The sequence below is a fragment of the Ochotona curzoniae genome, unplaced genomic scaffold (genome assembly GCF_017591425.1).
Source record: "Ochotona curzoniae isolate NIBS_2020 unplaced genomic scaffold, NIBS_Ocur_1.0 patch426, whole genome shotgun sequence".
Lineage (NCBI taxonomy): Eukaryota > Metazoa > Chordata > Mammalia > Lagomorpha > Ochotonidae > Ochotona > Ochotona curzoniae.
In genome coordinates this window covers 161,754-282,586 of record NW_024467002.1, presented here as the reverse complement: position 1 = coordinate 282,586, position 120,833 = coordinate 161,754, and the positions used below count along the sequence as shown (strand labels likewise).

General features: G+C 47.7%; 6 protein-coding genes across 8 annotated transcripts; 5 read left to right on the top strand and 1 right to left on the bottom strand.

Moving 5' to 3' along the window:
* The first annotated feature begins 9,690 nt into the window (after nucleotides 1-9,690).
* On the top strand, nucleotides 9,691-19,037 carry LOC121167774 (serpin B9-like). 2 transcript variants are annotated; one of them, XM_040997360.1, is made up of 7 exons: nucleotides 9,691-9,874; nucleotides 11,120-11,297; nucleotides 12,858-12,995; nucleotides 13,367-13,484; nucleotides 15,493-15,635; nucleotides 17,008-17,160; nucleotides 18,257-19,037. In XM_040997360.1, the coding sequence occupies exons 2-7, from the start codon at nucleotides 11,130-11,132 to the stop codon at nucleotides 18,662-18,664; spliced, it is 1,128 nt and encodes a 375-aa protein (XP_040853294.1). In that variant the 5' UTR covers nucleotides 9,691-9,874; nucleotides 11,120-11,129; the 3' UTR covers nucleotides 18,665-19,037. The 2 variants fall into 2 exon arrangements, with proteins under 2 accessions (XP_040853294.1, XP_040853293.1); XM_040997359.1 differs by having other exon boundaries at nucleotides 17,005-17,160.
* Nucleotides 19,038-22,334: 3,297 nt separating this feature from the next.
* LOC121167772 (leukocyte elastase inhibitor-like) lies at nucleotides 22,335-92,609 on the top strand. Of its 2 annotated transcripts, none has more exons than XM_040997355.1 (7): nucleotides 22,335-22,391; nucleotides 84,727-84,902; nucleotides 86,646-86,783; nucleotides 87,492-87,609; nucleotides 89,093-89,235; nucleotides 89,322-89,489; nucleotides 92,145-92,609. In XM_040997355.1, the coding sequence occupies exons 2-7, from the start codon at nucleotides 84,735-84,737 to the stop codon at nucleotides 92,547-92,549; spliced, it is 1,140 nt and encodes a 379-aa protein (XP_040853289.1). In that variant the 5' UTR covers nucleotides 22,335-22,391; nucleotides 84,727-84,734; the 3' UTR covers nucleotides 92,550-92,609. The 2 variants fall into 2 exon arrangements, with proteins under 2 accessions (XP_040853289.1, XP_040853290.1); XM_040997356.1 differs by lacking the exon at nucleotides 22,335-22,391 and adding an exon at nucleotides 41,241-41,331.
* Nucleotides 40,260-47,139, top strand: LOC121167770 (leukocyte elastase inhibitor-like). Its single transcript, XM_040997353.1, has 7 exons — nucleotides 40,260-40,536; nucleotides 41,646-41,821; nucleotides 43,198-43,335; nucleotides 44,459-44,576; nucleotides 45,192-45,334; nucleotides 45,421-45,588; nucleotides 46,623-47,139. Exons 2-7 carry the CDS (start codon nucleotides 41,654-41,656, stop codon nucleotides 47,028-47,030), a joined length of 1,143 nt encoding a protein of 380 aa, XP_040853287.1. The 5' UTR covers nucleotides 40,260-40,536; nucleotides 41,646-41,653; the 3' UTR covers nucleotides 47,031-47,139.
* On the bottom strand, nucleotides 56,944-64,474 carry LOC121167773 (leukocyte elastase inhibitor A-like). The gene is made up of 7 exons (XM_040997358.1): nucleotides 64,441-64,474; nucleotides 63,153-63,328; nucleotides 61,335-61,472; nucleotides 60,499-60,616; nucleotides 58,700-58,842; nucleotides 58,446-58,613; nucleotides 56,944-57,427 (listed from the first exon to the last, which is right to left on the bottom strand). The coding sequence occupies exons 2-7, from the start codon at nucleotides 63,318-63,320 to the stop codon at nucleotides 57,011-57,013; spliced, it is 1,152 nt and encodes a 383-aa protein (XP_040853292.1). The 5' UTR covers nucleotides 63,321-63,328; nucleotides 64,441-64,474; the 3' UTR covers nucleotides 56,944-57,010.
* On the top strand, nucleotides 75,729-77,121 carry LOC121167785 (leukocyte elastase inhibitor-like). The gene is made up of 3 exons (XM_040997376.1): nucleotides 75,729-75,738; nucleotides 76,118-76,293; nucleotides 76,966-77,121. The coding sequence occupies exons 1-3, from the start codon at nucleotides 75,729-75,731 to the stop codon at nucleotides 77,119-77,121; spliced, it is 342 nt and encodes a 113-aa protein (XP_040853310.1).
* A 14,407-nt stretch (nucleotides 92,610-107,016) lies between the features above and the next one.
* Nucleotides 107,017-116,980, top strand: LOC121167768 (leukocyte elastase inhibitor-like). The gene is made up of 6 exons (XM_040997352.1): nucleotides 107,017-107,191; nucleotides 109,549-109,686; nucleotides 113,580-113,697; nucleotides 115,316-115,458; nucleotides 115,546-115,713; nucleotides 116,458-116,980. Exons 1-6 carry the CDS (start codon nucleotides 107,024-107,026, stop codon nucleotides 116,869-116,871), a joined length of 1,149 nt encoding a protein of 382 aa, XP_040853286.1. The 5' UTR covers nucleotides 107,017-107,023; the 3' UTR covers nucleotides 116,872-116,980.
* Nucleotides 116,981-120,833: the final 3,853 nt, after the last annotated feature.

Sequence of the window (120,833 nt, the reverse complement as noted above, 5' to 3'; positions counted from 1 at the left end):
TCTCCCTTGGTCCAGTGTGCACATGACCTGTCCTTTTGTCATAGAGTAGCCTTGTTAGGCCTCTCCACTACCACAGAGTATCACAGTGCCTGAATCCAACTAGCCCTTCTTTTACCTATTATTGTCCCCATCATGCAAGTGCGGTAATGTGGGCCGTTCAGGTAGGACCAAAAAAAGCCACCAAGTTCTTCCTTTAAGGAAAAGGGATGAAAGCTCTCAACATGATAAGGTGAAATCATAGTATACAACGGTACTTCAAAAACAGTGGAAAAGTGCCAGCTAGAGCTTGAACCAAGACCCTGTGACTCGTGGGCATCCCAACCAGCATCTTGAGCCAAACACCTGTCCCCGTTTCTGTTTCATATTGTTAGTAATCTAAGCATTGAAAGACAAGCATGTTTTGTCCTTTAGCCACTTGAGAACTCCTACATCCAGGATTGCATCTATCCACGGTGCTGATTTCATTATGGTGGAGTAGTGAGGATGGAGATGGAGCTGACGGAAGTGGCTCATGAATTCTATGGACTGGCTGAATGGTATCCAGGCAGGCTTTGTGATCATTTGAACAGAAAGGGAGATGTGGAAAATGAAGTAGGAAGAGATTCAGGCAGCTGGGATTCATGTCAGAGCAGCCCCACTCAACAGGGACCCTGTCACCTCCGGCCCAATTAATGCGGCTTCAGCAAAACGGAAGTCCTGCATCATGACTCCACGGCTACCCTCGGCCTCGCTACTCCCACCCACCCACCACCCATTCCCCACAGACTGGGAACAGCTGAACCCTGTCCCTTTGTGACACGTGTTCATCACAGGTAAAGCCCTGGGCATCAGTGAGAGTGTTGCTGCTTGGAGACCCCCAGTCTCCAGGGTGGTGCCCACTCATGAGGGTGCAGATGCCTGAATGTCTGGACCAGGCTCTTGCCTCACACAGGCAGGGATCCTGTGTGTGGTGTGCACACGTGAACAGGAAGGGAATAAACTCGTGTTCACAAGCACTCATGGGCTACCCTACACAGACAGCTGGCATGAGGGGTTGGGGCTTTGAGAGAGAGACAGAAACACACCCTTGTCAACGACATCTAACTCTGTTCCCAGAGAGAAGCCTTCATCAGCTATACCAGGGAGGCGGGGTCTGAGCATGCCTCTTGGTCCCCACGAGACCAGGTGAATCCTAGGAAAATGGGCGTCTCCAGCCGGCTGGTTAAAAGACATTCAATTTCAGTGCTGCAAGAATTCCTGCACACGTACAAGCAGGGAGGCAGAGATCCTGAGGCCCTGCCTGGTTCCTGTGGCACAGCAACTGCTTGCTGGGCTGGCATCCCACACGAGGACCGCTTCGGGTCCCAGCTGCTCCACTTCTGTTCTGGTTCCCTGCTGGTGCACTGGAAGATGGCCCAGAGCTTGCACCCCTGAGCTGTGTGGGGGACCAGAATGGGATTCCAGGCTCCCGAACCTTGCCACCATTTGGGGAGTGAGTTAGTGGATGGGGGCTGTCTCCATCTCTTCCTCTTTCTGTGTCACTCTACCTTTCCCCCCAAATACAAATAACTAAAACAAACAAACAAACAAACAAATCTTTGCCTCAGCACAAACCAAAGTCAAGTTCATCTCATGCAGGGTCCACTTCCTTATTGTACTGTTTGACTTGTATTATTGATTAAAATATGTCCTTAAGCCTGGCGTGATGGCTCAATGGCTAAATGCTCACCTTGCAAGCACCGGGATCATCTATGGGTGCTAGTTTGTGTCCCAGGTGCTCTACTTTCCATCCAGCTCCCTGTTTACAGACTGGGAAAGCAGTGGAGTGTAGCCCAAAGCCTTGGGGCCTTGGACCTGTGTAGGAGACCCAGAAGAAGCACCTGGGTCCTGGCTTTGGATTGGCCACTGGGGGAGTGAACTAGCAATGAAAGATCTTTCTCTCTGTCTCTGCTTCTCTCCAGAAAATCTGACCTGATTTTCCAGTAAAAAGAAATAATTTTTTTTTAATCTGTCCTTTCTACTTTAGTTAGCATCTTGCTTATCTGTGACACAGCTACTACCAACATTGATTGGGGAGCTGTGAGTAAAGGGAAAGCTAGGAGTTACTCAGAATCAGGGTCTGGGTGGTAGCCTAGTGGCTAAAGTCCTCGCCTTAAACACACTGAGATCCCATATCGGTGTCGGTTTTAATCCCGGTTGCCCCATTTCCCATCCAGCTTCCTGCTTGTGGCTTGGGAAAGCAGTCGAGGATAGCACAAATCCTTGGTACCATGCATCCTTATGGGAGACCTGAAAGAAGCTCCTGGCTTTGGATTGGTGCAGCTCTGACCATTGTGGCCACTTGGGTAATGGATCATTGGACGGAAGATCTTTCTCTTTGTCTCTCCTCCTCCCTATATATGTCTGACTTTACAATAAAAATAAATAAATCTTCAAAAAAGAATTAGCATTTGGAACCTTCTTGTTGCTCGCCTATGGTCTCATGGAGGACAGGGTCCCCATCTGTGTTCATTTCAACTTCTTGTCTGGGACCAACAGAGGAATCCAAGGCCGAGATGGAGATACACGGAGGGGCAGTTTTTAGACAGGTGACACTCATTCAGTTGGAATGCAGGCACCTTTCTCTGCCGGTGGGGGGGGAAGGGATGGGGTCGGAGGGAGGGAAAGCTCCTGCCCCTCCCCCCGCCACAGTTGGGGTTGTTCCTTTAAAGGGAACTGAATGTGCAAATAGGGTGGAGTTAGGGCAGGACTTGAGTGTGTGTGGTCATCTCTACGGTGCCCTGGTGTCCGTCCCCACGTGAGGTGCTGTGTATGTTCACATATGGTCATCGTGGAAGTAAAGCTCAGACAAGAGATGGGGAGGAGGAAGTGGCAGGCCTGCAGCTGAGCTGGAGCAGCGGGAAGGAGTGGGGCTTCCAGCACGGAAGGCTGCGGCCCAGATCCTGCTGCAGATGCTCTGCTCCTGGCAACGTGGACCTGCCTCCGGGAGCAGCCTCCCTGGGGGCTGAGCTCTGTGCACTCTGCCCACTTCATCTTTCCTCATCCCTCACCATTGCCCATGACAGCACCCTTCCACAATACCTGCAAAATCACACTTCTCCTGGTTTAAGCCGGTCGATGGTTCCCATAGTCTACAAGATAAAGTGATGGCTAATTTTACATGCCAGCTTGTTCTAACCATAGTAGCCAGGTTTGCAGGCAAACACCCGTCTGTTGCTTTACTCCTCAAATGGTCCCAGTGGCTGGAGCTGATCTGATCTGAAACCGTGAGCCTGGAGCTTCTTCTGGGTCTCCCACGTGGGTGCAGGAGTTCAAGGGCTTGGGCCACTTACTGCTGTTTTCCCAGACCATTAACAGGAAGCTGGATGGGAAGTGGAGTCTCTGTGGCTTGAACTGGCGCCCATACGGATTGCCAGCGCTGTAGGCAGAGGACCAGCTTCCTATGGTACCCTGCTGGACCTAATGAAACAGTTTCACACCTCATTTTTAACATAGCTTTCAAATATAGCAGTATGAGGTGCACACACAGGGTAAAGGCTATGGGAGGGATGGATGGTCTAAACTGAAGTTGATGGGTGCAAACTGCTGGGAACTGCTAACCTCTGGTATCGCTTTCAGTCAGCCTTTTAAAGCCACAGCTCTGGAAACTACTCTTGCAGACGCACATGTCCTGGCCACCAACACCACACACACTGACCCGGAGAAACAGCGGGCATGGACACGCCTCCCTCTGCGGATCCAAGACAGAGGAGACAAGAAGCGTCACCCCGCGGTGCGGACAGGTAGTTACAGCAGCCCTGCTGGCCGCAGCCTAGGCAGAGGCAGTGATCAGAGGTGGCTGGGATGCATGGGGGGAATGCAACCGGGCAGCAAACCTGGGGGGCCGCTGGTGTAGCGTGGAAGCCGTAGAAACCTCAAGACAGGATTTGAGCTGCAGGCAGAAAGACCAGCCAGCCTGGAGTTTCAAGTCTAACAGGACCTGCTCCCAGGAAAGTCATGCATGCTCAGTAGGGTAGAGGAAATTGCAGGAAAGGTGACACATATCCCAAAGGGACGGGTGTGTCCGGCCCCAGGCTGTCCCGCGTGTTCCGTGCGCGCCTGGAGGTGCAGATAGAGGCACTGTGATGAAGGGAGCTTTCTCTCCCGGGAGGGACACGGGAGGGGTCGAGGAAGGAGGTCATAGCAGCAGTGGAGGCAGACCGAGGTTGGGGTGTGGATCGCTCCTGCCTCCACGCCACGTCCATTCCCCAGTGTCCATCATGTGGAGGAGCTGAGGGTCCCATGGCCTGGGAGCCAGGCAAGGATGGGCTTGGTTCCTTCAGTCTATCAGGGTCACACACCACCTGGACCTCTGGCTTGACCTGCCTTGTCTCTGCTTTTTCTTAAAAAAAAAGAAAGAAAGAAAGAAAGAAAGAAAGAAAGAAAGAAAGAAAGAAAGAAAGAAAGAAAGAAAGAAAGAAAGAAAAGAAGCCTGTCTTCCCCTCATTTGTAAACCACACACTCCTCAGCTTGTGTTTCTGTGTCCGGCCGCCTTGCCCTGCGGTAGCCCCTGGAATCCTATTCCTCACCTGCACCTAGTGGCTAAGGTTCTCGCCTTGAATGCGCCAGGATCTCATATGGGCACCAGTTCTAATCCCAGCAGCTCCACTCCCCATTCAACTCCCTGCTTGTGGCCTGGGAAAGCAGAAGAGGACACCCAAAGCCTTGGGACCCTACATCTACATGGGAGACCTGGAAGAGGCTCCTGGCTTTGGACTGGCTCAGCTCTAGCTGTTGCAGCCTCTTGGGGAGTGAACCATTGGATGGAAGATCTTCCTCTCTGTCTCTCCTCTTCTCTGTATATCTGACTTTCCAATAAAAAAAAAATAAATCTTAAAAAAAGGCTGTGTATTCTTAAAGTGCATCATCTTGGAAATGTGGATAATGGTTGTAATGTCAAATAATAGAATATTTCTCCATAAAATATCTTGTCATTCTCTGTTGATCTGATCATGATAAAAACATGGCCAAGAGAATTATTTAACCCATTCTACTTTCCATCCTCTGATAAGGTAGTTGCATCACCTGCTGGCCTGGATAAGCTGGCTGTCATGTCCCTCAAGCACATGTGGATATGCTGCCATACGCACAGTCGTCAACAACTGGGGAGGCCTAGTCTGATGCATGCAGTCCAAAGTAAGACCTCATATCCCTTGATTTCTCCCTATGGCTGGGGTCTGAGTCCAGCTGCTTAGTAGGGGAGTCTCCCAAGAAGACTCACCTGGGGTGACCTCAGACTTGACTTCTGTGTGTACCAGCCAGTGCAGGGTCAGGTTCAGTCTGTCACCTGCATAAGCCAGTGCATGTACCAGTACACACAGCCCCATATCTCATATGAACCAGCAGGTGCTGTGGCCCAGTCCAGCCAGTCTGCCCCAAGATCTGGGCTAGGTCACAGCACCTTCTAGTTGGCATAGGAGATGGGGCTGGAGGTGAGAGTAACCAGCTAGCTGTACACACCGGTATGTTATTTAGCCAGTGTGGGTGACAGACTGAACCTGACTCTATATTAACTGGCACACACAAGAGTCAAGTCTAAAGACTTTCCAGGCAAGGCTTCTTTTGGACTTCCCAGTCAAACCCCAACTTTAGGGAAAACTCCAAGATATGTGGTCCAACCTTGGAGCACATATATTGGAACTGGGCCTCCTTGGTTGCTGATGCCCATGCATGTCCTCCCAGACATACATGGGGGACACGAAAGCTAGTTATGTAGGCCAGCAGAGGACGTGAAGTGCCTTGTCAGAGGGTGAAGAGTAGAACAGGTTAGGCACCTGTGCTGGCTGAGCTTTGCAACCACTCTACTTAGGCACTAAGGTGGGCTCAGTCAGCCAGCAGACCTTGAAAATATTTTCTCAACCCTGGTGCAAAAACAAAACGAAACAAACAACTTCTCAGAACTGTAAAAACCACTCAAACAACACTATTGGGACATTCTTCCCCACTCTGGAGTCTCTAGAATCAAATGATCATTTTCCAATATGAGTGCCGAGGTAGTTTGACACCAAGGAGCTTGCCCCATCCCCTTCTCTGCCCCTTGTAGACAGAGGGTAAAAAAAAAAAATACCCTGAACCATTTATCTTACCCACTTTTCTCTATACTAAAAGTAAAAACCCTCCCCACCCTAATCAGAGGGCATACACTCCTCCAAACTACATAATCAATATTTTAAAACTAAAATTTTTTCAAAAAGGTTGGGGCCTTCAGGAGGTGGGTAGTATGGTTGTGTCTTCATGAATGGGTTAGCTGTAGAAAATTGTTAATGATATCTTCAGGGTGAAAACCAGTTTGGCCAGTTCTCTCTCTCTCTTCTTTAAATTTTTATTTATTTTTAGTTGAAAGTCAGATATATAGAGACAAGGGGAGACAGAGAGGAAGATCTTCTGTCTGTTGATTAACTCTGTAAGTGGCCACAATTGCTGGAGCTGAGCCTAACCGAAGCCAGGAGCCAGGAACTTTTTCCCATGCTGCCGCAGGGTCCCAAGGCTTGAGGCCATCTTTGATTGCTTTCCATTAGATGATGACCACCACCTGCCCGCTGGTGGAATAATATCAGCAAGTTGCCCAAGTTGTAATGCAAGCTCTATTGGAAAATCTGCTCCTGGGCCCGCTTTGCTTAGAGTAGAGGGAAGAGGGAGGAAGCAGAAAGGGCAGCTAAGATACGTGTTGGAGAGTTTTATTCCCCTCTGGACACAGGAGCTGGCAAAGCGGCTGTCTATGTCCTAATTAGGTAAGGAATGTCCGTTCAGCTGTGTCACCGGAGGGCTGGAATTCCGTCAGGCTGGTGACGTAACTGGCTCCTGTGGCCCCTCTCCTTCGGACAGAAGCCTGAGCGACATGCTGGGTCTGGAGTGGACACTGCCCCTTGCCTCCAGTACCCTGGGTAGCCATCACTTTCCCAGGCCACAAGCAGGAAGCTGGATAGGAAGTGGGGCCACCAGGAAAGGAATCTTCTAGAGCTCACCGAGATGAAAAAGTAAATAAAAATTATTATTATTTTATAAAGAGTTCTTACACAATTTAACAGTGAAATATAATATCGTACATTAAAAAATGGGTGAAGACACTTGAACAGACAGGCTTTTATTGAATGAAGACATCTAGAGTTAATATGCACGTGGAAGAGGCCTGAGTCATCAGGGAACTACAATGCTAAACCACAGTGACATACTCTTTCACACCCACTAAAATGGATACACTGAAAACAGAGAGATGTGGGGGAAACTGAAACCTAAATGGTGTGAATATAAAAAAGGCAGCAGCTTTGCAAAACCAACAGTTTTTCAAACCCCAGAATACAGCGTTATATGACTGAGCAGTTCCACGCCTACATACATGTCCCAAATGAGTCTCAGAAAGTTATGCTTATGGACACATAAATGTGTGCACGAATATCCAGCAGGATGGATCACACCAGGTGGAAGACAGAAACATTCTAAATGCCAATCAACGGGTGAGTGAACTCAACTGATGCACACATGCATATGTATATATATGATATTATTGTGGGTATTATTCAGCTGTGAGGTTCTGAGAAATGCTACTTGGAACTCAAGGACTGACCTTGACACATCACCCCAAACCACAGCTATCGTGACTTCATTTACACGAAGCTTCCATGCCAGGTAAATTCACAGAGCTTGGAAATGGACTTGTGGTTGCTTAGCGCTGGGAAGAGGGGGCAGGATGGGAGAAGTGTTAAGGAATGCAGAAAAATTGCAAATAGGTATCCCATTTTTTCCATGTTTTTGTTTATTGTTATTATCATATCTTTTTGTGCAAAGGACACTTAAGCTTCTTAGGAGTGATTTCAGTGAATAACACTACACTGTTAGCCACGGTCCTGGTGCGGGGTGCTGGCAGGCTCTTCTGCATCACGCAAACCCCAAACGTTGGGTAATGTGGCTAATTCCTCCCATAATCCTCTCTGCATCCCTTGGCGACTCCCATTACCTCCTCCACTTTGTGAATTCTTACTTTAGATTCCTCGAGTTGGATCATGCAGTAACTGTCCTCTGATGTCTGGCCCTGTACACTTTCACAATGTCCTTCACGCCATCTCGTTTGTTTTTCAGATTGTGAAAATGTTCTCGGCGGTGGCGATAGTTATGTGAGCATGGACAGAACAGGTTTTTCGTCTGCTGGCTCGCTCCCCAAATGGCCACAGTGCTTTGGTGTGGGCCAGACTGAAGCCAGGAGCTTCACTTAGCTCTCCCACATGGATGCAGGGGCCCCCAAACTTGGGCTAGCCTCCATTGCTTTTCCAGGAGCACTTCAGGGAATTGGGTTGGAAGCGGAGTAGCTGGGCCTGAAGCAGTAACTTAACCTGCTTACAACATTTATCTTAATCTATGTATGTATGCATGTATCTATCTTTTTTTTTTTTTAAACTAGGTACCAAGTGTGCAAAAGTTAGGTTCCTTATTCTGGGGGTCGTGCAAATATGTGGTGGGCTCCTGTAAGTGTGATTCTCCTTATGCATTGGGTCCCAGGTCCCTGGCTTGCCACCCTCCAATTCTGGCCCTAATTCCACTGAAATTCCACATTCTTCATTCTACATTCAGCTGAAATCTGCTGAAGACCAAGGCTTCTGGGAAAAGCTGGCTGTCTCTGGGAAATAATTGCTGATTGTCCTCCCCGCTGCCCACATCCAGGGCTCCCACTGGCTTGCTGAGGGAGGACGCAGCTGCCATAAGCTGGCACTCTGCATCTCCAACAACGTCACCAATTGTGTCTGCATCTGAGGCCCCGGATTGCAGGGAGAACAGCAATGAGAAGTGACTGGAAAAGTTCATGCAAAACAAAACAAACAAGAAACCAGAATTAGAAGCTAAGCACAAAACCACTGTTCGAAATCCACGTGTAGGTTTTTTTCATGATAGGCATTGTCCATGAACATGTCCCTTGCAGACAGAATCTTAAAATAATAATAATAATAATAATAATAATAATAATAATAATAAAGCTGGTATCCGAACTCCCCTTCCATGAACTTTCTGAAATCACCAGCCAGGCTGGCTCGGCACCTGTCACTTTCTGGGAATACAGTGGCTAGGCCAGTGGCCAGAGAGGCCATTGGAGATCGGCTTGGGCACAGTCCATTTGAGAGGTGGTACTGGAAGGGACACTGGCTTTTGTCCAAGCCTCCCATAAAGGGAAAAGTGGGAGACAGACCCACATTGGCCACCTGACTTTCGGGGCCTGGAATGACGAAAGCTAGGTGGAGTTCTCTGCTCCCAAACTCCTCATAGGCCAGCCCAAGGCTTCCTGCCGGCTTGCACCTGCTGCGCCACAACGCTCCGCCTTCCAGGCCGTGTAGGCGCCGCACTGGGTCCCTGCGTCCGCCGGCGTTGCCCCGGCCTCAGGTCGGGCGGGCACTGGGGATCTGAGACCCGGGCGAGCGGAACACTCAGTGCACGGCGGCGGACCCCGTGTCCGCCCGCTACCCGGGGTCTCCGGGGGCCGCCCTCTCGCGGTTCTGCCCGCCGCTTTCGCGGCCCAGAGTACGGGAAATCCCACACGGGGCTGGGGCTGGGCGTGGGCCGCGTGGAAACGAATTAGTGACAGGTGGGCGCGGGGCAGGGCTGAGGTGCGACAGGCTTTAAAACCGCGGGGAACTCGAGGAAGCAGCTGACAGAACAGAGCCGGTGCTGCGGAGGGTCATCTTGGCAGAACAGCTCTTAGTCGGCTCCAGCGGGATTACGCAGCATTGGTCTGGAGGCGGTCCCTCCGCTCCTTTCCTGAGTGCTTATATTAACGCTGGTGGCCAATTGGAGCACTACCGGCTCACCCACCAGTGCAAACTTCCAGGTCGTTAGACCAGCGGTGGGACCGGCGCTCAAGGACAGAACTGCGGTAAGAAGCAGAGCTGGGGAGGAGACGCCAGGTCCCTTGGGAGGGGTTATAGCAGATCTGTAGAGTAAAATGAAGGCGAGCCGCAATTGGCACAGGCTCAGAAGTGGGTGGCTTCGCAAGGCTTTCAGAAAGCTAAGAGAAGGGTGGCTGCAATAGGGGAGGGGGCCAGGTGGAGGGGACATTGTCTAAATAAAAGTAATAAAAGAAGCTTAGAAGCATGTCTATTATGTCGTGGTTGTTGATGATTTTAGATTAATTAATTGATTGGAAGGGCAGAGTTAGGAGGAGATAGAGAGATACACACTGTTCTTGGATCTGCTGCTTCATTTCCCAACTCTCCAGGAGCTCCTTCTGGACCTCACACATGGCTGACAGGGGCCAAAGCACTGGCACCATCTCTGCCCGCTTTCCCAGGACATTAGCAGGAAGCTGGATGCGGAGTGGGGGCAAAGTGGGATGATGGTGTTCAGGCAGTGGCTTAACCACTGCACTGGCACTGTGGCCTCTAAGCTTAGAGCTCAATTTAATGGCATAGGAGGTTGATTTAAGGGGATGGGGCAAAGGCTGCAGAGACAGCCATTCAGGAACGATGCTGCGTGGTTTGTGTGTGTGAGTGTGTGTGCAGCTCTTGCTGTTTGTTCAAGGACAGGGCACGTTTGGGTTTTAGTGAGAGTGAGGACCTGAATCCCAAGGACATGTGGGGCTGGGAGAGGGTCGCCCGAGGGTCCAGCTGTGAGCTAACAGAGCTGCACGTGGCACCCGACTGATCTACTCGCCGCAGTCCTGGCTGCTCTTGCTCACCTTGCCTTGTTTCCCTCGATGCCTTTCTGCCTGGCCATTCTACTGGCCATTCAAGCCTCTCTCCTGCCCAGTCCATGCTCTGGGCTTCAGCTCCCAGATCTGTGTTTCCAGAAGAGCAAGAAAATTGAAAGTGAAACAATGCAGATGCAGGCAGAGTAAGGGTGTCCCTGGAGCTCACTGCTCCTAGCTGTGTCCTGTGTGTCCAGCCATCTGTCTGAGTGGAGGAGCCAGCTGCGGGGGAAGGGGGCTTCTGGAGGTTCTTGGGCTGGCTGCTGAATGAGGTTAGCATCTGCAGGTACTGTTTATGTGCAGAGAAACCCAGTAGATTTCTCTCAGGCTTAAAAGCTCCTGAGCATAGAGATGCAAACCAGGAGTACCTCTCCAACCCTGTGAGCTCGGGCTGCGTCCCAGGCTGTGCTGACGGCCCTCCCTGCTTTGTTCCAGACACTGCAGAATGGACGCCGTTTCTGAAGCCAATGGCAACTTTGCCTTCCGCCTCTTCAAGGAACTCTGTCAAGACAACCCGGACAACAACGTGTTCATCTCTCCCATGAGCATCTCCTCTGCTCTGGCCATGGTCCTCCTGGGTGCAAAGGGCAACACCGCAGCCCAGATGGCGCAGGTAAGCCACCCTGCAGCCCACGGTGGGGCTGGACCACAGCGGCTGCTGCTCCTGCCGCGTGACACAGCACAGGGTGAGTGTCCACACCAACCCCAAGGGGGGCTGTCCACCAGGGAGGGAGGTACCCGGGGGCAGGAAAGAAGGAGCCTCCTCCACTGAGATGGTTTTGGTGAAGGATGGGGTGAAATAAGGAAAAGTGTTTCTCCAATTGTTGACCCTGAAAAGACTGTTGGATTTTTATGCTGCGTCTCATTTTTATTTAGAAAGTGACACTAGAACTTTCTAGAAGCTAAGCTGCTAGCTTCTCTCTCCTTGTAGGGGCAAAGCCTTTGCAGTCATAGCTGCTCACCATTGGGAGGTGAACACCTGCTTCCCAGCCTGTGTCCTCGCTCAGTACGGAGCTGGAGGGACAGAAACCCATGAAGGACCTTCCAGGGTTGGGCTCGAGGCCTCTGACAAAGACCAAGGCACTTGTTCCTTGTGTGCTCCAGATGTTCTGGGAGCATCTGGAGACGGCTCCAGGGCCAGTCCTAGTGCCCAGGACTCCCAGTGTGTGCAGAGCCCAAGGAGACACTGCCAGCGCCATCCTGTCCACGCACTCTCCTTGGGGCAGTGTGGCTCCTGCATTGAGCAGGACTTTCTCTCCCCCGGGTGGATGGCTCCCAGTAGGCTTGCTCATTCTAACCCTGCCCCCTCCTGTGTGTGAGAGAGGAGGTTGAAGACTTTCTGTGGCCCAATGCTGCTTTTTCTCTGTGTGTGAGAAACACTCCTCTCCTGAGGATTTCTATGCTCAGTCTTGGGAACTGCATCCCTCGCCCAACACCCTTTTTGCTTTTGAAGATGCCCCTGATGGCTGCATTTCTGCCCAGTTTTGGTACTCCCACCTCTGTCTTCATGGGTGTGCGTTAGAGGCGAGCTTTGCTCCTGGAGGGGGGCAGTGTCTAGGAGCCCTTTGCTGGACCTCTCTGCCCTTGTCTTCTTTGCTGTTCCCGTCCCTTCCCCTAAATCCGGACAAAACAAAACAGAAGCCAAGGAACTCTGTGCTGGTGGCAGGGCCAGTTCTTTCTCTGCCTCGGTTTCCACTGTCTCTGCCTGGGCTGGCCACTCCTCTCCTATGCCCAGCGGTGTCAGTTCTCCAGGATGCACCAAGTGGTCATTTACAACAGAAACAGCCTCCTCTCAGGGTAGTAGTTTTTAGGAGATATGTTTTATTTTTATTTGAAAGTTACAGAGGGAAGGAGACACAGAGAGAGAGAGAGAGAGAGATCTTGCATCCACTGGTTCACCATCCAAATGATCGCAGTAGCTAGAGCTGAGCAGATGCAAAGCTAGGAGTCTTTGCTTTGGTGCAAGGATCCTGTGATCTTGGAGCATCCTCTGCTGTTTCCCAGCTGAATCAGAAGTGGAGCCGCTGGGACATGAACCAGTGCCCCTAAGGCATGCTGTTGCCATGGGCAGAGGCTTGCCTACTGAGCCATGTCGCTGGCCTTAAGGAATGATCCTTTGGAACACAGCAGACCCAGGAGCACTGAGGTCACCTGGAAGGGTTTCTCTCTGCAGGCACTTTCTTTGAGCACAGGGGAAGACGCGCACCAGGGCTTCCAGTCACTTCTCACCCATGTCAACAGGCCGGATGCGCAGTACCTGCTTAGAACTGCCAACAGGCTCTTCGGAGAAAAGACCTGTGAATTCCTCTCTGTAAGTTGAATCAGAACCCTCAGTCGTATTCAAAACACCTGGTGACCTAGAGACTGGGATAAAGTCCTTAGAGAACCTGGGAAACTGACAGTGACATTTTAAAATAAAGACTAGGATTGTACAGCTGCACCTTGCCTTGTTTACAATCGGCCCTTTCTGAAGCTCCTGTATTGATCCCTGCTCATTCCAGGCGCAGGCCGTGTCTAGTTACAAACTGGATGTTTTCACAGCTGGTGGACTGAGATGGGATCACCATGGAAAGATGCGTTTTCCCGTTTTAACTCAAGGGTGAATGCAAACTCCGAATTCGGGGGAGCTTGCTGGCACCTCCTGTAGCCAGGCAGCCTCACTGAAGGCTTTCCTCTCTGCAGTCGTTCAAGGACGCCTGTGTTCAGTTCTACCACGCGGAGCTGGAGCAGCTTTCCTTTGCCCAGGCTGCAGAGAAGTCCAGGAAACACATCAACGCGTGGGTCTCCAAGAAGACAGAAGGTCAGAGGACGCGTTCCTGTGCTCTGCTCCCCTCCCTGCCTCCACCCTCTCCTCCTGTGCCCACCAACCCACCCACCTCCTCCTCCCTCTCCTCCTGTGCCCGCCATCCCATCCCCACAAATCTCCTCCCTCTCCTCCTGTGCCCACCAACCCACCCACCCATCTCCTCCCTCTCCTCCTGTGCCCGCCAACCCACCCACAAATCTCCTCCCTCTCCTCCTATGCCCAGCAACCCACCCACCCATCTCCTCCCTCTCCTCCTGTGCCCATCATCCCACCCACCCATCTCCTCCCTCTCCTCCTGTGCCCGCCAACCCACCCCACCCATCTCCTCCCTCTCCTCCTGTGCCCATCATCCCACCCCCACCCATCTCCTCCCTCTTCTCCTGTGCCTGCCAACCCACCCCACCCATCTCCTCCCTCTCCTCCTGTGCCCGCCAACCCACCCCACCCATCTCCTCCCTCTCCTCCTGTGCCCATCATCCCACCCACCCATCTCCTCTGATTTCAGTGCTGTTTCCCATTGACACAGAGATCATGACTGACTCCACCTTGCCTTATGATTGGGACCTTAGTGGACCCATAAAGTTTCCTGGCACACACTCAGGTGTTCGACAATAGAACCTTGCTTTGCATTTCCAAGGACTAAAGTGGCTACACAAACATCAAACCCTCCTTCGGGTGGGTTTCTAACTTAACAATGTGGAGTACAGCCTACTGTTCCTGGCCTGTGAGGTGCACCTGTCAGGTGATGCCACTGTGTCTATGAGGGGGAGACTGCTGGGCACCTGCCTGCTGGGCCATGCCCTTTGGCTTCCTCTTCTAGATTCCCTGGGGTCTCCACCACCGGGGTCTTCACACAGGGCAGTCACTTCTGCTTCTGTTTACCTTCCCTTTGCACCCTGTGACTAGACTTGGCAAGCCTAGACTTGACTGGTCCAGTCCAGACCCTGTCTCAGGCCCAATATACTCCAAAGATGGAAGGAGCTCCATCTGGACTTGAACCTTCTTCCTGTGTCTCAAAGAGCAGCCTGTCCTAACATGCCCTAGGGCTCATGGTGGCTTGAAGTCTGAGCCATTCAGATGCCTCTGTACTAAAGGAGCATGGGCGGTCTCCTTTCTGCTTGAACTGCCTGGCCCACTTAAGCCCCCTGGAGGCAGTGAATTAGCAAGGATGTTGTTTGTTATGGAAAAGGTTCCTCTTGAGCCTGGGGAGGAAGGGACTTTAAGTTGTTTCACTGTTTTCTTTAGGAGTGCCTGGGGCATTGTTTAGGGTTCCAGGGGTTGCCTCCATCTCCCCCCCCTCCTGTTCCTGCTGCCAGGTTTTGCTCCTTGCAGCTTTCACCCCAGCTACTCTGGCGCTTCCACAAGCAGGTGTAGAATTTAGAACTGTGTGTTTCAGCAAGGCATGTGATCAGGCGCTCTGTAACCACATGGAGCAATTGTGGCCCTTTTGTCTAGAGTCTGATTCCTGACTGTCTTGCTGTCAGTCCAGCTGGAGGTCGTAGAAGTCCTCCACCATCCTCAGCATGGTGAAAGTTCATGAAGTGTCTACCGTAATGAGTATCACTCACATGTGGTTTTCAGTTCTGCATGGAACAATCCAATTTCTTCTCTTGGAAGGCAAACGCTCTGGGAATTTTATTAATTAATTTATGTTCATTTTATTTGAGAGATAGGAGACAGAGAGCTTTTCATTCACTGGTTTACTTGCCGAATTCACTCAACAGCAAGTCCAAAATTGGGAGTCTATAGCTGGATCCAGGACTCTCACAAGGGCTGCAAGGTCCCAAGCACTTGCCTCCCGCATATTCCCACCTAGGGCTGGGGAGCAGAGCTGAGATTCAAGCCACACACCATCGGAGAAGCGTTGCTGCTAATGGCCATTTGAAGTACCAGCGAACACAGAATGTTTGGTTCTCGATTAATAGTTTAACCTGCGGCAATGTATTTTATTCGTCACACACTTATGCAAAGGAGTTGAATGTAGTTTTTCTTTTCTCGACAGGTAAAATTAATGAGCTGTTGCCAGCCGGTGCCATTGGTGTTGAAACCAAGCTGGTTCTTGTCAATGCTATTTACTTCAAAGGACGGTGGGACAGTTTGTTTTACAAAACTTGCACAAAGGAAATGCCTTTCAAGATTAACCAGGTAGGCAGAAACCTTCGAAAAATAAAATAGAGATCAGGCTATGATGAAATTGAATAAAAAGTTTCTTTCTTTCTTTCTTTCTTTTTTTTTTTTACGAAACATTGATGACTGGGTTAGAAATAGTTTGAAATGTAGAGTATTTTTAATGAGTTTATAGAGTCCATAAAAAAAGTTTAGGAAACAGCAATGTTTTCTGCCTATATTTTTGCATATTTTGTTACATCTCTGCTGTTGCTGGAGTTTCTCACAGAATCGTTAAACGCACCTAATACTGGAAACTAAAGATTTTCCTTTAAAATTGCTTCTTGAGACCATCAGAATTATAATAACTGAACTGAAATGCACGAAGACCTGTGTGGTTCTGTACAGATGGTCCTCCACATGCAATAGCCTGACTTCATTATTTTTTGGTGTCAGGATGGGTTAGAGGACTGTCACACCTTTGACAACCAACTTCTGTTGCAAGACAACTTCTGGAAGGGTCTTCCAGTCACACTCTTCTGAAACTAAGTTCATCCTCCTTTGTTAAATGTCTTCTGACTTGATTGAAATATTCTATACCAAATTTCATTTTATTACATTGTTTTCTTAAACTGGCTGAACTTACTTTAAATGAGGAAAATGTGACTTCCTTTGAAAAATGCAAAGTGTCACATTTAAGAAGACCCTATGTATGCATTTGTTTGAAAAAACAGAGAGAGGACCCATCTGCTGACTCACTCCCTTTTGACACAGCTCCCCAGGAGCTGAAGCAGGCTAAAGCTGGGCGGCAGGATCTCAACAACCCAGTCACTTGAGCTCTCACGTGTGTCCCCCGGGTGTGCACGAGCAGGAAGCTGGAGTTGGGAGCTAGGCCAGGACTTGGGCACAGGTGCTGGAATGTGGATGTGGTATGTTGCAGTCAGCTGAATGCCGGCCCCCAGAGCAGCACATTTTATGTTGGTGAATCAAGCTTCTTATGGCTCAGCCTAGTGCTGTATCTGCTCTCATAGGATGACCTATAACGAGAGAAGGAGCCAGATGACATCCTGTTAAGTTCTAACTGGAGGACACTGCCAAATGTTCATGGAAAATGAAAGTCAAAGCGGAGTTTATTCTAGCACAAACATTTGAGACATTTTTTCATAACACACATCTTTCATGAACTTCTTGGAAGACTCCTCACATACACAAATTTAAAAAAGAATCTGTGACCACATAAACATTTTCATTTGATTTCCCTTAACCCTTTTGAGGTTCCCTTGCATTGTTTCTATCATGGCACCGAAAAATTCCTGACATCGGTTGCAGTTGGTTGGGAAATTTTCCTTGCCTCTTTCAGCAATCAGTTTTAAAATTCCAGGCTTAAAAATCTCTTCGTTTCCACCAGAAGGAGCAAAGGCCAGTGCAGATGATGTATCAGGATTCCACGTTGAAAACCTCCTACATCAAGGAGGTGCAGGCGCAGGTGCTGGAGCTGCCCTACGAGGGGGAGGAGTTGAGCATGATTGTTCTACTTCCGGATAACGGTGTGGATCTCAGTGTGGTAAGATGGGAGGCCTTGAGCTGCTTCCTGTTCTCCATTTCTGCTGGAAAAATCCAGGGTGCCCTCCATGTCATCCTGTGATCTTTCTAACAACTTCAGCATGCCTTTTCCACTTTGGAGCTGGTGGCCAAGTGCTTAGATCTGGGCTCTAACTTCTGTTCACATGGAGTTATTTCATGACTCTCTAGGTGTCCTTGCTGAGTGGCTCAGTACATCTTGGTCTGTTTTCTCACAGATAGAATGGGTCTGATGGTAGGGTCTACTTGACAGGGTTATTTAAGCAAATGAGGTGGGAGTAATTCAGGCGTAGCACAGTGACAAGGATCACACCACACCAGCTACTTAATACAGTAGCCGTTGCTATCGGCATTATGTTTTAAAATCCAATGGCTAAAAGTGGGGAATGAAACAGTGCTATGCTTTGTTCCAGCATTCAGGGAGAAGTGTGGCTGTCAGGGAAGTGTGAGGGTCAGTGCTCAAGGTGAAGAGAGACAGCCCCATCTGGCACATCGCTGCCACGCTTGCTTCACACCAGCCTTGGTGTCTAGTCTTACCTGAATGGCTGGCACTGGGATGCCCATAACTCCAGGGGTTTGTCCACCTCCCTCTGACTCCAGAAGCCATGCCTAACCCCAACCAGGGGAAGATTTCTCTCCTGGGATGGCTCATCCTGACAGCCCTTTCTTCCCTAAAGTTTTTTTTTTTTTCCTGACCAGCAGTGGTTTGTTATCTTCAAAACCAAGCATTATTAAAAACAGAACAATACTGGGGCAGGTACTGACAGATGTCAGAGTGAAAAGTGTCTCAGAAAAGTGGGTAAAAAGAGGACAGCCTCCACCGCTGGCTTGCACCGCGTGTGTCTCTCCCTCGCCTGTTAAGGAAGCCATGAATGGAATAATAGCACGAGAGATGTAGGACAAGAGGTGGGGCTCATGAGCTTCTCGGCAGATGAGGCGGGGCGAGGGCGGTGGGGAGCAAACCCAATGGGTATAAAAGACACAGTGCATCAGGAGGAAGAAGGGGACTGACTGGGCAAGCATGCGCTTGTAGACAGTCACTGCACTCTGAACCTGCAAGTCAAATTTGGATCTTTCAGGTGGAGAAGAATCTCACTTTTGAGAAGTTCACAGCTTGGACAAAGCCGGAGTGCATGAGGAGTACTGAAGTGGAAGTGTTGCTTCCGAAGTTTAAACTGCAGGAGGAGTACCACATGGAGTCGGTGCTTCAGCAGTTGGGAATGGCAGATGTCTTCCAGCAGGGCAAGGCCGACCTGTCAGCCATGTCAGCGGAGACAGACGTGTGCTTGTCTAAGTTTGTGCACAAGAGTTTCATCGAGCTGAGTGAAGAAGGCACAGAGGCTGCTGCGGCAAGTTCTGCCGTCCTGGCTCTCGAATGCATGGAATATGGGGGACTCGAGTTTCGTGCTGACCACCCCTTCCTTTTTTTCATCAGGCACAACAGAACCAACAGCCTTCTGTTCTGTGGCCGGTTCTCATCTCCATAAGGGGTGCACGTCCCGTGCCTGAGAGAATACGCCTCTCTGTGTGTCTCTCTACATTCTCCTTTACGCTGCATGCCAGCGGGCCAGCCAAGTGCAGACATGGGCAGATTCCACCTAAACAATCTCATGGTGCTGCATACTCAGCACTTCCCATGTTGGACACTCACTTAACTCCAATTAATCAACCACGTCATATGGATTGCCTATATTTAGGACATGGACCAAATTCCAAAGAACAGCATGTAAAGTTTTCCCAGGTGGCTCTAAGCGTGTTTCTCACTCATTGCACATACAATTCATTCTCATCAAGTTGTGCTTTCTTGGGACTTCACGCTTACTGTAACCTCTCTCAGTAGCAATAAATGCTGTTAGATATCATTGTTACTATTTTATAGTTTTCCTGATACTTTTAATTTGTAAAAAAAAAATACACTTCTTTGACACACATTTTAATTTTGTTTTACTTTCACGATCACCCAGTAGGGGTAAACATTGCACTAACTGCTGTTGAAGTCCCGTTGATCTCTTTTTGCCTTTGTCGTTCATATTTTAATATCATATCATGGCTGACAACATATTGCCAAACCCAATGTTATGAATAAGAAAAAAAAAAAAGACTTTGTCATCTTTTGAAGACCATACTCAACTTACGTAGTATTTATGAACACCAGATTGGACTAACTGATGTGCTTAAATTTATCGTTTGATTGATGTCATTGTACCCCTCCACCTCCAATCCAGATGGTAAAAAGTTCATTCAGCATGTCAAGGTCAGGGAGAATGTTCTCATTTTGTCCACATAACCAGCTATACTTCAGGTTTTCACTGCACGTAGAGGGCACCGCTGTCATGGCAATTGCTGTGTGACAATCCTTAAACTCAACTGCACTTTCTCATCAAGGATTTATATTTATCTGACGTGTTGATATCCTACTTCTGGTGCAATTATATGTAATGCAGTTATGCATGAGCTCTGTAACTTTTTGAATTATGACATTTAACCAAGTTGATTGTATTCTCCTGGTGATTTTTTTCTTAGTGAGGTAACACTCATGTAACATAGGATTAATTATTTTAAAGCAAACAGTTCAGTGTTCCCCTAAATTTTTGTAGTGTCAAAAGGAAACTCAGTACCCATTAAGAAATGGTTCCTTGGTTCTCCCCACTCCTGCCCCTGGGAACTACCAATCTGTTTTCTCTATAGATTACTCATAATGGAAATTTCACCTAAAATGTATTATATAATATTTGACCTTCTGTGCTTGGCTTTTTTCACTCAGTGTAGTAGTTTCGATGCTCACTTATGCACTAGTATGTGTCAGTACTTTATTCCTCTTTGTGGCCAAATAATATTCCACGACATAGTAACAGCGCAGTTTATCCTTCATCCACCGATGGGGATTTGGGTTGTTTTCCTTTTCTGGCAGTGTGTGACCAGTGTTACTATGAATATTCATGCACACTTGGCTACCTGTTTTCCATTCTTCTGGATACGTACCCAGGTATGAAACTGCCAACTCATACTAGTTCTATGTAACTTTCTGAGGGTTAGGCAGGGTATTTTCTGCAGTGATCAAACCATGGAACGTGTCCACCAGCAGCAAATGTGCATTCCAGTTGCTCCATACCCTTCCAATTTTTGTATTCGCTTCCCATATGGCTGCAATGGCTGGGGCTGGGTCAAGCTAAAGCCAGGAACCAGGAGCTTCTTCTGAATCTCCCATGTGCGTGCTGGGGTATAAGCAGTTGGGCCATCCTCCACTGCTTTCCCAGGCGCGTTAACAGAGAGCTGGATCAGAACTGGAGCAGCAGGGACTTGAACCTGCATTATATGGGACTGCAGCACTACGTGTGACATCTTAACCCACTATGCCACAGCGTCAGTCCCCTCACGGTGTTTTTGATCTGCTTGTCTCAATGAAAAGAAACTAAGATCTTTACACACGCTGATTGGCCATTCCCATATTGTAGGACAAATGTCTATCAAACTCTTTGCCCAATATTTAAAATTGGGTCCTATTTGTTAAGGTTTCTTTAAGTATTGTGAATAATGGATCCCTATAAGAGATACCATTGGTAAAATTCTCTCCTGTTGTCTTTTCACCTTATTGATAATACTCTTGGTTTCATAAAAGCTTTGTGAATTTCAGCAAAGTGTAGTTTATCTCTTTTTGTCTTTGTTGCTCATACTTTTAATATTATGGCTAACAACATATTGCCAACATATTTTCTTCTCAGGTTTTTATGGATTGGCTGTCATTTTGCTTTTTGATCCATTAGTTTTTGTAAATAATGTGAGGTGGGATCCAATTGAACTCTTTTGCATGTGGTTATCTGCATGTACTAGCACCTGTAACTGTTTTGGATAGTGAAAGAAAGAAAGAAAGAAAGAAAGAAAGAAAGAAAGAAAGAAAGAAAGAAAGAAAGAAAGAAAGAAAGAAAGAAAGAAAGAAAGAAAGAAAGAAAGAAAGAAAGAAAGAAAGAAAGAAAGAAAGAAAGAAAGAAAGAAAGAAAGAAAGAAAGAAAGAAAGAAAGAAAGAAAGAAAGAAAGAAAGAAAGAAAGAAAAGTATGGAGCCAGCATGGTGTAATTAACTAAACCTCCGTCTGTGGTTGCGGCATCCCATCTTGACACCGGTTCGAGTCCTAGGTGCACCACTTCCGATCCAGCTCCCTTCTAATTACCTGGGAAAGCAACGGAGGATGGTCCAAGATTCTGGGCCCCTTCAGCCATGTGGGAGACTTGGAAAAAACTCAACAATGGATATATCAGCAATGACTCAACACACTAGGATATACAAAGAACTCCTAAAACCAAACAGAATAAGGTAGCAAACTGGCAGTCAGGGAAGTAGAGTTAAAATGCCATGACATAGTGTCCCACACCAGCGGCTAGGTGTCTGACAGGTCAAGAAGAGGAACACTACTCAGTATCAACAGGAGACTGAGGGCACAGATCAGGAGAATGTGGCGTGCCCTTGGGAGCACGGCGTGGGAGTTAGAAAGAACAAACTCCCTGTGGGAGGATGTGGCCGAGTCAGACAGCCAACGGACAGAGAGGGACCAGTACTGCGGTCCACACCTTGATGTGAGTTATAACCCCCGACAGCACGGCGCACTAAACAAGATTGTCCACCTGCCGCGCTTCTTTTACTGTTGAGAACTTTTTCAGGATTGGATTTTCTCTTATGGATGGTGCTTTTTCTGTTAGGGTGTCAGTTCTCCTAATTTCAGCATTGCTCTAGTAAAGGCAGGAGCCCTCTCATAGGTCTTATGTAGCTGCCTTCTCAATTTTATTATTGGTTCACTGATAAACGGGAGTCTATCCGAGTCTTACTCCCTGGAATCCCGTCTAGATTCCTTGTGATTTCCGGCAGGACTTGCAGTCCCAGGATTGATTTTCCCCAGCGTTTTGCCAGCAGAGCCTCGCAGGACAAGGGCAGCCCAGGTGCCCAGATCCTGAAGCGAGTGTGGCTGTGGCCAGGCAGCAGAGATACCCAAGGTGGGCTTGTAGTGGGAGCAAGACCAAAGTACTATTCCATCCCCCTAATGCTGCGCTGAGCTACAAGGGGGCCGCTTTTCTTTCATTTTTCTTCCCTTCTTCTTCTGAACGGTGCTGCGGAGAGATGGTTCTTTCAGTTTCTGTTTTGCCTGAAACACCGACAGCGTGCATGCATGCTTGAGAGAAAACAATCCGACAGCGCTTAAGCAGCCCGCAAGGGCGGCTTGCTGGTAGGAAAACCCAAGGGCACGTCCAGAGGGGCCGTTCGAGGAACTGTCCACGCAGCGCGAGTCAGCACACCGAGGCCACGTCAAGGTCAGCGGCGAGTCCAGTCAGGTCGCCCCAGGGCCCTGGCGGCCCAGGGTCCCGGGAGTGTCACCCCCTCACCCGCCTCAGCCACTGGGGGCTGGGGTCGGAGGGACCGCTTCCTTCACCAGGAGCACCAAGGCGGCAGCCGCGCCCACCCTGACCCCGTCCTCGGTAGCGGCTCTACGCGGTGCTGCGCCCGCCTCTGCCGGCCTCCAGCTCGGGGCAGGCGCAGGGCGCGCCGCTGCAGGTGCCACCGCCCCTTAATGCTGCAGGCCTGGGTTACCCCCCTGCCCCAGGGCGCGCCGCTGCAGGTGCCACCGCCCATTAGAGCTGCAGGCCTGGGTTACCTCCTTGTCCCAGGGCGTGCCGCTGCAGGTGCCACCACCCGTTAGAGCTGCAGGCCTGGGTTACTCCCCTGCCCCAGGGCGCGCCGCTGCAGGTGCCACCGCCCCTTAATGCTGCAGGCCTGGGTTACCTCCCTGCCCCGTGGGCCTTAGGAGAGCGCGCTTTGGCCCCAGGGGACGGTGGGGAAGGGCTAAAGGAATATAGGGATGTGACGTGTTCCCAGGATAGGAAAGGGTAGTGGGCTGGTGGCTGAAGTGGGCTGTGCAGGCAAGGGCAGCCCTCCTTATCCACTTTGGTAGGTGTCTACTGGCTCGGCTCCCAGAAGGTCCGGCAGTCCCCACAGAATGACCTCTGGTTAGGGGATTATTTGCTATGACAATGTGATCTAGCCTATCCCGTCTGTGGATCATGCAGTCTTTTCTTGCACAGCTTTATAGAGCTGCGCGTGAAGACTTCTGCCAGTACCGTTAGAATGGGAAGGATAAGAACACACGTGGTAGGACCTTACGGAGAGGTGGGCATTTTCCTCTTGGCTCACGTCCTACGTAAAGGCAGAGGCTTTGCCGTCTCGTGAGAAGGCACGAGGTGCGAAGGCAGTAGATGAGTTTCGAAGTCCAGGACGTGCTTCTGAGTCACTATGGAATCTTCTCCATGCCACCTAACTTCTCAGAGCCTTCGAAAAGAGAGAGAACATCAGCTTGACCCACTGTTTCACAGGGTAGTTGTAATCCAGTGAAACTGTCTTTCAGACGTAGAACTAGTGGTTACCTGATCTCTGGAGAATTTTCTAGTTTAAAAAGTCTGCAGTTACTGGGCCCAGTGTGATAGTTCAGTGGCTAAATCCTCGTCTTGCAAGTGCCAAGACCCCATATAGGTGCCAGTTATTGTCCCTGCTGCTCTACTTCCCATCCAGTTCCCTGTTTGTGGCTGGGAAAGCAGTGGAAGATGGCCCAAGACCTTGGGACACTGCAACCACATGGGAGACTTGGAGACAGTGTTGGGTTGCCTGGCTTCGGATTGGCTCAGCTCTGGCCATTGCGGCCACTTGGGGAGTGAAGCAGCGGACAGAAAGAAAATCTTCCTCACTGTCTCTCCTTCTCTGCCTTTCTAATAGAAATGAATATATTTTTTTCTTAAGTCTGCGGTTGCATAAGAGTTTATTGAGGAGAAGAAATCCAATGTTGACCCTGGAAGCCCATGTTGTAAATGGAGCAAGTGGTGCTTGCTGGAGAAATACATTCAGTGGCCTCTAGTGGCGATTGTTTGAGGAGTGGGTGGACCCATTCCCTAACTCAGGCTTGATGAGGTTTTGAGAGTCCTCTCTTGGATGCCATCTCAGAGGGTGCTCATGTGCCCCATCTTTCAAAACTGGGCATTTCTGCTTGGTGAGTCTTTCTTGCTTGCCCTGGCGTGCACCAGCCCCATCCGAATGTCTTTCCTCTATCCACTTCTCTCTACCATGAAATTACAGTGCGCCGTCTAGCCCAGAGTTCGCAAAGCTGGCTGTCCAGTAGGATGCCCTGCACATTTTACTGTATACAGTGTGTTCTTCTGCAGCATTTGGATTTTTAGCATACACGTGACTTTAGCAATCAATGTGATCAATACAAGGAAAGTAGTGGCTCCCCAGGTTAATGTTTGCACAGAAAACTGGTTCTGCTTGGGCTCATGGACCTGAGGGTGAGTTTGGATGAAATGATTCTAAAGACTGGCCTACAATTCAGCCACCCAACGGGTGAGATATGCAAACAATTCCGCACCAAGCTCCCACAGAGAGCCCTAGATGAATTATTCAAGGTTGATGTCTGTGCGTGGGGATCTTTTAAAATCTTCGAGATGATTTCAGTATAGCATCAGGATTGAAAAAAAAAACCCAACTGAATCTAGTCCATTTGTGCTGTCAGCTTGGTATAACCAACATGGGAATTGCCTTGGAGATTGTTAGACATGAAAACTTGTGTGCCTGCCCCCGATGGTAACAGCTGTGAGGAAGGGACCTCCCGGAAGATATGCATGTTTCAGTCTGAGGTCACTCAACTCCTGTCCAGTTCCTCAAATCATGGACAGTGATGAGCTGGCTTCTGAGAAGTGAGTAAGCAATGCCGGCCACTTCCAGTTCTAGCCAAGATGGAGTCACAAGTATTCAAATGAAGTATTCGTTCATGCTATTTGAAAGGCAGTTGAGGCAGAGCCCTTGTGTGCTATTTCAGTTCTCAGATACCTATGCCATCCTTTGCTGGGCAGAGATAAAGCTAGGAGTCCGGGACTCAAGCCGGGTCTCTCGCTCTCCCCGTGTTGTTAACCATAAAAGCAGAAAAGCTGAGGGAACGGCTGTTCCTGGGGAGGGGAGGGGAGAGCAGTGCAAGGCTGTGGTCTTTGAGAGGAGGGTGATGGTGTCCCCGTGCTGCCCCCGTGTACTTTCCACACGGCGGCACACGGAGGAGGGCTCTAGTGACACAGCTACAGGCTCATTCGGGAAAACACAGAGAGTCTGATGGTGCTGAAGCAATGGGCATTTACGTTACATGAGATCACAAAGGTTAGCCTCAGAAATAAGGGTGGGGGTTTCTTTTAGTCTTTAACGGAATACTAAGCTCTGGCCACACAGAATGAGATGCCCTGCTACTACTCAGAGGTCCCCCACTAGCCGTGAGAGCTGAACGGAGATTCCAGGCTGCAGAGTGCTGGCTAGCATTCGATTCCTGGCCTTCCGTAGGTAGGAAACGTTGGCTGAAAACTTTGAACAATTAGTTGAGTGTCTATAAAGCACAGATATCAGGATTTTAGCCGGTGTAGCCCTGGAATGAGGAAAGCTATTATTCTAAACTCTTACAGAATCAATCCTCAATACGATCACATTGAGCAAAGTATAAAAACAAAACTGAGTGTCACTCAAAGATAACCACAAAGTACAGCATACAGAAAGATAAGAAATGTAAATAAATGGTCTGATTTGAATGTTCCCCCCAAAATGTGCGGGAACATTAATCCTATAGTGTAGCAACTATAGGAAGTAATTAGGTCGTGAGAGCTCTGCCCTCACCAGTGCGTGGAGTAGTGCCATCATCATGGAGTGGGCTAGCTATCACAGAATTAAGTTCCTCACAAGAGAATGAATCGGCTCCCCTGCTCTCATCCATGCTTGATGTGACGCCCTTGATCCTGAACTCATCTCTGTAAGAAACCAGTTTCTGTTTTGGCAAATTATTCAGTCTCAAGTGTTCTGTTAGTAGCCAGAAAACCAGGTAACGAGGACAGGGAGAGGGTCTGGGGATGAAGCACCAACAGGAGACCAGTGATGGTAGAAGTCTCTCCAAAGTCTCCCTTTATTACTGTTTCCGCTATCCTTATATCTCTTCCCCCCAAGTCCTTTAGCCAAGCAATTGGATACAGCTGAGTCTAGGCGGATTTTAGCCGCAAGCCCAGTTCCTGTTACTGCTCAGCTTAACCAGCGCTATTAGCTCCTTAGCCAACAACATGACACAACATTGTTCTCTTGTTGTTTTTAGAATATGTATTTTTTCTTGTGTATGTTTGACAACTTGATGCTAGTATACGCCAGAGAGCATCTTTTAAAATCATACCTATTACAGGTTTTTTGAACTTCCTTCCAAAATTTGCAAAGTTTTTTTTTTTTTAAAGATTTATTTTTATTATTTTTTCATTGGAAAGGCGGATATACAGAGAGGAGAGACAGAGAGGAAGATCTTCCGTGCGATGATTCACTCCCCAAGTGAGCGCAACGGGCCGATACTATGCCGATCTGAAGCCGGGAGCCTCCGAAGCCAGGAGCCTCTTCCGGGTCTCCCACGCGGGTGCAGGGTCCCAAAGCTTTGGGCTGTCCTCGACTGCTTTCCCAGGCCACAGGCAGGGAGCTGGAAGGGAAGCGGGGCTGCCGGGATTAGAACTAATGCCCATATGGGATCCCGGGCGTGCAAGGCGAGGACCTTAACCACTTGCGCCACCGCGCCGGGCCCCAAAATTTGCAAAGTTTTTAAAAAAATTTTTATTTTTGTTGGAAAGTCAGATATACAGAGAGGAGGAGAGACAGAGAGGAAAATCTTCTGTCTGATGATTCACTCTCCAAGCGGCAGCAGTGGCCGAAGCCACTGCGCTTTCCGAAGTGAGGAGCCAGGAACTTCCTCCAGGTTTCCCACGCGGATGCAGGGTCCCAAGGCTTTGGGCCGTCCTCAACTGCTTTCCCAGGCCAGAAGCAGGGAGCTGGATGGGAAGTGGAGCTGCTGCGATTAGAACTAATGCCCATATGGGGATCCCAGCGTGTTCAAGGCGAGGACTTAAGCTGCTAAGCCATAATGTTGGGAAAAAGTTGTTTTTTTTTTTTTTTTTTTTAACCAATGTTTCTGTTAAGTATCATTCGTATGTCTTTCTCTACTTTTGTCCTTTTATAACTTCTATCATGCGAATAATCGCTTAGTTTTTGGTGTCTTATGAATCTTAAAGATATTCTTCATTTTCCCCCATTTTTTCTTCCTTCCTTCTTTCCTTCCTTCCTTCCTTCCTTCCTTCCTTCCTTCCTTCCTTCCTTCCTTCCTTCCTTCCTTCCTTCCTCCCTCCCTTGCTTTCCCTCTCCCAAAGTCTGTGCAGATCTTTGGGATAGCTACTTCAGAGGACTTGTGCTGAGAGGGGTCTCAGGATGGCTCCATGCAGCAAGGCCCTGAGTGGCAGAGGTGCCCCAGGGCTGGGGTGACGTGATGGTGTGACAAATAGCAGCTCCCAACTCGGGCTCCAGGAGCAGAGTGACTCCAGCAGCAAATGACTCAGGGGCAGTGGCATACTGCCCGCTGTGTTCCCACTGAGTAAGGGTCCTTGAGGTGTAGGGATGATCTTGAGATGAAATGACTTCTTTCTAAGGCTGCCCTGTATCTCCATGCTCTGCAGCTTCCTGTGCTTGCTTTCCTGAGGGATCTTCCTCCCCGCTGGGCTGCCTGAGGTTGGGGTTGGTGGTGCCTTGGTTGTCTGTTTACTGCAGTGCTAGAGGCTCTCTGACTTGGAGGAAGGGCTCAGTGCTTTGCGTATGTATGCATGTATATATGTATGTTTGTACAACAGAGTTACACTGAAAGAGGGAGAGACAGAGAGGTCTTCCATCCGCTGGTTCACTCCCTAGATGGCTGCAGTGGCCAAGGTTGGGCCAGACCAAAGGGAGGAGCCTCTTTCAGGTCTCCCAAGGTGCAGGAACCCAAACACTTGAACCATCTTCCCTGTCTACTCCAATGCATTAGCAGAGAGCAGGTGGGACACAAGGGATGCTGGTATTGCAGGAGGCAGCTTTAGCTACTACAGCACAAAGCCACCCTACCCCACTCCAGCGCTTTCCTTAAATAGAAATGTGCTGGAGAACAGCTCCAGCCGAGTTCGGAGCTTGGGAAGGGTGTGTGAATTGGTGGGAAAGAAGACAGGAAGAGACACAGACCATTGCAGTGTGATGCTCATAATGGACAACTCAGAAAAGCTGCCTTCTTCATTTATACACAAATCATCACAAGCTTTTGCACAACATCCAATTGTTTCATTTTTGCTTCATGGCTAAAACAATGCAGACCAATCCTAAAAAACATTATTCTCGTTTTACTTCAAAGAAATCATATTCAGCAAGCCATTACTCATTCAAACTTGCAGTGACCTGACTGAAGCCAGGAACTCCACGGCTGGCAGCACATGCGTTTACATAGAGACAGGTGGTTTACTTATATCCAAAATCAATTTTCACTAAACCTAAACTAATATTACTTAAAATATCAAGAATATAAAATTAAAAAGAAAGCTTATAAATGAAAGAAATTTATAAAGGCATATATCATAGGTTCTTTATTAAATCTTATAATCAATCATACACTAATTTCCAACACCTACAGCTAGTACTGATTCATTTTTGTTGTTGTTGTTATTTTGATAAAGGGAACTGGAAAGGATCAGGGCTGCTCAACCTTTCTCTGAATGGAGGGCCTTCACAACAAACTCCTTTTTATCTTTTAAAACTATTTTCTTTAAATATAAGTGCCAATATAAGGTAGAAGTTTGAAACCATTTTTCTCTGGGGGCTCACAACATTTGTCTCTCTTTGTTTCTCTTTAAAAGATGCTCCATATACTTTCTGCTTTATTTGATGGGAAGCCAAAATGTGTCATTCCAAGTATTGTAACAGTTTGAGACTGCAAGGTAAACTCTTTGTACCACCACGGTTGCCATCTGTTCCAAGAAATTATCAAGCCATTTCTTGAGAAGAACATTACACATCTCAGTGTAAGTTCCAGGACAAAGGTGAACACATAATTGGAGTTTGGGAACAATGTAGATGCAATTTAACTATTGTGTGTGTGCTTCTAGCTTTGTGTCGTCTTCTTTGCTAAAGACCCTTTTACCATAACATGATTGATAAAATCAGTTTCAGGTGTTATACCAGTTACAGAAATCATTTCACATTTGCAGAAAAACACCACCCTCAGGAGAATTCCATGAAATATCAGAGAGGTGATCATGTGGAGTGAGGCAGCAGTGAGGTGATTAGACACTGTGCCGGATCTTGCCGTGCAGCCAGAAACTCTGAGTAGCCTTGCAAGCCGGGGAGCTGTCCGCCTTACACCCTTGGGCCATCTGTCCCAACTGCATGACTTCCCGCGGAAGTGAAGATATTTATCAGTGTTACCTTAGGGTTAACACAACAAGAAATGAGTTCTGGCTTAGGACAGCCAGCAGATTCTTTGAGAGAAACCATGTGATTTCCTCTCAGCAAGTCAGGCCATCATGACTGATAAGAAAAACTACCTCCAGATTTAGCAGCACCGTCAGTAAGCAGGAATGAGAGCTCTCAGGAGCTTCTTCCGCACACCAGCCAGTCCTGTGATAGCAAGTGGGTGTTCGCCCTCTCAGGGGAGTCTGATTTGACCAGGTGCTACAGAAGATGCAGGCAACTGAAGGGCTTAGCTTCCTGCAAAGCCTCATTGCAGATGTCTGGCCAAAGACCAGCTTGGGAGTTGCTACTCTTCCCCCTTCTCAGGCTTAGCATTTTACTGCAGTGACGCATAGAATTCAAGAAAAAAGCTTTAAAAGGGCTTCCTGCTTTCTTGTTCCAGCAGTGACCTGACCCTAACTACCTACTGTTGGTTCATTTAACTCCTACACTGCGGTGACCAGCGAGGGGCCACTGAGAATCAACTACATTAGCATAAACTTGAACATGGTTAAAGGGACACATGGTGGGGGACAGCATTATGACGTTGCAGGTTAAGCCACTTGTGATACGGGTATCCCATAGAAGTACCAGTTCAAGTTCTGGTTAGTCCACTTCCAACCCAGCTCCCTGCTAATGTACCTGGGAAAGCAGCGGAGGATGGCTCAAGTGTTTGAGCCCCTGCAGCACACATGTGAGATCCAGATGGTATGCTAGACTCCTGGCTTCATCCTGGCCCAGCCTTAGCCATCGAACCATTTAAGGGGTGAATAGAAGATTTCTTTTCATCTCTTTTTGTAAATTCTGCCATCCAAATAAACAAGTAATTATGAAAAATGGGGCTTCACTGGTTATAACAAAACACAATGCAGCCGCTCAGGATTCCCAAGTTTTTAGGAGTTGTGTCCCAGGACCTGAAGACAAGCGTCACACATATGTCTTATCCCACAGTGCTGAGTGGCAGGAATCTCTTAGAAAGGATGACAAGCACTGGATGGAATATAAACGCTGTGGGATACTCAGTTACCATGATGAGAAGTTGCACTAATGTATATTTTAATTCCATGTTCCCATGAACTTCCTATGTAAGTCGAGGAGAACAGCCTGGAGTTGACTCTCCTGGAAGAGATACAGCCTCAGTCCCACCGACAGTTTGAACTTGGGACTTGGAGCCTCCAGAACTGAGACCTTGAGACTGTACGGTGTGCGTTGCTAAGGCAGTCCAGCAAGTGGACGCAGAGTTCAAGAATCCTGCTGCTCCTTTTCAATCTTTAAATGCCTGGCTCCTGGACTTTCTGAGTCCAGATCTTGTTTTTCATTAATGAAGACTTTTCACCTCCCCCTTTGTGTGAGAAGGCCGTGGTCAGCTGGTCTCAGCAATGTCTGTTTACTTTCAGAAGGAGAGCAGACTGAATGGCCAGATGTCTGAGAGCTAGGCTTCCCATACCCTCACCGTGCGGAATGATGTAGGGGTGCTATGCTTTGAGCATTCCTGTCCAGGGTGTACCTTTCTGTTCTTGAGATTTGCAGATGGCTTTGGTGAAAGAAAAGCAGGAGCGCATTGAAAAGTTAGAGTTTATTTGTTGGTTTGGTGATTCACAAGCAAATGTCATGCCAGATGATGCAACTGTCTAATGAAATCTCGCTCCTCAGGAAGGGCAAAAGGGGAACATTCCAAATGGAATTTGCAGAAATAAGATAAAGAGACGCACTTGATTGGTTGGAGTGGAAAGTTCCTGGTTAGAATTTAGTTTATTCAATGTAATTTCATGACCTCATTGTTTTGGAATGCACTCTTGCCCACAAGTACAACAGAGACCAGACCAGATTGGTACAAGATTACTCAGAATTCCGCCTTGTCAAACTGATTAAGCTGTTCTCTGAGAAGTCGAGAGAGTGAAAGAGAGCAGCCAAATTTCCCAAACACACTGGTTTCATTTGGTTTGTTAGGTTTTCAGTTTTTATTTTGGCTGACATGATAATGAGCTTCTTTGTGTTCTAGTTAACAACAAGTTACCTGAAATGACCTAATGGGAAACAAAGGTTAAGTTTTTCTATGATCTGTCTCCCTGTTTACCATCACATAAGGAAAGTGATGTTGAGACTTAAAAAAATAATTTATTTTATCAATTTAAAATGTGGAATCTGAAAAAGAGAAAGAGAGAGAGAGAGAGAGAGAGAGAGAGAGAGAGAGAGAGAGAATATCTTCCATCCGTTGGTTCAGTTCCCAAATGGCTACAAGACCAGGATCCTGGAATTCCATCTGACTTTCCCATGTGAGTGGTAGGGTTCCAAGTGCTTGGACCATCTTCTGCTGCTTTCCCAGGTGCATTAGCAGGGAGCTGGATTGGAAGTGGTGGAGCTGGACTCAAACTTGCCTGCATCAAAAGTGGCAGCTTAACCCGCCGTACTACAGCACCAATTCTTTGTGTCGGGTTAGTCTTCTCTCTCTGTGGAGCCAGCCACTACTCTCCAGCTCATCAGAACACTTGTTTTATGGAATGACTCATTTTGTAGCTGATTCTAGAATTGAAGTCCATCAAGATCCTTAGACCAAACATGTTGTAATTCAGTGTTTTCTTGGGTAACATGGCTTTTTGACCTTGGTTTCTAATGAGTGTGGCTTCTAGGGTCGATTTATGTTTTTCTTTTCATTAGGCTGAAGCTTGTTCCCAAAGGAATTTAAAGTGCCAGAGCCACCCAATCTGATAGGACCTATTTTTAAAGATCTAGACTAAATGCTACTGTAAGTGGTGGCCAGCCCAGGCTGGCTCATTTCCTGAGATATTAGGATGCTGCCCTCAGGCCACACCATCTACCTGCTTGCAAGGGCAGCTGCTGAGTAGGGTGCAGAAGGAGTCTTGCCCCTGGAGTTGAGTGCCTGCCTGTGTTTGGGGTCACCAGTACACTGACATCGCTCCCAATTCACACCCACGTTGTACAGGTGTGGTTCCCTACATGTGCGAAGCATGAAGACCACCTTCTCCTGCCAGGGTTCACTTTGCTGTCTGAGCAGCGGCCACGCTTGCACGTGTGGTGCCTTCTCTGCGTGTGTTAGAGGGCCTCTGAGGGGATCTGCAGGAGAGGCTAAAGTGCCCGTAATATTTCACATGTTGAGTCCGCTCCTGTGCGTGCCTACTTGGAAGTAGGATGGCTGGTGTTTGAGGAACCCCCACACTGTTTCCCATAATGTCTGCACTGATTTACATCCCCACCTGTGTGGACAAGGGGTCTCTTTTCTCTACATCCTCACCAACGCTTGTGATCCTGACTATTTGCTATACATACATTCATTTATTTTTAAAGATTTACTGATCTGAAAGGCAGAGATGGGGAGACACAGATATTCTGTAAGCTGGTTCATTCCTCAGATGGTGGCAGTCACTGGGCCTGGGTCAGACTGAATCCAGGAGCCAGGGTCTCCATTTGAATTTCTCATCTGGGTTCCCAGGGCCCAAGCACTGGGGTTATCATCTGTTCTCTTCTCAGAAGCTCAGCAAGGAGCTGGGTTAGAAATGGAGAAGCCAGGGTTAGAACTCACATCTATTTGGGATGTTGGTGCCACAGCGGCAGCCCTTTTAACATTCATTTATTTATAGTTGCCATGTAAAACAAATTTTTAAAGATTTAATTATTTATGTCTGAAAGAAAAGGGGAGAGAGAGTGAGAAAGTGAGAGAGAGAGAGAGAGAGATATCCATCTTCCATTTGCTGGCTCATTCTCCTAATGTCTGCAACAGAAGGAGCTGCCTGTGGTCATTCAGCAGAGCCACAGAACCTTTTTGAAGTGTTGAATTCCTTCTCAGCTTCCCAGAATTGAGCCTGATTCTTGGCACTTGACTCAAAATTGTGTTCCAGATATGTGCAGTCTAGATAAGCGAAGCTGTGGTGCAGCAGGAAGGAAGTCGGTCTGGGCGTGTGTGGGTCTGAAACACAGGTCAGGCTTGGGGAGGGCATCTCAGCGAGGACCGAGGACGTGAAGGTGCTCCGTGTGGTGAGCGAGGGAGCTGGCTGCTGTCCACTGGAGGAAACGAGATGAAGCCAAATTCCTTTCTGCAGGCTGGGGCGGCAAGCCATTTCTTTTTCCAGTTCATGATAAAAGAAAAGAGGGAAGCGAGAAAAGATGGTGGAGGGCAGGGATAAGTCAGGAGCCAAAGCCGGAAACCAAACCCAGGTATTTGGATGTGGAAGAAAGGCCTCTTCACCACTAAGCTAAACATCCACTCCGGCAGAACCTGCGGGAGCCTCTGTTATCTGTGCCCTGGACTTCCTGATGCCAACATAGCTGAGCTCTGCCTAAGAGGAATTTTCTACAGCCCCTTCCACGCCCCTCAGCAGCGAGCTCTCCTTCCACTTCTGGAGCCCCTTTCTGTGCTGGTTTTCATCCTCCCATACCATCCCACACCTGCAGCCACAGGAGAGGAATTTACAGCTGCTTTTTGTACCTGCATTCCAGGTCTTTGATGTCCTTTCTCTGGATCGGGTCCCAGGCAGCATGTGTCCTTTGCCCTGGGCCTGTCACCCGCAGGACCACCCTGCCTTGGTCCTACCCCCACACTGGTGTGAACTTCCGGTGAGCACGAACTGCTTAAGGCAGGAACAAAGCCTGTCTTGCCAAAGGCTTCCCTAGCTCCCCTTATCTTGTTTGTCTCCAGAAAGGTGCTTTCCTATCCACTAGTGCCTTCTGGTAAGTAGGCCACAAAGTTTTGCCTGTCACCCAAGAGGGTCGAAGGGCTGGCCCCCATAGCAGCAGTGTGGAGACAGCGACTGGGGAGGTCCCTGTCACACTGGTTTCTCCCTCCGATAGCTTGGTCCTTTGGGGAAAGGTCAGGAGCAGTGACACAGCATCCTAGTAACAGCCCCGCCCCCTACACTACATAACACTTAGAAAAAAGAAGTTTATTTATTTGGAAGTCAGAGTTACAGAGAAAAACCATGAGAGACAAAGAAAGCTCTTTAAATCATCCCCAATGGCCACATTGGCCAGAGCTGATATAAAGCTGGGAGCTAGGAGTTTCTTGGCTCCAGGATCTGCCATGTAGGTGCAGGGGCCCAGGGACTTGAGTCGTCCTCCACTGCTTTCCCAGTCCCTAAGCAGGGAGCTGGATGGGAAGAGAAGCAGGTGGGACTAGAATCAGCACCCATACAGGATGCTGACATTGCAGACAGCAGCCAAACTTGGTATACTATAATGAAGGCCTCTGTTCAACTGCTTCAAACCAATCTGGTTTTCATTCAGACCAGCTTCCAGGCGTGGGAGACCGGAACCTTTTTGAGTTCTATCTCTGTTTTGACTTGTGGCTGATCACAAAATGTACTTCCCTCCAGGGTCGGGGACATGGGGTACCCAGTCTTGAGATGCCAGGCAGCAGAGCCTTGGGTGACATGGAAGGGAGGACTTACTGGGACCCTAAAGTTAGAGTTGATTTCCCTGTAAACTGGTTACCTATAGAGTCACAGAGAAACATTATTGGGTCTGGCGCCATGGCATAGTAAGTTAAGCCTCAGCATGCGGTGTCGGCATCCCAAATAGGTGCCAGTTCATGTCCCAGGAGCTCCACTTCAGATCCAGCTTTCTGTTTGTGGCCTGAAAAAACAGCTGAAGATGGCCCCAAACGTGGGAACCCTGCATCCATGTGAGAGACCAGGAAGAAGTTCTTGTCTTCTGGATTTGGCTCACCCCAGCTCCGGCTGTTGCAGCCATTTAGGGAGTGAACCAGTGAGTGGAAGATTTCATTCTCTCTCTCTAACTCTGCCCTCAGATTAAAAACAAAAAACAAGAAGCAAGCAAACAAACAATCTTCTGGAACTGACACTCAGGTTCCATAGAAGAAGGTAGATAGCAGCGGTTCCTGAGGTTGGCCTGGGGTGATATCCTTACATGGTAATGCATTTTAAGAATGCTACAGAGTTGACTTTCTTCATTTTCTGTATTAAGGAGGTTTGAGGCATGGGTTGATGGCTGGTTCACAGAGAGAGAGAGGACTTGGTGTCATGGTCCTTGGTAGGAACAGGGACAGAGTACAGGCCTGAGCATGGCGCAGCGTGGGGAGCCCTAGACCTTGGTCTCCTTGTTGTTCTACATGGTAAAATGAGCTTATTTCTTGGGCTTGACAAAATAGCCTAGTGGGTAAAGTCCTCTCCTTGTACTTGCTGGGATCCCATATGGGCACTGGTTCTAATCCTGGCAGCTTCACTTCTCATCCAGCTCCCTGCTTGTGGCCCTGGAAAGCAGTCAAAGACGGCCCAAAGCTTTCGGATCCCGTTCCCATGTGGGACACCCGGAAGAGGCTCTGGGCTCCTAGCTTCGAATTGGCTCAGCTCCAGCCATTGCAGCTGCTTAGGGAGTGAATCATCTGATGGATGATCTTCCTCTCTGTCTCTCCTCCTTTCTGTATATCTGACTGTCCAATAAAAATAAACCTTTTTTTTTTTTTTAAAAAATTAGCTTGTTCCAGAAGGTTGGTGAGCAGACCAAGCCAGATGCCATGGGTGGTGAATTTGTGGGTGCATTCCCTTCTGAAATGCAAGTGAGGAGAAAACTGCCCGATGCGTCTGTTCAGGGCAATTTGGGGATTTCCAATTTCCTTGATGAAACCAAGGCTGAATTTTCCATAAGGCCGAGAGAGAGAGAGAGAGAGAGAGAGAGAGAGAGAGAGAGAGAGCTGTAGAGATCAAAAGGAAGGCCCCAAGGTATTCATTGTGACCTTGGAGATCGCAGTCTGTAAAGGTGCAGCCAGGACACCTTCCTTTATCCAGCACAACAGGGCAGCCAGCATCCCATTCCCTGGAAGGTGTCCTTCTCTGAGAGCTGGTGGCCTCGTACTGCTCTGCTGTGCTTTGCCCTTCACTCATCACAGTGTACAGGCAGTGACCTTGTCCTTGCACCAGGGACAACCCCTGCATTAAGGGGCTCCTTGGGGAGTCTGAGCATGGAGCTTAATGTCACATAGCTGTTGTTGTTCCAAATGAGGGAGGAATCTTTGGGTGCTGTGGGGGTTCTGCAGGAACCTGGAGTAGGGGTGGAGAGTGAATTCGGGCTTAGCAATAACGTGGGTGTTGTATATTTGGGTTGCCACACACTATCCCCAAGCATCCTCTGCGTTACTTAAAGCTCCTCTGACACTTGCAAAGGTCTCCACTGTGTCCAATCACACACCATTTCATCTTTATGACTGTGACTTCCTGCTCTCTGCTCCTAGAATAACCATTGCAGGCAGAGAGCCCTGGGTTGCTCAGTCCTCCTACAGGCATTTGAAAAGCTGGGCAACAGGTGGGAGGAGGGGAGAGAGAAGTGGGGAAATGAAAGGGGCTTGGAAGCATTCTGTGGGTGCCCCTAGCCGTGTCAGAGGTAGAAGAACTTGCTCCACTGTGAGTCTCTGGCTGGACTCAGCTTCCTCTCTTGGGACTCGCGGCTGTCACGTGCTCTGTGTGCGTGCTCTTAGCAACTGGCTCGGCCCATGTTACGGTCAGGTCATGGCGTGCTTCTGGGAGGGAAGTGTTCATTCAAGACTTCTGCTTTGGTTGGGTATCAAGTTCTGCTTCCTTTTCAGGCTCAAGCTCTGCAAACACATTTCAATTGGAAAGAAACAACAGGGTGAAGTTGAGAGCTTTTGGACGCCCCAAAACAAGCAGTTAGGTTACCTACAGGCGAGATCTTTCCCAGGGAAAAGAGCCATTGCATTTCACACCCAGCAGGAGAAGATTTTCTGAAACGCCGGCAAGATATTCATGTGGGCATTTCACCCAAACTTTCCAAGTTCCTGTGTCTTAGGCATGATGGTGTTCAGTGCCAAGGTTATGCTAAGGTGGGGGTTGAGAGGATGGAAAGTAAAATGCAGGGGCATTTATAGGACTTTCCCTGGAGAGTCCGTGGTGAGAGGACAGGCGTGGGTGTCCGGGAGAGCCAGGGACTCTCTGAGCTACCTCTTTGGGTGGACGGTGATATTAGGACTTTAAAAAGTTCATGGGAAATTGTATTCAAAGATATGTTTATCTTGGCACCGTTTTGATCCATGTACATAAAATTGTGCAATCCAGTGAGTGGGTGGTCAAAGCCGGATGTGTCACTGGGGCGCAGAGTCACAGACACACTTGGAGACCACAACCTCAGTCAGGTGATCCAGCTCAGCACCGCTGACAGCAAATAGTGATGCTGACAGCTGGAATGAGGGGGTGCCCCTCGGCCTTTGTGGGCTTTCTCCGCCAACTCCTAATGACGAGAAGTGTGAGACTTCAGGAAGGAGGCTTTGAGAGGGGTTCAGAGAACAGCTGTCTGCCTTCCCAGCTGAGTCACCCCTGACATGTAAGCCCCCTTTTGCCACACCAGCAATTGTAATTTGGAACTGAATTTTTAAAAAATTATTTTACTTGCAAGTAAGAGTTACAGAATGAGAGGGAGAGACAGATCTTCCATCCACTAGTTTAATCTGCTGATAGTGGCCAAATCCAGAGCTATGCCAATCCAAAGCCAGGATCCATGAGCTACGTCCAGGTCCACTACATGGATGCAATGGCCCAAGGGCTTTGGCCATTCTCTGCTGCTTTCACAGGCCATTAGCAAGGAGCTGGATGGGCAGTGGGCCATCCAGGATACTCATTGGTACCCCTATGGGATTAGCCTCCGCGTCAAATCCTGAATTGAGTTTTTGACCCTCTGCCCCGTGGGTGAGTTTCAGTCTCCCTGGAGTCTTCCAGTTCTCTGGAGCTTCAGGGTACACACCTCTACAGTCTTCCTCAGATTAGGTTCCATCCATTGCTTGCTCACCCTGGGATTAGCAAAACGACGTGTCTTCTGCCAAGGGGACAGACCGGTCCTTTTGGAGAGCAGGTTAGCAATTTTTGTTCCTTGAACTTGACCTTGAAGGATTTTACTCCACTGCCACCTCCCACACTAAGCTATTCAATCAGGCATCTACCTACATTCCAGGGTCATTTAAAATACGGTGTGAGCTGGACACCCAGCATATCATCAACACAGTATGCTCTTGGCCAATGGCAGGCTCTTGGATGTAGAGTTGCCCAGACAGTTTTCCTTGGAGTAGAAACCTGTACCTGTCTATTGCAGATTATTATTATTATTATTATTATTTTTGCTGCTATAACAGAATAACGTAAACCAGGTCATTTAGATGAAACAGAAATGTGTTTGACACGTGTTTCTGGAAGTCCAAGATGGGGCAGCTGAATTAATGGAGGGCCTTCTTGCACCAGCCCATGGCAAAAAGTAGAAGGTGGGAAGTGGAAGGGCGGGAAAAGGAGAAAGAGGTCAAACTCACATGTTTCTGTCCTGTTTTAATTCTTAATTCATCCAAAAGGGTGGACCTCTCACAAGGCACCAACTCCCAGCACTGTTGTATTGGGTGCTATGCTTCTAACAACTACCTTCTGAAGAGTATATTCCAACTATAACAACTGCAATAGCATTAATAACAACAAAACAATAAAGGGTGGGCTAAGTTGCTGTTTACAACCCTTTGCATCCCATATCCAAACACTGTTTTGAGTCCTGGCTGCTCAGCTTTCGATCTAGCTCCCTGCTAACACATATGGGCAAGTGGAAGATAACCCAAATACTTGGATCCTTGAACCCACATGTGAAACTTAGATGGAGTTCCAAGTTTCATTTAAGGGGATGCATAGTAACTGTGTATGGACCATCATATCCAGTGGCATGTTGTTTAACTTCATGGCATTGTAAATTTCTGTTTTTCTTCCTGTTGTTGGTTTTGTTTTGTGGCTTTTCACTTGGAGGGGATGTATAGTGACTGTGTAGTGGAGACTGTCATGTCCAGATGTGAGGATACAATGCAGTGTGCATCTCTACTTCCGGATCGAGGATGGACTCCCAGTGAAACTGTTGGATGTGTCTTGACAATGGGATGCTGAACTCTGCCATTGTCCATGCCTGCAGTGATGGACTTAAGACTGTCTATGAGGGACCACGTTGTTGTAATTATAAGGGAGAACTTGGTGTACAGATTGGGGTAGGGGTAGGGAAAATTCCAACACTTATGGAACTATATCATAAAAATGATAATAATGATAAAAATAATAAAAATAAAGAGGAACAGAAGAAAAAAATGTTTTTGATCTTTTAAAAAAATATTTTTATTCATTTTTATTGGAAAGGCAGATATACACAGAGGAGGAGAGACAGAGAGGAAGATCTTCCATCTGATGAGTCACTCCCCAAATGGCAGCAATAGCAGCTGTTGTGCTGATCTGAAGCCAGGAGCCAGGAATTTCTTTCCAGGTCTCCCACACGGGTGCAGGCTCTCAAGACTTTGGGCCGTCCTCGACTGCTTTCCCAGGCCACAAGCATGGAGCTAGATGGGAAGTGGAGCTGCCGGGATTAGAACTGGTGCCCACATGGGATCCCGGTGTATTCAAGGTGAGGACTTTAGCCACTAGGCCTCCACGCCGGGCCTGAAATTCTTTTGATCTTGACCACCATCACACCAAGCCAGATCTGACGCTCTTCTCCAGCTGGTTGATGTTGAAGTGACATGGGAACAAAGGGGACTGGGCAGCTTGGGAGGGGACTTCAGGGACAGCTGAAAAGCAAGGCTTAAACTGGCTCCCCCTACAGTGGGGGCAAAGCCTATCTTTTTTCCCCCCTGTGTAAGGGGCCCCAAATTTCTTTTCTTTCTCCTCCCTACCAAACTCCTAGAGTTTTGAGTGTGGAGATTCTGGGGTGGCCGGAGTGCCCTCTGGGACACAGTTTGTGTGCTTTAACTATTCACATCTTACTAAGAAATGGCTCGTCACTGGAGATTTGTGGAAGATAGATAGCTGAGAGGTGTTGAAGCCCCTGCCCATCTTTCCGTTCTTCCCTCCCCACCCAGCTCTGGACAGGAGCAGAGGGCGGGTTTTTCCCCTCAAACGAGGGCTTTACTCATCCAATCTGTATACTCACACTGCAGGGCCAGGTAACGGGGTGGAGGCTATCCCTGCAGGTTATAATTGCGGCCTCGGGCTCTGGCCACTTCCTCTGCAATCCCAGCCCGGAGTCCGTAGCCAGCGCAGCAGGTAAGCAGAGAGGCCCTGGCCTGTGCCGCTGCTGGGCTCCTGGGGGTGCCTTGGGAGGGACCAGGCAGGAGGGTGGCAGCTCCCAGCAGCCCACCAAGATCTAGGCAGAGTCCCAGCTTGCGGCTGAGAGGGCTCTTCCTTCTTTGCAACCCCCTGCTCCTTCCTGGAACAGAACACAGCGCTCAGGTCTTTTGCAGCTCCAGGAAGCAGGAGGGTGTGGCCATGGCAGCTAGCCTAAGCTTGCTGACCCACCACGAGTGGCCTGGGTCTGCCTCCTGGCCTGAACCAGCCAAGGGTACCCCACCTTGCACCCGCCCCCAGGCCAAGTGCCCTGCACCTGCTGCAGTGACCCAGGGGGCCCTCGTCCCCATCTGGTTTCCCAGCTGGGTCTGGAGACACGCCTGTCCTGAAGAGGAAGGCTATGTGGCCTGAATCACAAACATGACGGTGATGAGCCCATCAATTCTCACTGTGTCTTTACTGGGAATTCTTTTCATGAGCAGTAAGGAGCTAGGAGACTTTAAAAAAAATTTGGAAATGTCATGAAGTAATGGAAGCCATGGGTTTATTGCAGGAGTGACTCTGTGTTTTGAACCAGAGGGACACCAATGTGCATTGTTGCATCTTAGCGGTGCCCATGTGGCCATATAACCCCATTAAAATGAAAACCATTATGTCTGGCCTAATGCAGGTGGGAGTTGAAATCCCATAAATCTACACCAGGCCAGACAGGTTGAAGGTGATCAGGCTGTGTGGCCTTCACACAAGGATGCCACAAATATGCAAATGACCCTGGTAGGTGGCTGGTGCGGAATGGTCTCCACCGCAGAAGGGACACCCCTCTCCCTGGAGAATGGTGCGGGGTGGGACACTCCCTCCTCAGACTGAGCTGTGCACTAGGTCAGCTCTCAAGGAGTCCCCAGGTTCTAGCCCCTGTGCTCCTGCAGAGTGCGGTTGCACTCCTGAGAAAGGCATGAGGGAGAGAGAGGGAGAAGCTGCAGGTGCTAGGATGGTTTGCATGTGTGAAGGAAGCCAGTGATGATGGGCAGGAGGTCTTGAGCTGTGCCAGCTTGGGCAGTGGTTATCTCAAGCCCTCTGTTCTGTCACAGACGTCACCATGGAGCCTCTGAGTGCAGCCAACACCCATTTTGCCTTGGACCTGTTCCTGGCCTTGGACAAAGACAACCCTACAGGAAACATCTTCGTGTCTCCCTATAGCATCTCCTCGGCCATGGCCATGATCCTCCTGGGGGCCCGAGGAGACACGGAGACCCAGCTGTCCAAGGTCAGCAGACGCCTTGTCTTCCCTTGCCCTCCGTGCTGCCAGCATGGATGGGCCCATGGCACAGTCCCTGACCCTGTGTGGGGTACCCTGTCTGCCAGGGCTGAGGGGTGAGGACAGCCTTGCAGCAAAACCCAGTTTGTGTGCCTTGTTGAGCATCTGCTGTGTGTTTTGCGGGCACGCAAGTGAACAAAGCTGCCCAAAGCCCGCAATGGAGGCTGTTGCCATTCCCATAAGTGGCAGATTTTGGGCAGCTGTTCTGTAAGCCATGTACCCTTCTGAGCCTGGCATAGTAGGGACATCCTTAAATGGGAAAGGATCCCAGAGAGAGCGGAAAGCTTGTCAATTTCGACCAGGCTCCTGGTATTGTGGCAGCAAGTAGGAAGCCAGAATGGAATGCCTGCCTTCCCCATTCCTGGCTGTGGAGGGGGTCTTGGCTCTTGAGGGTCCTTCAGATGGGAGGACAATTCTCAATTCCTCTTGAGGCACAGGAGATGGGAGTGGCAGGAGAGGGAGGTGCAGTCAAGGTCAAGCTTTGGCCAAGTCTCTAGGACTCAACCTCATTGCATTACAAAGCAATCTCTCTCTCTCTCTCTCATTTTTTTTTTTCTCTCTGTGTCTCTCTCTGTGTCTCCACTTTTAAGATTTAATTATTTTTATTGGAAAGGCAGATTTACATAGAGATGGAAAGACAGGGAAAGAAAGACCTTCCATCTGCTAGCTCAAGGTCTGTGTCCAGTCCTTATCGTGGCCTTTGTCCACTATCAGTTTTTGTTCTCTGGATCTCAAAAGCAAGGTCCAAACAGGCCCCATAAAGCCTTAGGGGGTTTCTTGACATACAACCCATAGGTGTGTAGGAGGTGTGAATGGGGGAGATGGGGCAGGAATTAAGCTTTGGCCAGAATGCCAAGTTTAAAGAGATAATTTTTCAATAAATGAGTTTATGGGTGCTAATGTGGTAGGAGGAGAAAGAAGCAACCGTGTGTGATGGAGAAGGATCGGGGTTCTCCTCTCCACTGCTGATCCTGAGAGATTCCAGACAGCTCATCTGTGGCTGAAAACGTGAATATGAAATTTCACTTATGAATTTCTTTGGTGGGATGGGGAGAGAAAAGCAGATCATGGGTTACCACCTACATCCTGGGACAGGGAGGGATGCTCCGAGGTTGCTGCAGTGGTGGTTCCTGTGTCCCTGGGGCTGTGTTGTGGTGTGGGGTTTCCTGATGCTAGTTGCTCCTTGGACCTAGGAGTCCAGTCCCAAGCTGGGCCTTCCCATTGGTGGTGAGAAGGCGTTGAGTTGGATGGCAGCGGAATGCTCAGGACTCGCTCTGTAACTCCGGCATGGGTGGCTGTTGGCAATGTGTGTCTTTGGTTCTTAGGCTCTTCATTTTGATGCCGTGGAGGATGTTCATTCGCGATTCCAGAGCCTGCATGCTGAGATGAGCAAGCGCAGGGAGGCCTGTGTGCTGAAACTCGCTAACAGGCTCTATGGAGAGAAAACCTACGCCTTTCTCCCTGTGAGTATGCCGGGCTAGGGATCCCCAGACCCCACTGGGCTTGCTTCCCTCACACAGCCAAGGGATGGTAGTGTGTTTATAGGTTTGTGAGCATTCAGAAAACAAAAATAATACACAAAACACCAATCTTGGATGGATCCATAGAACAAAAGGCCCCTGCCCTCCAGTGAAACTGATGTGGTGGTTAAGTTTCATAATCTCTAGAGTGAAATGATCCCTTCTGGATGCTCTGTTCAAGCAGGAGTGACTTTGAAGCAAAAGCAAGTGTTTGCGATATTATAAATATTATATATACATTTATGCTTTGTTTATATGCATAAATATAAATAAATATATGTACATACATACAAGTAAATACATATATATATGTATCTGTATGTATAGCGTCCAGGATTATACAAGAATGAGTAAGTTTAATATTGTATAAGTGTGAGGGTTAGGCTTACCATGACTGATTATACATTTAAAAATGATTAAGATGATAAATGAGTATGGTTCTTCATAGCATAAATTTTTTTAAAAGAATTAGAGAAAGTTTTGTGGCACAATGAAATGAGTCTTTTAAGACAATTTCCATGACTTGTTATGAAGCTGTGTTTTGTGCAAAGGTTTTTAACAAGTTTATAGAAACATGGAATAAAAAAAAATGTTTACTTGAATGTGAAAGTTGAAATCGCATATGAAGTTTTTTTTATGATTTATTTATTTATTGGAAAGTCAGATATACAGAGAGGAGAGACAGAGAGGAAGATCTTCCGTCCCCTATGATGATTCACTTTCCAAGTGAGCGCAATGGCCTATGCTATGCCGATCCAGAGCCAGGATCCAGGAACTTCTTCCGGGTATCCCACACGGGTGCAGTGTCCTAAAGCATTGGGCCATCCTCGACTGCTTTCCCAGGCCAAAATACATGGAGCTGGATGAGAAGTAGAGCTGCTGGGGCTAGAACTGGTGCCCATATGGGATCCTGGACATTCAAGGCGAGGACTTTAGCTGCTAGGCCACACCGCTGGGCCTCCACATGAAATTTTATTCTATTATACTTTACCCATGAATTTTTGACAGCTGTGTATATCAAGTAGAAGGTTTTCATGCTATTTCCCTTTAATAAAAAAAAAAATAGGAATTCTTGGCTTCAACTCAGAAACTGTATGGCGCTGATTTGGCCAGGGTGGATTTTCAGCAGGCCTCGGAGGACGCCAGGAAGGAGATAAACGAGTGGGTCAAAGGTCTGACAGAAGGTGAGAGACTGGGCAGGTGTTTCCCTCTGTCCACCTTTCCCACATGTGCCTCCATCCTTGCTCATTCTCAGGCCCCTGCATCCTGGCCCGTACACATGGATGTTCAACAGGTGCCCCAGTGTGCGTACATTGTGACATCAGCAGTGGCTGTTGTTGTCACCCAGCTCTCCCATGTTAGAAGTCCATCCAAAGGCTGACTCAAGACTGAACTGGACAGGAAAAGACTCCCTGTTCACCTCATTAAGTTCCCCCAAAGTTAAAGCTAACGTTGACAATAGAATCCAAGGAATTGAATATGGAGAAGCATCCAGTAGGACAAAAATTAAACAGATTTACAACACATGAGATGCAGTGGTGTGGGTTTGCCTGTGTGGGGAATCTGAGCTCTGTGTGTGAATTGCCATGGCTGTAATATATGAGAATGTATTGCTTGGAAGTGGAGGTGGGGCTGATTTGACTGTCTAGGTGTCTCCTCTCCACTCTCCCTCTGTGGGTCAGAAACCTGCAGGATCACTAACACAGCATGGTGTACCTATGGGGGGAGAGTTTTCTTTCCGCGGATGGTTGTCCTTTCATTGGATACTGGATTGTTTGCTTGCTTGTTATTCTTTGTAGGTAAAATCCCAGAGGTGTTGGCCAGAGGTGTGGTTGATAGCCTGACGAAGCTTGTCCTGGTGAATGCCATCTATTTCAAGGGGAAGTGGCATGAGGAGTTCAGGAAAGAGAGGACCACCGATGCCCCATTCAGACTCAACAAGGTGAGGGGATGGAACTGACCACGGGATACTCTGTACTCCTAAAAACAAAACTCAGACACTAATCAGTGATTTTTTCAATGGTTCAGAGAGAGACCAAGACAGTGAAAATGATGTATCAGAAGGAGGAGTTTCGCTTCGGCTACGTGCAGGAGCTCAGGTGCCGCGTGCTGGAGCTGCCTTACCAGGGCAAGGAGCTCAGCATGCTGCTGCTGCTGCCCGATGACATCGAGGACGAGTCCACGGGGCTCAAGGAGGTACTGGCCCGCAGTCTCTGGGTTCATGCTCTGTGTGTGGGGTGTGTTTCCTGTTCATCTTTTCTCTGAGTGCAAGGTGTATGTTTCTAGCCTATTGAAGAGATTATGAGTATTAGTAGAACAAGTGGAATGGCAGTTCTCTTTGAGCGTAAAAGCAATAATATTAATACTGACAAGAGCTGACAGTTATATAGCCTCTTGTGCTAGCACTGTGTACTCACTGACTCTCAGAACACTGTTGTGGGACAGGTGCAGTTATGACTCCAATTTTATTAAGACCTTGCTCTAGTACGTCATCTGCCAGGAGAACTGTTACCTAGTAGGTGAAGTTTATAAAACTTACATCTGCCCCGGGGAGATATACAAACTATCAGAGATTCAGTGGAATTGAAAAAATACATGAAAGCATTAAGCTTTTCTGTTGAAACCTTTATAAATAGGCCTCATGCATCTGCAACACATTATAAAAATGAAAACTCTCATATAACCTATTCCAGTATTTCAAATGTGGTAGGTAGTTAGATGTGGATGTACAAATGATGGTTGGAAGAGAGGAAAGATGGTGGGCAGATGGGTGGGTAGGTTGGTTAACGGTCAAAGGGCTCAAGGGATACTGGGATGGATCCATGGAAGGATGGATGGCAAGATGGTGAGTGATGGAGGGATGGATGGATAAATGGGTGAGTGAATGAGTGGATAGATGGATGGGTGTGTGGATCGTTGAGTGCGTGAGTAAGTGCCTGGCTGTCTGGGAGGGTGAGTGAAATGGTGCAGGGTAGAAGGATGATGGATCTGGTGATTTCCAAACTGTCCATGCTTGGCCTGGTGTTGACTTGAAGCTTGAATCTGTTGTATTTCACCAAATGCCAGAAAAGAGATGAAATCCTCCAAACATGGCATCTGTTTCACTACAACACAGAAAGAAAAGTAACAGCTACTGTTAGGATGCTTCCATCTGTTTAAATAATTCTTTCTTGTTTCACTTATGCATCACTAATTCCATCTCTTCCTTCTTTGCCCCACTCTAACTCCAGATTGAGAAACAACTGACCTTGGAGAAGCTGAATGAGTGGACCAAACCTGAGAAGATGCGCACCCTTGATGTCCATGTCAGGTTGCCTAGGTTCAAACTGGAAGACAGCTACGTCCTCAACTCCCATCTGGCCCGCCTGGGTGTACAGGATCTCTTTAGTAGAGGCAAGGCTGATCTGTCTGGCATGTCAGCAGCCAACGATCTTTTTGTCTCAACAATTGTCCACAAGTCCTTTGTGGAAGTGAATGAAGAGGGCACAGAGGCAGCAGCAGCCACTGCTGTCTTTGTACTTTTTGGGGGCTGCCTGAGGCCAGAGGAGCATTTCACTGCCGACCATCCATTCCTTTTCTTCATTCGGCACAATCCCAGCTTGAACATCCTGTTCCTTGGCAGAGTTTGTTCTCCTTAAGAGAAACAGACAGTGGAAATAGATGGTCACCCTTAAAGCTTTATTCCAGCCGCAGGCTTAATGGTGATAATTGTCATTTATCTTTGCCAATAAAAGCATCCAAAAACATATCTTGAATTTTGTATATTTGTCCCTGTTGACTTTTTAGTCTCCTGAGCATATATGTACTTTCTCTCTTTTTAATTGAGAGAACCTTCCTGCAATCACTTGCTCACTCTCAAGGTGGCCACAGTGGGTCTGCGCCAGGACCTTTATCTGGGTCTTGTGTACGGCTTAAGGGACCAAATACTTGGGTCCTCTTCCTCTGCTTTTCTCAGGGACCTTGGTTGGGAACTAGGTCAGAAATGGAGGACTCAAACTGGCACGCAAACGGGATGCCAGATTTATACACTGTAGCTTTTCCCATTATTCCACAATGGGCAGCTCCGTTTGTATGTTTTTCCATTAGAAAGCACACATGATTGCTTTAAATGTGTGAAGTTTAGGCAACAAGACAAAAACAAAACAAAACAAAACAAAAGCAGATGTGTAGAGTCATAACAGTGTTATTGCCAATGGAAATTTCATGGAAGAGTACACAGTACTGGTTTATTTTAGAATCAGAAGATGCTGTGAGTATTAAGGATGGATTGAACACAATTGTTTAGTTCAAATATAGGCAAGTGGCCTAATGAAGGATCCAGGTGAAGGAAAATGTACTTATGTTGGAGGATTAGAGTCCTGCCACATCCCTCTGGTTTAAATGTGTCTTTTAGCGGTCATCACCTCACTCCCTGTGTATATGTGAAAGGCCTTTCCTGGAATATTTTAAGGAGTCCACAGCTGGGTATTTCATAGCAATGATAATTTTAAAAAGCTAACTCAGAAGCTACAGAGGGGGAAAATTCAGTAAGAACAATTGCAAGAAAAATCGCTTTGCCTCTCTGGTGTCACTACATTCTTGAGATACGCTGCTGTTAAAGTGACATGATGGGGTCTGGTGCAGTGGCCTAGCAGGTAAAAATCCTTGCCTTGAAAGTGCCAGGATCCCATATGGGTGCTGGTTCTAATCACAGCAGCTCCATTCTCATTCAGCTCCCTGCTTGTGGGCTAAGAAAGCAGTCGAGGACGGCCCAAAGTCTTTGGACCCTGCACCCTCATGGGAAACATGGAGGAAAAAAAAAAGATTTATTATTTTTATTTTTATTGGACAGTCAGATATACAGAGAGGATGAGAGACAGAAAGGAAAATCTTCCAGCTGATGATTCGCTCCCCAAGCAAGCGCAACAGCTGGTACTGCGCTAATCTGAAGCCGGGAACCAGGAACCTCTTCCGGGTCTCCCACAGGGGTGCAGGGTCCCAAAGCTTTGGGACTGCAGAGGCTGCAAAGGGACTCCCCAGAAAGAAGGGTTTTGGACGATTTCTTGCTGACACTATGCTTTGCCATCCTGATTCTGTTTTTTTGCAAAATCACGGTTAGGAGCATCTTATAGTCTGAAGTTGGGTGTCCCTGCCCATGTTATTTTCATGAATGAGTGCAATAGCCCAGCCACAGGTCAAGAGCTCTGGGGCTGAGATGAGAATTCAAGTCAGGTTTTATGTGGACAGGGCCTGAAATATGTAAAGTTAATTTGACTTCTATAATTTGAAAATCAAAGTACCAAATAGCCCACTGTGTGCAGAAAGCACATGTGAGCCCTTGGCTGGTCCAGGACTACAAACTTGAACTTGTGAGACATGAATCTGGGACCTGGGACCACTCCTGCCTCAGCCACCCCACCAGGTCAGAAGTAAGAAAGGGGAGGGAAGCACAGGTTCTGGCCATGTTCAGGGCTGGGTGGACGGGACAGGGTGGGTGTGGAGGGGTTTTGGGCATTGCATTCGTCCTGGTTACATCCATCCACAGACACGGAACAAAACCAACAAAAGTCATCTTGGGGAAATGACCCATAATGCTCAAATTATTTTTATAATCCATTTCAAAAATACAATATCCAGCATGTATTCAAAGATAGCTAGATGACTGGGGAGGATTCACAGCAGCATGCACTCCAACCAGTACAAGTGACAGAGAATAGAACTAGCAGTGGAGAGGGCCCCAAACACTGGGATCATCACATACAGATGATGACATTACACTGCTTCCCATGCTGAGGATGACAGAAGACAAGGTTAAACATTTCAGTGTTAAGGACAAACTTGAGAGACTGTACACATTGGAATAGAAATGAAATCTAGAGTTTAATGATGCAGTATAAACAGACAATAGGCAAAATTTAAGAGAAAATTGAAGAATGTGACAACTTTAAGGTCTGGAACAAAATCTGCATAATCTCTTCAAGAAATAAAACACACTAACAGGATGAAAAATACAAATGGAAAGCTAAAAAGCTCCAAAAAATTAGAAAGAGGATGCTTGAGAGGGGGAAGGGACAGGGTGAGGCAGAGTAATAACTAAAGAGCACTTGAGATGTTGATTCTGAAACCGAGAAAAGGTTTGAATCACTTCACGGGGTCTAGAGACTTCACCAGAACTCCAAGCAAAAGAGTACAAAGACATCCATCTGAAGCATATCTTTGGGAAGCCATGTCCATCCGTGGTCCAAGCACTGAGAGACCTTAGAAGGAACCAGATCAAGGCAACCAGAGGAAACCACAGTGTGTCCTGAAGGACCAGCCGCTGGACAATAGCACAGCTCCAACAGGAACTATGAGAGCTGGGGGTTGGTTTGCAGCGACTCTGTCAGTTTGCTGTGAAAGAGCTAGCTCACACTAGGAGAAAAAAAATCTTTGGAGCTATTTCAGACCAAGCCAGAGAGAGTTCACCATGTTTAACTCATCCTAAAGCCTTTCTAAAGAATTCCTTGATGCATAAGTAAGGTCAGAGTAAAAGGAGCAATTACAATGTGCTCTCATATAGGATGCCAATCACAGGGCAACTGCTTTAAATTTTGTATGTGGGTTCAGGCTTGGAGTGCGGCAGGACAGACTATAGGATACAGACTCTAGGATACAGAACAGACTCTAGGCTCTAGTATCCGCTGGGGATCGTAAGAGCCAGGATGGGTGTGGGAGTTGCAGAGCTAGGCTCTTGCACCCATCAAGTGGTTCACACAAGAGCTGGGTCTAGGGTGGGAGGGCAAGCTGTAGCATCCACTGCTGAGAGCCAGAATGTGTGAGGGGCCAGTCAAGCTACTACACACTAGCATATTCCAGGTGTGACGTTGGGGTCTGGGTAAGAGAACTTCCAGCAGCCCATTGCTCTTGGGAGGTCCCAGGTGGGTCCAACTCCGTGCTTGGGGCTGTGACTCCAACCATTGCGAACAGGGAGTGAGCTGGGCTTGGGCAGCCAATGTGCCATTTGACTCCAGGCTCCTCTGGCAAGACAAAGTCTCTGCAGACGAGTGCAAGAAAGGTACCCACTGGCATACATTTGGCACAGGTTGGGGCGGACCAGGCTGAACCAGTTCACATCAACCGCTGGTGAATCCGAGCACCAGAATAGTGTGGGTTAGGCCAGGTTTGGTCACAACACATACCAGTACACATTACGGCTGGGATTGGGTGCCTGCTGGGCTGGGCTAGACTGTAACCCTCACCAGTGTCAGCTGGAATTGGGGGTGTGCCAGGCCGGGCCAGGCTATAGCATCCACTGACAAATGCCTAGGCGAGGCAGGCCATGCCAGACAGGGCTGCAGTTCCCAACCAGCACAGGTAGGAACCAGGGAGGGAAGGGGTAAAGCTGGTAGGGGGAATGTGGAGGGCCCCCTGTTGGAACACCTTACCTGCTGGAGAGCATGAGTTGGGATAGGGGCAGACCAGACCAGGCAGGGCTACAACACCTGTGGGCCTCATGTGAGTCAAATCATGGAAGAGCCAGGCTTGGCTGACTGTTCCTACTGGTGGAAGCCTAAATAAGAGAGGGTGAGGGTTGGTTGGAAGTTGGAATATTAACAGAAGTGGAGCAAGCAGCAACGTATGCTGGAACTCAACTCTTGCTCCTATGTCAGAACAGCTGGGGCTGGATCCCGGCACTGCCTCTTGCTGGCCAGCTCTTGAGGGATAGTATTCATGTTCTGAACTTGACCCTGCACTGGCCGGTATACACAGGAGTCTAGTCTGAGATCATCCCACACCAGGTCTCTGGTGGACATCTCTACTAGACCAGTGGACTCAGATCCTGATGACAGGGAAAAATCATAGGATGTGTAGTTTGACTTTGGAGTGCACAGCTGAATCAACTACAATTTTTGATAGCATGACAACCATGCCATAAGATTTCTGTTACAAAACCAGAGCACGATCCTTTGTGGTGGAATGCTAGAAGTGTCTCCATCAACAACAAAGCCCAAACAAGGACACCTGCTCTCACCCACAGCATCCCGTGGTTTCCTAGTGCTGCAGATTGTAAAGTGAGTCACAGAATGAGAATGGAAATTGGAAATTGGAATGTCAATGGAATGGAAAATGGAAATTGGAATGTCATAGTTAGCATCTGGCTGGTCACAGCATTGTCTAACACCAGTGCTAGCAGCCACTGCTAGGAATCAATATGCCCCAGGCTGCCTTGGTGCGGCTCAGACCAGTCAACACCAGTGAGAGTACATGACCTCAGACCAGGAGCAGGTGTCACATGACCAAGGACACTCACCAGTGTGAGCAGCAGGCTTCTGCCTCCCTGGATGACAGCAAGGGGCAGGAAGTGTTGTTTCCAATACCACCTGCCCAGGTGGCAGTGTCAGAGGTGCCCGTTGGGCTGTCCAGGACAAGGAGCTGTTCCTTGGAAGCTGGTCTCATAGACAGAGGACACAGAGTCAGACCAGTATCAGGACCATCCGTATCTTCTCACAGAAAGCGACTGTCGGGAAGGTGTCACTGGAAGCCAACTCGGTCAACTTTGCTGTCACGGGAGGAGGAGAAACTTCTATTTGCTGCCAGGTTCTGAAAGAGTTAGCATCAGAATCCTGATGGCTCTTCGTTCTAAGCCTTCTGTGAGATCAGAAGTTCTTGCTATGTATCTGGGAAGACCCCTGCCACTGCTCACTGCTGTGTGTCCTGCTGAGGCCCGGTACAGAGCAGAGAAGACAAAGTCCCTGACAGAGGGACAGCCCCTGTTACCTTCCCACTCCGCCCCTCCCTGCTGCCACATCTTCTGGCTTTCCTTCACAGGGAGAGCAGAGATCCCTTCAACTCCCAGTCCTCCCCATTCTTCCCCCAGACCAACCAAAACCTCCAACTGGCATGGCTGCACTTTAAAGATTCCTGTGAACTCCGTTCAGGTTCAATCATTTCACAAGAAGGACTCGCAGATCTCAGGTAAGTTCTGTCATATTGTTCTGTCATATTTGTTCTTGCTTATTTGTTCACTAGGAGTATCCAGGTGGGGGAGAAGTATGGGGCACAGTGGGTGGCAGACTTTGAGTTACTTCCCCGACCCTCCCAAAGCCTGGCAGCTTCCCAACACTTCTCTCACTGCCTCCCAGACGCCTTAGCAGGGAGATGGATCTGAAATGGAGTAGCCAGGACTCAAAGCATAGGGAGTACTGGTACCACGGGCAATGGTTTTAACTGCTATGCCAGAGGGCTGGCCTTATCACTACTGTGTAATGTAAGATCCAGCGAGACTATCTCTTACCTGAATTTGAGGTACTCCATCAATCTTACACACTGAGCCCCAACAGATTCTCTCAGATTTGTTGCCTGACAGCTTGTTTCACTAGCCTGCTTGCCTGTATCTGAGCCAAAGTCATTCTCATGAAAACCCTTTAGAGCCACTCCTCTTTCCCAATTTCTCCACTTTAGGAAAATGTATTTCTGGGTATGCACATTCGGCCCACCTCATCCCATGTTAGGGGGCCTGGCTGTGAGTCCTGCCTTTGCTCTTCATTCCAACTTCCTAATAACGAATACCCTGGCAGGATCAAGTGTCTGCATCCCTAAACCCAACTGAGAGACCTGGATTGTGTGTCCTTTCCTACCTGCAGCCTGCCCGGCCCTGGCCATTGAGCAGTGAGCATGCAGATTAGGGCCAGCACTCAGCCTCTCTGTCTCTCTGCCTTTCAGATAAATTTTAAATGATAACTTTCACTAATGTTTCCAAGTCATGTTCGTGCTCTTGAACTTCTGCTAACTTCTGGATATTTTAAATTTTGGTGACACTTTTTTTTTTAAAGCAAAGACTTTGTTTTAATTTCTAACTTACCATTCCATAGGAAAGCCATTACTTTTTGAATATTTACCTTGAATCTGCCTATCCTGTTGGCCTCCTTGATTAGCTATCATGATCAGTTGATTCTCTGATGTCCTTGGTCCTTCATTTCTCTTTTTCTGATATCCAAGATTCAGTTCTCATTCTGTGACTCACTTTACAATCTGCAGCACTAGGAAACCACGGGATGCTGTGGGTGAGAGCAGGTGTCCTTGTTTGGGCTTTGTTGTTGATGGAGACACTTCTAGCATTCCACCACAAAGGATCGTGCTCTGGTTTTGTAACAGAAATCTCTCATCAAGTCAGATTGAGTCTTCCAGAAGCCTTCTCACCATTTGTCAAAACTATTAAAGATAATTTCTTCTGAGATTATTTTGTTTTTTTTTTTCTGGTGTTTCTTCTCATGTTTTGTTTTGCTGCTTTTAGATGTTGCTTTTGTTCCTACTGGATAATGTCAACATGTGAGCACGACTAGATCAGCTAACATTGACTGATTCTTGTGTTCATGACGAACATCAAACTCAGGCCCAAAAAGTGGACAAATCATCAAACTATAGTACGTATCTGGAAACTGTGGAATGATCGTGTCCCCTAAATTTTTTTTTCATTGAAAGACATGTTTATTTGCAAGGCAGAGCTACAGAGAGATACACTCAGAGAGAAAAACATCTCCATCAACTGGCTCAACTCCCAAGTGGCTGCAATAGCCAGGCTGAAGCCAGGAGCCTCATCCAAGTCTCCCTCCCATGTAGGAAACAGGGGCCCAAAGCCTTGGGCCATCCTCCTCTGCTTTCCCACATCATTAAGAAGGGGCTGGATCCAAAGCAGAGCAGCACTTCATCACCCAGTATTCCAGTTCACTAACTAATGTTGGGAAGGGAGCTTGCCAGTTAGCAGCACTCTGCACTGAGGACAGCAGTTGCTGCTATCTGTGCCCTTGATACTGAGTTGGTGTCACTGCTCACCAATGAGTCACTTCACTGGTGCCATTGCCAACAGAACTGGTCGCTTACTGAGTCAGTACCTGGAGAGCTGTTTCCTAATTACACACAAGCTACCAAAGAGCAGTCATGTTTTCACTCTTGTATCCAGGTGAGTGCAGCAGCCAGGGCTTGAGCCAGGCAGAAGCTTCATTTGGGTCTCCTATGTGGGTGGCAAGACAGCAAACACTTAAGCATCCTCTTCTGGTCTTGGGCCTTGAGCCGGCATCCATATGGGATTCTGATGCTGCACGTTATAGCTTATTCCACTGTGCCACAGCACCAGTTTCCAATCTTAATCTTTGAATATGGATATGCCACATGAACACTTCACTGGTCCACTCCCCAAATGTCCTCACAAGTTCACAGAAGGGACCACAGAACATGTTTAGAATGCAGCCTGAGTCTATTTTGGGACCCAATCAGTTCAGCCCTGACCATGGCCTGCCAAGGTTTTGGAGTCAGGAGCTGGAGTCCAGCTCACCCACTTACTCTGCCTTCCCTGTGGTAGGGTGCAGGTGTCTGAGCTGAACAACCTGCCTCCCAGAGATTCAAAAATTGTTTTCCCTTCTCTGCTCTAGAAAACCATTTTTGTTCCATGCAACATGTAATATGTGATGCTGTAAGTTCTTTGGGGACAGCAGGATAATCAGGAGCAGATTCGTTCACTCTCCATCTACTCTGCCCTCGTCCCGAGGATTCAGCTGCTGCCACAGCCCCTACACACAGACTGGATTTCCTGGCCTTGAAGTCTCCTTGCCTCCCAGGTCCACCATTGGATCAGCACAGCCTTGAGCATCCAGGGCAAGTGATCTTTTTCTACTTTATAATCTGGGGATGCTTAGGCACCACCAACCTGTATATGTGTCAGTTCTCCCTGCCCCCACCTGGAAGACTAGGTCTGCATGGACAACAACACGGGGAACAGTGTTTCCTGACTGTTTTCAGAGGAAGAAAGAGTCTAGGTTGGCAAAGGACATGGCAGCAACCTATTTGAAGAAGCAAAACAATGCAACAATTTCATTAGACCTGTGTCCCCAAATGGCTACAGTGTCCAGGTCCAAACCAAGTGCCTGGATCTCCATGCTAGTCTCCTGTGCAGGTGGGAGGATTGCAAGCAGTCGGGCCATGACCTGCTGTTCTCCCAGGGGCATTAGCAGCGAGCTGGATTGGAAGCAGGTGAGCAGGACTTCAACTGGCACTCACAGTAGATGCTGGTGACGTTATGAGGCAGCTCTCTCCACTATGCCTCAACACTGATCTCTCTCTCTCTCTCTCTCTCTCTCTCTCTCTTTTTCTTTACTATTTTTTTTACTCTTTTTTTGTGAGAGTACCACAATCTCTCCCAAGGCCAGATCTCATGCCCACTGGTTGCCAATCCATTGCTAGGAGCCTGAAGCCTCATCTAGGTTTCCCACATGTTTTCAGGTTCTCAATGCTTTTGTCCATCCTTAACTGCTCTCCCGCTCCACAAGCAAGAGCTCAATGGGAAGTGGGGCTACTGGGAATAGAACTGGCACCCATATGGTATCCTGGCACATTCAAAGTGAGGACTTGAGTACTAGGCTACCACGCAGGGCCCCGGAACTTAGAATTTTTAATTCCATCACCCCCAACTTCTATGCCATTTTATTTATATTTCTGTTTATTTATATTATCATTATCACTTTTAAACTTTTTAAATTTGGGGACTGACATTGTGATATAGCAGATTAATCAGTTAATGAGACACTGGCATCCCATCTGAGGGCACCAGTTTGAATTTTAGCTCTTCTGTTTTCCATCCGGCTCAATGCTAACACTCCTGAGAAAACAGCCCAAGATGACCTAAGTTCTTGGGCCTTGCCACCTACTTGGAAGACCCAGATGGAGCTCCAGGGTTCTGCAGGCTTTACTCTGGCCAACCTGGGCTATTACAACCAGTGGGATGTGAGCCAGGAACTGGGAGGTCTGTTTCTCCTTCTCCTGCACCTGAACTATGCTGCCTTTCAAAGAAATTTTTTTAAGATAATTGTTCTTATTTTGGGTGATTTTTACATAGTTGATTAGAGTCAAAGGTTAAGGGCTACAGGAAGGTGGGTGGGACCATCATTTGTACATCCTCTTTTTCCTTCCTGTATCTGGGAAAAGGGAGGAGTTAAGGGGAGAAGCCACACCCAGCCTCCTAATCATGTTCATACTCTGGGATGGAGGACAGCCACCTGACACCATCTCAGAGTCCCCATGTGGGGCATGCCCTGAGGGTCCTGCTTAAGAGGGGATCTTTCTAATGTAAAAACGAGGCTGCCACTGTGGAATACTTAGTAAAGCTACAGTGCATAAATCTGGAACCCATTTGGGTGTCAGTTTGAGTCCTCCATTTCTGATTCTGTTCCTAACCAAACTCCTTGGGAAAAGCAGCAGAAGATGATGCAAGTGTTTGGGCACCTTAAGCCATATTCAAGACCCAGATAAAGTTCCTGGGTCCTAGCTGCTGTCTGTCCCTGCCCCTTTGTGAACCAGTGGAGGGAGAGGAGTTTTCCCTCTCTCTGTCTACTTCTTTCCCTCTTTTCTATACCTTTGGTTTCCAAATAAATACATTTTTGATGTATGTTGGTATGTATGTATGACTTACACATTTAAAATCTTTATTCATATATATTGAAAGCAGATATGTACTCAGGGGAATAAAAAATCAACAAGGACAAATATAGATGAAATAAAGCTCTGTTTCTGAATACTGTTATTGGCAAAGATATGTGACAACTGTGACATTAAGCATGCAGCTGGAGGAAAGCTTTAAATGTGACCATCTATTTCCACTGTCTTTCTCCTAAGGAGAACAAACTCTGCCAAGGAACAGGATGTTCGATGTGGGATTGTGTCTAATCAAGAAAAGGAATGGATGGTCGGCAGTGAAGGTCTGCTCTGCCCTCACTCTGCAACAACGCCTTGCAGAGCCTATCCTGACTGTGGTGACTGCTGCTGCCTCTGTGCCCTCTTCATTCACTTCCACAAAGGACTTGTGGACAATTTTTGAGACAAAAAGATCGTTGGCTGCTGACATGCCAGACAGATCAGCCTTGCCTCTACTAAAGAGATCCTGTACACCCAGGCGGACCAGATGGGAGTTGAGGACGTAGCTGTCTTCCAGTTTGAACCTAGGCAACCTGACATGGACGTTAATGGTGCACATCTTCTCAGGTTTGGTCCACTCAATAAGTTTCTCCAAGGTCAGTTGTTTCTCGATCTGAAGTTAGAGTGGGGAAAAGATGGAATTAGTGATGCGAAAGTGAAACAAGAAAGCATTATTTAAACAGATGGAAGCATCCTAACAGTAGCTGTTACTTTTCTTTCTGCATTGTAGGCAAACAGATGGCATGTTTGGAGAATTTCATCTCTTTTCTGGCAGTTGGTGAAATACAACAGTTCTAAATTTCAAGTCCACACAGGGCCAAGCATGGACAGTTTGGATATCACCAGACCATCATCCTTCTACCCTGAACCATTTCACCCACCCTCCCAGACACCCAGTCACTTAGTCAACCACTCAACTATCCATCCATCTACCCACACATACAATCACCTATTCATCCATCCATCCATCCATCCATCCATCCATCCATCCATCCTCCATGGATCCATCCCTTTATGCCTTTATCCATTAACCCACCTAACCTACATCTGCTCCACTATCCTTCCTCTATTCCAATCTTCTTCCTTCCATAGATGACATACTAAATACCTACCACATTTGAACTACTGGAATAGGTTATATGAGAGCTTTTCATTTTTCCATTGGGTTGAAGATGCATGGGAAAAAATGATAAAGGATTCAAGAGAAAATATTAATGCTTTGCTTTTTTTAAAAAAAATTCCACTGAAGCTCTGATATTTTGTAAATCACCCTGGAGCAGATGTAAGTTCTAATAACTTCAGCTACTAGGTTCTCCTGGCAGATGACGTACTAGAGCAAGGTCCTCACCTAATTGGCATTGTAACTGCACCTGTCCCACAACAGTGTTCTGAGCCTTCAATGAGCCGATGTGCACACAGTGCTTGGCACAAGATGCGCTATAACTGTCAGCTATTGTCATTATTATTATTATTGCTATTGCGCTCGAAGGGAACTGCCATTCCACATGTCCTATTAATACTCATAATTTCTTCAATGAGGCTCGAGACTTCCACCTTGCACTCAGAGAAAAGATGAACAGGAAACACACCCCCACACACGGAGCATGAACCCAGAGACTGCGGGCCAGTACCTCCTTGAGCCCCGTGGACTCGTCCTCGATGTCGTCGGGCAGCAGCAGCAGCATGCTGAGCTCCTTGCCCTGGTAAGGCAGCTCCAGCACGCGGCACCTGAGCTCCTGGACGTAGCCAAAGCGAGAGAATATCTTCTGATACATCATTTTCACTGTCTTGGTCTCTCTCTGAACCATTGGAAAAATCACTGATTAGTGTCTGAGTTTTGTTTTTAGGAGTACAGAGTATCCTGTGGTCAGTTCCATCCCCTCACCTTGTTGAGTCTGAATGGGGCATCGGTGGTCCTCTCTTTCTTGAACTCCTCATGCCACTTCCCCTTGAAATAGATGGCATTCACCAGGACGAGTATTGTCTCCTCATCAACCACATCTGGGGCCAGTAATTCCGGGATTTTACCTAAAAAAGAAGACAAAAGTAAGCAAAAAAAAAAAAAAGTCAATGTGGTTTTCATTGCAGTTAAACCACCTGTGTAAGCCATCTCTGGGAACACCGGCATCACATATGAGCACCAGTTTGAGTCCTGCATGCTCCATGAGAAGACAGTGGGAGATGGTCCAAGTACCTGGGCCCCTGCCACCCACACGGGAGACTCAGAGAGCCTTCCAGGCTCCTGGCTTCGTCCTGGTCCAGCCCCAGCCATTGCAGCCATCTTGGAGGAATGAACCAGGAGAAGGAAAATCTTTCTCCCTACACCCTTCTCTCCCCTTCTCTAACTGTAACTCTGCCTTTCAAATATAAAATCTTATAAAATAAAACTCTCTCTTGTTGTAATTTCAAATCGTGACTGGCAATTTTTTTGGCACTGCTGTGTAATCCAAACATGTATCTTTCACTGAATTTTCATTTAGCATGGTGTGAAGTTAGGAAAGGCCTATTGGGTGTTTCTGCTCAAAATACAAAGGACACTGTGAGTTGGGTCAGGCAGACCCAGATTCTAAAGCAAAGGAGCCAACACTCTAACAAGTGCAAGCCGAACCCAAAGGCTAAAGGCACCGAAATTCTCTTCTGAGATATCTGATCATCTATGAGCTTTACTTGCTGAGTGCTCACTCATTAATAACATGTCAGTCTCACGTCACATCTTCCAGTCTTTCAAGTAGAACTCTATCTTTACAAGGAAAAAAAAGAAGAAGAAGAAGAAAGAAAAGGTCAGTGTTGCAGCTCAGTGGGTAAAGCTTCCTCCTGCATCACCAGCATCTCCTGTGAGTTCCAGTTGAAGTCCTGCCCGCTCTGCTTCCAATAAAGCTCACTGCAAATATCCCTGTGAGACCAGAGGTGATGCCCTGAGTCCTTGAACCCCTACCACCTACATGGGTGACCAGGATGGAGTTCCAAGCTCTTGGTTTGGACCTGGACACTGTAGCCAATGGGGAGTGAGCTAGCAGATGAAAGATATCTCTCTCTCTCTCTCTTTCTCTCTCTCTGTGTCTGTGGAACACTGCCTTTAAAATCATTCAATCAATAAAGCATCAAAGAAAAGATGAACATTCAATGGAAAGAAAAGTGTCACCGATGTGTACAACCACATGTGTGATGGAGACACTGTAGATATGCTGGCATCAAAGGGACTGTGCAGAATGGTCTGGTAGGCAGATATACCAACCCCACCACCACACCTAAGCAAGATGCTCTCATATATTACTCACAGCCATGACAGTTCACACACACAGAGCTCAGATTCCCTACACAGGCAAACTCACACCACAACCTCCCATGTGCTATAAAGCACTTAGTTTAGCACGCTGGATGCTCCTCCACATTCAGTTCCTTTGCTTATATCTTCAACGTCAGCTTTAAGTTTGGGTGAATTAATGGGCTGAAGGGAGAGTTTTGGCTGCCTAGTTCAGTCCTGAGTCGGCCTTTGGATGCACTTTTAACATGGGAGACCTGGCTGACACCAACAGCCACTGCTGATGTCAAATATGCACAGGATCAGTGGCACCTGCTGAACACCCATGTATATGGACCAGGATGCAGGGGCCTGGGAATGAGCAAGGATGGAGACACATGTGGGGAAGGTGGACAGAGGGAAACACCTGCCCAGTCTCTCACCTTCTGTCAGACCTTTGACCCACTCGTTTATCTCCGTCCTGGCGTCCTCCGAGGCCTGCTGAAAATCCACCCTGGCCAAGTCAGCACCGTACAGTTTCTGAGTCGAAGCCAAGAATTCCTATTTTTGTTATAGAAAGGAAATAGCATAAGTAATTTCTGTTTCATATAAGGAGTTGTCAAAAAATTATGGGAAGAGTGTAATAGATAAAGCTCCATGTGGGTTCAAAAGTTTCACATTCAAGTAAACATCTATTTATTCCATGTTTCCATAAACCTGTTAAAAAACCTTTGCATGTAAAACAGCTTCCTAAAAAGTTATGGAAATTGTCCTAAAAGATCCCATTTCATTATGCCACAAAACTTGAAACAATGCTTTTAAAAAATTTATGCTATGAAGAAACATACTCATTTATTATCTTAATCATTTTTAGTATACGTTTCATCATGGTAAGCATATACCACATATTACAAAATGTAAAAATTACTAATTTTTTCCAAACTGGACATTTATATACACACATATATAATATGTTCATATATACACATATATGTATACATGCATAAAAACACTTGTTTTTGCTTCGAAGTCACTCCTGCTTTAACAGAGCATCCAGAAGGGATCATTTCACTCTGGAGATTATGAAACTAAACCACCACATCAGTTTCACTGGAGGGCAGGGGCTTTTTGTTCTATGGACCCATCCAAGATTGGTGATTTGTTTGTTTTGATTTTGTTTTCTGAATGCTCACAAGCCTATAAACACACTACCATCCCTTGGCTGTGTGAGGGAAGCAAGTCCAGTGGGGTCTGGGGATCCCTAGCCCGGCATACTCACAGGGAGAAAGGCGTAGGTTTTCTCTCCATAGAGCCTGTTAGCAAGTTTCAGCACACAGGCCTCCCTGCGCTTGCTCATCTCAGCATGCAGGCTCTGGAATCGCGAATGAACATCCTCCACGGCATCAAAATGAAAAGCCTAAGAACCAAAGACACACATTGCCAACAGCCACCCATGCCGGAGTTACAGAGCGAGTCCTGAGCATTCCGCTGCCATCCAACTCAACGCCTTCTCACCACCAATGGGAAGGGCCCAGCTTGGGACTGGACTCCTAGGTCCAAGGAGCAACCAGCCTCAGGAAACCCCACACCACAACACAGCCCCAGGGACACAGGAACCACCACAGCAGCCTCGGAACATCCTTTCCTTTCCAGGATGTAGGTGGTAACCCATGATCTGCTTTTCTCTCCCCATCCCACCAATGAAATTGACAAGCAATATTTCATATTCACGTTGTGAGCCACAGATGAGCTGTCTGGAAACCTCTCAGGATCAGCAGTGGAGATGAGAACCCCAATCCTTCTCCATCACACACGGTCACCTCTTTATCCTCCTACCACATTAGCACCCATAAACTCATTTATTGAAAAATGATCTCTTTAACTTGGCATTCTGGCCAAAGCTTAATTCCTGTCCCATCTCCCGCATCCATACCTCCTACACACCTATGTGTTATATGTCAAGAAACTCTCTATGGTTTTATGGGGCCTGGCTGGTCCTTTGCTTTTGAGATCCAGAGAACAAAAACTGATAGTGGACAAAGGCCACGATAAGTACTGGACACAGATGGTTGTCCTTGCAGCCACGATCCCTTAAACCTAATCAATCCTGAGGTTCTGAAGTCCCAGAACAACACTCAGAAGGGGAACCACAACTATGCAGGATAGCAGATAATATGAGTTTTGTTTTTTTTTTACGTGGATGTTTAAGAACATTTTATAGTGGTTCTGGCACATTGGGTCAACTGGTTCCACTTGCAATATCCCATATGGGTACCAGTTCGTTTCCTGGCCAATCTTTTCCCCATGCAGTAACACTGCTTGTGGCCTGGGAAAGCTGTTGAACATGACCCAGATCCTTCGGTCCCCACACCAACATTAGAAACCTGGAAGCTCCTGATTCCTGGTTTTGGATCAGCTCAGCTCCATCCTTTGCAACCTTTTGTGGAGTAAGCCAGCAGATGAAAGGTCTTGCTTTCTCTATCTTGCCATCTCTTTGTAAATAGGCCTTTCTGATAAAAATAAACAAATCTTAAAAGTAGAGAAAATGCTTTATATTGCAATGAGGATGAATCATAGGGACATGGCTAAAGCCTGATCAGGTTGCAACTGCCTACTATTAGGGACAGTGAAACAGCTGTGTTTTAAAAAAGCCTCGCTCATCTGCCATGCACATTCTCTGGAAGGTTGGGAACAAAGGATTACCATCCTGTTGTCTCCACTTGCTGCCACAATACCAGAAGCATGGTCCCACCCTGGAAGTTTCCAACCCTCTCTGGGATAAGTTCTCATTGCAAGACAATCCTGCCTCTGCCAGACTCAGGAGGGGATATGGCTTACAGAGCAGCTGCCCAAACTCTGCTACCCATGGGAATGGCAGCAGTCTCCAGCGTGGGGATTTGGGCAGCTTTGTTCACTTGCATGCCCACAAAACACACAGCAGATGCTCAACAAGCCATGCAAACTGGGCTTTGCTGCAAGGCTGTCCTCACCCCAAAGCCCTGGTAGATAGGGTCCCCTACACAGGGTCAGGGACAGTGCCATGGGCCAGTCCATGTTGACAGCACGGAGGGCAAGGGAAGACAAGGCGTCTGCTGACCTTGGACAGCTGGGCCTCCGTGTCTCCTCGGGCCCCCAGGAGGATCATAGCCATGGCCGAGGAGATGCTGTAGGGAGACACGAAGATATTTCCCACAGGGTTGTCTTTGTCCAAGGCCAGGAACAGGTCCAAGGCAAAACTGGTGTTGGCTGCACTCAGTGGCTCCATGGCGATGTCTGTGACAGAGGGCATGAAATGACCACTGCCCAAGCTGGCATAGCTCACACAGCCACCTGCCCATCATCACTGGCTTCCTTCACACATGCAAACCATCCTGGCACCTGCAGCTTCTCCCTCTTTTTCCCTCATGCCTTTCTCAGGAGTGCAGCTACACTCTGTAGGAGCACAGGGGCTAGAACCTGGGGACTCCTTGAGAGCTGACCTTGTGCACAGCTCAGTCTGAGGAGGGAGGGTCCCATGCCACACCACTGCCCAGAGAGTGGGGTGTCCCTACTGGAGTGGAGAACATTCCCCACCAAACCCCTACCAGCATCATTTGCATATTTGTGGCATCACTGTGTGAAGGCCACACAGCCTGATCACTTTCAACCTGTCTGGCCTGGTGTAGAGGTATAGTATTACAACTCCCACCTGCATTAGGCCAGACATAATGGTTTTCATTTTAATGGGGTTATATGGCCACATGGGCACCGCTAAGATGCAACAATGCACATTGGTGTCCCTCTGGTTCAAAATACAGAGTCACTCCTGCAACAAACCCATGGCTTCCATTACTTCATGACATTTCTAATTTTTTTAAAGTGTCATAGCTCCTTACTGCTCATGAAAAGAATTTCCACTAAAGACACAGTGAAAATTGATGGGCTCATCATTGTCATGTTTGAGATTCAGGCCACACAGTCTTCCTCTTCAGGACTGGCGTGTCTCCAGGCCAGCTGGGAAACCAGATGGGGACGAGGGTCCCCTGGGTCACTGCAGCAGGAGCCGCGCACTTGGCCTGGGGATGGGTGCAAGGTGGGGTACCCTTGGCTGGCTCAGGCCAGGAGGCAGACTCAGGCCACACAAAGTGTTACAGCAGACTCAGACTAGCTGCCGTGGCCACACCCTCCTGTTTCCCGGAGCTGCAAAAGGACCAGAGAGCTGGGTCCAGGCACCAGAAAGGAGGAGGGAGTTGCACAGAAGGAAGAGCCCTGTGAACTGTGCCCTGGGGCTCTGCCTCAGCCTAGGTGGACTCCCTGAGCTGTCACCCTCCTTCCCTGTCTCTCCAGGCGCACCCCAGGAGCCCAGAGGTGGTGCTGGCTGTGCTGTCCAGGGCCTCTCTGCTTACCTGCTGCGCTGACCACGGACTCAGTCGGTGCTGGGAGTGCGGCGGAAATGTTCCAGAACCCTGAGGCTGCCCTTATAACACGCAGAAGGAAGGTGTTGCCCAGGCTGGACCACTCATAGTTTGGAGTGTGGATGCCCAGTTTTTTTGAGGAAGTCCTGGTTTTTGGGAACAACCTGCTTTCTATTCCTGCCCTGAGCAGGATTGAGGAACCTCGGTGTTTTCTGCGTCTGTGGTTTCTGCCTTGCTTGCTTGGCTGAGGAGCCGTGTGACCCCCCAGGCCTGACAGTCTACGTGACACCTCACAGGTCGACAAGGCAGAGCACTCCTCAGGAAGGAGGCCCCTGATGTGCTTTTTAGATAAGACTTGCTCACTACCCAACAGACCACCAGTTTGTACTATTTGAAAGTTGCTTGCTTCAAACACACCAATAGAAGCCTGCCAACTTGCTCTTTTTAAAAGTTAACAGTTAAACTGACCAATCATGACTGTAGAATTGTGTGGAATTGGTCTGAAATGTATGAAAACCCTGTGCTGTCCAACCCGGGCCCTTCTTCTGCTTCTGTTGCTTCTGCTGCTTCAGCTGCTGCTGCTCCCCCAGTTCCGCGGGGCGGGTGGGTGATTCATGGGAGCCTAGGCCAGTCTGAATAAACTGTCCTTATGAGTTTGCATCAACATCAGACTCCTGATGACTTCTGGGAACTTCAAAATCTGGGTACAGCAGGGGGGGAGAGGATGGGGAGATGAGCTTGGGACTTCAACACCTCTCAGCTCTAGATCCCCCACAAATGTCCAGGGACGAGCTCTTTCTCACTAAGATATGAACAGCTAAAGCACACACACTGTGTCCCAGAGGGCACTCCAGCCCCTCTGGAAACTCCATGCTGCAAGAGTTTTGTGGGGAGGAAAAACAAAATAAATTTTGGGAATCCTTAACAGGGGGAAAAAAAGAGAGCGCTACAGCCTCCAACTGAGGCAGGTATCTTAATATGGAACTGTCATCTCCTGATCTCAGCCTTGAAGCCTGACTTCTCAGCTGTCCCTGAAGGACCCTCCCCAGCTGTCCAGTCCCCTTGGTTCCCATGTATCAGGGTCCCTTGTCCCACGAGCAAGACTCCAACACGGTATACACTCTTCATAAAGTTTATTACATAAGACTTCAAGCGTAAAGGCAAAGCGAAAGCAGTTACAACATATCGCTTGGCTTGCACATAAGGGAATTCTTCTTCTATTGTTACCCACAGTTTTTATGCATAACATAAACCAATCTGCATACAGCTCATCATAATATGCTGCCAGCATACCAATCATGACTCTGATCACGTGTACATCATGCAGCTTCCATGCATGCTCGGCCCAATCCTCAGTAACTTCCTAAAACTTGTTTACCATCTCTGCACCATGAGGTGATGGTCACAAGCGCCATCTTGGGGTGCGGCTCTGCTCTCCACACCCATGTCACTTACACTTCGACCAGCTGGAGAAGAGCATCAGATCTGGCTTGGTTTGCGGGTGGTCAAGGTCAAAAACATTTCTTTAAAATAGGCTTATTTATTTATTTATGTGATAGTAGGGTTCACCCAGAGAGAAGGAGAGAGGGGAGAGAGATCTTTCATGCACTGGTTCATTCCACAAATTGCTAAAACAGGGAAATGTGTCAGTTCAAAGCTGGGAGGTAGGAGCTTTTCATTGCCTCCCATGTGGGTGCAGGGGCCAAGCATTTGAGCCATTCTCCACTGCTTTCCTAAACAGATCAACAGGGAGTAGGATTGAAAGTGAACCAGCCTGGATTTGAGCATATGGGATGCTGGGCACGGCAAAAAGTGACTTAACTGACAATGCCACAAGTTCAGGTTAGAAACATTTTATCTTTAAATTGGTATTCTTATGTCAACATGCATTATTAAAAATGTACTTCAGTGTAAAAAAAAATATAAACTACCGCATCAGCAAAGTATTAAGATCAGGGTGTGTTACGGGGTGCGAGCAAGAGCACACCAGACAAGTCTAAGCTTTATTAAGGAGTCTTCATTAATCAAGCTTGGCAATAACAGCACACTAGAAATAGCAAATCATAAGTCCTTATGGTAACCTAACCATCATAATCCAACCAAACAGAACCCAAAGAAGAATAGATGGTCATTGCCCTCAAATCCATCCATTAAGCTGAAGGCTTCCCCAACAATATAAGTTATCCTAAGAGACATGCAACGAATAACCTGGACACACTTACAAAGCTGCAGACATTCACCTTTCCCTGGCTTCTCTGCCCACATTCCATCACTGCTAGGTGTCACCTCTCCTGGAACTCCCAACAGCACACAAACCAGAAATAACATACCCAAGCCGTACGCAGAGCCCATGCTCAGAGGAATTAGCTGTCCTGGGTAGAGCCAGAGCAATGGAAGCACCTGACCAGGCACTGGATCAAGACAGACCTAGGAACTCCTCATCATGAGCCTTAAAAGGGGCTTGTGAGGGGAGTGGTTACACAACAAAGCTATACCGTGCCCTCTCAGATGATAAGTGAGAGTCACAGGTGGGCTGAAGCAAACACATAGAGGTGGGATGAGTGGCTGGGGGCTTCCCAAGGATGGAATTAACATGCCATTGTGGTTAAGTCTGACCTTCAGGACAGAGGGTGGGGGACACAGCCACATTCCATTTGCCCACTGTCAAGGGTGCTGGCTATCACTGGCTGCAGCCCATAACAGATGATGTCTGTGTGCTGGGCTGCCTGGCTCTTTAAATGCCTCCATCTGTAACCCTACCCAAATTACCCAGGGCTATGGAGTGTGCAGGGCAAGCCTGTGTTCAGGAATCAGGAACTGTCTGCCCTGCTCCCTTGTGCAATTCTGTTGCCATCCAGTCTCCTCTGCTTTCCAGTGCAACTGTCATCAAGGAAGAGCCAAGGGCAGATCTTTCCTTTGCTTAGCCTGGCCTACCCTCTGTGATTGGGGTTTGCTTGTTACTGAAAGAACTTCTCTGTCATAAAACAAGTTCCCTGGAATGAGAGACCTGGCTGTGACCTTGTTGAGAAGTCAGCCCAGCCAGAGTTGGTAACCAGGATTGCACAGCATTGGGCAGTTTCTGGGACTTGAAGAAACTAACATCCCCAAAGAGACTGCTGTGTGGCTTCTGGGAAGTGGTGGATCAGATCTGTTGGCCTCCCATCTGAGGTCAGAGCTCAGGGTGAAGCTTCTACCATGAGGTCAGCTTCTGAAAGCCAAGTGTGGAAGGGGGCCCCAGAGAAGCTCCCCTCAAACCCCAAGCTGCGGGAGCTGAGGCAAAGGGTGCTGAGTTTCTCATTTCTTTCCCTCCATCAAGGCGCATGCATGTGCTCACCTGGAGAGCAACCACCTGGGTCAAGTGTACCTTAAAACCATCTCCTCAATGCACATGTGCATACACATCATAAACGTCTGAGGAAGATGATTCTTACTACACTTGATCTTAACCAAAAGGCCGAGAAGTGATGGGCGATCTTTATCAATTATCAATTTAAAACACGCTGTCCGACTCTTCTGTTACTTGGTATTTATCCCACCCATGTAGGAATGCCACTTCCGGTCCAGAGCTGAACAGTCTGACACCATGCTCTGCCCAGCTGCTAGGATCAGATGCTCTTTTGGCTTTCAATGAGACCCTGACTCCCTGGTGCCCTACCTGACCACTGGGGGTCCCGTCCAGGGGAGCCTCCCTCCATGATGGCTATAAAGGCACTAAAATGAGAAAAAGGAGGAAAGACCAACTGGGTACTCCCTAGTCAGGCCCCTGCCCCGACCACCTCTGCACCCACAAGTTCAGGGCTGTGTTTCCTTTGGCCAGGTAAAGGGGTTGGCACCCCGACTCTTACAGTCAGATACTCACCACGCACTAGCAAGCCCATCCTCAGAGCTTGTCTTCAGATGCTGAGCAAGTCAGCCACTTCATCAGCCAATGGCTCCATCCCATCAGAGCAGCACTGCCCCACCCTGGCATTGCCAAAGCAACAAGCGAATGCTCCCTGACCTGAGTGAAGTACATGAGGATTTTAAAAACAATGCTGCAGTTGTTTTTCTCTCCAGGATGCTCATGGAAGCCCCAGGGTCCACATGAGTGGAGTGCCTGTGTCCTTTTCAGGTAACACACTGCTGTCATAGTCCTTGTCCCTGCAAAGGACATCTTTGAATTAAACTTGCGCCTCACTACCATCCACTACCATCCACTGTCATTCACTACCATTGCTTGCAGTGTTACCCATAGACCACGGCTGGTCTCAGTCAACAGAGAGACCGTCTCCTAACCAGATTGATATCAGAGCTAGTGGAGCCACACTTTCTGTCACCAGAACAACTTGCCATTAGCAGCATGTCTCCATGCTCAGCAGGCTGGGTGCCACAGCAGGAGCCCTGACCCATGACTGTCAGGTGTACAGCACAAGCTGTAGCTCTCGTGGCTTGCAGCCCAGTGTCCAGAATCTCTCTAGTTGAGATTGGGTGTTGTTGACTCTGTCATGCTGGAGTCTCAGGGATGGCTTTACCTGCCCCCGTGACTCACTAGTCCCTGGTGGGATCTCCCTGGGTAGCCCCACCACCATAGCCAACCACTGTCCATGAGCCACGGCTGTCCAAAGCATCCTCTCTGCCATCCAGGAAGGGGTAGCTCTATCTTCATAGTCCATGTGTCCTGTGCACCTGCTGAGTTAGCATCAGTCACACGCCACCAAAGCTTCCTGGAAGGGCAGCTCAAGCCATGCAGGGACCGCCTGTGTGAGTCATGCCCAAGGTAGAAGTGCTGCCCTGAAATTCAGGAGGCAGGTACTCAGGCAGGCCTGGGCATCGAGCCCCAAAGTCCCCACGGGGCCATGGGCTCCTCTCTCAAAGTTCTCCTCTCCTAGTGGCCTTGGCACTTGGGGCCTGTGATAAATGTGGCAGGACCAATGTCCTCTGAAATGCTTCAAGGTCTTTGCTCTTTAACAACCGACATCCATTCTTCTTTCATCTGGAGAGTCTCCTTACCTGGGGTTCAGTGTGACCACATCATGGAGCTCTCTACCAAACATCTTTTCATTCACTTTTATGTCCAGGCTGAGAACGTTCCAGGTCTCTAAGCTCCACTCCCCATTTGACTATAAAATCCACCTGTCCTGCCTTCCTCTCTTCTCTCATTTTTACTATCAACAGTATAGGGTGGCCGTGCTCATATATAATCCAACACACATCCCAGGTTCTGCCTCTGCCAAGCACTAGGACAAGGGCATAACCCGGCCAAGTTCTCTTTTCACGTTGTGACAAGCGTGGTCTTCCCTCACAGACTCCAGACTTGGTTCCTCATGCCTACCTTAGATCACTTCAAAATTGCCTTTACCTGTTCCAACTTTAAAGCATTATTCTTTTTAAAATTGATTCCTTTATTTGAAAGTCAGTTACACAGAGAGAAAGAGATCTTCCTTCTGCTGCTTCACACCTCCAAATGGCTCCAACAGCCAGGCCTGTGCCAGGCCAAAGCCCAGAGCCAGAAGTTTCACTGGCAATCTCCCACATGGGTAGCAGGGATTTGAACAACTTGGGCCATCCCCTGCTGCTTTCCCAGGCCATCAGCACAGTCCTGGATGAGATGTGGAGCAGCAGGGACACAAACCAGTGTTCATATGGGATGCTGGCACTACACACAGTGTCTCAGCTGCTATGCCTCTGTGCCAGTCCCTCTCCCAGTGCTCTGACCACGGCCACTTAGACCATCTCTAAGAAGGGTTTCACTCCTCCCACAGCTAGCTCTGCTTGCAGCCCTCATCAGAACCACCCTTGATGACAACCCAGACTTTTCTAACATGTACCCCCGCACTCTGCCAGCCCCACTCCTTACCCAGTTCCAAAGTCACTTTCAGATGCTCAGGAATGTGCCCCAAATCAGAATGCATGGGACTTTGGCCACACCATGCTTCTCAACACTGAGTCATGTCTGTCTCAGTGCATTTGTGCTGCTGACAATATTATGTGAGCCAGGGTGATGCCTGGAGAACATAGATTAATTCCTGACAGCTCTGGCAGCTGCTTTCCCAGGTGTATTAGCAGGAGCTGCCTGAGAAACAGAGGTGGAAGAGGGACTTAAACCCATGTTCCCATAGCGGGTGGGAGTGGCTGAATGTGCTGCAGCGCAACACCAGCCCCAAGCCCCTACTTCCTGCCTCTTGGTTTGTAATTTCAAAAACAAAATGCATTTACCTATTTGAAAAAGTGATAGAGAGCCATGGAGCGAGAGAGAGAGAGACAGATCTTCTATATGCTGGTTCACTCCCGAAATGGCCACACTGGCTAGAGCCAGGCCAGGCTGAAGCAAGGAGCCAGGAGCTTCTGCTGTGTCTCCCATGTGGGGGCAAGACCCCAAGGAATTAAGCCCCCTCTGCTGCTCTCCCAGGTGAGAGCATTAGCAGGGAGCTGAGTCAACCGTGCAAAATGATGCCTGTATGAGATGGGTGTATTGCAAGTGGTGGCTTTACACGGTCCATCACAGCGCCAGGTCCAGGACCTAGTTCTTACAACTACCATGCTGGTGATGAGGACTGAACGTCAGGATTTTGAAGGGTCACACTTTGAGGCCTCACTCAGCCTTGTGCTGCATGAGAAAATGTGGGTGTCATTTTTCCATCGCACATCTTTTTTTTTTTTTTCTGCCATGTTAGAACATCGCAGGGATGTCCTCATGAGACACTAACTCTGCTTGCCCGTCTCCAGGAACCATGAGGAGAAGACGCCCAGGGTCCACAAACCACCCGAGAGGTAGGAGTGCCTAAGACAGGAGACCTTCCAGGAGATGACCTGGTCTGGGTCCTTCTCCGAGGATGTTAGCACAGCACCCTCTTTCCTGCCTGGGGGGCCACAGTTGGAAGGAAAAGCACCAGTGCTTTCAGGGTTCTTCCCTCTTATCTGCAGTATTGAGCCCCTCTTCTCCAGGGGGATGTGCTCCAAGATCTGGGCAGATTCTGAATCCACGGACAGGGTTGACCAGGTGGTATTGCCCCAGTCCCTCTGCTACCCAAGATGGTAACCAGGCAGCTAACAGGTGCAGATGGACACACCAGACACAGGAAGGGCTTACAACCCAAGTCAGATGAAGGGGGAAGGCATAAGGCTTTCTCGTGCTAACTCTCCTCTGCACAAAATGTCAAGCGTAAGAATGGGATCCTTCCAGAACTTTCCATAGGTAATTGAAGCCATGAATAGTGAAACATTGGGTGATGGGAGACTGAAATATTCCCAAATAATGGAAGAGTTACTAATACTTCTTGGAAACAGGCATGACTTGGACTGGCACAATGGCATAGAGTGCCAAGTCTCCACCTATGGTACTGCCATCCCGTATGGGTACCGGTTCATGTCCTAGTGCCCCACTTCCCTTCCAGATCCCTGATGATGTGCCTGGAAAAGCAGCAGAGAATCACCTGAGTGCGTGGGCCTCTGTACTCACATTGGAGACCTGGAAGAGGCTCGTGGGTTCTGGCCTGCCTAGACCCAGTCGTTGTGCCCATTTGGGGAGTGGACCAGCAGGTGAAACATCTCTCTCTCTCTCTCTCCTTTCTCTCTATAACTCTGCCTATCAAATAGAATAATTAAAAAAAAATTTATAAGGAAACAAGCGACAAATATGAAAAACTTAACCTTCTCCATAATTATTCACCTTGTTTTCAAGAAGCTTTTCAGAATTTGTTCAAACAGCTAGGTAAGTAGCTTGAAATCATTCTACTGATAATATCTTGTGAGGATTCAGAGTGTGACAATCATGGCATGGGAATTAGTTGTGGATTCTGGGCTGTGCTTGGGTACCCGGACACTTCTGGGAGAGCTTCCCGGTTTGCATTGTCCCCTGAAGGGGTCTGAGTCATGGAAACGGAGGGGAAAAAAAGCCCCTTGGGATGGTTTCTGATGTGTTCTGTTTTTCCTGTTAACTCTGCAGAACAGGGTGGGACCATTGCAGCTGTGTTACTCCTCTTCCAACGCCAGAGGGCAGCTGAGGGAGGCTTGAATCACTGATAGAAAAACCATGGGTGTGGTCAGGGTGCTGTCTCCTGGATTAGGGTGCTGTTTGTTGCAGTCTGTTCAATTAGGCTCACAGCAGAGACCAACATTTCTGCAGCCCTGTCTTCCCTTGCAAACACACACCAGCCACGAGGGTATTTCTCTGGCCTCATCTCCTCCTTTTCCTCCCTTATTGCCCAGCTTTCCGTTGCCATCTCAAATGCCAGCTTCCTTTGTTTGGGGACTCGATTATTGCTCTTGTTTCCTTGACTCTCCTAATTTTGTCTCCTCTTAGTGCGGTCGCTTTGCCAAAACCTGCCCTGACCGTTGGGCCTGGTCCTGTCTTTCAACTGTGTCCTTTGTTTCTGTAAGATTTAAATCTTTATATTTGAAAGGCAGCTATCCCGGCTGTAGCAACTGCCAGGGTTGCCTTGTACCTAGGCAAGAGTTACACTGCTGGGAGAAAAGCAGCCAGCACCTGGTGGGCATTCTGGGCCTGGTTAGTCTGTGTTAACTATACCAGCATGCCAGCATGCTTGTTTATTCATTCTGGTTTTGTGAAGATAAGTGGGGAAGGTGTGGAACACCAGGTTGGTACATGCCACCCTAGCACCCGGGTGGGCAGGGTTAGGGATGCTGCAGATTGCTTGAGGAAGGGGGTCTGGGTACATATTGGAGTGGGAGCAGCTGAGGACATATTTGACAAAATTTTTATTTGAACAAAATTTTTTCACATCCGAGTTCTGAAACTCAATTATTGAAATTAGTGTTTCCATTTAAACCCTTTACACACTAGGTTTGGAGAGATTATAAATGTCTTTGCCTTGTCATCTAGACTTCAACAAGAAGGAACATTCGGAGCCCAAACAACCTGTCAGGCACCTCTGATGACTCTGTGTTCTACTGGGGACCTCCAGATCACCCCTGAAGAGCTCCTACTGCTGGTGTTATCAACCATGCCCCTTTCAGCATGAAGCAGCTAGAGAGCCTGTAGCCCCATCTCCCCAACAGCAATTTTCTGGGGTCAGAATGACTGAGTAGTAGGCAGTCAAGATTTTCTGGGTCTCCGAGTCATTTTTTTCTCAAATATAAAATGTCATTTTCTCCTCCATGTCTCAAATTCTCCAGAACACGTTTCTCCTATGAGACAAGGGCAAAATTAACATATCAACTCCCCATCAATAACTCCCACCCAGTTTCATGTCCGGGTAAGTGCCAAGGGGGAAGTGTCATCAGAAAGGGATTGAGCAAGTTAACCAATAAAACATTTTGGGGCCCTTTGTCTCAGAACCATATCTCTGCTTGTCTCTGTATGTGATTGCCTTTCAAATAAATAATTAAATATTTTTTTAAAGAAATGTTTTTGATCTTGAATTTTCCTTTGCTTTTGGAGAAACTCCTTTGAAGTTTTAAAAGTTTTATACGTTTTCAAAGACACCATCCCCACCATTACCTTGGGTTTTTCTTTCTTCCTCCTGCCACTGTGCAGGAGGTCTGGGTTTTTCTTCCTTGGAGGCCCCTCCTGTCACTATGGCACGAGTTTGCTCTTTATTTCCTAAATAAATCATACTTTACAAACTAAGCTGTGTCCTCATGAAAATTCTTCTTTCATGTGAGACAAGAATTGAGGTTGCTGCCATATTTTGCTTTGAAAAGTCCTACATCACTTGAAATCTCTCCACAGGAAGTCATGGGAGGTACAGCAGCAGGGCTAGGAACCCGTGCCTATATGGGATCCCAGTGTTTGCAAGATGAGGGCTTAGTCACTAAGCTATGGTGCTGGGCCAATCATTGCTTCCCTTCTAATCCAGCATCCTGAGATGTGCTTGGGAAAGCAGGGAAACTGGCTCAAGGGCTTGGCCCCTGCACCCAGAGGGAGACAAAAAAGAAAATTTTGCCTTTGAACTGACTGATTTTCACCTGTTTTGGTGATTTGAGGAGTGAACCAGTGCATGCAAGTTATCTCTTACTCTCTCCTTGTCTCTGTGTGTGACTGCCTTTCAAATAAATAATAAATCTTTTTAAAGAAATGTTTTTGATCTTGCCCACCCTCACACCAAGCCAGATCTGACACTCTTCTCCAGCTGGTCGAAGTGTAAGTGACATGGGAACCAAGGGGACTGGACAGCTGGGGAGGGGCCTTCAGGGACAGCTGAGAAGCCAGGCTTCAAGGCTGAGCTCGGGAGCTGGTTGTTCTAAGAGACCCCTCTCAGTGGAGGGTGGGGTGCTCTCCTTTTTCCCACGTATAAGGGTTCCCAAGTTTACTTTCTTTTTTGTCCCCCCAAACTCCTAGAGTTTGGAGTGTGGAGATTCTAGAGGGGCTGGAGTGCCCTGTAGGACAACATTTCTGTGTTTTAGCTCTTCATTCTTAGTAAGAAATAGCTCCTCACTGGAGATTTGTTGGAGATCTAGAGCTGAGAGTGGTTGAATCTCCTGGCCCATGTCCTCAGCCTCCCCTGCCCACCATTTCCCAATAGCAGCAGAGGGTGGGGTTGTTCAGGAAATTTCTCACCCACACTCCAGGGCAAGGAAACCAGCAGAGGCCCAGTACTTCCCTTCTGCATGTTGTAAGCAGTGGCTGCGGGTGTCTGGGGCACTTCGTCAGCACTTCCGGTCCAGAGTCCATGGCCAGTGCAGAGGATAAGCAAAGGGGTCCTGGCCTGTGCAGAGGATAAGCAAAGGGGTCCTGGCCTGTGCAGCTTGGTGCTGCCACTGGGCTCCAGGGGAATCCAGGGAGGGACAGGGCGGGAGGGTGGAAGATTCCAGCAGCTGTCTAGGCCTAGGCAGAGGTGGAGCCCCAGCGCTGGGGTCAGAGGGCTCTTCCTCCTTTCTGGAGAAGGGCCTAGCTCGCTGGTCCAACGCAACTTCAGGAAAACAGAGTGTGTGGCTAAACCAGCTAGTCTGAGCCAGCTGACCCACCCGGGCCTATTGCGGTCTGTGCCCTGGCCTGAGCCAGTCCATTGCACCCTACCTCACACCCACTCCCCGAGGCAGAGTGACCTGTACCTGATGCAGCAATCTGAGGGAATCTAGACCCCATTCTCAGGTGGGCATGGAGACATGCCTGTTCCTAACAGGAAGGTTGTGAGTGCTGAATTTCAAACATGATAATGAGCCTATTAAGTCTCACTGTGTCTTTGTCGGGTTTGTTTTAATGAGCAGTAAGGAACTACAAATTTTAAAAACAAAAATAAAGAAATGTCATGAAGTAATGGAAGCCATTGGTGTGTTCAGGAATGACACTTTGGTTTGAAGCAGTGGGACAGAAATGTGTGCTTAGCTTAAGGGGGCCCATGCAGCCATGTAAGCCCTGTGTTAAAGGAAATCATTAGGTCTGGCCTAATGCAGGTAGGACTTGAAATCCCATACATCTACAGTGGACTAGACAGGTTAAAGCGCAGCAAGCTATGTGCCACTCAGACAATGGTGTTACAAATATGCAAATGGACCTGATAGGGCTAGGGTAGGGAAGGGTCACCACTCCAAGAGGGACACCCATCTGCATTTTGCTCCTACAGAGTGTAGTTGCACTCCTGAGAAGGGTATAAGGGAGAGAGAGGGAGAAGCTGCAGGTGCCAGGATGGTTTGCATGTGTGAAGGAAGCCAGTGATGATGGGCAGGTGGCTGTGTGAGCTATGCCAGCTTGGGCAGTGGTCATTTCATGCCCTCTGTTCTGTCACAGACATCTCCATGGAGTCACTGAGTGCAGCCAACACCCGTTTTGCCTTGGACCTGTTCCTGGCCTTGGACAAAGACAACCCTACGGGAAACATCTTCGTGTCTCCCTATAGCATCTCCTCGGCCATGGCTATGATCCTCCTGGGGGCCCGAGGAGACACGGAGGCCCAGCTGTCCAAGGTCAGCAGACGCCTTTATTACCTCAACCACTGTGTTGTCATGGACCATGGCTCTGTCCCTGACCCTGTGTGGGGTACCCTGTCTGCCAGGGCTTTGGAGTGAGGACAGCCTTGCAGCAAAGCCCAGTTTGCATTTGCTTGTTGAGCACCTGCTTTGTGTTTTGAAGGCATGCAAGTGAACAAAGCTGCCCAAATCCCCACACTGGAGGCTGCTGCCATTCCCATGGGTGGCAGATTCTGGGCAGCTGTTCTGTAAGCCATGCCCTGCCTGTGCCTGGCAGAGGCAGGGTCCTGCAGAGGGAAGGGATCCCAGAGAGAGCTGGAAGTTTCCAGGGTGGACCAGATTTCTTATATTGTGGCAGAAAGTGGAGAGTCCAAGACGGCAAGTTTCCTTACCTCACCGGATGGAACTATCAAGAGTTCATGGGTTACCACCTACATCCTGGGACAGGGAGGGATGTTCTGAGATTACTGTGGTGGTTCCTGTGTCCCTGGGGCTGTGTTGTGAGGTTTCCTGAGGCTGGTTGCTTCTTGGCCTCGGAGTCCAGTCCCAAGCTGGGCCCTTCCCATTGGTGGTGAGAAGGCGTTGAGTTGGATGGCAGCGGAATGCTCAGGACTCGCTCTGTAACTCCGGCATGGGTGGCTGTTGGCAATGTGTGTCTTTGGTTCTTAGGCTCTTCATTTTGATGCCGTGGAGGATGTTCATTCGCGATTCCAGAGCCTGCATGCTGAGATGAGCAAGCGCAGGGAGGCCTGTGTGCTGAAACTCGCTAACAGGCTCTATGGAGAGAAAACCTACGCCTTTCTCCCTGTGAGTATGCCGGGCTAGGGATCCCCAAACCCCACTGGGCTTGCTTCCCTCACACAGCCAAGGGTTAGTAGCACATTCATAGGTTTGTTAGATTTTGCAAAACAAAACCTATACTAAACAAATCATTACAAGAAACATCAATCTTGAATGGATCCATATGACAGAAAGCCCCTGCCCTCTGCTCAAACTGATGTAGTGATTTCGTTTCACAGTCTAGGGAGAAATGATCAGTTTTGTATGCACTGTTCAAGTAAGAGCGACTTCTAAGTAAAAGCAAGAGTTGCCATGTATGTATATATATATATAAAATATTCATGCATACTGTGTTTATATGGATTTGTAAGTAAATACATACATTTATGCATGTTTGTGTGTAGAGTCCAGGATTAGAAAAGAATGTGTAGGTTTTATGTTTATAATTACGGTGGTTAGGCTTACCATGATTGATCTGTACACTGAACAATTTTAAAGATGATAAATGAGTGTATTTTTTCATAGCAAAACGTTTTAAAAAATATTAAGTGAAGTTTTGTGGTTAATGATTCGGGGTCTTTTTCTGACGATTTCCATGACTTTTTAGGTAGCTATTTTTTGTACAAAGATTTTTCAAAGAAATACTCAAAAAATTATAGAAATATTTAAGGAGAAGTTCATCTGCCATTTGGGTCAAAAATAGACATATGCTGGCATCAGTTAATAATTTAAGGGAGATCTTAATTCAGGGGGAAAATACAAATGATTTGAAAGGAGGAACAGACCATGTTTCAGATGATCATGCTAGAAAATCTACATTATTAGCGTATAAATTAGTCGAGTGTGGTAGCTGGTTATAGGTTTAATTTACCAAATATCACCATCAGTATTTGTGTGTAACATGACTTAAAAACAGCTTCTAATAGATTGATAACAACATCCGTAAATGTTCTGGTGCCTAGGAATAAGTCTAGCAAAAGCTACTCTGGAACCCTATACAGAAAACCACGAACATGATGGAGATAAATCAAGATCAGGATGCACAGCTTTCCCACAGTGAGGATTCAAGATTTTAACATGTGTCAATTGACCAAAGGAATTCATGAAATCCAACAGAAAATAAAGCACTTAACTTTTCTCTTCTCAGTGAAATGTGCCACGTGGTTGTAATAGTCTACATCATGGGCGAAGAGATCAAGACTATCTGACATAAGCATGTCGGGGTCACATCTCCTCAAGATTTACTCCAGACCTGCAGGAACAAGAATGTCAGAAATCGGGCCAGAGCAGAGTCTAGGATGAGCCCCACACAGCAGGAAGCCTGCTCTCTGACGAGTACCACCATCCCACTGGTTTGCCTGCCCCAGCCCACGGGTGCCTTTGGTCCTTACACACTTGCAGTGGAGCCTCTGCATTGAGGGTTCCACATCTGCAGATTCAACCACCTGGGAACTGGAAATATCTGAAAGGAAATCTGTGCTGAGCGAGTCCAGATATTTTGTTCTGGTCGTTGATCCCTCCACAGTAGAGTACAACAAAAACAGAGTAAAAAAAAAAAAAAGTAAGAAGCAATGCCAAGCGGCTTTTTTCTCCATTTCCATGATTCAGACCTCTTAAGCAAAAAGGGAAGCTCTCCCGGAAGTGTCCAGGTACCCAAGCACAGCCCAGAATCCACAGCTAACTCCCACCCCAAGATTGTCACACCTTGAATCTTCACAGGATACTATCTGTAGAATGATTTCGAGCTACTTTCCTAGCTGGTTTGCACAAATTAAAAAAAGCTTCTTGAAAACAAGGTGAATAATTACTGTAGAATATGAAGCTATTTTTGTAACTCTTAATATTTTACTATTTTTTAAGAGTTTATTCTATTTGACAAGCAGAATTATAGAGAGAAAGGAGAGTGAGAGAAAAAGAGAAAAAGACAGAAATGTCTTCCATTTGCTGGTTCACTCCCCAAAAGGGCACAACGACCGGGTCAGCATGGGCCAGAACACAGGAGCGTCTTCCAGGTCTCCAATGTGGATGCAGGGGCCCGAGTACTCAGGTGATTCTCTGCTGCTTTTCCAGGCACATCATGAGGGATCTGGAAGGGAAGTGGGGCACTAGGACATGAACCGGCACCATATGGGAAGAAAGTGGCACGGATGGAGTCTCAGCGTGCTGTGCCACTCTGCCAGGCCTAATCACTTCTGTTTTCAAGAACTAGGGTCAAGTATCTAGTAATTTCCTCTCATGCAAACTTTCTCTTTCCATGGCTTCAGTTACCTATGGAAAGTTCTGGAAGGAAACCATTCTTAGGCTTGAAGTTGTGTGCAGAGGAGAGTTAACACAGGAAAATCTGATTTGGGTTGTAAGCCCTCCCTGTGTCTGGTGTGTCCATCTGCACCCGTTAGCTGCCCGGTAACCGTCTTGGGGAGCAGAGGGTCTGGGGCTATACTGCAGGGTCAGTCCTGTCTGTGGATTCAGAATCTGCCCAGATCTTGGAGCACATCCCCCTGGAGAAGAGGGGCTCAATACTGCAGATAAGAGGGAAGAACCCTGAAAGCATTGGTGCTTCTTCTTCCTATTGTAGCCCCCACGGGTAGGAAAGGTCTCCTGTCTTAGGCACTCCTATCTCTCCAGGTGGTTTGTGGACCCTGGGCGTCTTCCCCTCACAGTTCTGGGCACTGGAGTACAAGCCATGAGAGTTATTGGGCAGGGCTGCTACAGGCTTGTTGACCCAGCCAGTACCCCCAATTGGACAGGATTCCAAGAGCCCATTCTCAAGCCTTGAGGAAATGTCCTGTTGTTGGTAGGTTGTTTTGGGGTTTTCAGGGGATGTGTGACTCTGGCTGCCTTCCGAGCTGGAGGGAGTTGGTTCCAGGAAGATTGGGGCCTCGTCTTTTGTAGAGGATACGGAAATGTGACTTGTGATGTGCACTTTGCGGGTGAGGCTGAGATGAGCTAAGAGTTTGGGCACTAACAAGATGGGGTATCTTATGAGAAGACATAAATTTGGCATCTGGGCCTGGAATAGTGTGATTGGAATGCATGCCCTCCAAGATTCATGTGAAACTTAGAACTCAATGTAATAGCATTAAAAGGTAGAATGTTTAATTTTTTTGAAGATTTATTTATTTTTATTTGAAAGGGAGATTTACAGTTTGAAAAGGAGGGGTTAGAGGGGTTTTGCAACACTTGTTCACTCCCGAAATGGCCACAATGACTGCAGCTGGGCTGGTCCAAAGCTAGGAGCCTAGAGTTTCTCCCAGGTCTCCCACATGGGTGCAGGGCACAAGGATTTGAGTCTTGCTCTACTGCTTTCCCAAGCTCATTAGCAGGAAGTTGGATAGGAAGTGGAGCAGCTGGGACTCGAACTGGCACATATGGTATGCTGGCACCGCAGTGAGAGGCTGAATATCATATGCCACAACAGAGGACCAAGCCACAGTATTGAGGAGGTGGTTAGGCTGAGGGGATAAGGCCCTCAGAAGCAAAGGTCTTCCACCCTGTATTAGGTATTTTGCCACTCTACCTGCCACTGTTGAGGACACAGCAGCAAGGTGTCACCTGAGGGGCAGAGAACAGCCCTCCCCCTGCAGTGCACATGAGGTCTTGGCCTTGCTGCCCTTCAGAACCATGAAAGCTCAATAGAGCTCGCTTGAGAAACAACACATTGAGAACTGGACTCACACCGGGGCCACAATGGACAGCTGCACTGTGTGAAGGAATGGCCAAGCTATCGAAGGGGACCAACAAGCCCCAGGGGATGTGAAGGCTCCTGCTGTGGCTAACAGCATTCTGGGTGTGGAGGCATGATTTTGATGGCAAAATATGCTGGTGGCAGACAGAGTGGGTCCTCTGGCCTCTTACCATCATTTGGCCAGGAGATGGCCACTCTGTTGACTGAAACTGGCCATAGAGCAGTGAGCCAAATTGCAACCAATGGTAGGGGGTGGCCATGCTTACCTCCAAGTGTTGCCCCATCCTAGGTGGACACACAGCCTGGCCATCTGGTTAGGAGAGTTGGTGATGCTTGCTGTATTCAGAGATGCCCTAGGCAGGGACAAGGACTATCACCTGAAAGGGACACAGGTACATTTCTCATGTGGACCCTGGGGCTCCCATGAGCACCCTGGAGAGGAAAGTAACCACATGTGGTTTTGGTTATCCTGAGGGACTTCACTGAGGTCAGCGAGTATCCCCTCCCTACCTTGGCAATGCCACGGTGGGAATGCTGCTGTGCTGGGATGGAACCACTGGCTAATGAAGTGACTGAGTCGCTCAGCATCTGAAGACAGGCTCTGAGGACGGGCTTGCTAGTGGGTGGTTTGTGCTGACTGTGACAGTTGGGGTGACATGACCCCTGTAGCTGTCCAAAGGAAGTATAGCCCTAGGCTTGTGGGTGCAGAGGTGGACAGGGCAGGGTCCTAAATGGGCAGTGCCCAGTTGGTCTTTCCTCCTTTTCCATTTTAGTGCATTTATAGCCATCATGGAGTGGTTCTCCCACTGGACGGGACCCCCAGGAATGAAACACCAGGAATCAGGTGTCTCTGGCAGCCCCAGAAGCCTCTGATCCTGGCAGCTGGACAGAGCATGGCATCATAGCCTTCAGCCCTGGACCGGAAGTGTCCTTCCTACATGGGTGGGATAAGTACCAAGTAACAGAAGAGTTGGTTCAGCCTCATCTTAGACAGTGTGTGATGAATTGATGGTTGATAAGGAACGATCTTCCTCAGACGTTTATGATGTGTATGCACATGTGCATTGAGGAGATGGTTTTAAGGTACACTTGACCCAGGTGGTTGCTCTCCAGGTGAGCACATGCATGCGCCTTGATGGAGGGAAAGAAATGAGAAACTCAGCACCCTTTGCCTCAGCTCCCGCAGCTTGGGGTTTGAGGGGAGCTTCTCTGGGGCCCCCTTCCACACTTGGCTTTCAGAAGCTGACCTCATGGTAGAAGCTTCACCCTGAGCTCTGACCTCAGATGGGAGGCCAACAGATCTGATTCACCACTTCCCAGAAGCCACAGAGCAGTCTCTTTGGGGATGTTGGTTTCTTCAAGTCCCAGAAACTGCCCAATGCTGTGCAATCCTGGTTACCAACTCTGGTTGGGCTGACTTCCTCTTCAGCTTGTTGTGGCTTGCTCTCTCATTCCAGGGAACTTGTTTTATGACAGAGAAGTTCCCTCAGTTAACAAGCAACCCCCAGTCACAGAGGGCAGTCCAGCCTAAGCAAAGGAAAGATCTGCCCTTTGTTCTTTCTTGATGACAGTTGCACTAGAAAGCAGAGGAGAGTGGATGGCAACGGAAATGACTAAGGAAGCAGGGCAGACAGTTCCTGGTTCCTGAACACAGGCTTGCCCTGCACACTCCACAGCCCTGGGTAATTTGGGTAGGATTACAGATGGAGGCATTTAAAGGGCCAGGCAGCCCAACATTCACACTTCCCTCATCTTAGTAATTTGGTGATACAGTGTTTATACTGTTTTTGGTATTGAAACACCTTCTGTTAATTACGTATGTTGACATAAGCAAATCAATTTAAAGATAAAACTGATTTTAAGGGCCTGACTTGTGGCACTGTTGGCTAAGTCACTTCTTGCTGAGCCTAGCATCCCATAGGCTCAAATCCTGGCTTCTGTTCCAATCCAGCTCCCTGTCAATGTGTTTAGGAAAGCAGTGGAGGATGGCTCAAGTGCTTGGCCCCTGCACCCAGTGTGAGATAAGTAAGAGGCTCCTGGTCCCTGGGTTTGATCTGACCCATATCTACATATCTACCTGTTCTGGTGATTTGTAGAATAAGCCAGTGCATGGAAGATCTCTGTCCCCTCTCTGCTTCCCTCTGGGTGAACTCTACTATCACATAAATAAATAAAAACCCTATTTAAAAGAAATGTTTTTGACCTAGACCACCCTCACACCAAGCCAGATCTGACGCTCTTCTCCAGCTGGTTGAAGTGTAAGTGACATGGGAACCAAGGGGACTGGACAGCTGGGGAGGGGCCTTCAGGGACAGCTGAGAAAAGCCAGGCTTCAAGGCTGAGCTCGGGAGCTGACGGCTCTATAACTACAAACCACAGTGAGGGTGTTTGAAATTCGATTTTTCCCCTTGTGTAAGATGCCCCAAATTTCTTTTCTTTCTTCTTGCTCCAAAACTCCTTGAGTTTGGGATCTAGATAGTGCAGAGTGCCCGGAGTGCCCTCTAGGACACAGAGTATGTGCTTAGCTGTTCATTCTTAGGAAGAAATAGCTCCTCACTGGAGATTTGTGGGAGATCTGGGACTGAGTGGTTGAATCTCCTGGCCCATGTCCCCAGCCTCCCCTCCCCACCATTTCCCGACAGCAGCAGAGGGCGGGGTTGTGCTAGATATCAGAGACTTAATCATCACAATCTGGGAACCCACACTCCAGGGGAGGGAGCTGGTGGAGGGCCAGCCTGAAACACTTCCTGTCCACATGTTATAAGGCCTGGCAGCAGGTTCTGCTCACTTTCTCTGCTCTCCCAGCACTGAAGTCATGCCCAGCACTTCAGGTAAGCAGAGAAGCCCTTGCCAGAACAGCCTGGCAGCCCCAACAGCCTGAGCACCAGCTGGGCTCCTGGGGTGCCCCAGGAGACACAGGGTGAGAGGGTGCAGCTCCCAGCAGCCTGCCCAGGCCTAGAAGGAGCCCAGCCCACAGGTGAGAGGAACCTTTCTTCTTTGCAACTCCCTCCTCCTTCCTGGCACAGAAGCTCAGCTCCTGGTCCTTTGTAGCTCCAGAAGTAGGAGGGTGTGGCCGCGGCAACTAGCCTGAGCCAGCTCACCCACATGGGTTGGTGGTGGTCTGTGTCCTGGCCTGAGCCAGCTCAGGGTACCCCACCTCAAACCCACCCTAGGCCGAGCGCCTTGCACCTGCTGCCACAAACAGAGGGGTCCGTGGACCGCATGTGGTTTCCCAGCTGGGCCCGGAGATACGCCTGCTCTGAACAGGAAGGCTGTGTGGCCTGAATCTCAAACATGACAATGATGATCCTCTTAATTCTCATGGGTCTTTGCCGGAACTTGTTTTCATGATCAATAAGGAGCGACAAATATTTTAAAAATTGGAAATATCATGAAGAAATGAAAGCTATGGGTTTAGTTTGTGAGTGACTCTGTGGTGTGAGCCAGAGGAACAGAAATGTGCATTTTCCAGCTGATGGGTTGCTGGTTTGGCCATGTAAAAGACCCCTCATAAACAGAAACCATTATGTCTGGCCTAATGCAGGTGGGAGTTGAAATCCTGTAACTGCACACCAGGACAGTTAGGTTGAAGGTGATCAGTCTGTGTGGCCTTCACACAAGGATGCTAGAAATATGATAATGATCCTGGTTGGGGTGGGTTAGGGAAGGGTCCCCTCCCAGAAGGGACATAACTCTGCCCAGGGAGTGTGGTGTGGGGTGGGACACTCCCTCCTCAGACTGAGCTGTGCACTAGGTCAGCTCTCAAGGAGTCCCCAGGTTCTAGCCCCTGTGCTCCTGCAGAGTGTGGCTGCACTCCTGAGAAAGGCATGAGGGAGAGAGAGGGAGAAGCTGCAGGTGCCAGGATGGTTTGCATGTGTGAAGGAAGCCAGTGATGATGGGCAGGTGGCTGTGTGAGCTATGCCAGCTTGGGCAGTGGTCATTTCATGCCCTCTGTTCTGTCACAGACGTCACCATGGAGCCGCTGAGTGCAGCCAACACCCGTTTTGCCTTGGACCTGTTCCTGGCCTTGGACAAAGACAACCCTACAGGAAACATCTTCGTGTCTCCCTATAGCATCTCCTCGGCCATGGCTATGATCCTCCTGGGGGCCCGAGGAGACACGGAGGCCCAGCTGTCCAAGGTCAGCAGAGGCCCTTAATTACCTCAACCACTGTGCTGTCATGGACCATGGGGCTGTCCCTGACCCTGTGTGAGGTACCCTGTCTGCCTTTGGCTTTGGGGTGAGGTCAGCCTTGCAGCAAAGCCCAGTTTGCATTTGCTTGTTGAGCACCTGCTTTGTGTTTTGAAGGCATGCAAGTGAACAAAGCTGCCCAAATCCCCACACAGGAGGCTATTGCCATTCCCATGGGTGGCAGATTTTTTGGGCAGCTGTTCTGTAAGCCATGTCCCTGCCTGTGCCTGGCAGAGGCAGGGTCCTGCAGAGGGAAGGGATCCCAGAGAGAGCTGGAAGCTTCCAGGGTGGGACCAGTCTCTTGGTACTGTAGCAGCAAGGAAAGAGGCCAGAATGAAGTCTTCCTTTGCCCCTTCCTGCATGTGGAGAGGGCACTTCAGTTCTTGAAGGTCCTTCAGAGAGGAGGCCTATTCTCAGTTCCTCTTGAGGCCCAGAGGATGAGAGTGGCAGTAGATGGAGGCTTTTTGAACACAGTTGTTTTACTGTCCCTGATGGTGGGGAAGTGCAGCATGGTCAAGGTCAAGTTTTGGCCATGCGCCTTTGACTCATCCTCACTGCAATATAAAGCATTCTGTTCTCTCTTATTAATATTTGTTTATTTTTATTGCAAAGGCATATTTACATAGAAAAGGCAAGACAGAGAAATGAAGACCTTCCATCTGCTAGCTTATTCTCCAATTGTTGCAAAGGATGGAACTGAGCTGATGCAAAACCAAGAGAAAGGAGTTTCTGGGTTTCCCATGTGGGTATAGGATCACAAGGAGTTGGGTCATATTCAGCAGTTTTCCCAAGCAGGGTTACTGGATGGGAAGAGGACTAACTGGGACCCAAACTGGTGCCCATATGGGATCTTGCAAGTGGAGGATTAGCCAGTTGAAACAATGTACCAGAGCCACTATAAAATGTTCTTAAAATCCACTTAAAAAAAGAAAAACCTTATATTAACTGCTGTCCTGCAGGGTTGTGGTTCCTCTTCTGAGTGTTGTTCTGCGACTTGAGAACCTCAGGAAAGACCAGTTTTAAGGGACCATGGCCACAAGGAAAACCATCTGTGTCCAGTGCTTATCGTGGCCTTTGTCTACTATCAATTTTTATTCTCTGGGTCTCAAAGCAAAGGACCAACCAGGCCTCAGAAAACCATTGAGGGTTTCTAGATGTATAACCCATAGGTGTGTGGGAGGTAAGGATGGGGGAGATGGGGCAAGAATTAAGCTTTTTCCAGAATGCCAAGTTTAAAGAGATAATTTTTCAATAAATGAGTTTATGGGTGCTAATGTGGTAGGAGGAGAAAGAGGTGACCGTGTGTGATGGAGAAGGATGGGAGTTCTCATCTCCACTGCTGATCCTGAGAGATTCCAGACAGCTCATCTGTGGCTCACAACATGAATATGAAATATCACTTATGAATTTCTTTGGTGGGATGGGGAGAGAACAGCAGATCATGGGTTACCACCTACATCCTGGGACAGGGAGGGATGTTCCGAGGCTGCTGTGGTGGTTCCTGTGTCCCTGGGGCTGTGTTGTGGGGTTTCCTGCTGCTAGTTGCTTCTTGGACCTAGGAGTCCAGTCCCAAGCTGGGCCCTTCCCATTGGTGGTGAGAAGGCGTTGAGTTGGATGGCAGCAGAATGCTCAGGACTCGCTCTGTAACTCTGGCGTGGGTGGCTGTTGGCAATGTGTGTCTTTGGTTCTTAGGCTCTTCATTTTGATGCCGTGGAGGATGTTCATTCGCGATTCCAGAGCCTGCATGCTGAGATGAGCAAGCGCAGGGAGGCCTGTGTGCTGAAACTCGCTAACAGGCTCTATGGAGAGAAAACCTACGCCTTTCTCCCTGTGAGTATGCCGGGCTAGGGATCCCCAGACCCCACTGGGCTTGCTTCCCTCACACAGCCAAGGATGGTAGTGTGTTTATAGGTTTGTAAGCATTCAGAAAACAAAATCAAAACAAACAAAAACACCAATCTTGAATAACCCATACAACAGAAGGCCCCTGCCCTCCCATGAAACTGAGGTGGTGGTTTAGTTTCACAGTCTCCAGAGTGAAATGATCCCTTCTGGATGCTCTGTTAAAGCAGGAGTGACTGCCAAGTGCAGAAAGTGTTTATATGTATCTATACATATATATATAGATATATGTACGTATTTATATGTATGTGTATATTAATATCCACTTTTGGAAAAGAAGAGTAGATTTTAGTTCGTGTAAGTATGTTGGTTAGGCTTACAATGAGTGAACCTTACACTTACAAATTATTAAGAAGAATAATGAGTACATTTCTTCATAGCAAAAATTTTTAAAAGCATTAAGTGCAGTTTTGTGGTATAATGAAATGGGGTCTTGTAAGACATAATTTCCATGACTTTTTAGGAAGCTCTTTTGTGTACAAAGGCTTTTCACAAAGGTTGTGGAAACATGCAGTAAAAAAAAATGTTTTAAACCCACATAGAGTTTTTCCTGTTACATCCTTGCCATCAATTTTTGACACCTCCTTATATGAAACAGAAATTACTCATGCTAATTCTTTTCTATAACAAAAATAGGAATTCTTGGCTTCAATTCAGGAACTGTACGGTGCTGACTTGGCCAGCGTGGATTTTCAGCAGGCCTCGGAGGACGCCAGGACGGAGATAAACGAGTGGGTCAAAGGTCTGACAGAAGGTGAGAGACTGGGCAGGTGTTTCCCTCTGTCCACCTTCCCCACAAGTGTCTCCATCCTTGCTCATTCCCAGGCCCCTGCATCCTGGCCCATACACATGGATGTTGAGCAGGAGCCCCAGTGTGTGTGCATTGTGACATCAGCAGTGGCTGTTGGTGTCACCCAGCTCTCCCATGTTAGAAGTCCGGCCAAAGGCCGACTCAGGACTGAACTGGACAGGAAATGAATCCCCCTTCATCCCATTATATTACCCCAATGTTAAAGCTGACGTTAAAGATAGAAATAATGGAATTGAATGTGGAGGAGCATTCAGTATTCTAAAACAGAGCTTTATAGCACATGGGAGGTTGTGGTGTGGGTTTGCCTGTGTGGGGAATCTGAGCTCTGTGTGTGTGAACTGTCATGGCTGTGAGTAATGTATGAGAATGTCTTGCTTAGGAGTGGTGGTGGGGTTGATTTGACTGGGCAGAAGGTGTCTTCTCTCTGCTGTCCCTCTGCGGGCCAGCACATCTACACTATTCTATCACAGCTGTGGTTGTACCTATCAGGGGAGACATTTCTTTTCATGGAATGGCTGTCCTCACTTTTGATACTTGATTGTTTGATGGATTAGAAAGGCTGTGTTTCACACACACAGAGAGAGCTTTCGTCTGCTAGCTTACTACCCAAAATTGCCACATTGTCCAGGTTCAAAACAAGAGCATGGATCTCCATCCAGGTCTCCCATGTTGGTGGCAGAGGTTCAAGGACTTGGGGCACCACCTGCTGGTCGCACAGGGATATTTGCAGTGAGCTTTATTGGAAGTAGAGCGGGCGGGACTTCAACTGGAACTCGCAGGAGATGCTGGTGATACAGGAGGAAGCTTTATCCACTGAGCTGCAACACTGACTTTTTTTTTTTTAATATTTGTTGTGAGAGTAGACTTTTACTTAAAACATTGGAATTTCGGTGGCTTTTAACCTTTGCGTATGGCTTGCACTTGATAAAGGGTGAGACTCTTTGGTTTAGCTTCTGGGTCCTCCTGACGAAACTCACAGTGTGTTTTGTATTTTGATCAGAAACACCCAGTAAGCGTTTCCTAACCTAATATGTAAATGAAAATTCAGTGTAAAAGATACATGTTTGGATTGCACATCAGTAGGAAAAATTGCCAGTTCAGATTTGAAATTCCAGATGAGAGGGTTTTTCTTTAATTTATTTATTTCTTATTTATTTGAAAGTCAGGGTTACAGTTAGAGAGGGAGAGTAGGGCAGGGAGAGAGATTTTCCTTCTCCTGGTTCATCCCCAGATGACTGCAACAGCTGAGGCTGCAACAGGACAAACCCCTGAGCCTGGAACTCCCTCTGGGTCTCCTCATCTTCCACTGTCTTCTCATGGAGCATGCAGGACTCAAAGTGATGCTCATACGTGATGCCGGTGTTCCCAGGGATGGCTTACACAGGTGGTTGCACTACTTTTTGCTTGCTTTTGTCTTCTTTTTAAGGTAAAATCCCAGCGGCATTGGCCCCAGGTGTGGTTAATAGCCTGACGAAGCTTGTCCTGGTGAATGCCATCTATTTCAAGGGGAAGTGGCATGAGGAGTTCAGGAAACAGAGGACCACCGATGCCCCATTCAGACTCAACAAGGTGAGGGGATGGAACTGACCACAGGATACTCTGTACTCCTAAAAACAAAACTCAGACACTAATCAGTGATTTTTTCAATGGTTCAGAGAGAGACCAAGACAGTGAAAATGATGTACCAGAAGAAGTTGTCTCACTTCAGCTACATCCAGGAGCTCAGGTGCCGCGTGCTGGAGCTGCCTTACCAGGGCAAGGAGCTCAGCATGCTGCTGCTGCTGCCCGACGACATCGAGGACGAGTCCACGGGGCTCAAGGAGGTACTGGCCCGCAGTTTCTGGGTTCATGCTCCGTGTGTGGGGGTGTGTTTCCTGTTCATCTTTTCTCTGAGTGCAAGGTGGAAGTTTCTAGGTTTTTTCAAAAGAATTATCAGTATTAGTAGAACAAGTGGAAGGACAACTCTCTTGGAGCAATAATATTAATAATGACAAGAGCTGACAGTTATAGCGCATCTTGCGTCAAGCACTGTGAACTCACTGAACTCTGAGAACACTGTTGCGGGACAGGTGCAGTTAATGTCCTTAGTTTGATGAGGGCTTTGCTGTAGTACATCATCTGCCAGGAGAACTGTTACCTAGTAGCTGAAGTTTATAGAACTTACATCTGCTCCATGGAGATATACAAATTATCGGAGATTCAGTGGAATTTTAAAAAATACATGAGCCTTAAGATTTTCTCTTAAGCCTTTATAAATTTGTCTCATGTATCTGCAACACAGTAGAAAAATGAAAACTCATATAACCTATTCCAGTATTTCAAAGGTGGTAGGCAGTTAGATGTGGTTGCACAAATGATGGTTGGAAGAGAGGAAAGATGGTGTGCAGATGGGTGGGTAGGTTGGTTAACGGTCAAAGGGATAAAGGGATACGGGGATGGATCCATGGAAGGATGGATGGCAAGATGGTGAGTGAATGAGTGGATAGATGGATGGGTGTGTGGATAGCTGAGTGGGTGAGTAAGTGCCTGGGTGTCTGGGAGGGTGAGTGAAATGGTTCAGGGTAGAAGGATGATGGAGCTGGTGATTTCCAGATTGTCCATGCTTGGCCCTGTGTTGACCTGAAATTTAGAACTGTTGTATTTCACCAACTGCCAGAAAAGGGATGAAATCCCTCCAAACATGGCATCTGTATGCCTACAATACAGACAGAAATCTGACAGCTACTGGTAGGATGAGTCGATCTGTCTAAATATTGCTTTCTGATTTCACTTATGTACCACCAATTCCATCTCATTCTTCTTTTCCCCACTCTAACTCCAGATTGAGAAACAACTGACCTTGGAGAAGCTGAATAAGTGGACCAAACCTGAGAAGATGTACACCATTGATGTCCATGTCAGGTTGCCTAGGTTCAAACTGGAAGACAGCTACGTCCTCAACTCCCATCTGGCCCGCCTGGGTGTACAGGATCTCTTTAGTAGTGGCAAGGCTGATCTGTCTGGCATGTCAGCAGCCAGAGATCTTTTTGTCTCAATTGTCTACAAGTCCTTTGTGGAAGTGAATGAAGAGGGCACAGAGGCAGCAGCACCCACTAGAAGCAATGTTTTCCATTTTCCGAAGCCTTGCCCGCCGAGGCTAGAGGAGCATTTCACTGCCGACCATCCATTCCTTTTCTTCATTCGGCACAATCCCACATCTAACATCCTGTTCCTTGGCAGAGTTTGTTCTCCTTAAGAGAAACAGACTGTGGAAATAGATGGTCAAACTTAAGGCTTCCATCTAGCTGCATGCTTAATGCTGATAATTGCCATACATCTTTGCCAATAAAAGTATCCCGAAACATAGCTTGAATTTCATTTATGAGTTTGTTCCTGTTTACTTTTTATTCTCTGAGTATATTTCTACTTTCTATACATATGCATAAAGATTTTACATGTGTAAGTCATATATACATACATACATCAAAGATGTAATTATTTGGAAACCAAAGGTATAGAAAAGAGGGAAAGAAGACAGAGACTGAGAGAGAAACTCCTCCATCTACTGGTTCAAACCCCAGGTAGGCACAATGGGATGGGACCAGGCTGAAGCTAGGACCTATGAATGTTAGCTGAGTCTTCCATACGGCTTAAGGGGCCAAAATACATGGATCATCTTCTGCTGCATTTCGCATGGAGCTTGGTTGGGAGTTTGATCAGAAATGGAGGACTCAAAGTGGCACCCAAATGGGATGCCAGATTTATACACTCTAACTTCAATGTGTTAAGTTTAAAAACAATATAAAACAAAAAGCCAGATGTGTTGATTGTAACACTTTGGTAACCAATGGAATAGCCAGATGCCGCAACTATTTAAGGAAGTATTAAACACAAATGTTTAGTTGAAGTACAGAGATGTGCCCAATGAAGGGTTCAGATATAGAAGAGAAAACGTTCTTATGTCTGTTTGATTAGTGTCCTACCACAATCCTGGTTTTTTAATTATTATTATTATTTTTTATCTCCAGGCTTAAGGTTTTTTTCTCATTTATTTATCAATTTTTAAAAATGATCTTACTTAGTTGATTAGGGTACAAAGTGTCAAGGGCTACAGGAAAGTGGGTAAGAACATATGGATGAACACATGCATAGATACCAGAATGTGAGTGGATGAGTGGGTTGAGGTTGGATAGATACATGAGTGGATAGTGGATACAAGAATGGGTGGGTGGAAAGGTAACTAAGTGGTACTTGGAAGGTTAGGTGATATGGTTTCCAAAGTGTTTATATTGGGCCTGTGATGATTTGAAACTTAGATCTGTTCAATTTAGAACTGCCAAATAAGAAATGGAATCTTCCAAACAGCTCTTTGACTATAATACAGACAGAAATGTAACAGCTACTGATAGGATGGGTTGATCCGTTTAAATAATGCTTTCTTGTTTCACTTATGCATCACTAATTCCATCTCTTCCTTCTTTTCCCCACTCTGACTCCAGATTGAGAAACAACTGACCTTGGAGAAGCTGAATGAGTGGACCAAACCTGAGAAGATGCGCACCATTGATGTCCATGTCAGGTTGCCTGGGTTCAAACTGGAAGACAGCTACGTCCTCAACTCCCATCTGACCCGCCTGGGTGTGCAGGATCTCTTTAGTAGAGGCAAGGCTGATCTGTCTGGCATGTCAGCAGCCAGAGATCTTTTTGTCTCAACAATTGTCCACAAGTCCTTTGTGGAAGTGAATGAAGAGGGCACAGAGGCAGCAGCCGCCACTGCTGTTGTTGCAAGGTATTGTTGCTTGCCACTAAAGGAGAATTTCATTGCCGACCATCCATTCCTTTTCTTCATTCGACACAATCCCAGTTCGAACATCCTGTTCCTTGGCAGAGTTTGTTCTCCTTAAGAGAAACAGACAGTGGAAATAGATGGTCACACTTAAGGCTTCCTTCTAGCTGCCAGCTTAATGGTAGCAATTGTCATACATCTTTATCAATAAAAGTATGCAGAAGTATATTTTTTATTTTATTTTTAAGATTGTCCCCTGGGTACATATCTACTTTTTTTATAAATGTATAAAGATTTTGCATGTGTGTGTTATACAAACATTCATCAAAGTTTTATTTATTTGGAAACCCGAGTTATACAAAAAGAGGCAAAGAAGGATATATATCTGTATGTATATATATACATAATATATGCATATGTATATAATGTGTATATGTATATATATATATATGAGAGAGAGAGAAAGAGAGAGAGAAACTCCTCCATTCACACTGGTTCAAGCCCCAGGTGCCCTCAATGGGGCTAGGCCACACTGAAGCTAGGACCCAGGAACTTTATGTGGGTCTTCCATGTGGCGCAAGGGACAAAAAACTTGGGTCATCTTCCACTGCTGCTTTTCCCAGAGTGCTTGGTTGGGCACTGGATCAGAAATGGAGGACCTAAACTGGCACCCAAATGGGATGCTGGATTTATACACTTAGGCTTTACCCATTATTCCACAGTGGCAGCTCTGTTTTTTTGTTTTTACATTAGAAAGTGCACATGATTTCTTTTGAATGTGTTGTTTAAAAAACAAAACAGAACAGAACAAAAAACCAGATGTGTTGATTGTAACAGTGTGGTAACCAATCTAATAGCCATGGAAATGTATACAGTACTGGTTCATTTCAGAATCAGAAGACCCTATGACTATTGAAGAGGGGATTAAACATAACTGTTTAGTTGAAATATAGAGAGGTGCCCAATGAATGTCCACATGTTGAATGGAAACGTAGTTAGCTTTGTAGGATTAGTGTCCTACCACAACCCTCTGGTTTTAATGTGTCGTTTAGAGCCACCACCTCACTCCTTATATATACGGAATGCATTTCGTGGAAAATTTCAAGGAGTCCAGAGCTAGGCATTTCATAAGAATAATAATTTTAAAAAGCTAAAAGACTGCAGAGAGGGAAATTTAGTAAGGAACAACTGCTAAGCAAAATCGTGCTCCCTCTCTGGTGTCACTGCAGTCTTGAGGCTGGCTGTTGTTAAGGTGACATGATGGGATGGCCTTGAGCAAGGCTGTGCTGGGAGCTGGGATGACAGCCCTTTGATTCGTGGAAGCCTTGCTCAGATGGGCTCCTCTGGGTGGCACTTGGAATCACTAGTTCCTAACACTCCCTCAGATCCTGCACATCAGCCTGATCTCAGGCTTGTGTCTCCCTGATCTCAGAGGAGCTGAGAGTAAGATCAGGGTTCCTGACCCATCATACTGCAGCTCCAGAGGGACTCCCCAGAAAGAACGATTTTGGAAGATTTCTTGCTGGGACCATGTCTGCCTTCCTGCCTGTGTTTTTAAGTTTGTATTTTAATGGTTAGGAGCACTTCCATAGTCTGGGTTACTGAAGTTGGGTGTCCCTGCCCATGTTCTTTTCACGAATGAGTGCAATAGCCCACCACAGTTTAAATTGTTGAAGGTCAAGAGCTCTGGGGCTGAGATGAGAATTCAAGTCAGGTTTTATGTGGACAGTGTCTGAATGGTATAAAGCTAACTTGACTTCTGCTGATAATTTGAAAAGGAAAGGAAAGTACCCAACAGCCCACTGTACACAGAAAGCTCACATGAGCCCATTACCGGTCTAGGACTTCAACTCCAACCCTGCAGACATGAATATTGGCCCTGGAACACTTGTGAAACAGCGTCCCCACGAGGTCTGAAAGGGTAAAGGCGAAAGGTGGCATAGGTTCTGGCCATGTTCAGGGCTGGGTTGATGGGATGAGGGAGGAGGAAAGGCTGGTACTGTGCTCCTGGGGTCTCGTTTATGTTGGTACAGCCATGTGCAGAAATGGAGCAAAACCAACAAAAATCATCTTGGGGAAATGGCCCACAATGATCAAGTTGTCTCTACAGCCTTTTAAAAGTTCATTATCAGCATGTATCATAAGATAACTAGATGATTGGGGAGGAGTCACAGCAACATACACTCCAACCAGTACAAGCGACAGAGAATAGAACTGGCAGTGGAGAGGCCCCAAATACTGGGATCATCACATACAGATGATGACATTACACTGCTTCCCATGCTGAGGACGACAGAAGACAAAGTTAAACATTTCAGTGTTAGGGACAAACTTGAGAGACTGTACACATTGGAATAGAAATGAAATCTAGAGTTTAAAGTTACAATAAAACATGAACTCAATTCGTAAAATTGAACAGAAAATAAAAGAATTTGGTAACTTTAAAGTCTGGAAAAAATTCTGTATAGTCTCTTCAAATAAAAAAATACAGCACATGATAAAAAGAAAAATACAGAAGGAAGGATAAAAGAAACTCCAAAGATTTAGGAAAAGGATGCTTAAGAGGGGAAGGGACAGGGTGAGACAGAGTAATAGCTAAAGAGCTAGCATTTGAGATGCTGATTCTATAGCTGAGTGTTGGCAACGCCCAGGTCGCCACGCCGAGCTGAGCAGAGGGACTAGGGTTATGAGACAGACAAGACAGACAACACACACAACACACTGAAGCTCATTCTTGTGAAGTGAAGGCCTTTTATTCAAACTGCTCTTACATAGTCTGCTTGGCCCCTCCCAGGATTTTCCCAATGCTTATAAGCAATACCTAAGCTCCTCCCAAGGGCATGCAAAAAGGGGAAGCAGGAAGGAGGGAAATTGCAGTCAAGCCAGGGGCTAAATGTATCAGGCCATGATTGCCCTTCCTGTTACACCTTGAGAACCAAGCTAAGCTGTGGAGTTAACCCTTGGGAGACTGGGGCCTACAGCCGAAAAAAAGGTTTTATCAGTTCACAGGGTCTAGAGACTTCACCAGAACTCCAAGCAAGAGAATACAAAGACATCCATCTGAAGCATATCTTTGGGAAGCCATGTCCATCCTTGGTCCAAGGACTGAGAGATCTTAGAAGAAACCAGATCAAGGCAACCAGAGGAAACCACAGTGTGTCCTGAAGGACCAGCTGCTGGACAATAGCACAGCTCCAACAGGAACTATGAGAGCTGGGGGTTGGTTTGCACAGTGACTTTGTCAGCTTGCTATGAAAGAGCTAGCCCACACTCAAGAGAGAGAGAGAAAAAAAACCCTTAAAGGTAATTCAGACCAAGCCAGAGAGAGTTCACCATGTCTAACTCATCCTAAAGTCTTTCTAAAGAATCCCTTGATGCATACCTACCATTAGAATAACAGGAGCAATTACAATGTGTAAAACAAATTAATGGAACCAGTGGTCTCAAATGGGATGCCAGTGACACAGGTCACTGCTTACCCTGCTGTATCACAATGTCAGCCCCCAAATGAATTCTGAAAATAATAGTTATAACTTAAATAAACAGAAAGATAAAGAAAATGAGATAGAATCGGAAAAAGAAATGGAATTTAAAATTCTAAGATCCTTGCATTGACGAGAAAATAAAGCACAATTTTAATTAGATATTGGCAGATCAGAGGATCGTGTTGTACTGTCTAAGTGGCCACCTGCAGCATCGTAAATGATTTTTAAATGCCTAAGCAAACCAGAAAGAAAAGAATAAAAAGAATATGCAACCAGTCTGAATGAAGTTGAGAATGAAAAAGACAGAGCTGGCATCAAGCAAGATGGTATATCAAACACCAATATTTTACGTATTGTGATGGAAGTAAAAGATTATAAATTCCTATTGAGACAAAAATGATTCAGCCAGGTTGAAGGAAAAGGAGGAAGAAACCATGCTAGATAATGTAAATTATCAGTGTATAAATGAGTCACTTGTGGTAGCTGATTGCAGGTTCAATTTACAAAACATCAGTACTTGTGTATAACATGACTTAAAAACAGTTTAAAGTATCATTGATAACAACATCAGTAAATGTTCTGGTGCCTAGGAATAAGTCTAGCAAAAGCTACTCTGGAACCCTATACAGAAAACCACGAACATGATGGAGATAAATCAAGATCAGGATGCACAGCTTTCCCACAGTGAGGATTCAAGATTTTAACATGTGTCAATTGACCAAAGGAATTCATGAAATCCAACAGAAAATAAAGCACTTAACTTTTCTCGTTGAAATGTGCCACGTGGTTGTAATAGTCTACATCATGGGCGAAGAGACCAAGACTATCTGACATAAGCATGTCGGGGTCACATCTCCTCAAGATTTACTCTAGACCTGCAGGAACAAGAATGTCAGAAATTGGGCCAGAGCAGAGTCTAGGATGAGCCCCACACAGCAGGAAGCCTGCTCTCTGACGAGTACCACCATCCCACTGGTTTGCCTGCCCCAGCCCACGGGTGCCTTTGGTCCTTACACACTTGCAGTGGAGCCTCTGCATTGAGGGTTCCACATCTGCAGATTCAACCACCTGGGAACTGGAAATATCTGAAAGAAAATCTGTGCTGAGCGAGTCCAGATGTTTTGTTCTGGTCATTGATCCCTACACAGTAACCGCTTAGTGAGCATTTACATTGCATTAGGGATTCTATGTCATCTAGAGATGACTTAAACATGTAGGAGGCTGTGCGTAGGTTCTATGCGACTACTTGCCATTTTCTGTAAATGACTTGGCCATCCAGAGATTGTGGCATCTCATGGGCTCTGGAACCAAAGTGTTTTTCACTTTGCAAACTTTAACTAATTTGAATAATACATTGCATACTCATCACATTTATGACATGTGTAACACTTCTGAGTTGAGGGTGAATAGAAGTTTTCAAGGAATTGTTCTGGGAACCCACATTAAGAAAAAAAACAGGCAAATTAATCCAAGCCTTAGGAGTTCTACAAATGGTATCAGCACATGGCCTAGGGACCTGTCGCTCTGTCTCCGCTCCTGGTCCAATCAAACAGACCAGCAGTTCTTTCTCTGGGTTCACCTCCTGAGCTCCCGGTGAAAGTCCCTTCCCACCTGGTTGCTGGTGGAGTTCCACCTGCCAGTGGAGGTCAGATCAGTACTCGCTGAATGTCGCTGGATTATCAGTCACTGCAACACCACATTGCTGTTCTCTCTGCTTTCCTGTGTCTGTCAGTCCCCAGGTAACCTGTTCTGTTGCTCTGTCCTCTCCTGTTTCCTGGAATGTGCCCTCTCTGCTCCAACTGGCTAATATTTCTACATTTTTTAAATGTGTCCTTGCCCTATTCTGCCATCCTGATTCTCTCTCTGTCCTCAGATTTTAGCCCCGAGCTGGAGAACCTCCTGGCATGTGATGTTACTTTCTTTACAGTAAGTGGGTGACACCACAGTGACCTCAGTCAGAGATCTGGCATGCCCCAAAGGCAGCCAAGGCCACGTATGGACCAATGATGGACAAAGGCCAACATTCCTTGTCCTATCAGGACCCAAGCAGGGCTGATGCCAGCACCCATGTCAGAGGGGGTATAAAACCTTGTCTGCTACCCAGCTTGTCTTTCCCACTTGTGGTCCTCTCCTCTCCTGTTCATTCCTCCACTGCATGGGAAAGGCCCAGGAATGGACTTCTCTTTGCATAATAAAGGCCTGTTTGTACTTGGCTGATATTTTCTTTCTTCTGTGGTTGGCAGATCTAACAGCATGTAGTAAGTGACGGTGTTGGCTTTGGTTAGCCATTAGGAGGCCCCTTGAGCCATCTTTGAATTTGTGTTGATGTGGTGACTCATGGAGGCCTTTGCCATGCCAGGAGGAACAAGCTCCTGGTTTCAGTCCTGCCCTTGAACTCTTGGAAGGAGACCGGGGTTGGAAACTGTGATGAAGCTGGTGATTTGTGATCCAGGATAGACTGCTACAGAAATAGAAATCTTTGGTGAACATATCGAGGTGTTGGGAAGGTGCCAGGCTTTGGGAGGGCCTGGGAACTCAGTCTGCCACCCACTATACTGTTAGACTCCGGGTAAAGCTCCCAGACGTCAGGGTGCGAGCTAGTCAACCCCTGGAGAATGACAGAGTCTCACTGGTAATGCAAACAGCAAACAGAGTTTATTGCGCCAGCATGCTGGGGCCAGACCGCACTCGGGGCACACAGGCCAGCCAGGCGGGGTGGTCGGACCCCCAACAGTCTAAGACAGAAGCTTATATAGGTCCTTTTGGGCTGGGAAATTCATCAAAAGTAACAACCTTAGATTTGTTCATTTTTATGGCCTTCAGGCACAGGCAGCCTGTTCTGTTCCCATACCCATTATCTGTATGGCTCATCCCATTCTCACACCCTTTTCTTCCTCCTGTTCCTGGGACCGGAGAAGAATTGTGCCCTTGCCCCCTTGCACCTGGGTTCACAAAGTTGCAGGTCAGCAAAGAACAGATTTATCACTAAAGCGGAATCCTCCCAAGCTCCAGGCGCCTCCTGGCCTGGCAAAGTAGCAGTTTTCTCTACACAAAGGAACCTCACACTGCCCAACAAAAGCATTCTGTTCTAGCATTCTAATACACTATCATAGCATTCTAATACACTATCATAGCATTCTAATACACTATCATAGCATTCTAATACACTATCATAGCATTCTAATACACTATCATAGCATTCTAATACACTATCATAGCATTCACCTGTACCCCAACACTGCCTCATACTTCTCTCTTCCACCTGGATATTCCTCGTGAATAAATAAGCAAAATGAGCACGGCAGCACTTACCTGAGATCTGTGAGTCATTCTTGTGAAACAATTGAACCTGAATGGAGGTTACATGAAACTGTAAGGTGCAGCCATCTAGTCAAAGGTCCTGGTTATCTAGGGGAAGGATGGGGCGGACTGGGAGTTGAAGGGTGCTCTGCTCTCCCTGTAAAGGAAAGGCCAGAAGATAGATGTGGCAGCAGGGAGGGGCGGAGCGGGAAGGTAGCAGGGGCTGTCCCTCTGTCAGGGACTTTGTCTTCTCTGCTCTGTACTGGCCTCAGCAGGACACACAGCAGTGAACAGCAGCATGAGTCTTCCAAAAATGTAGAGAGAACTTCTGATCTCACAGAGGGCTTAGAACGAAGAGCCATCAGGATTCTGATGTTAACTCTTTCAGAACCTGGCAGCAAATAGAAGTTTCCCCTCCTTCATATGACTGAAGGTGAAAGAGTTGGCTTCAAGTAACACTTAACTGCCAGTCACTTTCTGCATGTGGATGAGGATGGTCCTGATACTGGCCTAACTCTGTATCCTCTGCCTGGACCAGTCCCCAGAACCTATGAGACCAACTTCCAAGACACAGTTCTCGTTGGCCTGGACAGCCCAACAGATGCCATCTAGATGGATATAACCTAGTGATGGTCCGTTATGTTCACCCACACACCTTAAAGCTTGGTTAGCATCACATCCAATTGTAGATGATTCAGCTGTGACACTGGGAATATGAAAAGTTTGCCTCAAGGGCTGGCTGCAAGAGGCAGTGCCAGGATCCAGCCCCAGCTGCTCTGACATAGGAGTGACACTTGAGTTCCAGTATAGGTTGCTGCACTGCTGTACTTTAAAGGATACTCTTACTGTTATCCCCTGGGGATGGGCTGGCAGTCATTTAATGCTGATTAGAGATCAATTGTGGGGATCAGTGTTCAGAGGGTGTCACTGGAGTGATTTTGATAGTTTTGAGAAGGTTTTGCTTTTGTTGCTCAGGGGTTGAAATATTTTCCCAAGTACCATCGGTTGACCAAGCCCACTAGAGTGCATCCACAGACCCTGAAGCATGCTGCAAAGCCTGGCCTAGATTGCTGGGTGCGGCCTCTGTTCTCGCCTGGCTCTCCCAGCCTGGTCTGTCTTCATGCCCAGCCTACACTAATGCCAAAGAATGCTGCAGACTTGCATGGACTTGCCTGCCCCCAGATCTGTATTGTGCTCCCCTGCAGCAGCTATAGAGTAGTAGAGCATTGCTCCAAGTGCCCCGAGCTGGCCTGCTTACAATGTGGATTTTACACATGCCAGTGAGGCAGTGGCTTTGCTTGGTCCCGTGTCACCTCAGTCCTGGCCCTTGTCTGTGCTGGCACGTGCCATGGCCTGGCCCACCCTGGCATCCTCCCAGCACCATCTCCTGAAAGTGTCACATGGGTCTGGTCTTGTGAGTTCTGTGGTTCAGCCTGCCTGAGCCCATCACTGCCCCAAGCTCTCTGTGCAAACAGGCAGGTGCTAAAACATCACAGAGCTGAGTCCACAAGCCCCCTATAGAACCTGCCCCCAGATTTGGTTTCTTTGCACTCGTGTGAGTGCTGTGGCCAGCCTGAAGAGGGTCATCCCTGCTCTGACATTCACAGGTGGGTACTGCCAAGCCAGGTAAGTCCTCAGTCTCAGATGTTGTATGTAGCAGCAGGATGTGGGCAATGCTGTTTAACCCAGCCCAGGTCTCCACAGTGGCTTGGTGCCTTGGTCTCACCCAGACATGCCCTCTAGCTTTCTCCCTATAAAATGTTCTGCCTCGGCTCCCGTGCCTACCTGTGAGTGTAGTAGCCAAGTCTGTGGAAGACCACAGAAGTCATTCCTTCCCTGTCAAATATGCCCTCAGCTGTTCCCACTCCAATATGTACCCAGACCCCCTTCCTCATGCAATCTGCAGCATCCCTAACCCTGCCCACCCGGGTGCTGGGGTGGCATGTACCAACCTGGTGTTCCACACCTTCTCCACTTATCTTCAGAATGAATAAACAAGCATGCTGGCATGCTGGTATAGTTAACACAGACTAACCAGGCCCAGAATGCCCACCAGCTGCAACAGTGTAACTCCCAGCAGTGTAACTCTTGGCCTAGGTACAAGGCAACCCTGGCAGTTGCTAAAGCCGGGATAATTGCCTTTCAAATATAAAGATTTAAATCTTACAGAAACAAAGTGTTGACTTGGCAGACGGCACCAGGCCCAGTTGTCATGGGAATTTTGGAAAACAGACCACACTGAGAAGAGACAAAATTATGAGTTTCAGGAAAACAAGAGCAACAATCAAGTCCCTGAAGAAAAAAAACTGGCATTTGAGATGGCAACGGAAAGCTGGGCAATAAGGGAGGAAAAGGAGGAGATGAGGGCAGAGAAATACCCTCGTATCTGGTGTGTGTTTGCAAGGGATGACTGGGCTGCAGAAATGTTGGTCTCCCTGGTGGGCCGAATTGAACTGACAGCAGGCAGCACCCTGGCCCAGCACACAGCACCCAGGCCCAGCAGACAGCACCCTGACCACACCCCTGGTTTTTCTATCAGTAAATCAAGCCTGCCCTCTGCCGCCGTCCGGCGGTAGTAGAGGAGCAGCACAGCTTTCCCCTCCGTTTCCATGACTCAGAACCCTTCAGGGGACAATGCAAACAGGGAAGCTCTCCCAGAAGTGTCCAGGAACCCAAGCACAGCCCTGAATACTCAACTAATTCCCATGCCAAGATTGTCACACTCTGAATCCTCACAAGGAATTATCAGAGGAATGATTTTGAGCTACTTTCCTAGCTGTTTGAACAAGTTATAAATAGCTTCTTGCAAACAAGCTGAATAATTATTGGAAAATATCAAGTTATTTTGTATCTTTCACTCTTTTTCTCATATTAATTTCTAAAGATTTTTCTATTTGATAGAGACATAGAGAGAAAGAAGAGAAAGAAAGAGAGAGAGAGAGAAACAGTAGAGAGAGAGATAATCTTTCATCTGCTGGTCCACTCCCCAAATGGGCATAACGAGTGGGCCTCGGCAGGCCAGAACCCAGGAGTCTGTTTCATGTCCTTCACAAAGGTACAGGGGCCCTGGCTCTCAGGTGATTCTCTGCTGCTTTTCCAGGCACATCATCAGGGATCTGGAAGGGAAGTGGGGCAGCTAGGACATGAACCGGTACCCATATGGGATGGCAGTGTCACAGGTACAGGCTTAGCTGTGCCATTGTGCCAGCCTGTACACTTCTGTTTCCAAGCACTAGGTTCAGGAATCTTTCAGTCTCCCCTCATGCACTGTTTCACCATTCATGGCTACAGTTACCCATGGAAAGTTCTGGAACAAGCCCATTCTTAGGCTTGCAGTTGTGTGCAGAGGAGAGTTAGCGCGAGAAAGCCTGATGCCTTCCCCCTTCATCCGACTCGCGTTGTGAACGCTCCCTGTGTCTGGTGTGTCCATCTGCACCCGTTAGCTGCCTGGTAACTATCTTGGGGAGCAGAGGGTCTGGGGCTATACCGCAGGGTCAGCCCTGTATGTGGATTCAGTGTCTGCCCGGATCTTTGAGCACAACCCCCTGGAGATGGGGGCCTCACTGCAGTAGAGAATAGGTAAGAAACTGGACAGAAATATGCTTCTCCTCCAAGAGACAGTGTTGAGAAGGTGGCTAGGCCATGGGGGGATGAGGCCCTCAGAAGTAAGGGCCTTTAGCCCGTGTTAGGATTTTTGCCTCTCCACCTGCCTCTGTGGAGGAGGCACCAGCAAGGTGTCACTTGAGGGGCAGAGAACAGCCCTCCCCACGCAGTGCACCTGCTGCGGCCTTGACCTTGGTCTTGCTACACTTGAGAACCATGAAGGCTCAATAGAGCTCGCTTGAGAACAACACATTAAGAACTGGAGCCACACCGGGGCCACAGTGGACAGCTGCACTGCGTGAAGGAATGGCCAAGCTATTGATGGGACCAACAAGCCCCAGGGGATGTGAAGGCTCCTGCTGTGGATACCCAGCCTGATGAGTGTGGGAACACTCAGAGTGTGGGAACCTGCAGATGGCAAGGTGTGCTGGTGGCAGACAGGTGGGTCCACTGGCAACTGACCACCATGTGTCCAGGAGATGGCCACACTGTTGACTGAGAATGGCCATGGTGCAGTGGGCAAAACTGCAAGTAATGGTGGTGGATGGTGATGAGACATAAGTTTAATTCAAAGTCGTCCTATGCAGGGACAAGGACTATGACAGCAGCATGTCACCTGGAAGGGACACAGACACACCGCTCACGTGGACCCTGAGCTACCATTAGCATGCTGGAGAGGAAAATAGCTACAGCATGGTTTTGGCCATCCTGTGGGACTTCACTCAGGTCAGAGATCATTTGCTCATTGCTTGGGCAATTCCACGTGGGACAGTGCTCCTGGGCTGGAATGGAACCATTGGCTGATGGAGCGGCTGACTCTTTAAATTCTGAAGACGGGCTCTGAGGATGGGCTTGCTAGTGGGGTAGTGTGTGTCTGACTGTGACACCTGGGCTGCCAAACTCCCTTACCTGTCCAAAGAAAACACAGCCCTGAGCTTATGTTGTCAGAGATGGACAGGGAAGGGGACTGATTGGGCAGTGCTCAGTGGACCTTTCCTCCTTTTCCCCATTTTAGCACATGCAATGCCATCATGGAGGGATTCTCCCACTGGACGGGACCCCCAGGGATGAGGGTGGGCACCAGTAAAATCAGGTGTCTCTGGCAGCCCCAGGAGCCTCTGATCCTGGCAGCTGGACAGAGCATGGCGTCAGACCCTTCAGCCCTGGACCGGAAGTGTCCTTCCTACATGGGTGGGATAAGTACCAAGTAACAGAAGAGTTGGTTCAGCCTCATCTTAGACAGTGTGTGATGAATTGATGGTTGATAAGGAACGATCTTCCTCAGACGTTTATAATGTGTATGCACATGTGCATTGAGGAGATGGTTTTAAGGTACACTTGGCCCAGGTGGTTGCTCTCCAGGTGAGCACATGCATGTGCCTTGATGGAGGGAAAGAAATGAGAAACTCAGCACCCTTTGCCTCAGCTCCCGCAGCTTGGGGTTTGAGGGGAGCTTCTCTGGGGCCCCTTCCACACTTGGCTTTCAGAAGCTGACCTCATGGTAGAAGCTTCACCCTGAGCTCTGACCTCAGATGGGAGGCCAACAGATCTGATCCACCACTTCCCAGAAGCCACAGAGCAGTCTCTTTGGGGACGTTGGTTTCTTCAAGTCCCAGAAACTGCCCAATGCTGTGCAATCCTGGTTACCAACTCTGGCTGGGCTGACTTCTCTTCAGCTTGTTGTGGCTTGCTCTCTCATTCCAGGGAACTTGTTTATGACAGAGAAGTTCCCTCAGTTAACAAGCAACCCCCAGTCACAGAGGGCAGTCCAGCCTAAGCAAAGGAAAGATCTGCCCTTTGTTCTTCCTTGATGACAGTTGCACTAGAAAGCAGAGGAGAGTGGATGGCAACGGAAATGCCTAAGGAAGCAGGGCAGACAGTTCCTGGTTCCTGAACACAGGCTTGCCCTGCACACTCCACAGCACTGGGTAATTTGGGTAGGATTACAGATGGAGGCATTTAAAGGGCCAGGCAGCCCAACACTCACACTTCCCTCATCTTAGTAATTTGGTGATACAGTGTTTATACTGTTTTTGATATTGAAACACCTTCTGTTAATTACGCATGTTGACATAAGCAAATCAATTTAAAGATAAAACTGATTTTAAGGGCCTGACTTGTGGCACTGTTGGCTAAGTCACTTCTTGCTGAGCCTAGCATCCCATAGGCTAAAATCCTGGCTGCTTCTCTTCCAATGCAGCTCCCTTTAATGTGTTTAGGAAAGCAGTGGAGGATGGCTCAAGTGCTTGGCCCCTGCACCCAGTGTGAGATAAGTAAGAGGCTCCTGGCCCCTGGGTTTGATCTGACCCATATCTACATATCTACCTGTTCTGGTGATTTGTAGAATAAGCCAGTGCATGGAAGATCTCTCTCCCCTCTTTCCTTTTCTCTGGGTGAACTCTACTATCACATAAATAAATAAAAACCCTATTTTAAAGAAATGTTTTTGACCTTGACCACCCTCACACCAAGCCATATCTGACGACTTCTCCAGCTGGTTGAAGTGTAAGTGACATGGGAACCAAGGGGACTGGACAGCTGGGGAGGGGCCTTCAGGGACAGCTGAGAAAAGCCAGGCTTCAAGGCTGAGCTCGGGAGCTGACGGCTCTACAACTACAAACCACAGTGAGGATGTTTGAAATTTTTTCCCCCTGTGTAAGGTGCCCCAAATTTCTTTTGTTTCTTCTTGCTCCAAAACTCCTTGAGTTTGGGGTCTAGATAGTGCAGAGTGCCCGGAGTGCCCTCTAGGACACAGAGTGTGTGCTTAGCTGTTCATTCTTAGGAAGAAATAGCTCCTCACTGGAGATTTGTGGGAGATCTGGGACTGAGTGGTTGAATCTCCTGGCCCATGTCCCCAGCCTCCCCTCCCCACCATTTCCCGACAGCAGCAGCGGGCGGGGTTGTGCTAGATATCAGAGATTTAATCATCACAATCTGGGCACCCACACTCCACGGGAGTGAGCTGGTGGAGGGCCAGCCTGTGACACTTCCTTTCCACATGTTATAGGGCGTGGCAGCGGGTTCTGCTCACTTCCTCTGCTCTCCCAGTGCTGAATCCAGGCACAGAACCGCATGTAAGCAGAGAGGCCCTGGCCGGAACAGCCTGGCAGCCCCAACAGCCTGAACACCAGCTGGGCTCCTGGGGTGCCCCAGGAGACACAGGGTGAGAGGGTGCAGCTCCCAGCCTGCCCAGGCCCAGAAGGAGCCCAGCCCACAGGTGAGAGGAACCTTTCTTCTTTGCAACTCCCTCCTCCTTCCTGGCACAGAAGCTCAGCTCCTGGTCCTTTATAGCTCCAGAAGTAGGAGGGTGTGGCCGCGGCAACTAGCCTGAGCCTGCTGACCCACATGGACTGTCGGGGTCTGCCTCCTGGCCTGAGCCAGCTGAGGGTACCCCACCTCAAACCCACCCCAGGCCGAGTACCTTGCACCTGCTGCCGCAACCAAAGGGGTCCCTCGTCCCCATTTCCTTTCCTAGCTGGGCCCAGAGATACGCCTGCTCTGAACAGGAAGGCTGTGTGGCCTGAATCTCAAACATGACGGTGATGAGCTTGTTGATTCTCATGGGTCTTTGCCGGAACTTGTTTTCATGATCAATAAGGAGCGACAAATTTTTTAAAAATTGGAAATGCCATGAAGAAATGAAGGCTATGGGGTGTTGTAGGAGTGACTCTGTGGTTTGAGCCAGAAGAACAGAAATGTGTGTTTTCCCAGCAGAGGGGTGCTGGTTTGGCCATATAAAAGACCCCTCATAAACAGAAACCATTATGTCTGGCCTAATGCAGATGGGACTGAAATCCTATAACTCTACAGCAGGACAGACAGGTTGAAGGTGATCAGTCTGTGTGGCCTTCACACAAGGATGCCACAAATATGCAATTGGCCCTGGTAGGGGTGGGTTAGGGAAGGGTCCCCTCCCAGAAGGGACATAACTCTGCCCAGGGAGTGTGGTGTGGGGTGGGGCACTCTCTCAGACTGAGCTGTGCACTAGGTCAGCTCTCAAGGAGTCCCCAGGTTCTAGCCCTGTGCTCCTGCAGAGTGCGGCTGCACTCCTGAGAAGGGTATAAGGGAGAGAGAGGGAGAAGCTGCAGGTGCCAGGATGGTTTGCATGTGTGAAGGAAGCCAGTGATGATGGGCAGGAGGTCTTGAGCTGTGCCACCTTGGGCAGTGGTTATCTCAAGCCCTCTGTTCTGTCACAGACGTCACCATGGAGCCGCTGAGTGCAGCCAACACCCGTTTTGCCTTGGACCTGTTCCTGGCCTTGGACAAAGACAACCCTACGGGAAACATCTTCGTGTCTCCCTACAGCATCTCCTCGGCCATGGCTATGATCCTCCTGGGGGCCCGAGGAGACACGGAGGCCCAGCTGTCCAAGGTCAGCAGACGCCTTGTCTTCCCTCGCCCTCCTTGGTTTCAGCAGAGACAGGCCCATGGCGCTGTCCCTGACCCTGTGTAGTTGACCCTGTCTGCCAGAGCTTTTGGGTGAGTGAGGTCAGCCTTGTAGCAAAGCCCAGTTTGCATGCCTTGTTGAGCACCTGCTGTGTGTTTTGAAGGCATGCAAGTGAACAAAGCTGCCCAAATCCCCACACTGGAGACTGCTGCCATTCCCGTGGGTGGCAGATTTTGGGCAGCTGTTCTGTAAGCCATGTCCCCTCCTGAGCCTGGCAGAGGCAGGGTCCTGCAGACTTAGAGAGAGTTGGAATCTGGCAGGTTGGGACCAGGCTGTTGGTATTGTGGCAGCAAGTGGAGAAGCCAGGATGGCAGGCATTCCCCTCCCGCCTTCATGTGCATGGAGGGGACACTTTGCTTCTTGAGGGTCCTTCAGATGGGAGGGCAGTTCTCCCTTCCTCTTGAAGCCCAGACGATGGGAGTGGCAGAAGAGGGAGGCTTTTTGAATACCCTGTTGCCCTGTCCCTGATGGTATGCAGGTGCAGCCTGATGAAGGTCAGGCTTTGGCCAAATCCCCTAGTGTTAGAATAGAACTCACAGCAAAACAGCATGGCTACTGAGACCAGAATGATGACCCAACAGGGTTTTATAGGTTCTGCCCCAGGGCTATGTTTACTGGTGAGCTAAGGATTGGGTGAGGAAAATGTGCTGGACGAAGGCGTGCCGAGCTTAGGTAGTGGTGATGTTGGAGCTTGAGGTAATGGTGTGTGTTGTCTTCTGATTGGTCAGCTGCATTTGAACGAGTGAAGGGGTGCTATTTTGTAGAAACTTTTGGTGCCACCTAAGGACTTTCCACCTTCCCCGGACTCTCCAGGCTAACATGCCCACCTCTTTGATGGAATAGGGCACTCCTGGTCCTTTCTGGCTGCTTCTGCTGAATAGGGGTGACGACTCAGGGATGCTGGATCCTGCAGGACCTGAATGGAGAAAGTCTGTGGGGCGTCTCTGCAAACAGACCCTATAGGGGTGTGGGAAACTTCTGAGTGGAGAGCATCTGCTTTGTTGTGACTCAGGATGCCTCTCGAATCCGATCTGTTGTTCCCGTTCTATTTGCTGCATGATCCTTCAGGTGTGGTTGCCTTGCGCCATATTCTGGACTCTGCCCCTGTCGCTATGGCTGGGAGGTGGGAGCAAGTTCCAGCAGATGGTGGACCCTGGGCATGTGCTCGTCAAACCCCTTCTGGATCTTCCTGTCCAGTAACTGATCCCCAATGTTGACACCTGCTAGGAGATTTGTAACAGTTGGCGGAAACCACCTGAGTGGAGAAGGGAAGATCTTGGAGGAGTTTGCTAGTGAGTGAGGGATTGGTGATGGGCATTCCTTTGATGCTGGGGAATCCCTTCTTGTGCCAGATGACAGAATGGGGAGGCGATTGGCCTCCAGAACAGACTCAGGAATAACTACCACATAGATTTGCTTTTTTTTCTTTAATTGAAAAGGAGATTTACATAGTGAAAGCAAGAGAGAGAAAGAAAGATCTTCTATCGCTGGATTATTCCCCAGATGCTGCAAAGGCCAGAGCTGAGCTGATTGAAAGCAGAAGCAATGCACTTCTGGGTCTCCCATTTGGGTGTATGGTCCCAGGACTTGTTGAGCTGTTTTCCCAGGCCACAGGCCTAGAACTGGATGGGAGGAGGAATAGCTGGGACAGAGAACTGGTGTCCACATGGGATCTTGCAAGTGGAGGATTAGCCAGTTGAGACTTTATGCTAGCCCCACTATAAAATGTTCTTAAAAATCCACTTGATATATAATCAGTATATGTGTGGGAGGCGAGGATGGGGGAGACAGGCCGGAATTAAGCTTTGGCCAGAATGCCAAGTTAAAGAGATCATTTTTCAATAAATGAGTTTATGAGTGCTAATGTGGTAGGAGGAGAAAGAGGTGACCGTGTGTGATGGAGAAGGATGGGGGTTCTCCTCTCCACTGCTGATCCTGAGAGATTCCAGACAGCTCATCTGTGGCTCACAACATGAATATGAAATATCACTTATGAATTTCTTTGGTGGGATGGGGAGAGAAAAGCAGATCATGGGTTACCACCTACATCCTGGGACAGGGAGTGATGTCCCGAGGTTGCTGTGGTGGTTCCTGTGTCCCTGGGGCTGTGTTGTGAGGTTTCCTGATGCTAGTTGCTTCTTGGACCTAGGAGTCCAGTACCAAGCTGGGCCCTTCCCATTGGTGGTGAGAAGGCTTTGAGTTGGATGGCAGCAAAATGCTCAGGACTCGCTCTGTAACTCTGGCGTGGGTGGCTGTTGGCAATGTGTGTCTTTGGTTCTTAGGCTCTTCATTTAGATGCCGTGGAGGATGTTCATTCGCGATTCCAGAGCCTGCATGCTGAGATGAGCAAGCGCAGGGAGGCCTGTGTGCTGAAACTCGCTAACAGGCTCTATGGAGAGAAAACCTACGCCTTTCTCCCTGTGAGTATGCCGGGCTAGGGATCCCCAGACCCCACTGGGCTTGCTTCCCTCACACAGCCAAGGACAGTAGCACATTCACAGGTTTGTAAGCATTCAGAAAACATAAATCAAAACAAAACACATAAAACAGCAATCTGGAAAGGACCCTATGAAAGAATGCCCCTGCCTTCTTGTGATACTGATGCCATGGTCTCATTTCACAGTGTATAGAGTGAAATCTATACTTCTGAATGCTCTGTTAATGTAGAAGTGACTTCAAACTACATGAAAAGGTTTGCAAGTATATATATTTATGTATAGATAAATCCAGGATCAGAAAAAATGAGTAGGTTTTTTCTTTGTTCTTTTTTGTTTCTTTTTGCCTTTTTATTGTTTTTATCTTTGATTTTTAAATTTTTTCTTCTTTGTATGTGTGAGTAGCTTTTGTATAGTGTACGTATGAGGGCTAGGTTTACCATGATTGAATGTACACTTAAAAATGATTAAGACAATAAATGAGTACGTTTCTTACGAATAAAACGTTTAAAAAGCATTAAGTGAAGTTTTATGGTATAATGAAATGCGGTCTTTAGAAAGATTTCCATGAATTTTTAGTAAGCTTTTTTTTCTTTCCTTTTTTTTTTTTGCTTTCATTTTTTTCTTTGCATTTCTTTTTTTCTTTACATTTTATTATTATGATTATCATTTTATGATACAGTTCCATAGGCTCCTGGCATTTCCCTTATCTCCGCCCCAGTTATCTCCCCCAGCCTAGTTCCTCTATATCATTACTAAAGCATAGTTCCTCATACACAGTCATATGTCCATCACTGCGGGCATGGACAATGGCAGAGAGTCCAGCAACCTATTGTCAGGATATAGTAAACAGTTTCATTGGGAGTCCATCTTTGTCTGAAAGTAGAAATGCATATTACATTGTATCCTCACATCTGGATGTTAGTCTCCATTTCACAGCTACTGTACATCCCCTCAAATGAAAAGTCATAATACAAAATCAACAATAGAAAGAAAAATAGAAATTTACAATGCCATGAAGTTAAATGACATGTTACTAGATATGACAGTCTCCATTACACAGCTACTATACATCCCCTTAAATGAAAAGCCACAAAACAAAATCAACATCAGGGAGAAAAAGAAATTAACAACACCATGAAGTTAAATAACATTCCACTAAATGACTAATGTGTAGTTGAAGAAATGAAAATGAAGAACCTTCTTGAAGAAAATGATGCCTTGTATGATCTATGAATCATTGAATGATTTAATCAGAAGAAAGTGTTTTGAAGAGATGAAACTAACTGAAAACATCAAAACCCATGCAATATAGTTTCTGCTGTTTTTTGTTGGTGAAGTGTGTCTCTTCTAGACAATATATAGTTCTGTTTTTTAATCCAGTCTACTAATCTATGATGTTTGATTGAGCTGAAGCCATTTACATTCCGAGTTTAGTATGTATGTATGGTACTTTGGTTCTGTCATTTTAGGAATGGGTTGTTCATTGGTTTAGTCTTCTGTTGTCATTTTACTGGGATGTTCTTCCCGTTTGCCTTTGGTTTTGTTGGGTGCTATTCCTCTTCTCTGTCAAGAGAACATCTTGAAGTATCATTTGTAGGGCAGATTTGGAAGAGGCAATTTTTTTTTAACTTTTCTTTACTGTTATTTCATTTTCAAAGACGAAAGAAAGCTTTGCTGGATATGTTATCCTAGGCTGACAATTTTTGCTTTTAGAATCTGGAATATGTCACTCCATTCTCTTCTTACCTGTAGAGTTTCCTGTGAGAGATCTCCTGTGAGCTTAATTGGCATTCCTTTATATGTCAACTGGCTTTTTTCACGTGCACATTTAAGGATCTTTTCTTTATGTTCAATTGAAGAGAGCTTGATGATCATGTGTCTTGGTGAAGATCGCTTTTGATCAAGCCTGTTGGGAGTTCTGTGTCCCTCCTGGATCTTGTTTCCCAATTCTTTCTCCAGATTAGGGAAATTTTCTCTTATTATTTCATTGAATACACCTTTAATCCCAGTTTCTCTTTCTGCACCTTCTGGGACTCCCATAACTCTTATATTTGGCCTTTTAATAGTGTCTTTCAATTCTTGAATACTTTTTTTGGCCTGATCCAGCTCTGCTTCCAGCTTTTTGTTTGCTTCCCCCTGATGACAGGAAATATCTTCCAATTCTGAGATTCTTTCTTCTGCTTGCTTCATTCTATTTTGGAGACTCTCCACTGTACTTTTAATTTGCTCTACTGTATTCTTAATTTCTGATATATCAGCCTTGATTTGCTTTATTGCTTCTTTAAAATCTTTGAACTCTTGAATATGCTTCTCATTGTTGATCAGAAGCGTTAAGATGAGTTTTATGAATTCTGTGTGCCCCACTTTTTCAAGGCCTTCCTCAGTTAACTGTTGCTCTTTTGCAAGGGAGTTTCCTTTGCAAGGGAGTTTCTTTTGCAAGGAGTTTCCTTTGCAAGGGAGTTTCTCAGTTAAAGGTTGCTCCTTTGCAAGGGAGTTTTTGGTAATATTCATGTGCCTTTGTCTCCTGTTTTGTTCTTGGTCATGTACTTCTGGTTAGCAGAGTCTTCTTCTTGGGGCAGGTTTCTAAGCTGTGTCACCCACAGGTCTACAGTTTGATTTTACTTATTGCAGTTGGTACACAACTCTTTGCTTGCAGCCACTTGTGTCACAACCTCCAGCGAGTTCCAGGTCTGGGTTCTTATGTTAGATTTCTACCATGGTCTCCATAGTCCTGACTGCTGGCTCACAATCTCCACCTCCTATGATACCGTGCTGAGGGTACACTGTTGTCTCTGCAACCTTTCTCCCACTTCTGGTTGGAGCAGGTCCCAGGATTAGGGAGACACCAGGTGTCCTATCTAGTTAGGTTGTTGGTGGCACTGATCTTGTCGGAACCTGTTGGACGTTAGGTCTGGGTGCCACATGGACCTATTTTGACCCGTACGATGCCACAGTCGGTATTATTTTCCTGCGGGACCAGTGCAATCCACAGAACTCAGTGAGTTCTCGCGAGCTCAGCACATGCGCAGTTCACTGTTGTCTCCTGCAGTCCTAAAGCTATTGCCACAGTGTACAAAATGAAGCCCAGGCCTGACATACCACCACTACAGTTCTTGATCTGCTGGCTGTCAGATCCGAGGGCTACCCAGACCTGCCCCAGGTGGAACCCTCAGAATGCCACATCGATGCAGTTCACCGAGTCAGAAATGAGCTCACTCCCTCTCAGAGCATGCTCATTCCTTTCCCTTGCCCTTTCCTCCTTAGGCAAAATGGCTAACAATTCAGCTCTAGGGGGCTGACTGGGCTATGAAATCCTCGCTGTTCTCGCACTGCCCACCTGGGACCTGCTGCTCTGTCTCTGCTCCTGGTCAAATCAAACGGACCAGCAGGACAGACAGTTCCCCGTCTGGGTTCACCTCCCAAGCTCCCAGTCAAAGTCCCTTCCCACCTGGTTGCTGGTGGAGTTCTGGCTGCTGGTGGAGTTCAGAACGCCATTAGCTGAATGCCACTAGAGTATCAGATACTGCAACACCAGACCATTATGTCCACTGCTTTCCTGTGTCTGTCAGTCTCCAGGCACCCCTCTGCTGTTGTTCTGTCCACTCCCGTTTCCTGGAATGTGTCCACGCTGCTTCATCCTGATTGAATGGTTTTCTGTCCGTTTAAACGTGTCCTTACCCTATTCTGCCCTCTTGATTCCTTAGGAAGCTGTTTGATGTACAAAGGTTTCTCAACAAGTTTATGGAAACATGGAATAAAATCATGTTTCGCTGAAAGTGAAGGTTTATCTTATTACACCCTTCCCATGAAGTTTTGAGAGCTCCTAATAATAATTAGAAGTTATTCATGTTATTTTCCTTTAATAAAAAAAATAGGAATTCTTGGCTTCAACTCAGGAACTGTATGGCGCTGACTTGGCCAGGGTGGATTTTCAGCAGGCCTCGGAGGACGCCAGGAAGGAGATAAACGAGTGGGTCAAAGGTCTGACAGAAGGTGAGAAACTGGGCAGGTGTTTCTCTCTGTCCACCTTCCCCACATGTGTCTCCATCCTTGCTCATTCCCAGGCCCCTGCATCCTGGCCCATACACATGGATGTTGAGCAGGAGCCCCAGTGTGCGTGCAAATATGACATCTGCAGTGGCTGTTGTTGTTGCCCAGCTCTCCCAAGTTAGAAGTGCATTCAAGGGCAGACTCAGGATGGAGCTGGGCAGCCAAAAGAATCACCCTTCACTCCATTAAGCTTCTCCAAACTGAAAGTTGATGTTGATGATAAAATCAATGGAATTAAATGTGGAGGAACATCCAATGAACTAAAAATAAAACAGCATTAAAACACATGGGAGTGTAGGTGTAGGCCTGAGTGTGTGGGGAATCTGAGCTCTGTGTGTGTGAACTGGCTTGTCTGTGAGTAGTGTACGAGAGTGGTGGTGGGGTTGTCCATCTAGAAGGTGTCCTCTCTCTGCTGTTCCTCTGGGTCAGCAAATCTACAGGGTCTTCAGCACACACATGGTTATATCCATCAGGGACACTTTTCACTCTATGCGATGTTTGTCATTTATTTACATACTTGATTGATTGATTGATTTGAAAGGCAGTGTTCCACAAAGAGATTTTTTCATCTGCTAGTTCACTTCCCGAATGACTACAGTGTCCAGGTACAAACTAAGAGCCTGGAACTCCATCCTGATCACCCATGTAGAAGGCAGGGGTTCGGGCGATTGGGCGATCACTTGCTGCTTTCCCATGTGTGTTAGCAGGGAGCTGGATTGGAAGTGGAGTGACCAGGACTTGAACTGGAACTCATAGGAGATGCTGGTGATGCAGGAGGAAGCTTTACCCACTGAGCCACAACAATGACCTCTTTTGTTTTTTGTTTGTTTTTTGTTTTTTGTCTTTTCCTGTGACAGTGCACTAGTCCTTGAAAGATTGAAAGAAGTGACAAGAAACTAAAATGTCATTAATGCATGAACACGTAGCAAGTAAAGCTCATAGATGATCAGACAACCCAGAAGAGAATTTCAGTGCCTTTAGCCTTTGGGTTCGGCTTGCACTTGTTAGAGTCTTGGCTCCTTTGCTTCAGCTTCTGGGTCCTCCTGACCTAACTCACTGTGTGGTTTGTATTTTAAGCAGAAACACCCAATAGGCCTTTCCTAACCTAACACCATGCTAAATGAAAATTCAGTAAAAGATACACATTTGGATTGCAAGTCAGTGCCAGAACATTGCCAGTCCAGATTTGAAATTCAAACATATAGTTTTAAAAAGAATTATCTTATTTATTTGAAAGGCAGAGTGACAGAGAAGGAGAGAGAAGGGTGTAGGGAGAGAGATTTTCCTTCTCCTGGTTCATTCCCCAGATGGCTGCAACAGCTGAGGCTGCAACAGGACAAAGCAGGAGCCTGGAACTTCCCCTGGGTCTCCCCTGTGGGTGGCAGGGACACGGGTACTTGGACCATCTTTCACTGCCTTCTTATGGAGCATGCAGGACTCAAAGTGGTGCTCATGTGAGAATACCAGTGTTAAGGGGTTGGCTCACACAAGTGGTTGCACCACAATGCAATGAAGACCATATCGACATATTTTTTTTGCTTGCTTTTGTCTTCATTTTTAGGTAAAATTCCACAGGTGTTGGCCCCAGGTGTGGTTGATAGCCTGACGAAGCTTGTCCTGGTGAATGCCATCTATTTCAAGGGGAAGTGGCATGAGGAGTTCAGGAAAGAGAGTACCACCGATGCCCCATTCAGACTCAACAAGGTGAGGGGATGGAACTGACCACGGGATACTCTGTACTCCTAAAAACAAAACTCAGACACTAATCAGTGATTTTTTTCAATGGTTCAGAGAGAGACCAAGACAGTGAAAATGATGTACCAGAAGAAGTGGTTTCGCTTCGGCTACGTGCAGGAGCTCAGGTGCCGTGTGCTGGAGCTGCCTTACCAGGGCAAGGAGCTCAGCATGCTGCTGCTGCTGCCCGACGACATCAAGGATGAGTCCACGGGGCTCAAGGAGGTACTGGCCCGCAGTTTCTGGGTTCATGCTCTGTGTGTGGGTGTGTGTTTCCTGTTCATCTTTTCTCTGAGTGCAAGGTGGAAGTCTCGAGCCTCATTGAAAAAATTATGAGTATTAGTAGGACAAGTGGAATGACAGTTCCCTTCGAGCGCAATAGCAATAACAATAATAATGACAAGAGCTGACAGTTATAGCGCATCTTGTGCCAAGCACTGTGTGCACATCGGCTCATTGAAGGCTCAGAACACTGTTGTGGGACAGGTGCAGTTACAATGCCAATTAGGTGAGGAACTTTCTCTAGTATATCATCTGCCAGGAGAACTGTTACCTAGTAGCTGAAGTTCATAGAACTCAACTCGGCTCCAGGGATATTTATAGTTTTCAGAGCTTCAGTGGGTGGGTGGGTAAGTAAGTGAAAGGGTAGCTGGGAGTGTGGTTGAGTGGCTGAAGGGTGGAAGGATGATGGATCTGGCGATTTCCAAAGGGTCTATACTTGGCCCTGTGTTGACATGAAACTCAGATGTGTTGCACTTCAGGACTTGACAGAAAACAGATGAAATCACCCAAACATAGTATCTATTTGACTACAATACAGAAAGAATCCTAAAAGCTTGATAGGATGGCTCCATCCGTTTAAATAATCCTTTCTAATTTCTCTTTTGTATCAATAATTTCAACTCTCTCTTCTTCTTTTCTTTTCTTTTTTGTTCTTTTTTTTTTTTGCCTGATTGTTTCTATTTACAGATTGAGAAACAACTGACCTTGGAGAAGCTGAATGAGTGGACCAAACCTGAGAAGATGTGCACCATTGATGTCCATGTCAGGTTGCCTAGGTTCAAACTGGAAGACAGCTACGTCCTCAACTCCCATCTGGCCTGCCTGGGTGTGCAGGATCTCTTTAGTAGAGGCAAGGCTGATCTGTCTGGCATGTCAGCAGCCGGAGATCTTTTTGTCTCAACAATTGTCCACAAGTCCTTTGTGGAAGTGAATGAAGAGGGCACAGAGGCAGCAGCAGCCGCCACAGCTTTAATGTGTGTGCCTCTGTGCTTGAGCTTGCAGCCAGAGGAGCATTTCACTGCTGACCATCCATTCCTTTTCTTCATTCGGCACAATCCCAGTTCAAACATCCTGTTCCTTGGCAGAGTTTGTTCTCCTTAAGAGAAACAGACAGTGGAAGTGGATGGTCACCCTTAAAGCTTTCCTCCAGTTGCATGCTTAATGGTGATAATTGTCATATATCTTTGCCAATAAAATATACTGAAACACGTCTTTAATTTCATCTATAAGTTTGTCCCTGTTGACTTTTTCTTCCCCTGAATATATATCTAATTTCTATATATATGTAAAAAGATTTTGCATGTGTATATTACACATACATACATCCATCAAAGATTTTGGAAACCAAAGTTAAAGAAAATGAGGGAAGGAAGGAGACAGAGAGAGAGAAAGCTCTTCCATCCACTGGTTTACTGTCAGGTCGGCACAAGGAGACTGGGCCAGGCTGCAGCTAGGAGCCAGGAACTTATCTGAGTCTTTCATATGGCTTAAGGGGCCCAAATACTTGTCATCTTCTGTTGCCCAGAGAGCTTAGAAAAGGAGGACTCAAACTGGCACCCAAATGGGATGCCGGATTTATACTCTGTAGCTTTACCCATTATTCCACAATGGTAGCTCCATTTTTGTATTTTATTTTTCATTTTTATAATTATTTATAGTGTTAAATTATAAAGATCCCATGATTTCTTTTAAATGTGTAGCTTAAAAAACAAAACACAAAAATGTGTAGATTGTAACAGTGTGGTAACCGATGGAATCGTCAGGCAAAAGCATACAGTTCTGACTTATTTTAGAATTGAGGACTCTGTAACTATTGACGGAAGGATTAAACACAATGGTTTAGTTGAATTATAGAGAAGTGCCCAAAGAAGGGTCCGGAGATGAAGGAAAACGTGCTTGTCTGTGTAGGATTAGAGTCCTGCCACGTCCCTCCGGTTTAAATGTGTCCTTAAGAGCTCATCACCTCACTCCCTGTGTATATGTGCAAGGCATCTCATGCAAAATTTCAAGGAGTCCAGAGCTGCGTATTTCTTGTTCTTCTTCTTCCTCTTCTTCTTCATCATCGTTATAATGAAAGTTAAGATACTACAGAGGGGGAAAACTCAGTAGCAACAACCGCTAAGCAAAATTGCAGTGTCTCTCTGGTGTCACTGCAGTCTTGAGGCAGGCTGTTGTTAAGGTGACATGATGGGATGGCCTTGAGCAAGGCTGTGCTGGGAGCTGGGATGACAGCCCTTTGATTCGTGGAAGCCTTGCTCAGATGGGCTCCTCCGGGTGGCACTTGGAATCACTAGTTCCTAACACTCCCTCGGATCCTGCGCATCAGCCTGATCTCAGGCTTGCGTCTCCCTGATCTCAGAGGAGCTGAGGGTAAGATCAGGGTTCCTGTCGTACCAGCTGTGCACTCAAGATCAGACTACACATCCTGTGATTGTCCCTGTCATCAGGGTCTGAGTCTGCTGGTCTAGTAGAGGTTTCCACCAGAGACCTGGTGTGGGATGATCTCAGACTAGACTCCTGTGTATACTGACCAGTGCAGGGTCAGGTTCAGAATACGAGTAGTTTCCCTCAAGGCCTGGCCAGCAAGAGGCCGTGCCGGGATCCAGCCCCAGCTGCTCTGACAAGGAGCGACAGTTGAGATCCAGTATAGGATGCTGTTCTGCTCCACTTCTGTTAATATTCCAACTTCCATGAATAGATTGCAAATACTCAATTTGTTGTACTCTTTCACTCGCAATGGAGATCCAGAACAATCTTTGGGCTCTGGGCCTTGGATCGACTCCACTCTGGACACTGCAGCCATTTGTGGAGTGAACCAGCAGATGCAAGATCTCTCTCTCTCTCTCTCTCCTTTGTCTCTCCTTCTCCCAGAATATCTTCTATTCTTTTAAGTTTTTTCTTTTCTTTTTAATACAGTTAATGAACTGTGAGTGATGCAAGCCCATGTGAACCTCTGATGATGTGTTGAGGTTCAGGGACTGAGGAAGGTGGGGAGCACAAATGTCTCAGGGTTTTTCATTGTTGTTGTTGTTGTTGTTGTTGTTGTTCTGCTTCCTTTGTCCCCAGGGGAAGAGAGAGAGGGGACCACTCCTTGCTCTCAAGCTACATTATCCCCTGGGGTTGGGGGGCAGTCATTTAATGATGATTATAGAATCCAGTGTAAGGAAGTGTGTGCAGAGCGTGTCCTAGAGTGATTTTGATCCTTTTGAGAAGTTTTTGCTTTTGTTGCTCCAGGGTTGTGAGTCTTTCCTAGTTGGTTGACCAAGCCCACCTTAGTGCATCCACAGACCCTAGGACATGCTGCAAAGCTTGGCCAGAAGAATAATCCAACCTCTGTTGCTTTTTACCCTCTGACAAGGCAGCTGGTGTCCCCTGCTGGCCTAGATGAGCTGGCCATCATGTTCCTCTGTGTATCTGGACATGCTGTCCACCACACAGGCATCAGGAGCTGAGAGGGCCCATCTGGTTACCTGCACTCCAAGGTCAGACTGCACATCCCACGATTTTCCCTGTCATCAGGATCTGAGTCCAGTGATCCAGTCACTGTTCCCCTGAGAGTCCTGGTGTCGAGTGATCTCAGATTTGACTCTTGTGTGTGCCGGCCAGTGCAGGGTGAGATTTCAATCAGTTACCTGCACTAGCTAACACACCATCTGTTCCATCAGGCTTGGTCCAGTTTTGGCTCAGCCCCATATTTCATGTGAACCAATAGGTGCTGTGCCCCAGCCGAGCCCAGCCAGCCTGCCACACCTGGTCCTTACACATATCAATAATTGCCACAGCCTTCCGGAAGATCCCAGCAAACACTCACCACGCTGGTTTTGGATGTGCCAGCCTCTGCTCTGGTCTAGCCTGGCCATTCCAACCCCCGCTGGTTCTCATGCACACTTTGGGTGCTCATTAGTCTCAGCATTCTCTACCTCCAGATCAGCTGACACGTGCTTCTACCTTGCACAGCCTGCCCTACCTCTAGCCCTGGTTCGTGTGCTCATCAGTGACAGGTACAACCTAGCAGGGGAGTGCCTAGAGTTCCCTGTCAGGCATTTTTCCAGCCCTAGATCTTGTGCCTGCGAGGGGGTACTGCAGTCCAGCTGGACATGACTTGCAACCAGTCCTGGCATTTGCCGGCTGGTGCTGTAGCCCAGTCTGGCTGACTTGCACCCATTCTGGCTCTTGTGTGAGCCAACAGGTACAGCAGCTAGCCCACCCTGGCCCACACACAGACCAGCCCAAGCCGTCCCAGTTTTCATGCTCACCAGTGGAAGCAGCCACTCAGCAAGGAAGTCTGGGAAGTTTCCTGACCAGGCCTGCTCCCATTCCCAGGTCTTGCATGTGCCAGAAGGAGCCATGGCCTAGTCAAATGGCTGGCCCCAAGTCTCATCATTTGCTAGCAAGTGTCCCTTAGTCCCAGCTCTCGATGCTGAATGTAGCAACGTAGCTGAGCCTGGCTCACCTCTAGCATTCATGTGAACTGGTGGCTGTTACTGCCTAACCTGACCTGGTCTGTATCCTGCCCTGGTTCTCACTCATTCCGCTGTGCTATGGACTGACCCTGCCCAGCCTCCCCACAGACACAGCTCACAGCCAATGGCTGCTTTAGCCCAGTCTCGACTAAGCTGCTCTCAGTCCTGACCTTTACCCAATAGTAGGAGCTTTGGCCTAGCAGGGAAGTTCCCAAATTCATGCCCACTCACAGTAATGGATCTCGTGTGTGCCAATGGCTGATGCTCTGCAGACTGACATGGATAGACCCCAGTCCTGGAATGTGCTGGTGTATTCTAACTTGACTGGCTCTGCACACATTTTGGCTCTCAGCAGTGCATGCTACAGCCTGCCCTCTCATCCTAGACCCAACTTTCATGTGAACCAGTTGGTGGGTGCCAGAGCCTGGTTCAGCCTCTCCAACACACATCCTGGCTCTTATGATCCCCAGTGGGTACTAGAGCCTAGCCTATTTTGCCCCACTGCAAGCCCCAGCCACACACATGCTGGGTGCCACAGCCTTGCCCAGCCATGTCTGCCTACAGCCTCAAACTTGCATGCATCAGTGGGAGCTGTAGTCT

Bases quoted from the DNA above. Each gene is read 5' to 3' on its own strand.
- LOC121167770 (XM_040997353.1), top strand. From the start codon at position 41,654: ATGGAGCCTCTGAGTGCAGCCAACACCCATTTTGCCTTGGACCTGTTC. The intron at 41,822-43,197 runs GTCAGCAGACGC...TTTGGTTCTTAG, and splicing joins CGGAGACCCAGCTGTCCAAG to GCTCTTCATTTTGATGCCGT. The intron at 44,577-45,191 runs GTGAGAGACTGG...TATTCTTTGTAG, and splicing joins GGTCAAAGGTCTGACAGAAG to GTAAAATCCCAGAGGTGTTG.
- LOC121167768 (XM_040997352.1), top strand. From the start codon at position 107,024: ATGGAGCCGCTGAGTGCAGCCAACACCCGTTTTGCCTTGGACCTGTTC. The intron at 107,192-109,548 runs GTCAGCAGACGC...TTTGGTTCTTAG, and splicing joins CGGAGGCCCAGCTGTCCAAG to GCTCTTCATTTAGATGCCGT. The intron at 109,687-113,579 runs GTGAGTATGCCG...TAAAAAAAATAG, and splicing joins AAACCTACGCCTTTCTCCCT to GAATTCTTGGCTTCAACTCA.
- LOC121167773 (XM_040997358.1), bottom strand. From the start codon at position 63,320: ATGGAGCCACTGAGTGCAGCCAACACCAGTTTTGCCTTGGACCTGTTC. The intron at 61,473-63,152 runs GTCAGCAGACGC...TTTGGTTCTTAG, and splicing joins CGGAGGCCCAGCTGTCCAAG to GCTTTTCATTTTGATGCCGT. The intron at 60,617-61,334 runs GTGAGTATGCCG...TAACAAAAATAG, and splicing joins AAACCTACGCCTTTCTCCCT to GAATTCTTGGCTTCGACTCA.
- LOC121167785 (XM_040997376.1), top strand. The intron at 76,294-76,965 runs GTCAGCAGACGC...TTTGGTTCTTAG, and splicing joins CGGAGGCCCAGCTGTCCAAG to GCTCTTCATTTTGATGCCGT.
- LOC121167774 (XM_040997359.1), top strand. From the start codon at position 11,130: ATGGACGCCGTTTCTGAAGCCAATGGCAACTTTGCCTTCCGCCTCTTC. The intron at 13,485-15,492 runs GTCAGAGGACGC...TTTTCTCGACAG, and splicing joins GGTCTCCAAGAAGACAGAAG to GTAAAATTAATGAGCTGTTG. The intron at 17,161-18,256 runs GTAAGATGGGAG...TGGATCTTTCAG, and splicing joins ACGGTGTGGATCTCAGTGTG to GTGGAGAAGAATCTCACTTT.
- LOC121167772 (XM_040997355.1), top strand. From the start codon at position 84,735: ATGGAGCCGCTGAGTGCAGCCAACACCCGTTTTGCCTTGGACCTGTTC. The intron at 84,903-86,645 runs GTCAGCAGAGGC...TTTGGTTCTTAG, and splicing joins CGGAGGCCCAGCTGTCCAAG to GCTCTTCATTTTGATGCCGT. The intron at 89,236-89,321 runs GTGAGGGGATGG...TCAATGGTTCAG, and splicing joins CCCCATTCAGACTCAACAAG to AGAGAGACCAAGACAGTGAA.